This window comes from Pinus tabuliformis, chromosome 2_1 (genome assembly GCF_031772625.1).
Source record: "Pinus tabuliformis cultivar Carrire ecotype Pingquan chromosome 2_1, CPIR1, whole genome shotgun sequence".
Taxonomy (NCBI): Eukaryota; Viridiplantae; Streptophyta; class Pinopsida; order Pinales; family Pinaceae; genus Pinus; species Pinus tabuliformis.
Window position 1 is genome coordinate 195,147,068 of NC_142299.1, and position 144,179 is coordinate 195,291,246.

Sequence of the window (144,179 nt, forward strand, 5' to 3'; positions counted from 1 at the left end):
AACTTCCTTAGGATCTTTAGGCTAATAATCAAAGCCTCAAACTCAGCTTCATTTTTTGAGCAATCAAAAGCAAGTTTGTAAGAACATATCTGCACATTACTCGACACTTTATTTGGAGTAGAAAAAGGACTGTGTACCCAAATTCCAATTCCAGCACCATCATTTCCCACTGCTCCATCGAAATCCATAGTCCACAGGCCATCTTCCTCTTCTTCTAAGTGCTGAAACTCTATTTGCTGTATTTTATTTTTTCTGCTTGCTGTCCATTATCCTTTTCTGATCGCTGAATGGTATTGCCCTGTTCTTGATTTTATTTCTTCAAAACTTCTCTAAAATTCTGTGCTATTTCTGGAATATCATTTGTTGCAAAAAGACTCTAAATATTTATGTACATAATTAATCGTATGATTAATTGGTTTCTCCTTGCTTGTAATCATGTATTTCATTTTTTGCTCCCGATAAAGTTTTCTCATTTGACCAGAGACAAGAATCGTTTGTTGGAAATAATACTGAGAGGGGGGGTGAATCAGTATTATCAAGTTCTTTTTAATAAATCTTCCTTATTTATACTTTGAATTATTCTTGTATGTCAGTACCATAAAACAATGAGCATGAACAAGGAAAACAGATAGTCACACCAAAGAACACCAGATATAAGGTGGAAACCCAATGTAGGTGAAAACCACCTGCTGCAATATGTCTCTATCTTCTTTCAATTAGAAACTCCTTTTACAATGATTTTGTACTCATGCAGTCCTTTACCAGTACGCAGGCTGCAACCTGCAGAGAGCTACAACTCTCTCTCATTTTCCAGTCTCTCCTGGAAGGGAGCTACAACCCCCTACTTCTTTTCTTTCAAGGACCACTTTTCATAAATTTTCAAACTGGATCCAAGAATATCAAATAATCATCAAGTACATGCAAATTACCCAAACTCCAAGAATTACCCAACTTCTCAGAATGCTGTAAACAGAAAGATAGTACCAGAAATATAAACCCAGAATTCTGCAACAATAAATAGAAGATGATCAACAAATGTTTTAGGACAGATACACAATTTTTCTTTATCTGGACTACGTGGCTTCGCACTTCACCTTCTACATCTCTGCGTATCCCCGCAGAGAGCCTTCCACTGCACCGCGTACGCACGCACTGTTTCTTCAATCACACCGTGTACTACTACTGTGGCCACGTACCCTCAGATGCTATCGCGCCGCGTATCTACGCACCTGCGGCTTCTGAAGCGCCGTGTACTTTCACTGTGCCTCCACACCTAAACCTCTATCGCGCTGCGTACCCACGCACTGCACCTTCTTTCTGCTGTGTGTACCCACGCACTGCGCCTTCTTCTGTTGTGCGTACCCACGCACTGCGCCTTCTTTCTGCTGTGTGTACCCACGCACTGCGCCTTCTTCTGTTGTGCGTACCCCCGCACTTGCACCATTAATCACCTGCGAACCTCTGATTAGGGCCGAATTGGCAGTCCACCAGTGTGCCACAGATAGTCAGATGCCCAGATCTGATCATGCACCCGAGATATCACACTTCATAGATTCACTTTCAACTTCTCTTTTATATAGATCAAGCTTTTAAACCGATAACCCAATATTTCAGATCTTAAGATATACAATTTGCAAAGATACATCGGCCAAGTGATCTCCTTCTCTATTTATAGTCAAGCCCTTATCCACACCATGGGACAAAAGCATCAATAACCAATACAAGGGATCCAAAACCGGGGCTAAATTAGATCCTATACCACGGGCCAAAACCATAGAATCAAGAACGGCAGGCTAAATACCACAGGCCAAACATAAGAAACCCCACGTGAGCGCGCTTCTCTGCCTTGAAGTGAGTGAACTGGGGGTCCGCACCTCATGAACGGGTAGCCTGCGGGTATGTACGCACTTTATCTATGATATTCCTGCGGGTCCGCAGCTTTTGTATGGTGTACCTACGTACCTCTTATTTTCCAACATTTTGAGAGCCTGAACAGAGCATTGCCACTTAAGAGAGTTTCCATCAAGTACAACACCTGTAACATAGAGCCATACTAGAATCATAATGCCAACAATCTCCCCCTTTGGACTTGATGGCAACCTCAAGATCTTCAACGTCATTCTCCCCCTTTGACATCAAGGGCAAAGGGTTATGCTCCCCCTGACTATAAACCAGATCTGCAAAGAAGAACCATAATCCACCAAACACCATAAATGACCATGAAAGAGATAGAGACATATTGCAGCAATATTCAGACCAGCATCCATGATCTCCTTCTGTACTTCCTCCATAATGCCAACAATGCATTATATGCTCCCCCTGAACCTCTGCCATTCGATCTTCGACCAATCCGCAACCCAGCACATGTATGCATATACCTTAGATGAGCCTTGCATACAACCAACCATCAGAAGAGATTCAACAACAAGATGATGCATCAACAACCCCCAGCTTTTTCCTGAGGTATTCAAAGGTCTCCCTGGGCAATGGTTTGGTGAGTATATCAGCAACTTGTTCCTTAGAAGGAACATACTCCAACTTGACCTTTTGTTCAAGTACTTGTTCCCGGAGAAAATGATACTTGATCGGTATGTGCTTGGTCTTTGAATGCATGATTGGATTCTTTGAAATGCTAATTGCACTTGTATTATCACATAAGATGGAGATGGGTGGTATACAAGTGATTTGAAAATCCTGCAAGGTCTGCATCATCCAAAGGAGTTGAGTGCAGCAAGATGCAGCAGCAACATATTCCGCTTCAGCTGTAGACAAGGCAATTGAACTTTGTTTCTTGCTGAACCAAGATACTAATCTGGAACCCATAAAGAATGCACCACCACTTGTGCTCTTCCTGTCATCCACGCTTCTGGCCCAATCTGCATCTGTATAAGCATGAAGTGTGAGATCTGTATCTATAGGATACCATAAGCCATAGTTTTGAGTTCCTTGAAGATATTTGAAGATTCTCTTTACTGCCTGAAGATGAGTTTCCTTTGGATTTGCCTGAAATCTTCCAACTATTCCTACTGCATGCATTATGTCTGGTCGGGTACCTGTCAAATAAAGTAGACTTCCAATCATAGATCTGTAGGTTGGTTGATGCATTGCTGCTGATTCATCATTTGCACTGAGGCTACATCCTGGGACCATGGGTGTACATACTGGTTTTGCATCTTCCATGCCATATTTCTTCAAAATCTACTTGAGATACTTGGTTTGAGACAAAAAGATCCCTCCTTTTTGTTGGATTTGCAAACCAAGAAAATATGTCAGTTCTCCCAGCAAGGACATTTCAAATTCTTTCTGCATTACCAAGGAAAATCTTTGACTCATAGCTTCTTCATTGCTGCCAAAGATAATGTCATCTACATGCACAACAAGTATTAGCAATTTGTAGTTTTCAACTTTTATATAAAGATTGCTATCTGCTGATCCTTTTGAAAAACCTTGTTGATGAAGATATTTGTCCAAACGATAGTACCAAGCCCTTGGAGCTTGTTTGAGACCATAGAGAGCCTTTTTCAATCTGCATACAAGATTTGGATCATTTCCAAGAATGAAACCATCTGGCTGCTCAATGTATACTTCTTCTTCCAAGTCTCCATTCAGAAAGGCTGATTTCACGTCCATTTGAAATACTTTGAAGTTTTGAAAGCTTGAGAGAGCAAGGAACATTCGGATGGCCTCAAGTCTTGCAATAGGAGCAAAAGTTTCTTCAAAATCTATTCCTTCTTACTGCGCATACCCTTTACAAACAAGTCTGGCCTTGTTTCTAATTACTTCTCCATTTTCATTCAATTTATTTTTGAAGACCCATTTTGTCCCTATAACATTCTTATCCTTTGGTATAGGAACCAACTCCCAAGTGTTTTTCTTTTCGATTTGCTCAAGTTCTTCATCCATTTCTTTAACCCAACATTCATCTTTGCATGCCTCTTTCACATTTTGTGGTTCAGTGGAAGAGAGTAATGCCAAATAGATTGAAGCTTCTGCAATTGTTCTTCTTGTTTGTACACCTGCTTCTTTCTGCCCCAAAATCTGAGATTTTGGATGATTCTTCTGAACATATCTGGATGGAGTCTTCTCTTCTATCCTTATCTGCTCCTCTGGTTCTTCTTGAGGTTCTTCTTCTTCATCATTCTGTCTTTGAGGGTAGTCTTCATCTTCTTCGATATCTTCATGATTTACTTGCCTAGGAATGTATCCCTTCTCATCAACCACTACATCAATGCTGTCAAAAATTCTTCCAAGTCTTTTATTGTAGCACTTATATGCTTTGCTGTGTGGAGAATAACCAAGAAGAATGCCTTCATCTGCTCTAGGTTCAAGTTTGCCAAGTTGCTCATCAGTATTCTTAATATAGCATTTGCTCCCAAAGATTTTGAAGTGCTTTAATGAAGGAGTCTCACCATACCAGAGCTCATGAGGGGTTTGAGTGCTGTTCACTGAGACATTTGTTTTGTTGAGAATAACAACCGCAGCATATGCAGCTTCACCCCAGAAAGTTGCGGGAGTTCCAGACTCATCAACCATAGCACGAGCCATTTGTTGGACTGTTCTGTTCATTCTTTCCACCACTCCATTTTGCTGAGGAGTTCTAGCTGTAGAGAATTCTCTTCTTATCCCATGTTCTTCACAGAAATCGAAAAATTCATTTGAGGTAAACTCCCCACCTCTGTCGGATCTGAGGCACTTAATTTTGTATCTTGATTCATTTTCAACCAAGGCTTTAAAGGATTTGAATTTTTCGAATGCTTCATCTTTGTGCTTCATAAGTCCTAACCAGAAAAACCTGTAGAAATCGTCAATGAATAATATCAAGTATTCTTCTCCTCGAGGTGTCCTTTTCCTGAATGAACCACATACATCTGTATGTACTAGCTCAAGAGGCATGCTAGCTGATCCTTCCTTCTCTGGAAAGTTAGTTCTGGTTTGCTTTCCAAACTGACATGATTTGCATATGGTGTTGTCTGGAATTTTGATATCTGGAAGACCGCGAACTGCCTGATATTTGCATGTTTTCCTTATTTGTGAAAAGCTTAGATGCCCCAACCTCCGGTGCCATAACCAGTGTTCATCATCCTTGCTTAGATAGCATTGTTGTTGTCCTTCTTCAAATATGTATAGATTATTTGGAGTTATTTCACCTTTGATCATTGTTTTACCTGTATCAAGATCACGAACAAGACATCCATTTGATCTAAATATCACCTCGGTTCCTTGATCACACATCTGGCTGACACTCAGAAGATTATGCTTCAATCCATCAACATACAAAACATTTCCAGCTTTGACCTTTTCTTTTAACTGAGCAGTGCCTTTTCCTTTTATAGCTGCAGGAGTATCATTTCCAAAAGAAACTTTCTTTCCCTTTTCTAAAGAAGAATATGATTCAAGTTTTTCTTTATCACATGTCATATGCTTCGAACATCCACTGTCAATGTACCATAGATTTTCCTGTCCCTCTGCATAAAATGCTATCCCACATCTTTCTGTTTGTGGTTCCTTTATTCTCCATGTTTTGGTGCTTGAGGCTTGTTCCTTTGTCTGCTGAAACCTGCTCCTGCATTCAGAATCTTCATGACCAAAGTTATTGCAAATAGAACATTCAACTTCATTTTAAAGAGCCGAAAAGTTGTTATAGGTCCTTTTTGAAATCCCGGTCATACTTCTTTGTTTTTGAGCTTCTCTAGTCATGATTGTTTTATATGCAACACATTGAGCTGCTTTGTGACCAAAGTTATGGCAAGAGAAGCATTGTCCATTGAAGAAGCTTTTGCGATTATCAAATCTTCCGGCCAAATGATTGTAATTTCTATTGTCATCCATTCTTGAAGCAAATTGAGAGGATTTTACCTGTGGCTGGTTGTAGCTTTTGTTCATCCTTAGGACGGATTGCCCCTGGTTTACCTGATAGTCTTTGTTTGTTCTTGATGTAATTCGTTCCTGCTTTACCTGGTGATCTCCATTGTGCTTTTGCTCATTCCTTCTTGCTGCATCAAGATAACTCTTTGAGGTGGATGCTTGAGAAGTTTCTCCATTATACCCCAGACCTGTCTTGTTTAGTGGAGAACACTGTACATTGATGATCTCATCCAGAGTTTCAGATCCTTTGACAAACTTAAGATTAATAGCCTTTGTTTTCTCAATCTCTTTTCTAAGACCAACAATTTTACCTTCTAGTTTTTCAAGATATTTTTCCTTTTCATCAATTTGAAATTGTAGAGTATCAATGATCATATTCTTTTCTTCTATACATCTCTTGAGTCTAGAAATTTATTCATACAGGCTATCCACATCTATAGCATCCATGTAATCATCATCTTCAAATGCCATTAAAAGTTTATAGTCATTACCTTGTTCATCTTCATCACTATTTGATAGACCATCACTATCTTCATGAGTGTAGTAGCTTTTTTCATTCTGTTTCTTGTTCCATCTAGCAGGTTCCTTTCCTTTGTCAATCTTATCCTTATGAGGACATTTCGCAGCATAATGACCTACTCTTCCACAAGCAAAACATTTAAAAGGTAACTTACCTCTGAACCTTCCAGTACCCCATTGAAGATTTCTGACAAAATTTGATTCTTCTTCTTCTTCTGGCGCGTGACTTGCTTCATAGTAGTCTCCTTTGCCTGAAGCCTTGAAAGCAGCTTCTCTCCTGTCTGATGGACCTCCTTTTCTCATTTCATAAGTAGTTAGAATTCCGTGTAGCTCAGACATAGTAAGAGTTCGTTGATTTTCCTTTTCTTCTATTGCAGACACTTTAGATTCAAACTTGGGGGACAATGATCTTAAAAAATTTTCAACCACAATAGCCTCTTTTATTTCTTCACCCAAGTTTTTCATGCAATTAACAATCTCGTCTACCCGAAGGAAATAATTAGCCACACTTTCATCATTATACATTCTGAGATTCTCATACTGAATCCTGAGGGTTTGAAGTTTAGCACGCTTTACCTGTTCATCTCCTTCGTAGCTCAAGACAATCTTGTCCCATATTTCCTTTGCGGATTTATATTGCATAACCTTCACGAATTCTGTTTGAGATAAGCATCCCAACAGAGTATTGACTGCTTTAGCATTTGTTTCATATTTCTTCTTCTCGGCCGGATCTGTAGGAGTAGCTGAAGGAGAAGTGTAGCCTGTATCTATGATATCCCAAACTTCTGTACCAAGAGATTGAAGATAGGCAGTAACTCTTACCTTCCAATAATTGAAGTTTGTCCCATAAAAAATTGGTGGCCTGATTGATGCTTCCCTCTCGTAGTTTCTCATGATGAATGATCTTCCTTCAAGCGATCAAGCTTCTCTGAAGGACCTGCTCTGATACCAATTGTTGGAAATAATACTGAGAGGGGGGGTGAATCAGTATTATCAAGTTCTTTTTAATAAATCTTCCTTATTTATACTTTGAATTATTCTTGTATGTCAGTACCATAAAACAATGAGCATGAACAAGAAAAGCAGATAGTCACACCAAAGAACACCAGATATAAGGTGGAAACCCAATGTGGGTGAAAACCACCTGCTGCAATATGTCTCTATATTCTTTCAATTAGAAACTCCTTTTACAATGATTTTGTACTGGTGCAGTCCTTTACCAGTACGCAGGCTGCAACCTGCAGAGAGCTACAACTCTCTCTTGTTTTCCAGTCTCTCCTGGAAGGGAGCTACAACCCCCTACTTCTTTTCTTTCAAGGACCACTTTTCATAAATTTTCAAACTAGATCCAAGAATATCAAATAATCATCAAGTACATGCAAATTACCCAAACTCCAAGAATTACCCAACTTCTCAGAATGCTGTAAACAGAAAGATAGTACCAGAAATATAAACCCAAAATTCTGCAGCAATAAATAGAAGATGATCAACAAATGTTTTAGGACAGATACGCAATTTTTCTTTATCTGGACTGCGTGGCTTTGCACTTCACCTTCTGCATCTCTGTGTATCCCCGCAAAGAGCCTTCCACTGCACCGCGTACCCACGCACTATTTCTTCAATCACGCCGCGTACTACTACTGTGGCCATGCACCCTCAGATGCTATCGCGCCGCGTATCTACACACCTGCGGCTTCTGAAGCACCGCGTACTTTCACTGTGCCTCTGCACCTGAACCTTTATCGAACTGTGTACCCACGCACTGCGCCTTCTTTCTGCTGTGCGTACCCACGCACTGCGCCTTCTTCTGCTGTGCGTACCCCCGCACTTGCACCGTTAATCACCTGCGAACCTCTGATTAGGGCCGAATTGGCAGTCCACTAGTGTGCCACAGATAGTCAGATGCCCAGATCTGATCATGCGCCCGAGAGATCACACTTCATAGATTCACTTTCAACTTCTCTTTTATATAGATCAAGCTTTTAAACTGATAACCCAATATTTCAGATCTTAAGATATACAATTTGCAAAGATACATTGGCCAAGTGATCTCCTTCTCTATTTATAGTCAAGCCCTTATCCACACCATGGGACAAAACCATCAATAACCAATACAAGGGATCCAAAACCAGGTCTAAATTAGATCCTATACCACAGGCCAAAACCATAGAATCAAGAACGGCGGGCTAAATACCACGGGCCAAACATAAGAAACCCCACGTGAGCGCGCTTCTCTGCCTTGAAGTGAGTGAACTGGGGGTCCGCACCTCATGAACGGGTAACCTGCGGGTATGTACGCACTTTATCTATGATATTCCTGCGGGTCCGCAGCTTTTGTATGGTGTACCTGCGTACCTCTTATTTTCCAACATTTTGAGAGCCTAAACAGAGCATTGCCACTTAAGAGAGTTGCCATCAAGTACAACACCTGTAACATAGAGCCATACCAGAATCATAATGCCAACATCGTTCATAAGAGAAATCAAGCTGCATAGTTCCTTTAATCTTTGCTCCCCAAGATCTGGAAAGAAGCATTCCAAATCTATGAGGTATATCTGCCACCACCACATCCATCAAAATGTTCTTTGCCGGAATCTGATCCAAACTGACCACCATGTCTTTAATGAGCCCCATACATCTCACCCTGCTGGAATCAAATGAATAAAGATCATGGTATTTCCTGGTAATGTCCAAACCCAACTTTTCCATGATAGCCTTCGGCATAAGATTGTGGGAGGCACCGAAATCAAACATAGCATTATGCAACACAAACTCATGCACTCTCAAACTGATATAAAAGGGAGGCACATCACTGTCTGGAGACTCACCATTCAATGCTGGTCCAAAAATCAGTTCAGGTTGATCATATTCTACACTCACCATATCAGACATTGGATCAAAATTCAAAATTTTGGAAACCTGACCTCTATAACTGTTGTTCCTCATCAGCTTTGTCAAGGGAATGGATACCTTCAATTTATAAATTTCATTTTCTAAACTAAAAGCAGAAGTATTCTCTACCTCTTTGGCTGGAACCTCTTTCTTCTCAGCTTTATCTTTTGATACAAATGGTTGATTAACTCTTTCATTTGCTGATGGAGATTTGCTAGGAGTTGGATCAACAACTTCTTTTCCTTTATTTGGTGCAACAGGTGGCTCATTCTTAGATGTTGGACCTTCCTTTATCTTCTGGATTGGATTGATGGGGACATTTATGTTTCTTAATGAATACTGACGCTGCTGGGTGGACAAGGCATGCATATACCCTCTCTGATACTCATCCGACTCCTCTTCAAGAGCTGTGTCATTTGCCAAGAAAAAATCTGCATCCTGCTGTACAGCTGAACTTTCTGCATACTCATCATCTTCAATGATAAAGGTTGGCAGATCACCAGGAGTTAAAAAGTGGTTTTCTTCCCCTATTACATGGTCTTCATCACTAGATTTGGGACCAACAAAATTCTGTTGAAGAGGTGTGTTTACTTGATGCTGTTGTGATGTCGGTTCTTGTGCTCGCTGCTCATGCTATTTGATCCTGAATTGAGGTTGCTACTGTCCATGGAAATTAGGATTTCATATCTGCGGTTCAGGCTTGTCATGTATTAACCTTTCAATAATCTTTTCTACCTTGCGGAGCACCTGATCTAAGGTAGAAGCTTCTTCCTTTATTGAAACTCTCTTCTCAATTTTCAATCTAGCCCTCTTGTCATTCAAATTTTCCTCAACACTAACGGCGATTTTCTGCATTTCTTCTAAGGTAGCTGGATCTCTTTCTCTTAATTGATAAGCCATGTCTGGATCAAAACCATCTGGGAACTTTAGCAAAGCTGACTTTCTAGTTGGCCTTAAATCATCAGGAATTGCATTATAAACCACATTGAACCTAGTACAATAGTCTTGCACAGACTCACCAACATTCCGCTTGATCTTGGTATATTCAGAAGTGATCTAAAGAGGATCTTTCTTGACTTCCCAGCAATCCAAAAAATGTCTTTGAAGCTCTTCTAATGTGGGAATACTTCTGGCTTTCAAAGCTCTGAACCATTTTCTAACCTCACCTGCAAAAGTCTACACGAATAATCTCATGGTCACGTTTTCTGCATCAATCTCATGAAGCTCAAAGAAATCCGTCATCTTATCCACATGTTGCTGAGCCACGGTACTTTGAGGAGTGCCATCAAAAAAAGGAATTTTACTCTAATATTCTGCGGGCATGTCACCCAAAACTTGAGGCAACGCGAGTGGTGCAAACCCAGCAGCCATTACTCTTGGTGGATTTGCAATCGGCCTTGGAGATGTTGGTGGAGAAGGTGCAGCTGATGTGTGAGGTGAATGAGGAGGTGTATGCAGAGATGAAGCAATTTTGGATGTATAAGGAGTAGATGGAGGTGAATTTACTACAGACTTTTGATCAGCAATAGTAGGCTGCAGGGGAAGGGTGGGAATAAAAGGTGGCTCCGTAGGAACCCTTGAGCTAGATGGAGTTGCGGCAGCTCCAAGAGTTGTAGATGTAACTTCTAGGAAATCAATGATATTTGCAGCCTCAATGTTAGTTTGGAGCTGTCTTAGAATGAAATTTTCAATGGACTTATTAGATTTTTAATTTCTAGAGCAACAAGAAAGTTCGGATTAGGGGTGATAGACTCAAAAGCGTTTTCGGATTTGGTTTTTAACAATGGCAATTCAAACTTTTTATCAAAATCAAGCTCTTCAAGATACTTGAAAATTGTAGGGCAAGAATGGGATTTGAACAAGGGAGTCACAGAGCTCTCTTGACGAACAATTCTTGAAATCAAATTGGGATTTTCGTAATAAGGGGGAGGATTTGGATCTGGATTAGCTATGGTATATCTCTTTGAATCCAGTGTGTTATTTTCAAGAAATCAAAGGAACATAAACAACTTGTTCAGCCTTTCAAGTTCTAAAATTATCATCCAAAAGCTTGGAATTCTCAAATGTACTGGGGCGATTTACAAGTCAAGTGTCATGATTACAAGCTAGACTGGAGATTGACTGAAGCAGCGTTTATCTACTTGCGCTAATGCAAAGAAAAAGTGTTTCGAAGGCTATCTGGCATAACTTCAGGCTCCGTCTGTAGCTTATAAAACCAATGACATCAACAAGCAAACCATTTTCTTCCCTAGTATGGTCGCCACTATGTTAGAGCCTAGATTTGTCTCAGGCTGAAAAGACAAGGTTCTAGGTCCACATCAAACCACTCTCAGCCTCATAGCTAGCCCTACGAGGATAGGAGAGGGCTCTCTCCGGGTCAATCTCGGTAAAAGACAAGCGATAGGGCTCGAGATCACTGAAATAAAAGATAATTTTAGGCTAGGTATGAAGTACAAGGGTTTGGTTTGAGTTTTTTTGGGGGTTTTGTGTTGGAAACAGAGAAAGGAAAATTGGGCTCAAGGATGAGGCACAGTTTCTGTAGATTTCTGATTGGGGCAAGGAAGGAAATCGTTTTGATGCTTTAAAGTGAGTGAATGGATATATCAGACTGGTGAGGAGCTAAGGAGAGAAAGAGAGTCTCAAGAATTCTCCTTAAACAGATGAAAACATGGAAATTTAAACAAATTCAAGGGCAGAGCATAACAGTTAATGGATTCTACCTTAATCACTCATTTGTTCAAATTCAGAAGACGGACAGGAAAATGATACACATAACACTAATGAACTTACAATTTACTTAGAGAGGAACACCATCAAAACATAAAGCCACATGGATCCCAAACAGTGCTGCAAAACCCTGGTCTTTCCTTAGCCAAAAATGCAGAGATAGAATGTACAATGATATGCCAAAGCAATCCCAAGTGTCCACCCCTAAAAATGACTTAGGAATTACATGATATAGACTAGCCCAACCCATTCCCTTGCCTCTAGGGGTCAAGCTCATCATTCTAGGAGTTGTTTCAACCAATTCTAAAAAAAGCACTAAAATCTAGGTAATCAAAACAACTTGCCTCTATAAGGTATGAAACTGATTCATTCATTAAATTTTCACTTTTTAGTGAATGAATCCTCTAGAACAAGTAAATAAGTGCCAAAATTACATCATGTTTACCCAATTACATCAAGATAGATAAAAAATTACATCAGAAAGCAAAACTAGTCAAACTGGCCGAATTTCTGAGCTGGAAGCTGAAAATTTGAGAAAAAATCCTCTACGCGCCGCACCAAAATCTGTATGCGTTGCGCCACTTTGAGGCAGAGTTTGAGGCACATCCCAAAGCCCATATTGAGCCCAAGTGTGCTTTCTAGAAATCCCTTCCTGTCTACTTTCCAACCCAAGAGGAGTTTCTGAATTTGGTGCCCATTTTCCCCTCCAAAACTTCAACCTCCCAAGACTGCTTCCCGTGTGTCAAAATAGGGGCAGTGAGGTCATTTTTTGAGTGTTTTTGACCTCCTATGGACTCAAAACTTGCCAAAAATTCTTGGCCCTACACCAACAGTCATGATGTTTCATGCCAAATCCAAAAATGTAAACATTTTACAGTTTCGAGCTCCCTAGAAAAAGCGCGCGCCAGGTGGCGTGACGCACAGGGAGAAAAACCCTGTTTTTTGTACAAAAATTTGCCAAAATGCCAAAAATGCCCCAAATTTCTTGAAATTTGGGCTGGAGCTTCTCCATTAAGTGTTATTCTAGGCTAAAGAGGCTTTAGCCAATATCTGAAGACGATCAAGCTCCCTTTGCCTCTTTTTCTTCCTTATTGCCTTCTTCAATTTTGCCTTTAAATTCGTGATTCGTGCCTTCCAAACCTTGTTTCGTGCCATGTAGTTGAAAGCCATGTGTCTCAGAAATGCATGATCCTTATTTGCATTGTATAATAGCCTCTCTAAGTGCATGTTAACTCTCTTGAGATTAGACTCCCAATCCTCATTAATCTCTTGCTCCAATGACGTGAGCTCAATTCTTCTCCTTTGTGCAGCCTGGCGATTCTCGCGGATGTTCTGTAGCTCCATGATTGCTTGCTGATCTTCAAGCTATTTGTTCCTCTGCTCCAAATATTTCATGGTCCACTTAGCTCTCTCCAAGTCAAGCGATAAGGCTTGGATCTCTGTTTGCTGCTCCTGGATGATCTCCCTAAGTTTGGCACTTTGTGGGCTCGTATATGTATCATCATCATGAATGAGAATAAATTTGGTCTCTCTTTCCCTGAAGGCTCACCTGAAGGCCCCTCATCTTGCATTGGCCTCCTGCCTTTATCATGTACCTGTGATGCTGATGGAGGAAGCGAGGCCCCTTCCACCCCGGGTGGAGATAACACTAGCTTTGCCGCTGCAAACAAATGTCTGGTACCTCTCTGATATGTGATGAATACCGGCACACTAGCGGTCTCATGGCACTCATACTGATGAGAAGGTCCACCTTCATGTTTAACCACTAATTATCACTGTGAAGCTCTGAAGAAGTCACAAGAGATGAAATCATCCCAAGTGATGCCCTATAATTCAAGCTGATGAACCACCATAACCATAATAAGAGCAAAATGATAGACACTATTAAGTTGTTGCTAAGGGGTTTTATGTTGCACAAGTGTGGTCATCCTCTCTATATTCTGGAAAATGAAATACGGAATGTTCATCATCCGTACCCTAGTGAAATGCATGAGCAACCTGATGTGACAAGCATAGAGACGAGAGAACTGTCCCTCACAGCTGAAATATTTCGTGATCAATTTCATTAGTGGAGCATATTCATCTTTTAGATATCGGAATGGGAACACTCTCTTGAGCTGCCTCAAGAAACCGGTTTTAATGTATGGCTCATAATGCTGCCGGTCAATCTTCCGCTTCTTGTTCCATGGTTCTCCAATGTTCGGTATGCTAGTTGGTAATGAGACAAATTTTGGTGTAAGTGTGAAGGTGACACCGGCTAAGACAGCTTCATCTCCATGTAAGTGCAGCACAAAAAGACGAGCCAACTCATGATGAAATTGAACACTAACCACCTTTTGACAAAACTCAAAGCATGACTGATGTGGAAAACAAAACATGGCAAGAGGGCAGGCCTGCAATTCTTTAAGGGTGATCGGTTCTTCTCTAACATATATGCCACTTTTATGAGGCCTCCAGGGTGCCTGTTCTTCCAAGGGTGAGTCACTTTGGGTTTCCACTTCATAGTCCGATGAGTGCTCGGATGCCATGACTATTGTTTTTCAAACTGCCTTGAAGATGAAAATGTTGGTGTATGAAAACTGTTTAGATTGCTCTTTTAGTAATGTGTGCCAACTCTGCCACCAAAGGGGAAAACCAATGAACAAGGACTATTAGGAAAGGGAGATAATATCAAGGGATTAGGAATTATTGGTAGAGATTTGTTTGGGAATTATGGGAGGGGATTTAGTAATTTAGGTATGGGAATAGGTTTTAGGGTTTTTCACATTTGAAAGTTTTGGGAAAGGGAATTTTAGGATAGGGGTTTAGTAACTTTTGGGGATAGGGAAGAATGATATCTAGGAGAAATGGAATAAGGGAGAAGGGAATGATGGAGAAGTGACCTTGGTAGCAAAACAGTAAAATGTGGAAACCAAAGAAATTTCCTTTGAGGCACATTTGAAGTAGGGTTTGGATTTTTTCTTCAATCATTAACATCCATAAACCATTATCACTCAACACGAAAATGGATGAAACATTGAGATGTCGACCCTACGTGGCGAATCCACGCAAATAAATGGCAATTTGGAGAAATTTGAAACATTTTTGGGATTTCAGGTGTATGTGCCGCGCCACATACCCAACATGCCGCGTCGTCCCAGTGCGCTGCGCCCGTTCAGATTTACACTAGAAATTTTCTCCCAATGCGCCACGCCTCTCCAGTGTGCCGCGCCACCTGCTTTGTGCGCCATGTCGACTAAATTTCCTCTAACTTTCCCCAAATCGCACACCAACTCAACCAATTTTCTTTGAGTGGCTTTCTCCTTGGTCTTGGCATGCAAATAACATTGATCTTCATGAAAATGTCTTTGTAAAGGCATGGATTTAATTTTTGACTCTCCAAGACCCATCTGTATAATGTTTTGGCATTGGCACTTTCTCTATTTTAATAAAACTCTATTTTTGAATTTCCTTTTTATTTTTTGACTAAAACAATGAAATTCTTGGAAAATTTTTGCAGGGATAGCTGACATGGAATTTGGAAAAGGAGACTAGGTTTGTGCCTAGAGATTTCAAAAACTGAAAACTTTTGAAAATTATTACAAAGGACAAAATGTTGACTTTTCTTCAAAACAGGGTTTTGAAGAACAGTCATAATCCATCGATATAATGATGAAATTTGTGAAATAGAAAACATGTGTAGAACCTCCCTCTGGCCTACTGGCATTTGAACACTTTAACAACTCAATTTTTGAAACCCTAGACCTATGATTGACATGACTCATTACCCATTAAAAGATCAAACATTGACTGCAATGGAATTTAATAAACATCGATGAAAAAACCCAAGCCAGTAGGTATAAGACATGAGGGGAATGAATGACAAAGCCCTTCCATCAGATTTATGGCATGCTCTTAGCGGAATGCAAGTGATCGAGCAGGATGGGACACGTAAAAATGAAATGCAAAAAGAGTTTTCATCTCTGACGGTGGACTGACAAGACCGACTCTAACATTGGCTCCAAAGGGGATGGTAGCTCCTTGGAGGTGCCAAGAACGAGAGACCTCTGGGAGAGCTAGACAGTGCCTTCGTCCATTGGGCTATGGAGTCATTATTTCGACAAACAACACAAGACTATAACTCAATTTATGTGACTGAAACTTGACATAGAACGACTTGATTATGTAACTGAAATGACTGAAAAACTGACTCAACAAACTGAACTCAAAACTGAAATCTTTCTTCAGAATTATAGCCTTCACTTCGGGCCCCAGACTGAATAAAAGATCAAAGAACACACTTACAATGAAACTGAAATAAAATGGTATTTACAATGACAATGATAAGAGCAAAAATAACTCAGAAAAGGTACCACTTGAGCAGTCGACCATTGACCGACCCTCTGTGACAATCTTCCCCGTTCATCTCCTTCAGAAGAAAGGCATTCTAACCCCGATATGCTACAATATTAAAAGTACCTTTCCAGAGATTTTCAAACTTACCGTGCTTGCCCTTTTCCTCATTCCTTGCATCCCACTTTAACACCATATCATCCAACTTAAATGTGTCCGCCTTTGCTTTTCTGTCATAAATATTTTTAATTCTCTCCTGCAACTTGAATGTGTTTTGAAAAACATCTTCCCGTATCTGCTACAAGTGTATCATTTGATTTAGTCTTCTCTGCATTGGGTCATCTTCACTACCAGCCTCCTGAACAAGTTTGACTACCAAAGCTGCAAGAGAGGTAGGGAACAGGGTATCAACTCGATAAACTAACTCAAAGGGGGACATACCAATGGATTTCTTCTGATTCACTTGATCTGCCCAAAGTGCATGAACCAACTTCTTATGCCAACTTTTTTTGTTTATTTCCGGCATCTTCTTAATGATATTAACCAAAGATTTGTTGGAAGACTCTGCCAATCCATTGCCTTGTGGATGATAGGCGGTTGAGTGCCCCAAAGTAATGTGATATTTATTACAAAACTCAACCATGCTTTTTGACTTGAAAGCTGCTGCGTTATTAGTGATTAACTTACTCGGGCAGCCAAAACGAGACAAAATATTATTCTCAATGAATGAAATTATTACCACATCCATAGCTTGCCTAGTGGGAATTGCTTCGATCCACTTCGTGAAATAATCTGTCACCGTGAGGATCCATCGATGTTGACCTGAAGAAGCAGGATGAATTTCACCAATGAAATCCAATCCCCACTACTGAAAAGGAGCACTCACCTCAATGGGTTTAAGTGGCAAAGGCTATAATTTCTGCTTTCCTTGAAAAATCTGACAGTTATGACAGCTCTTGACAGTCTTGAACACATCAGCAAACAATGTCGGCCAATAGTATCTGACTCTCAAAATTTTATTTGCCGTTGTTTTCCAAAAACGGTGACCGCCATAATCTCCTTTATGGAAATCCTTTGTGACCTGCTTCACTTCTTCTTCCACTAAACAATTTAACAAAAAACCACCGGGATATTTCCAATAAAGTGCAGAATTCAAAATACAAAACTTAGCAGCCTTTAACTTAAGAGTTCTAGCTTTGTTTCTAGCCATACCAGGTAGTGCAAACAAATTCTGAAGTACATATATGATATCTGAACACCATGGAGAAAGAACAAAGATTTCAGCTACCTGAATGGACGAACTTTCCTCATTCTCATCAGACATAGTAGCAATCAGATTTATGTCTAAGACGTGCAGATTTGATTCAACCATTAATTTTGCCAATCCCTATCCTTTAACAAGCTTCGTGGGCCTTATCTCCACATCATACTCTAGCAAAGCTGCAATCCACTTGCCACATCTTCCTTCAGGATCTGTCTAGACCAAAACATCTTTGACAATAGCGTTCGGAACATAAGCTAAAATATGGGAATGCAAAATATACACGCGGAGATATTTTAGTGCTTTTACAAGTGTTAGAGCTTGCTTCTCAATAATGTTGTATTTCAAAGCAGCATCTCTTATAGGCCGGTTGAAGAAAGCAATGGGTCTTTCATGCTCATCTTTTTTCTGAATTAATACACCTACCATAGTATGCTCTGAAGCAAATGAAAACAATATAAAATCCTGAGTATAATTCGGGCTTATTAGAACCGGGGGTGAAGAAAGAGCCAATTTCACTAAATTGAAAGATTTTACAGCCTCTTCTCTCCATGTCACTTGGCTGCCCTTCTTAAGCATGTTTGTAATCTCCCTTAGATTTTCAGCAAGATTAGAAACAGAGCGACACAGAAAATTCATCTTACCATTAAACGATTGAATCTCCTTCTTATTTCGGGGCAGGTCAATTTGCTGAATCGCTTCCACACGTGCTGGATCAATACGGATGCCATCCTTTGAGATAATGTGCCCATGTAATTTTCCTTCATCCAAAAAAGTGTGCTTGTTGGAAATCCCTACCTATCTACCTTCAAACCCAAGAGGAATTTCTGAATTTGGTGCCCATTTGCCCCTCCAAAACTTCAACCTCCCAAGACTACTTCCTGTGTGTCAAAATAGGGGCAGTGAGGTCATTTTTTGAGTGTTTTTGACCTCCTGTGGACTCAAAACTTGCCCAAACTTCTTGGACATGCACTAGAAGTCATTATTTTTTATGCCAAGTCCATAAATGTAAACTTTTTAAAGTTTGGAGCTCCCTAACAAAAGCGCGTGCCAGGTGGCGCAGCGCACAGGGACAAAAACCCTGTTTTTGGTACCAAAATTTGCCAAAATGGAAAAAATGCCCCAAATTTCTTGAAATTTTGGCTGGAGATTCTTCATTAAGTGTTATGCTAGGCTAAAGAGGCTTTCGCCAATATCTAAAGATGATCAAGCTCCCTTTGCCTCTTTTGCTTCCTTATTGCCTTCTCAATTTTGCCTTTAAATTCCTGATTTGTGCCTTGCAGACCTTGTTTTGTGCCATGTAGTGGAAAGCCATGTGTCTCAGCAATGCATGATCCTTATCGGCCTTGTCCAATAGCCTCTCTAAGTCCATGTTAACTCTCTAGATATTAGACTCCCGATCCTCATTAGTCTCTTGCTCCAATGACGTGAGCTCAATTCTTCTCCTTTGTGCAGCCTAGCGATTCTCATAGATGTTTTGTAGTTCCATGATTGCTTTCTGATCCTCAAGCTGTTTGTTCCTCTGCTCCAAATATTTCATGGTCCACTTAGCTCTCTCCAAGTCAAGGGATAAGGCTTGGACCTCTGTTTGCTGCTCCTAGATGATCTCCCTAAGTTTGGCACTTTGTGGGCCCGTATCTGTATCATCATCATGAATGAGAATGAAGTCGGTCTCTCTTTCACCTGAAGGCCCCTCATCCTACATTGGCCTCTTGCCTTTATCCTGTACCTATGATGCTGATGGAGGAAACGAGGCCCCTTCCACCCTGGGTGGAGATAACACTTGCTTTACGGCTGTAAACAAATGTCTGGTACCTCTCTGATATGTGATGAATACCGGCATAATAGCGGTCTCATGGCGCTCATGCTGATGAGAAGGTCCACCTTCATGTTTAACCTCTGATAATCCCTGTGAAGCTCTGAAGAAGTCACAAGAGATGAAATCATCCCAAGTGCTGCCCTATAATTCAAGCTGATGAACCACCATAATCTTGATAAGAGCAAAATGATAGACACTATTAAGTTGCTGCTAAGGGGTTTTATGTTGCACAAGTGTGGTAATCCTCTCTATATTCCGACAAATGAAATACGGAATGTTCATCATCTGTACCCTGGTGAAATGCATGAGAAACCTGATGTGATAAGCATAGAGACGAGAGAACCATCCCTCACAGCTGAAATATTTCATGATCAATTTCATTAGTGGAGCATATTCATCTTTCAGATATCAGAATGGGAACACTCTCTTGGGCTGCCTCAAAAAACCGGTTTTAATGTATGGCTCATAATGTTGCTGGTAAATCTTCTGCTTCTTGTTCCATGGTTCTCCAATGTTCGGTATGCCGGTTGCTAATGAGACAGATTCTGGTGTAAGTGTGAAGGTGACACCGACTAAGATAGCTTGATCTCCATGTAAGTGCAGCAAAAAAAGATGAGCCAACTCATGATGAAATTGAACACTAGCCACCTTTTGACAAAACTCAAAGCATGATTGATGCTGAAAACAAAACATGGCAAGAGGGCAGGCCTGCAATTTTGTAAGGGTGGTCGGTTCTTCTCTAACATGTCTGCCACTTTTATGAGGCCTCCGGGGTGCTTGTTCTTCCAAGGGTGAGTCACTTTGGGTTTCCACTTCATAGTCCGATGAATGCTCAGATGCCATGACTGTTGTTTTCAAACTGCCTTGAAGATGAAAATGATGGTGTATGAAAACTGTTTGGACTACTCTTTTAGTAATGTGTGCCAACTCTGCCACCAAAGGGGAAAACCAATGAACAAGGACTCTTAGGAAAGGGAGATAATATCAAGGGATTAGGAATTATTGGGAGAGATTTGTTTGGGAATTATGGGAGGGGGTTTAGTAATTTAGATGTGGGAATAGGTTTTATGGTTTTTCACATTTGAAAGTTTTGGGAAAGGGAATTTTAGGATAGGGGTTTAGTAACTTTTGGGGATACGGAAGAATGAAATATAGGAGAAATGGAATAAGGGAGAAGGGAATGATGGAGAAGTGACCTTGGTAGCAAAACAGTAAATTGTGGAAACCACAGAAATTTCCTTTGAGGCACGTTTGAAGTAGGGTTTGGATTTTTGCTTCAATCATTAACATCCATAAACCACCATCACTCAGCACAAAAATGGATGAAACATTGAGATGTCGACCCTACCTGGTGAATCCACGCAAATAAATGGCAATTTGGAGAAGTTTGAAACATTTTTGGGCTTTCAGGTGTATGCGCCACGCTGCATACCCAACGCACCGCGCCGTCCCAGTGTGCCGCACCTGTTCAAATTTACACTAGAAATTTTCTCCCAGTGTACCACGCCACCTGCTCTGTGCACTGCGCCGACCAAATTTCCTCTAACTTTCCCCAAATCGCACACCAACTCAACCAATTTGCTTTGAGTGGCTTTCTCCTTGGTCTTGGCATACAAATAACATTGATCTTCATGAAAATGTATTTATAAAGGCATGGATTTAATTTTTGACTCTCCGAGACCCATCTTTATAATGTTTTTGCATTGGCACTTTTTCTATTTTAATACAACTCTGTTTTTGAATTTCCTTTTGATTTTTTGACTGAAACAATGAAATTCTTGGCAAATTTTTGCAGGGATACCTGACATGGAATTTGACAAAGCAGACAAGGGTTGCGCCTGGAGATTTCAAAAACTGAAAACTTTTGAAAATTATTAGAAAGGACAAAATGTTGACTTTTCCTCAAAATAGAGTTTTGAAGAATAGTCATAATCCATCGATATAATGATGAAATTCGCGAAATAGAAAACATGTGTAGAACCTCCCTCTGACCTGCTGGCATTTTAACACTTTAACAACTCAATTTTTGAAACCCTAGACCTATGATTGACATGACTCGTTGCCCATTAAAAGATCAAACATTGACTATCATGGACTTTAATAAACATCAATGAAAAAGCCTAAGCTAGTAGGTATAAGACATGAGGGTAATGAATGACAAAGCCATTCTGTTAGATTTATGGCATGCTCCTAGCAGAATTCAAGTGATCAAGTAGGATGGGACACCTAAAAATGAAATGCAAAAAAAGTTTTGATCTCCGATGGAGGACTGACAAGACCGACTCTAACAACTTCTATTAGGTTACTTTTATCTGTTGTTGCTACTTTTGATTTTGAGGTAGAACAGAGGGATGTGAAGACAACATTTCTACACAGGGATCTGGAAGAGGAGATCTGCATGAAGCAACCTGTTGGATACCTATAGTAATAGGTTTCATATTTCATGATTGATTATTGAAAATCCAAATAGGCTCTGCTTTGTTAGCACAAAGATCCCATATTTCCAGGTGATCAGAGGTGTGTGAAATTACTTCAGATATTGAGGACCTTATTACATTTTTGTGGATGATTCAACAGTCTAATCTGGATCATGCCATGTTTCAATTTTGAGTTGTAGAATAGAGAAAGAAGTCTGTCCGAACAGCTTAATCTTGGCAGACAAGTAGTTCAGGTAGAGAAACAAAGGTTCCCAAAAGCCTAATCTGGGACCTTGGAAGAGATAAGGGTAGAAGCAGATAGAGTAAAAAAGGAAAAAGCTAAAGAAAAGAAAAGGCAATTGAGGGTTGCAAGTCTAAGTGCCCCTCCAAGAAGAAACTAAAAAATGTTAGGTGAAATAGTTGGGTAGGCAGTTGTGGTTGCAGAAAGGACAGGTTCACCATTACATAGTTGTCAAAGATATTTTGCCAAGGCAATGGACATATCAGCAAAAAAGGTGGTGAATTTCATGGATTCACAGCAGAAAGCATCACTAACTTCACTTTTTCCCCCTTACTCCATCATTAACATCCCCTTTCTCAAAGATTCCCCTCCTTCACTTTACTAACTCCTAATTCTACTATTTAACTCCCTTATTCTACCCCTTGCCCTAATAGTAATAACACTAAGGTGTATAAAGCCCTAAATGTTATATATTCCCTCCCCTAGGCATAATAGCCGAGAAATCTGCAAAGAGGGATCATAGTGGCATCTGGCCACCATGGTGAACCTATCTCTGATACTCTCCCTTTGCTGCAGATCATTTCCCCTCAAAAAATACCTTTGCATGGGTATAAACCCCTCTCTAAACCCCTCTAGCCCACAAACCCTCCGCAAACCTTATAAAAGGCAAAATCCCGCCTTCAGCATGCCCCCAAATGCAAGCGCGGGTGGTCAGAGGTTGAAACATTTGAAAACCTTGTCAAAAAACCCATAAACGTTAAATTTTTCCGCCGCCCTATCCGCCGTGTACCTTACACCTCCGCCAGCCGTCGGATCAAGCCCTCCAGATCCGACGGCCCACCACAATATCGGAACGCCGTCCACATCCGCGCGTTAACTCCCGAGAACATGACGTTGCGCCTCGTCATGCCTCTGCCACGCGTCGCCCGTTAGACCGTCTCGGAGCTCCCTCTGACACCCTGGGCGCCGTACTCTAACCGCCCCGAGAGACCGTGACGGTTAAAGCCTTAACCGTAACCTTCACGGCTTAACCTCCGCCCGTCCGCTATTTGACCGTCCCGCCGCGTCCAGCTCACCGCTGACTGGGCTGCCACCTCACCCCCGTTGACCGGTCGTCTGCTGCCACGTCCTCCCCGATGACGTCTGCTGACGTCACATCACCGTGACCCACCAATGACGTCATGCTGACGTCATCCTATAAAAGCGCCAAATGGGTAAAAATCTCATATTAACCAAATTTCACGCATTTTTTACCATTTCACTGTTATTGTCTGCCGAACTCTCTGTTTAACCGTTTCTGCCCGGATTTCCGCCAACCTATAAATTCAACAAAGGCGACCACTCCAGCAACTGCAGTACACCTTATCACGACTTCTGCACGTCAAGTTACAGGTATTTACCCTACCCTGCCCTCCATTCGACCTGCATTCTGCTCTAAACTGCTCACAGGCATAATAGGACCGTAAAACAGATTTTTTCACCGCTAGAACCGGGTTATACCTCCACCATTGTCTCTGTGAAGTCCAAAAATTCCCTGCAGAGTTGTAACAAACTGCAATTCATCTGAAAACCCCTCGTCCTGCGTTTTCTCGGCTAATGCCCCGCTGAATACCTCTGAATTACTACCAGGAGCTAAATTGGGCACCAAAAGAATCTCTGTAACCAATTACCAGCAGTATTTCAATTTCTAGCTGGTAAATTCCCCTCTGACAGTTCAGAAAATCAAGTTTTTACCACAGAGGGCAATCTGCAGTCTGTCTTTGCCAACTCACTTGTCAAATTGCATTAGTTTATCCCTTCACAAGCTATGGAGACTCCCATTGCTCTCAATATTAAGCCTATCAATGCCCCCCACCAAGAATTAGCATGGAAACCCCTGGGAGACATGGATTACCAGATGTTGGACTGGTTTCCTATGGGAACTAAGTATAATATCCAGATGTTAAATGAACTGAGAGCCCAGCACATGAGTGGAGCAGATATCCTGGGGATCTGGGAATCAAATTTGCCCATATACAACCTTCCCCAAGTCAATCCAATGCCAGAGCTCATCTACAGTTGCCAAGAGTGCTATGACCCCAGCCAAAGGGCAGTCATTAGCCCCACAGGCCTAGTCCTGTTTCAGATCACTCCAGAGAGTATAAATCAGATGCTGCATTTTCATACAGCCAAGAAACTGACCCCTCTTTCCATGCAAGATTTGATAAGGAGAGGAAACAAACTGTCTAATGACCAGATTGTGAAGATTAACCAGCTATTTGTTACCCCTAGCTCTGAAGCAGTCAGAACCCCTCCCATTGGTTACCAATACCTGAATGAGTTGGGCAGGATGATGGTGGACTTGATTGGATATGTCCTGGGATTCAGAGGACTGGAAGATGTAGATGACAGCATATTGGCCATGCTGTCCATATTTGCCCCGGGTAAGCCTCCAGCTATCCACTATGATTATGCAACTTATATAGCTGAGAAGATTCATGACCAGTTCATGAACTTGAAGAGGGAGAGGCTGTTCAGATACACCTCCTACATATATCATCTGTTCTTGTTCAACCAGCCAGCTACCTTCTCTGTCCCTTTGAGGTCACTCAACGCCCAAGGAACCCCAAGATCAGTTGTTTTTTGGACCCCTGTGTTCCATCGTACCTCAGTATCACCTTATACATACTGTGAGTTTATTGATTTATTTGTTCATCCAGCCCTAACAGTGCTGCAAGGTGCCCCTCCTCCTAGACTGACCGATGACATGAAAAGAATTCTTCATTTGAACAAGCTTTACAACATCGACAACTGGTACTTCTACCAGAATCACACAGTCATTAGGGTGTATGGATGTGAATTAAATCCATTTAGGCTGCCAAGGTACGTTCCCATGAGACTGTTTGCCTTAGAATATTTCAGGCAATTTGGGAACTCAGATTACCTACACTTTCAGAGTAAAAACAAGAAATCACAGTTGAAAGTGAGAAATCAGCTAGGTCCTTTCTTATACAACAGAAAGGAGGAAGGCTGGAAAGAGGCAGACAGGATCCTGGAAGGACTCCAGTTGAAAACTAGTTTTGAGTGGATTCCATATGACCCTAACCACTCTATTTCCCTCAGGAGGATCAGGTATAAGTTAGGCAACTATGCTCATGCCAGATTACCTGAAATTGAAAAATATGCAAATGCACCAGATTGGGAAGAGGGCACATTAGTAGAGCAAATGACTAACGAAGAAATACTTGAGCAAGAGGCTAGAAATGTCCAAAAACAAGCTGACTTGGAAACTTGTGGACAGGTGCCTATTTCCTACAGGAGGCAAATTGGGGCAGCCACCACAACACCAGCAACACAACAGCGAACTGCCGAGCAGACAACCCAAGCAGCAAGCAAGGACAAAGGCAAACAGGTGGAACAACCACCTATATTAACAGAAGAACAGGTTGACACCTTGCTACAGCAGCAAGAAGAAATGGAAGAACGGGAGTTGGGGCAGCAACAAGATAAACCACAAACTAGTGGGCAGCAGCCATTACAGCAAAATAAAGAGACAGATTTGCCCGGATCTACAGAACAGCAGCCCCAAACAGAGTTGTCTCCAAGAACAGACATCAATGTGGACAGCTCAGTCCTCCAAACACCTCAGAAGGAGGACTTAACCAGAAAGAGAGAGAGAGAGACTCCCCAGACTTCATCCTTGATCAGAGGAGAGAAGAGACAAAGATTGAATGACTCCCAAGAGGAGGACATAGCAGTAAGGCAGGCCATGGGCATGGGCCCACCCAGTGGAGAACTCTCGGCCAGCTCATCTCAAAGAGGACCAGATATGACAATGGGAGGAGAGGTCAGCTCTTCTGGCCGGCATAGAGAGGGGCACTCAAGTATAAAGCAGCAGTTCATCGAAATCAAGAGAAGGAGTGATCCCATAAAAGTGCAACTCTATGATCACTTGTTAAAACTAGCCCCCAGCAACCAGCAGAGACTAATGTCTGCTTTTGATGTGAGTGAGGGCAAAATGATAATGAGCCATTTTATGCCCACAACTCTACATCCTCAGTCCACCTCAGACTATTTAAGAACCAACATGGAGGTTCTGGCTAAAGATATTCACCCCATGGATAAGATAGAGTTACACAAACAAACGGGTGAAATGGTGTATGCCTCCCTGGCAGATGAGACACTGGAAAATTACAAGTTAAAGAGCAGCCTAGACAATACATCATCCCAGCTAGAATTGGAACGAGCATCCTCACAAGCCAAGGACAACAGGATCAAATCCTTGGAGGAGGTAATCATAGAGATAGGACATGATCCCAAGGATGTCAAAGGCATCCAAGAACTGCTGAAAATAAGGGATGCAGACATGGCAGCCCTAAGAAAGAAAATCAAACTCCCGGCCACCATCCATCCACAAACAGATGAAGTTGCCCAGCAACGGCAAGAAAAAGATACCACAGACCTGCTGGTATCCTTATACAAAGAGCTGGTTAGGACTCAAGACCAGCTAGGACAAACTGAAACTGCAAAGGCAGCACTACAGGAAGCACTGAAGCAAAGAGAAGAGGGCCATCCCTCCCAGCCTCCTCCTGTGATAATAAATCTTGAGGAAGTCCCTCCAAAGACTGCTCCTCCTCCTCAGCAAACAGAAGCTACAGCACCAACTACAGCGCCATCCACAGCAGCAACAACTACAACATCAGAACAGGCTGCTAGTCTAGACATGCAAAAGCTGCAAGCAGAGATCCGAGCTATGGAAGCTCAAATGAAAGAGCTGGATGGGCTCAAACAGAACTTGGCTAATGTTAATGAGAAATTTGATAAAAGCAAACAAAATGAGGCAGCCAAGGAGAGAGAGGTGAAAACCCTTAAGAGAAGGATTGCTGAGCTGGAAAAAGAGCTTGCACTGGAAAGGGTGACAGCTGATATGAAAGCAGTGTTGTGGAGCAACATTGGGAGATCCATTGCCAAACAGTGGCAATACATTGAAACCATGGATGAACAAATGGTGCTCATCACCAAAGCAAACAAGGAAATACAGAGAGCAAGGGCAAGCCTTGGGCACATGCCAGAAGCAGCTACCAGGATGATCAATATCCTGAATTACAAAACTAGCACTCAATTGGCTAGCATGGGAATCAACAACAGGACAGAAACGATTGCCATAGCCAAGAGAGTTGTTACATTGAGAAACTTGATTGGAACCTTGGAAAGAAGGACACAGGACATGCAGACAGAAATTAACAGGTTCCTGGAGAAGTTTGTAACACTGCAGAACAGAGGCCTCCCCAACATTTTGAGCAGCGTGGGAAGACTGCTCACCCTGGACAACTATAACAAGAGAATTGATGCACATGCAGTAGCAGAGATTGCAAAACCTCCCAGCACTTCAAAGGACACAGGGCCAGCCACAGGGCAAATGATGTATGACAGAGTGGAGAACCTGTTTTTTCTCATGAATGAGATAGAGCATCTGTTTGATACACCACCCAATTTCTTCAAGTTCACAGAAGCAGATGAGACTCTAGGGGCAATTTTGGCACATCAACTGCCCACACAGGATGTCTGGAGGCATTTGACCCAGACAATTTTAACGGGACAGAACCAATAGCGCAAAGGGAAAGAAGCAGGTACATACAGTGACAATTTTGGGAATTAATACCCACAGGAAAAGGCAGAGGCTGAGCCAACTCAGCCAGACCAATGACTCACCACCAGCGGCAGTCAAAGATACAGCTGACAGGCCCGAGACACAGTGTACCAGCCTACAGCCGGGTTTTCTATGCATTAACTCCGAATACTCAGACCGACTTAGCTATTCCTACAAAGCTAAAATATCTTCTGACAGAGCATTAAAATGCCTGTACTATGTATTAAATGCTGCATTAAATTCTGCCCATAATATCTTAGATAGTTGGTAAGGAAGTAAATCTGAGATAACAGAGGACTCAGATATTTTGTAAATGACCGCAAGTATATATTCACCCTTCACAGCAGTGAAAGGGGTTGGTTGATGGTTATTATTTTCTTAGAAGAGCTCTGGCTCGTTGTAACATTTTCAGAGAACCAATACAAAGGAAGTATGGAATTTCCAAGGCTCAGTGTTATTTGATGTCTTGTGGTGAAGGATGCATGTTACAGGATTCCATGGGTGTTGCATAAAACTATAAGTATTCTCAAATCTCTTTGTCGTGTCTGTTTTGAGTCTTTTGTTCTCTTTACTGTTCTTATGTTTACACTTGACAGCAAGGTGAAAGGATAGTACCAGGATTTAACCATGTTTACCCTGGACTCAAACTGAGCTATTATAAATGTTTTCCTCTTATACAGTAACAGAATTGTAATTCTTAAATGCTGCAATTCAAGACTGTGTTTTTTATTGTAACAGTCATTCTCTGGGATTCAACTTTGCCCCTAAGACCTCTGTTTTCTCTTCTTTAAGCTATCAGTTGGGAACACATAGATAAATAGTGGAAATTCTTAAATGCTTTCACTATTCGTGCTACCTGTTTCCAGTCTTTTAATCAAAAATCTGTTCTATTAAACTCCCAAATGGCCCTGTAAGTCCCATCTTTCATCTCAAAACTTCAAACACATACAGCTACAGACTCCATTGCCCAATGGTACTCAACTTCTCAGAAAACTACTTCACTAGAACCTAAAAGGAATTTCACCAACCAAACATAAACAAAACACAGTGCATAATAGCTAGCCTAAAACCCTACAACAAACAGTTACAAATCATAAAGAGAGAGCCCTCTCTGATCACTGTTAGGCTAGAAGCAGAGATCCAAAGATTGGTTAGTGGTTACCCCGGCCGTATTCCCTTGGGAGTCATAGGGAACAACCTGGGTGTTAACATAATTGGCGACTCCGCTGGGGAAAAAGACTATTCAATCACTATCTATCTTCCAAAGCTTTCATCAAGCCTGAAGCTAGCCAAGACATCTTAGGACTGTTTCTGTGATACAGGGGCAGTCTTAGGGAAGAGCTAACTAGGGAAACTTATCCTGGCCTTGAAACATATATAGTCATTCCAGAGTTCTTATTTTGCCCTTGTAAATACTAAACTTCTGTATAAAGTTCTGAAAGAACACTTAGAAGCTGGCTCCTAAAAGAAACCCAAGGCATACTAGGGCACATCCTGACCCTGATCAGCCTATCATTGTTAATAATCCAAACATCATCACAAAAAACATAAGGAAACAGCACAAGCAGGAGAGGCCTGCTGATCCAGTCATAAGTTTAGACCAACCTATCCTCATACCAACTCCTTGTAAAGTCCTTTTCCGTTCCACACCTAATTCCCCTAGTTCATCATCAACACCTCAAAGTCCTCCTCTCCCATCTTCACCATCTGCACATACTCACTCAACCAGTTCTCCACTTGTTACCCATCCTATTAACCCCAGTACACCTGTTATCCCAGTTGTCCCATTTGTTCCTATCAACCCTATTAACCCTATAAACATGGCTAACAGATATGCACCATTGCAGATTCCAGCCAATGCGCCAGCCCTACCCCAAGATTATCAAACCAGACTCTCATTTTTTGATTCCCATGGCCCTTTGACAGCCATCCAGCATGCTAAAAAGATGCAAGACCACTTTGAGACCTATGAAATTGATGATGATAGTGTCAGGATGAGAATTTTTGTCCAAAGCCTAACTGGGGATGTCAGAACTTGGTTTAGATCCTTGAATGCAAATTCCATTGCAACCTCTGAAGTTCTATACCAGGAATTTACCAACAGATGGGAGAAAAAGAGAGATCCACACCATATACTCGGGGAATACAACACCATTAGAAGAGGTCCCCAAGAAACGGTGTTGGAATATTGTGCTAGGTTTAACAACATATACAATGCTATTCCCCAGAACTTAAGGCCCCCTCCTGATTTAGCCCTTTATAACTTCCCCGATGGTTTTGACTCTGATATGGCCTATCAGTTGAGAGAAAGAGACCCTCCAACCCTTGCAGAAGCCCAAAGAGTTGCAGTCACTGTAGAGGCCAACCTAATTGCCAAAAGAAACAGGGCAAAGCTGGAAAAGAAGGTTGGTTTCAAAGAAGAGCCCTCGGGCTTCGATCAGAAGTTGGAAGCAATTCTAAACAGCATGAAAAGACTAGGTGAAAGAGTGGAATCAGTAGAAAGAAAGTCATCCTGGGAAGCGCCACAAAACAATACTCCTAGAAACCCAAATTTTAGGAGAACACAAAACCCCAATACAGGAAAAACAGGTGCTGACCAAGATATCAGACCACCTTTTCAAGAAAATTATGCAGAAACTTCCTCAGCTAATCAGCTCAATGAAGATCCTGAGATCAATTTAATAGGGCTGGATGGTAAAAGCCATGTTTTCCTAACACAAGAAGACCATGATGAGGATGAAAACAAAACATTCCAAACACAATCAGGAGAATCCTTTGACTTCAAGCAAGGATATGATACTGCTGTATATGAAGTCCATAAGCAGTACAAACTAAGAAGTAGGACTGTGAATGCAAATCAGCCAGAAAAGGTAAAGGATAAACAACAATCTAAAGAAGACTCAGTCACTGAACCTAATCACAAAACAAACTTGCCTGCAAAGGAAGTAGTGGTTGAGGAGGTCACTGAATTACTGCCTACCTCACAAGAGCCCACAGCAACTTCATCCTCTCACCCAAATCCGAATATCACCCCTCAAGACATGGGCATGAGGGGCAGGTTCCAAAATCAAGATGAAATCCAACCGGAAGAGTCATTGAACAAGGAAAGGACTGCTGTCCGTGACCTTAAAATGCAGGTGGATAAACCCTTTGACTTAGGAGTAGAGATTGGCAAGTTAAAGGTAGCAATTCCCCTCTCAGAGTTAGCAAAGCATGACATATACAAACAACAGATCAAAAAATCCCTTCAGCTCACCAACAACAAAGATGATGTAAATGTGCTAGATGACACTCCAGAATTACTGTTTGGTCCAGAGGTAGATGGAAAAACAGTAGTCACAGGGGTCTTACCTTTTTATGTCAGTTTGCACGTTCATGATAAAATACTGCACAATGCAATGTTTGACTCAGGTGCATCTCACAACCTCATGCCAAAAGCAGTCATGGAAAGATTAAATTTGGATATAACAAGACCATACAAAGACCTGTTTTCTTTTGATTCTAGTCAAGTAAAATGCTTGGGCCTGATTAAGGATTTATGTGTGTCCCTGGTTCAATTTCCCAACAAAACCATTTTAATGGATGTTGTTGTTGCTGATATCCCACCCAAATATGGAATGCTCTTATCAAGATCATGGGGAGCCAAGCTCCAAGGCTCCCTGCAATTAGACATGTCATATGCAACCATCTCTGTCTTTGGACAACCCAAGAGACTTTATAGGGAAACACTCATGAAATACATGGTCAGCAGTGAAGAAAAGCCTCAAAATTTTCCAATATATGCTGTCCATTCAGACGTAGACTCTTACATCCTCTTTAATGACAGCATAGGCCTCTCGGGCAGTCACATTAGCACGGAGACATTTAAACCAGAGCAAAACATCCATCAAACAAATGGCACCTGCCAAAATTTAATCAGCCCAACAATACCCATTCACCCTCCTTCAGTTGTAAAAAATTGTCAAACAAATGATGAAATTATCCTAGGAGACAAATGGAAAAAGAAACCTCAACTCATGCTCACATGGCCATCCCATGAAAAGAGTTTAAGATCCCCTGACCAGCAAGATAGTCTGTGGGTCCTAGAGTTTGATGGCTCAGTTAACAAGTTAGGGGCAGGAGCTGGAGTATGGATACATAACAAAGAAAAGGCCTGTGCACAAGGCAGGGCTTATAGATTGAACTTTAGATGCACTAATAACATGGCAGAATATGAAGCTCTGCTACTAGGTCTCAAGATTGCAAAATCATTACAAGCACATAGCCTCTCAATCATGGGGGACTCTGATCTAGTAATTCAACAAGTAAAAGGGGATTTTGTCACCAATGACAAAAGATTAAGGTCCTATAGGTCTGCTGTAATTGAAATATTAGAAACTTTCTCCGAGTTTGTTATCACAAAGATTCCAAGGGGCCACAATCTCCATGCTCACAGCTTGGCAACATTTGCCAGCACCTTCAAGTTCCCATTACAACCCAACAATTGTTTCACAGCAGAGGTCAAATATAGACCTTCTATCCCAAACAATGTCAAAGAGTGGCAAGTATTTGAGAATGATAGGCAAATAAACAACTTTTTAACCTTGCAACAAGAGTTTACAGGATTAAATATTGATCTTGAGACAGCAAGTCAATCTCAAATTACTGATGGAGCAAGTCAATCACAATTACAGTTTCAACAGTCTGCTCACCCAATGTCACCTAGGACAGCAAAACAACTACTCAGTCCAACCATTTTCAACAAAGAAAACATTCAGCAAATTCACCAAATTGATTGTGAAGAGCTGGGCAGTGCTGAAGATGAAATCATACAACTCAAAGACAATCTTCTTCCAGCAGGCCTTACCCCACTAGAGGATATTTTTGACTCAAATGATGTCTCCAGGAAACCAAAGATGCAGCCATTAGATGCAACAATTGAAGAATGTAACATTGGTACCACTGACAAGCCTAAAATAATAAAGCTATCTGCTGCTTTACCCCCTGACCAAAAACCCAAATATGTTGACCTCTTTAAAGAGTTCCAAGATGTCTTTGCCTGGGGATATGAAGACTTGAAGTCTTATGATACCTCTGTTATACAGCACACCATTCCCCTCAAGCCTAATCAAAAACCATTCAAACAGAAATTGAGAAGAATCAATCCTGTGCTTCTTCCTTCCATTGAAAAGGAATTACAAAAAATGTTCAAAGCGGGGATCATAGCACCAATCAGGTTCTCTGACTGGATTTCAAATTTGGTCCCTACAAGAAAGAAAACTGGTGAGATTAGACTCTGTGTAGACTTAAGGAATTTGAACCTAGTGTCACTCAAAGACAACTATCCCTTACCCAAAATGGACCACATCCTTCAAAGAGTAGTGGGAGCCTCAAGAATATCATTGTTGGATGGCTTCTCAGGTTTCAATCAAATCCTGGTACACCCTGACGATCAAGACAAAACTGCATTTACTACCCCATGGGGTACTTTCAAGTATGTGAAAATGCCCTTTGGATTGAAGAATGCTGGGGCAACATTTCAAAGAGCAATGGACATTGCTTTTGCAAAAGAAATTCATGATTTCCTGGTCATTTACTTAGATGATCTTACACCCTTCTCAAAATCTGACCAAGAACATTTGAAACATTTAAGACAGATTTTCATAACATGCAGAAAATATGGCATTTCCTTAAACCCCAAGAAGTCTTTATTTGGTTTGGAAGAAGGGAAACTTTTAGGACACATCATTTCAAAAGATGGCATAAGAATTGATCCAGATAGGATACAAGCGATCCTACAAATGCCTCACCCTAGGAATGTCAAAGAGTTGCAAGGATTCTTAGGAAAACTCAATTTTTTAAGAAGGTTCATCCCAAATTTAGCAGAATTGATCAGACTGCTAAACAATATGCTAAAGAAAGATTCAAAGGTTAAGTGGACTGTGGAAGCAAAGCAAGCCTTTGAAAGCATAAAACTGGCTTTAACCCAAACCCCGGTATTAACTAATCCTCAGTTTGACAAAGACTTTATTATTTTTTCTTTTGCCTCCCAGCATACTATTGCTGCTGTTTTATTGCAGAAAAATGATCAAGGGAATGAAAAGCCCATTGCCTTCTTCAGCAGAGCTCTTAGAGATGCTCCTTTGAAATACCAAATAATGGAAAAACAAGCCTATGCACTAATCAAAGCTATCAAAGATTTTAGGATCTATATCCTTTACTCTCATGTTGTGGCTTATGTACCAAGTCCTATTGTCAAAGACATTCTCACCCAAGAAAACTTAGAGGGTAGAAGAGGAAAATGGATTGCAAACATACTTGAATTTGACATTGAAATAAAGCCTACAAAGTTAATAAAAGGGCAAGGTTTGGCTAAGTTAATGACAGAATCAAATTTCCAAGCCTTAGATATCAACCAACTGGACAGTGAAACAGAGCTGGCGACTCCAAAGATCAATGTAGCCTTTGAACAATCTCCATGGTACTCTGATATCTGTTATGTGTTACAAAACCTGTGTGCTCCCCCAGGACTGTCCAGAACTAAGTCTAGGTTCCTAAAAATGAAAACATCCAAATTTTGTGTGTTAGATGAGAATCTACTCTGGAAAAACCATGAAGGTATTTTGCTGCACTGTCTTCTTGAGAATGAAACTGATAAAATTATGCAAGAATTCCATGCTGGAGACTGTGGTGGACATTTGTACTGGAAGTCCACTGTGGACAAAATATTAAGGGCCGGTTATTACTGGCCCACCATGTTCTCAGATGTGAAGAAATTCACAACATCATGCCACAAGTGCCAACTGTTTGAAGGCAGAAGACAGTTGCTGCCACTTCCTTTGAGGCCCATTTCAACAGAAAGACCTTTTCAACAATGGGGCTTGGATTTCATTGGAGAGATTCATCCCTCATCTTCAGGACAACACAGATGGATTTTGACTGCAACAGACTACTTCACCAAGTGGATTGAAGCTGCCCCATGCAGACAAGCAAATGACTCAGTGATCATTCAATTCTTAGAGAACAATATACTGGCCAGATTTGGCTGCCCAGACAAGATAATAACAGACAATGCTGCTGCCTTCAGATCCAAGAAAATGGTAAACTTTTGCCATAAATTTCATATCACTTTGGGCCATTCTACAGCTTACTATCCTCAGGGAAATGGTCTTGCTGAATCATCAAACAAAAGCTTGATAAACATCATAAAGAAAGTGCTGGAAGAGAACAAAAAGAACTGGCACAAGAAACTAGTAAATGCTTTATGGGCAGACAGATTAACCACCAAAAGATCAATTGGGACCAGCCCATATGAGTTAGTCTACGGATTAGAGGCCAGATTTCCTTCATCACTAGGGGTGCCAGTTATGAAACTTCTACAAGAAAGTCAAGCAGAGCCAAATGACATGCAAAGAAGGATCAACCAGATAATCTGTTTACAGCAAACCAGAGAACAAGTTTTCAGCAGAGTGCAGATACTACAAGAGAAACTGAAAAAGGCCTTTGACAGAAGAACCAAAGCAGAAGACTTCAATCTAGGAGACAAAGTTCTAAAGTGGGATGCAAGAAGAGAAGACAAAGGGAAACATGGGAAGTTTGATTCTTTATGGAAAGGACCATTTGCTGTCCAAGCAGTGCAAGGTAATAACACTTATTTCCTTAAAAGTTTGACTGTAACTGAACTGGATGAAGGTCCTGTCAATGGCAGGATGCTGAAGCACTATTATGATGGTCCACTATGATAAGGATCCAAAGGTTCATTGTATATATTCAGGCCTATATATGTTTTCTATTTTTAGTTTGTAAGAAGAGGTTTTCCAAGTGCTGCACCTAGCAGCAACAGGCACATAGAACCAGAGGTTCCCATCAAAAAGCACACAATTTTGACAGGTTACATGTATCAGAGCTCAAAGATTAAGATGGACATTCAAGGAACAAGGCAATCTGACCTGCTGTTCTTGGTCTTTCAAAAGAAAAACCATCCCCATGTGGAGCCACTGTTGGATACCTATAGTAATAGGTTTCATATTTCATGATTGATTATTGAAAATCCAAATAGGCTCTGCTTTGTTAGCACAAAGATCCCATATTTCCAGGTGATCAGAGGTGTGTGAAATTACTTCAGATATTGAGGACCTTATTACATTTTTGTGGATGATTCAACAGTCTAATCTGGATCATGCCATGTTTCAATTTTGAGTTGTAGAATAGAGAAAGAAGTCTGTCCGAACAGCTTAATCTTGGCAGACAAGTAGTTCAGGTAGAGAAACAAAGGTTCCCAAAAGCCTAATCTGGGACCTTGGAAGAGATAAGGGTAGAAGCAGATAGAGTAAAAAAGGAAAAAGCCAAAGAAAAGAAAAGGCAATTGAGGGTTGCAAGTCTAAGTGCCCCTCCAAGAAGAAACTAAAAAATGTTAGGTGAAATAGTTGGGTAGGCAGTTGTGGTTGCAGAAAGGACAGGTTCACCATTACATAGTTGTCAAAGATATTTTGCCAAGGCAATGGACATATCAGCAAAAAAGGTGGTGAATTTCATGGATTCACAGCAGAAAGCATCACTAACTTCACTTTTTCCCCCTTACTCCATCATTAACATCCCCTTTCTCAAAGATTCCCCTCCTTCACTTTACTAACTCCTAATTCTACTATTTAACTCCCTTATTCTACCCCTTGCCCTAATAGTAATAACACTAAGGTGTATAAAGCCCTAAATGTTATATATTCCCTCCCCTAGGCATAATAGCCGAGAAATCTGCAAAGAGGGATCATAGTGGCATCTGGCCACCATGGTGAACCTATCTCTGATACTCTCCCTTTGCTGCAGATCATTTCCCCTCAAAAAATACCTTTGCATGGGTATAAACCCCTCTCTAAACCCCTCTAGCCCACAAACCCTCCGCAAACCTTATAAAAGGCAAAATCCCGCCTTCAGCATGCCCCCAAATGCAAGCGCGGGTGGTCAGAGGTTGAAACATTTGAAAACCTTGTCAAAAAACCCATAAACGTTAAATTTTTCCGCCGCCCTATCCGCCGTGTACCTTACACCTCCGCCAGCCGTCGGATCAAGCCCTCCAGATCCGACGGCCCACCACAATATCGGAACGCCGTCCACATCCGCGCGTTAACTCCCGAGAACATGACGTTGCGCCTCGTCATGCCTCTGCCACGCGTCGCCCGTTAGACCGTCTCGGAGCTCCCTCTGACACCCTGGGCGCCGTACTCTAACCGCCCCGAGAGACCGTGACGGTTAAAGCCTTAACCGTAACCTTCACGGCTTAACCTCCGCCCGTCCGCTATTTGACCGTCCCGCCGCGTCCAGCTCACCGCTGACTGGGCTGCCACCTCACCCCCGTTGACCGGTCGTCTGCTGCCACGTCCTCCCCGATGACGTCTGCTGACGTCACATCACCGTGACCCACCAATGACGTCATGCTGACGTCATCCTATAAAAGCGCCAAATGGGTAAAAATCTCATATTAACCAAATTTCACGCATTTTTTACCATTTCACTGTTATTGTCTGCCGAACTCTCTGTTTAACCGTTTCTGCCCGGATTTCCGCCAACCTATAAATTCAACAAAGGCGACCACTCCAGCAACTGCAGTACACCTTATCACGACTTCTGCACGTCAAGTTACAGGTATTTACCCTACCCTGCCCTCCATTCGACCTGCATTCTGCTCTAAACTGCTCACAGGCATAATAGGACCGTAAAACAGATTTTTTCACCGCTAGAACCGGGTTATACCTCCACCATTGTCTCTGTGAAGTCCAAAAATTCCCTGCAGAGTTGTAACAAACTGCAATTCATCTGAAAACCCCTCGTCCTGCGTTTTCTCGGCTAATGCCCCGCTGAATACCTCTGAATTACTACCAGGAGCTAAATTGGGCACCAAAAGAATCTCTGTAACCAATTACCAGCAGTATTTCAATTTCTAGCTGGTAAATTCCCCTCTGACAGTTCAGAAAATCAAGTTTTTACCACAGAGGGCAATCTGCAGTCTGTCTTTGCCAACTCACTTGTCAAATTGCATTAGTTTATCCCTTCACAAGCTATGGAGACTCCCATTGCTCTCAATATTAAGCCTATCAATGCCCCCCACCAAGAATTAGCATGGAAACCCCTGGGAGACATGGATTACCAGATGTTGGACTGGTTTCCTATGGGAACTAAGTATAATATCCAGATGTTAAATGAACTGAGAGCCCAGCACATGAGTGGAGCAGATATCCTGGGGATCTGGGAATCAAATTTGCCCATATACAACCTTCCCCAAGTCAATCCAATGCCAGAGCTCATCTACAGTTGCCAAGAGTGCTATGACCCCAGCCAAAGGGCAGTCATTAGCCCCACAGGCCTAGTCCTGTTTCAGATCACTCCAGAGAGTATAAATCAGATGCTGCATTTTCATACAGCCAAGAAACTGACCCCTCTTTCCATGCAAGATTTGATAAGGAGAGGAAACAAACTGTCTAATGACCAGATTGTGAAGATTAACCAGCTATTTGTTACCCCTAGCTCTGAAGCAGTCAGAACCCCTCCCATTGGTTACCAATACCTGAATGAGTTGGGCAGGATGATGGTGGACTTGATTGGATATGTCCTGGGATTCAGAGGACTGGAAGATGTAGATGACAGCATATTGGCCATGCTGTCCATATTTGCCCCGGGTAAGCCTCCAGCTATCCACTATGATTATGCAACTTATATAGCTGAGAAGATTCATGACCAGTTCATGAACTTGAAGAGGGAGAGGCTGTTCAGATACACCTCCTACATATATCATCTGTTCTTGTTCAACCAGCCAGCTACCTTCTCTGTCCCTTTGAGGTCACTCAACGCCCAAGGAACCCCAAGATCAGTTGTTTTTTGGACCCCTGTGTTCCATCGTACCTCAGTATCACCTTATACATACTGTGAGTTTATTGATTTATTTGTTCATCCAGCCCTAACAGTGCTGCAAGGTGCCCCTCCTCCTAGACTGACCGATGACATGAAAAGAATTCTTCATTTGAACAAGCTTTACAACATCGGCAACTGGTACTTCTACCAGAATCACACAGTCATTAGGGTGTATGGATGTGAATTAAATCCATTTAGGCTGCCAAGGTACGTTCCCATGAGACTGTTTGCCTTAGAATATTTCAGGCAATTTGGGAACTCAGATTACCTACACTTTCAGAGTAAAAACAAGAAATCACAGTTGAAAGTGAGAAATCAGCTAGGTCCTTTCTTATACAACAGAAAGGAGGAAGGCTGGAAAGAGGCAGACAGGATCCTGGAAGGACTCCAGTTGAAAACTAGTTTTGAGTGGATTCCATATGACCCTAACCACTCTATTTCCCTCAGGAGGATCAGGTATAAGTTAGGCAACTATGCTCATGCCAGATTACCTGAAATTGAAAAATATGCAAATGCACCAGATTGGGAAGAGGGCACATTAGTAGAGCAAATGACTAACGAAGAAATACTTGAGCAAGAGGCTAGAAATGTCCAAAAACAAGCTGACTTGGAAACTTATGGACAGGTGCCTATTTCCTACAGGAGGCAAATTGGGGCAGCCACCACAACACCAGCAACACAACAGCGAACTGCCGAGCAGACAACCCAAGCAGCAAGCAAGGACAAAGGCAAACAGGTGGAACAACCACCTATATTAACAGAAGAACAGGTTGACACCTTGCTACAGCAGCAAGAAGAAATGGAAGAACGGGAGTTGGGGCAGCAACAAGATAAACCACAAACTAGTGGGCAGCAGCCATTACAGCAAAATAAAGAGACAGATTTGCCCGGATCTACAGAACAGCAGCCCCAAACAGAGTTGTCTCCAAGAACAGACATCAATGTGGACAGCTCAGTCCTCCAAACACCTCAGAAGGAGGACTTAACCAGAAAGAGAGAGAGAGAGACTCCCCAGACTTCATCCTTGATCAGAGGAGAGAAGAGACAAAGATTGAATGACTCCCAAGAGGAGGACATAGCAGTAAGGCAGGCCATGGGCATGGGCCCACCCAGTGGAGAACTCTCGGCCAGCTCATCTCAAAGAGGACCAGATATGACAATGGGAGGAGAGGTCAGCTCTTCTGGCCGGCATAGAGAGGGGCACTCAAGTATAAAGCAGCAGTTCATCGAAATCAAGAGAAGGAGTGATCCCATAAAAGTGCAACTCTATGATCACTTGTTAAAACTAGCCCCCAGCAACCAGCAGAGACTAATGTCTGCTTTTGATGTGAGTGAGGGCAAAATGATAATGAGCCATTTTATGCCCACAACTCTACATCCTCAGTCCACCTCAGACTATTTAAGAACCAACATGGAGGTTCTGGCTAAAGATATTCACCCCATGGATAAGATAGAGTTACACAAACAAACGGGTGAAATGGTGTATGCCTCCCTGGCAGATGAGACACTGGAAAATTACAAGTTAAAGAGCAGCCTAGACAATACATCATCCCAGCTAGAATTGGAACGAGCATCCTCACAAGCCAAGGACAACAGGATCAAATCCTTGGAGGAGGTAATCATAGAGATAGGACATGATCCCAAGGATGTCAAAGGCATCCAAGAACTGCTGAAAATAAGGGATGCAGACATGGCAGCCCTAAGAAAGAAAATCAAACTCCCGGCCACCATCCATCCACAAACAGATGAAGTTGCCCAGCAACGGCAAGAAAAAGATACCACAGACCTGCTGGTATCCTTATACAAAGAGCTGGTTAGGACTCAAGACCAGCTAGGACAAACTGAAACTGCAAAGGCAGCACTACAGGAAGCACTGAAGCAAAGAGAAGAGGGCCATCCCTCCCAGCCTCCTCCTGTGATAATAAATCTTGAGGAAGTCCCTCCAAAGACTGCTCCTCCTCCTCAGCAAACAGAAGCTACAGCACCAACTACAGCGCCATCCACAGCAGCAACAACTACAACATCATAACAGGCTGCTAGTCTAGACATGCAAAAGCTGCAAGCAGAGATCCGAGCTATGGAAGCTCAAATGAAAGAGCTGGATGGGCTCAAACAGAACTTGGCTAATGTTAATGAGAAATTTGATAAAAGCAAACAAAATGAGGCAGCCAAGGAGAGAGAGGTGAAAACCCTTAAGAGAAGGATTGCTGAGCTGGAAAAAGAGCTTGCACTGGAAAGGGTGACAGCTGATATGAAAGCAGTGTTGTGGAGCAACATTGGGAGATCCATTGCCAAACAGTGGCAATACATTGAAACCATGGATGAACAAATGGTGCTCATCACCAAAGCAAACAAGGAAATACAGAGAGCAAGGGCAAGCCTTGGGCACATGCCAGAAGCAGCTACCAGGATGATCAATATCCTGAATTACAAAACCAGCACTCAATTGGCTAGCATGGGAATCAACAACAGGACAGAAACGATTGCCATAGCCAAGAGAGTTGTTACATTGAGAAACTTGATTGGAACCTTGGAAAGAAGGACACAGGACATGCAGACAGAAATTAACAGGTTCCTGGAGAAGTTTGTAACACTGCAGAACAGAGGCCTCCCCAACATTTTGAGCAGCGTGGGAAGACTGCTCACCCTGGACAACTATAACAAGAGAATTGATGCACATGCAGTAGCAGAGATTGCAAAACCTCCCAGCACTTCAAAGGACACAGGGCCAGCCACAGGGCAAATGATGTATGACAGAGTGGAGAACCTGTTTTTTCTCATGAATGAGATAGAGCATCTGTTTGATACACCACCCAATTTCTTCAAGTTCACAGAAGCAGATGAGACTCTAGGGGCAATTTTGGCACATCAACTGCCCACACAGGATGTCTGGAGGCATTTGACCCAGACAATTTTAACGGGACAGAACCAATAGCGCAAAGGGAAAGAAGCAGGTACATACAGTGACAATTTTGGGAATTAATACCCACAGGAAAAGGCAGAGGCTGAGCCAACTCAGCCAGACCAATGACTCACCACCAGCGGCAGTCAAAGATACAGCTGACAGGCCCGAGACACAGTGTACCAGCCTACAGCCGGGTTTTCTATGCATTAACTCCGAATACTCAGACCGACTTAGCTATTCCTACAAAGCTAAAATATCTTCTGACAGAGCATTAAAATGCGTGTACTATGTATTAAATGCTGCATTAAATTCTGCCCATAATATCTTAGATAGTTGGTAAGGAAGTAAATCTGAGATAACAGAGGACTCAGATATTTTGTAAATGACCGCAAGTATATATTCACCCTTCACAGCAGTGAAAGGGGTTGGTTGATGGTTATTATTTTCTTAGAAGAGCTCTGGCTCGTTGTAACATTTTCAGAGAACCAATACAAAGGAAGTATGGAATTTCCAAGGCTCAGTGTTATTTGATGTCTTGTGGTGAAGGATGCATGTTACAGGATTCCATGGGTGTTGCATAAAACTATAAGTATTCTCAAATCTCTTTGTCGTGTCTGTTTTGAGTCTTTTGTTCTCTTTACTGTTCTTATGTTTACACTTGATAGCAAGGTGAAAGGATAGTACCAGGATTTAACCATGTTTACCCTGGACTCAAACTGAGCTATTATAAATGTTTTCCTCTTATACAGTAACAAAATTGTAATTCTTAAATGCTGCAATTCAAGACTGTGTTTTTTATTGTAACAGTCATTCTCTGGGATTCAACTTTGCCCCTAAGACCTCTGTTTTCTCTTCTTTAAGCTATCAGTTGGGAACACATAGATAAATAGTGGAAATTCTTAAATGCTTTCACTATTCGTGCTACCTGTTTCCAGTCTTTTAATCAAAAATCTGTTCTATTAAACTCCCAAATGGCCCTGTAAGTCCCATCTTTCATCTCAAAACTTCAAACACATACAGCTACAGACTCCATTGCCCAATGGTACTCAACTTCTCAGAAAACTACTTCACTAGAACCTAAAAGGAATTTCACCAACCAAACATAAACAAAACACAGTGCATAATAGCTAGCCTAAAACCCTACAACAAACAGTTACAAATCATAAAGAGAGAGCCCTCTCTGATCACTGTTAGGCTAGAAGCAGAGATCCAAAGATTGGTTAGTGGTTACCCCGGCCGTATTCCCTTGGGAGTCATAGGGAACAACCTGGGTGTTAACACAACCTAAAGGCTTTGCGGTGAAGGGTAATAAAGAACTGGTATGCAAGTTAAATAAGTCTCTGTATGGGTTAAAACAGTCACCAAGGATGTGGTATCAGAAATTTAATACATTTATATAGGGACTTGGCTTCACTTGAAGCAAAGTAGATCACTGTGTGTATTTTAAATTAATTAGTGAATGTGTTATTTATTTGGTCTTGTATGTGGACTATATGTTGTTGGTTGGAAATGACAAAGAAATTATCCAGGATTTGAAGACCCAATTGTCCTCCAAATTTGACATGAAAGATCTTGGTGTTGCAAACTATATTTTGGGCATGGAAATTAAAATAGATCGGGCAAAGAGGAAGCTCTGGTTAAACTAGAGGAAGTATTTTGAGACAATACTGCAGAGGTTTAATATGCAGGATAGTAAACCGGTGAAGGTTCCTATTCCTGTAGGTGTAAAGTTATCTGCTAAACAGTGTCCCAAGACACAAGAAGAGGAAGAGGATATGTCCCGTGTTCCATATGCAAGTGCAGTCAGTAGGCTGATGTATGCAATGGTCTGTACTAGACTAGACATTGCACATGCAATGGGAGTATTGAGCAGGTTTATGTCAAAACTAGGTAAGGATCATTGGACAATAGTGAAGCGGGTTTTCAAGTATTTAAGTGGCACTAGTGATTATGGTTAGCGCTACTAAGGATGTTGGGTCCCTATAATACTAGTGATTACCCCATTACTATTTTAGTTGTATCCCTTATTAATATTGTTGTGCCCCTATTGCCCCTATATTGTTATTACTGTGCCCCATAGAATGCCTCTATTGTTATTTTTGTGGCTTTATATTATTATTCTTAGGTCGGTTGGGTTATATTGTGACTCCTTAGACTCCTATATATAGAAATCAGGTTTTGTCATTTGAATCATCCAAGAATTGCTCATTTATGTAATGTAAAGGAGGTTGCCCCCTCGTACAAGTTTTCTCTACTGAACTAGTCTATAATCAGGTCATCTTGGGAGATTGTGCATAACTCTTCCTTGGAGAATCCAACTTGGATCACACTGGTGGCATTGGAAAGAGGACACAGAGAGCTACTATAGGTCGCAATTTTAGAATTGGATGATCTGAAATTGCAGAGATACATCAGATTCAATATCAAGCTTCTACAAAGTGAGAAAAGGTGCGTAGTTTTTTTTAAATTTTTGCATAAGCTTGGTTTGAAAAATTAGTTTGAATCGGTAATTGATGCCCCGAGGAAAGAAAATGAAAACACCTAGTAAGCAACCTAAAAGCTCTAGCATGACTTATGAAGAAGAGGAAGAAATGTAGCATGATATATCAAAATTATGAGACCAAGTGAAACAAGTGTCACTAGCACAAAAAGCAACAGAATCTAAGATGGATGGTTTAAGGAAAGATGTAGAAGCTAAGATGGATGGTTTAGAGAAAGGTGTAGAAGCTAAGATGGATTGTTTAAAGAAAGGTGTAGAAGCTAAGATGGATGGCATGGAAGCTAAGATGAATGGCATGGATGCTAAAATTGATGGCATGGATGATAAGATGGAAGAATTGAAGATAAATATGAATAAGTTGCTACAAGAAATGGTCACTAATGGTGAAAGGGCAGTAAATAAAACTCATGATGAGAACAAAAGAAATGTTAATCATGATTCCATAGACTCTAATGTTGGATCGAAGACCCACCATATTCCAAAAATCGATATGAGGAAGTTTGATGGCAAGGATCCCGCAACATATATATTACAGATGGAGCAATTTTTCCACCTCAATAATGTGCAAAACACACAAAAGGTACATATTGCAACTTTATATTTGGAACCCAATCAGTTTTTATGGTATCAATGGCTTTGCTCTCATAAAAAAATTATCACTTGGGCAATTTTTACGGAAGATTTGACAGCACATTATGAGGATACAAAAAGCAACACTTTTTTTAGCCAATTGATAAGTCTCAAACAAAAGGGTTCAATAATGGAGCACATTGAGGAGTTCCAAAAATTGAACATAAGGGTAAAAAATATTCTAGAGGAGCATAGGATTGATGTGTTCATAGGAACTTTAAAGGATAATATCCAACATGATGTTCGCCTTTGGGAACCTGATTCATTAGAGAAGGCATTCAGTTTAGCAAGAAAAATGGAAAGAAAAATTATGGCAACCAGGAAGCATACCACTCACTACTATAAAGATGGAAGTGTTGTTGCCCCTAGTCTTCCACAACCTATAAAGTTGCCACCACAACAATTTGAAGAAAAAAGAGCAAAAGGGCTTTGTTACAGTTGTGATAGAAAATACACTAAAGGTCATAAGTGTGCTGAGAAGAAATTATTCTACATATATTGTGAAGAGGAAGAAGAAAAGGAGCAAGAGAGGTCAAAAGAAGAGGATATACTCCAAGAACAAAGCCTAGATAAAGAAGAAATGAATCTGACCATATCTTGTAATGCATTGGTATGAATTACCACTCCTCAAACCATCAAGATAGAAGGACAAATCAAGAAGAAAAAGGTAATAGTGTTGATTGATTCAGGAAGTACCCACAATTTTGTTCATTGTAAGGTAGCAAAAGAATTGAATTGCTTCTTATGTCCAGCACCAGAGTGTCAAGTGATGGTTGCAAATGGAGGAACAATAAATTGCTCTAGAAAGTGCCATAATATCAAGCTATCCATGGGAGAATATATATTGACTAGCCCAAGGCTTTCCATTCCAAGTGGAGGTGTTGATGTTGTACTAGGAGTCCAATGGCCACAATCCTTGGGTACAATAGCTTTTAATTTTCAAGAACTTTTCATGAAATTTTCTGTGGAAGGAAAGGAAGTTGAATTAAGGGGTATTGCGGGGAAACATGGAAAGATAATCAGCTCTAACGGTATGACAAAGCTTCTAAAAAAGGAACAAAGAGGTGTAACTGCACAATTATGTTCGCTAGATGTTTCCACATTGGAATCATCTATTTCTCCAGGTCTCAAAAAAGTCTTGGACAATCATTCCAAGGTATTTGAGACTCCCAAAGGTCTCCCACCTTCGTGATCATGATCATGCTATTCATCTGATTCTAGGAAGTGTTCCTAGAAACATCAGGCCATACATATATCCCTATGCCCAAAAGAGTGAAATTGAACGTATGGTTGCAGAAATGCTAGAGGCTGGTATAATTCAACCGAGTCAAAGTTCTTTCTCTGCTCCAGTAGTATTGGTGCACAAGAAGGATGGATCATGGCACATGTGTCAGGATTATAGGGAGCTCAACAAGCTCACTATTAAAGATAAGTTTCCCATTCCAGTCATTGATGAATTACTAGATGGATTGCATGGATCAATTTACTTCATCAAGTTGTTTCTTCATTCAGGATATCATCAAATCAGAATGAAGACTGAAGACATTCTGAAAACAACATTTAGAACTCATGAGGGTCATTATGAATTTTTGGTCATGCCTTTTGGCCTTACCAATGCACCTTCAACATTTCAAGGTTTGATGAATTCCATTTTCAAACCATTCCTTAGAAAATCTGTGTTAGTATTTTTTCATGATATACTAATCTATAGCAAGTCTTGGAAGGATCATGTTGAACATGTTGATAGGGTACTACAATTATTGGAGGAGAAACAATTATATGCAAAAAGATCCCAATGTTTCTTTGGAGTACAAGAGGTGGAATATCTAGGTCATATTGTATCTCATGAAGGAGTTAAGGTAGACCCTAGCAAAATTAAAGCCATTAAGGAATGGAAAATCCCCACATCCATAAAGCATCTGCGAGGATTTCTCAGGTTGATAGGGTATTATCACAAGTTTGTTAAGAATTATGGGAGAATAGAAGCACCTATAACAACATTATTGAAGAAGGATGCATTTTCATGGACTCCAGAAGCAACAAAGGCCTTCGAGCATCTTAAAGAGGCAATGTGCTAAGCACTGGTCTTAACTACACCAGACTTCACAAAAACCTTTATTGTGGAATGTGATGCTTCAGGAAATGGAATTGGTGTTTTTTTAATGCAAGATAAAAGATACATTGCTTTCGAAAGTCGTCCAATCAAGGGAAAGTTTTTACACAAAGCTATTTATGAGAAGGAAATGTTGGCAATACTCCATGCACTTAAGAAATGGCGACCCTACCTAATGGGAAGACACTTCAAGGTAAAAACGGATCATGATAGCCTTAAATACTTTTTAGAACAAATATTATCCTCTGAAGAGCAACAAAAGTGGGTCATAAAGATGATAGGTTATGACTTTGAGATCATCTACAAAAAAGGGAAGCAAAATGTGGTGGCAGATGCACTCTCAAGAAAGGATGAGGATGTGGAAGCATTGTTGTGCGCCATTTCTATTATCCAACTAGATTGGATAAACAAAGCAAGGGAGGAATGGAAGAACGATGAAGTGTGGGAACTTATTCGAAAGTTACAAGAAGACTCCAGTACGTCTGGTACATTTAGCTGGAAAAATGATTCGTTATGGTACAAAGATCGCCTATACCTCTGTAAGAATTCCCATCTAAAACAAAAGATTCTTATGGAATTGCACACTTCTCCCTTAGGAGGGCACTCAGGATTTTTAAAAACTTACCACAGGGTTAAGAAGGAATTTTTTTGGGAGGGCCTTAAATCAGATATTCAAAAGTTTGTGGTGGAATGTTTGGTTTGCCAACAAAATAAAGTTGAAACAATTAAGACACTGGGTCTATTACAACCTTTATCCATTCCAAGCCAACGTTGGGAGGAGGTTTCAATGGATTTTATCACAGGTTTACCCAAGTGTGAGGGAAAGAGTGTCATCGTGGTGGTAGTTGACAGACTTACCAAGTATGCACACTTTTGTGCATTATCACATCCATTTAAAGCCAGTACAGTTTCTACTACATTTATGGAAACAATTCAAAAGCTACATGGAAACCTAAATATTATTGTAAGTGACAGAGATCCCATTTTCACTGGAAATTTTTGGACAGAATTATTTTCTTGTCTTGGTACTCAGTTAGCTCATAGCTCATCTTATCATCCTCAATTTGATGGGCAAACTGAGACAGTAAAAAAATGTTTGGAAGGATATATTCGTTGCTTTGTATCTAATAAATAGATGCAATGGGTCAAATGGTTCCCTCCGACTGAATGGTGGTATAACACTTCCTTCCATACAGCAACAAAAATGACCCCATTTATGGCACTTTATGGATATCATCCACCATCCATAACATCATATTTAAGAGAAAATTCTAAGGTTCAAGTAGTGGAACGTCACATCGAACATCAACAACATGTCCTCCAACTCTTAAAGGATAACCTTGTGTTGGCACATAATAGAATGAAACAACAGGAAGATCAACATCACAACGAAAGAAGTTTTGATGTAGGTGATTGGGTATTCCTACTGCTACAACCATATAAGCAAATATCCCTCAAGCAAGCTAAGAAGGATAATAAATTATCACCAAAGTATTATGGTCCGTACAAGGTGTTGCAAAAGATTGGTACTATGGCATACAAATTGGAGCTTCCTGCAGCTTCTCGATTACACCCAGTTTTCCATGTTTCATGTTTAAAGAAGGTTATAGGCGACAAGCTCCCAGTTCAAACAATATTTCCAGAACTTGACAAAGAAGGAAAAAACATATTGGAACCAGAAGCAATCACAGAAACAAGAACTCGATAGTTACGAAATCGATCAATTTCGGAGTATCTTATCAAGTGGAAGAACTTATCTGCTGAAGATTCCACATGGGAGGATGAGAATTTTATACAGAAGCATCCAGAACTATTGAAGCGTTGAGGACAACACTTTTTTGAAGGAGAGGGGCATGTTCGGTCCCTATAATACTAGTGATTACCCCATTACTATTGTAGTTGTATCCCTTATTAATATTTTTGTGGCCCTATTGCCCCCATATTGTTATTACTGTGCCCCATAGAATCCCTCTATTGTTATTTGTGTGGCTTTATATTATTATTGTTAGGTCGGCTGGGTTATATTGTGACTCCTTAGACTCCTATATATAGAAAGTAGGTTTTGTCATTTGAATCCTCCAAGAATTGCTCATTTATGTAATGTAAAGGAGGTTGCCCCCTCGAAGAGGCTGAATTCTAAGGCGTGGATCTCTCTTTTCTATCTTTCTATGGGCTGGTTTCATTACAAAGGAAGACTAGGATTGGATAGAGTTTTGGATATTCATGGCTTTGTTGATGCATACTGGGTTGGAGATTTGGATCAGAGAAGACCTACAAGTGGGTATGTGTTTAACCTATTTGGAGGTGCAGTTAGTTGGATGAGTAAGAAACTATCTGTAGTGGCACTATTAACTACAGAGGCAGAATACATGGCAACCACTCATGTAAGCAAGGAAGCAGTTTCGTTGCAGAGATTGTGTTCAAGTATGGGGTTAGTACAAGGAGCTATAAGGATAGACTGTGACAACAAAAATGCAATTTTCTTGGCAAAGAACCCTGCTTATCATTCAAAGACAAAGTAGATTGATTTTCAGTGTCACTTTGTGAGGGATATGATAGAAGACAAAAAGGTGTTGCTGGTAAAGGTGGACACTTTGAATAATATTGTAGATGCATTGACAAAATATATGAGCTCTGAGAAGTTCTCTTGGTGTAGAGAAATAATGGGCATTTCAGGGCTGAAAAAATGACTTAGCTCTCCAGTGGCCCCCTATGGAAACAAAACAACAAGTGGGAGAATGATGGGTTGTGTTATGTTCTTTCCATGACTAACCCACGTAGTGATCCAAGGGATTAGAGGGGGGACGGAGCCCCCGCTTTGTTGCGCAAATTGTGCAACGGGGAGGTCACAGGGTGGGCAACAACCCCCCTTGTCCGAGGGGTTTGAGGGGGGCAGGTAGCCGCCATATACGGGGTTCGAGGCAATGCCCTAGGATTTTTTTTTTGGACCCTATATTAGGTTGGGTGGACCTACCTATGGTTTTCGGTCCATGGTTTTGGACGCGATGGTTTTAGGTCCATGGTATTGGATGCTTCAGCATGTATAAATATGCATTGTAACATTGAAGGGAACATAATGAAAAATCAAGTTGGTAGTCCTAGTTTTGGGATCTAGGGGAAAATCTCTGTGTATATGTGTTTTATGTGTTATGCTCTCGTATTGTTTATTTTCTTTGTTTTGGAATTCGTATGCAGGTAATTTTTGTACGAGGTTAAAACCTACAATTTTCTTGAGACCACCTCACCCAGTTCCAAAATATTTGGGCAATCCAAATCTCAATCGAGAAGAAATACCATCACACCAAGGCTATCCAAGAAATGGAAAGGAAAGGTTTAAACCAATGTAAAACTAGGAAAAACCCATGCAAATGACAAAAAATTAACCAAATAAGAAAATGCATGAATTGTGCATTCACACCTCATCTAAGAAATCACACACAGAACATGTTACTTGCAAAATATTTTGGTTAAAACTACTAATGCATGCTTCTCCTTTCTTTCCTTTTCTTTCCATTTCATGATCTTTTCCTTCCCTTTCTTTCCCTTTTTAGTCCAAGTGCTTGTTCTCTTTCCTTTGTTGCTCCTGATCCAAAGATAGGAAAATGTTGTCAAATTATTCTCATATTGATGTCTCTATTTTCTTCATTTTCCTTCATTTTTCCTCTGATTTCCCTCACATGCATATTTGTGCCTCTTCACGTTCTTTTTCTCTTATTTTCCTTTACTTTCATAAATAAACTCAAAGTATTTCCTCTTTTCCTTTCCCAACCTTTGCTAATTTACTTAGCCATAAATAGACCAAAAGTGATGCCCACTAAAGTGTTTTCCCAACATTCAACTTGGAATACAAGTCTCATGACCTTGGTTTTATTTTTCCTTTATTACCTTTATTACATGAAAATTTAACCCAGGGTTGTTACAAATACTCTCCATAAGGTCCATGATCATGATGATTCCTATAGATTAAAGTTCTTAACATTGACTGGGGAATACATCTGCATATATGTTGGAAGATCAAGACAATAAGAATTTGTTCCAATATTTTCTAATATGGTGAAGGGACCATATTTGATTGGTTTCAACTTGTTTCCTTCTCCTGCCAATCTGGCATTGCTTATGAGAATCGATTTCATGTATCCAACCTGGAACTAGTGATCAACTATGTGTTTGTCATGTCACGCATTATACGACACCTAACTATTCTCCAAACATTCCCGCACGCTTTGATGAATCATTTATATTTGTTGAATTAAATTGCAAGATCTATCTTCAAAACTTCATTCGTTAGGGTTTGAAAATTTATGTGGGGTTGATATTAAATTTGAGATGTCAGAAATTCACTGTAGTAATTTTTGAATGCCAACATTTTGATTCTATACCCAGACCCATTGTCATGACAAAGTTTGAGGAGAAGAAAAAGAGAAATGGGGCAATAAATAGTGCGCGATCAATAGAAATGGCCAACAGTGAAATATTGAAATATTATTGCAAGTGAAACCTAAGAATATGTTCCTAATTAAATTAATTTACTTTCTATGATATAGTATTATATTATTAATGTATTATAATTTAATTTTAATTTTAAAAATGACTACTGTGGAATTTTTGACATCTCAGATTCAACTTCATTCATTTTTATCCTTATCTTTCTCTAAGACCAAATCTAACTGACGTTTTGCTAGGTACCCAAAGAATTTCTCAAATGGTGAACTTTGAGTAGAAGTGTGAAAATTCCTATTGTACAGATATTGAACATAATGTATCTACTCATCCCACGACTTAGGATGCTTGTTGAAATACCCTCAAAGAAAATGAACCATTATTTTGTTCATGTCCTCTATTTGTCCATCATTTTTTTGATGGAATACCATACTCCTCTTTATCCTTGTGTCCATCATCTTCCACAAGCTTTTCCAAAACTCTCCAAGGAATCAAGGGCATCGATCGAAAATAGTGGATGTATATAGTCCAAAATGGACCCATACATGTTGAAAAAAGGTTGAGCAGTTTTCTCAACAATAATCAGCTTCTTACATGGCATCAAGACAGATATCTTATTAAACCTATCCACCACTACATACGAGTAGCCATGACCCTTTTTTGACCAAGGAAACCCCCGTACAAAATCCATCGAGATACTCTCCCAAACATGAGAAGGAACATGGATTGGTGTGTATAACCCCATTTTTTATTAGTGGGATTACAAATAGACCACATCACACATCCTTTTACGTATTTGGTTACAATTTATTTCATCTAAGGCCAGTGATGAAACCTTTGTAAGTGATACATAGATTTTCCTACCCCAAAGTGACTAGACACAAGAGAAGTGTAAGCTTCTCAAATTACATGGACTTTGTCACTTGTAGTAAGACATAAATTTCCAAGGTGGTAGAGTAACTTACATTTCAAATGGTAGTTCTCCAGTTGTGATCCATGGGTTAGCTTCTCATAAATTTCTTCAAAATATTCATTAACAGAATATTATTTAGCATAGCTATCATGAGATAGAAAATCATTCTTTAAAAAAATCGATGTAGAGACAGGACATCTAGAAAGCATATCTGCCACTTTGTTACTTGTACCCTTCTTTTAATCAATCACCAAATCGTATTATTGAAGGAATCCCATCCACCTGAAGTGACAAGGTTTTTGTAACTTCATCTTTGATTGGAGATACTATAAAGGCTATAGATGTTTATGTATGATAGTTTCCTTCCCTATTAGATAATTCTTCAATTTCTTGACTCTTTGAACCAAGGAATATAACTCTTTTTCATACATGGGATAGTTTACAAGAACTTGAGAGAAAGTATCTGAATCGTAACAAACTAGTTTTCGTTGGTACATCAATACTGAACCCATGGCATATCGACTGAAAAATATGTGTCAATCTCGAATGGTTGTTGAAGTTCTGGCAAGTCTAGTAGTGGTGCTGTGTTGATATTTTCCTTCAAGGTGTCTGTTAGCATCATGTTTACACCTTCATGTCAAGTTAGGGATGTCAGTCTATCTTTTCACAAATCACAATCATGAAAAGGGTGTTGTCATATTCATTATAAGGTTGGCCAAACCTAGCGAAATGTGTCATTGAAATAATTTTTCCTAAGCTTATGTTTATGCAAAGTTTCACTTTATGATTTGACCTATAGAAAAAAATCAAGTAGAACTACGAATTTAAAAAAAAAAAAAAAAAAAAAACTTGATTTACGACCCATTAGGTCATGTTTTCTAAGTTTCCATGTGGTGGTTTATAAAATAATTTTTTCCCCCTATGTGATGTGACACTTTCCAACAATTTTGAGCCCATTTGAGCCATTTTAAACCAAACCCTAGTTTAATATGTTTTACCTAAAAACGGGTTTTCCACCAAACCTTGATTTGTTATTTTACACTACAGAAAGAGGGTTAGATGTTTTTCATTCCATGTAAAGTTATTTCTAGGTCAGTGGATGTGTTGCGTATCTTGGAGCTTGGAAAAATGGGTTGGTCTGCCCATGTAATGAGGTTCAAACCTGATGTAATGTGCTTCAAAGTGTACCCTAGTGATGTGCCTCATCATTGGGTAACTATATGGACCTTAATCCACCTCCTAGCTTAGTAAAATCAGCGCTTCTCACAATTTATTACATATTTTTATTATATTTTGTTTAATGAGATGAGTAAAAGTGATATATTATGCCTAGTGGACTAATGTGGATTGATTGCAGCTTTGCGAGAGAAAATCATCGAATTTTGAATAAGAAAGGGCTGAAACTCAAATGAGACAAGAAGGAGAGATTATAGGAGGTAGATCCTCCTCATTTACTCCTCCCTCATTCGAATATTCCTTCATCAATTACACTAGCTCGGAGTAGAAGCAACCAACTGATGGAGACCAAAAGGAAGCCGAGCGAGTGGAAATTAAAGAGTTATTTTATCTTGTGCTTGGGAGCCAAGAATCCCAAGATTTAAGGAAGTCATTGGGGACTTCAGTTGTATAAATAAAGAGGCCTAAAGCCTCATTAGGATTTGAATTTTTGTTGTAAAAACAATAGTCAATTTCGAGTTCAAGACTTGTGGAAGACATTGTTATGTAAATTTCTGTTTTGATAATGAGAATGAGCAATTCCTTGATCCAGCACTGAGTTAACTCAGAGGGCTGAAGCTCTTAGGCTAGGACCCAACACTATTAGTAAAGGATTGTCTACTTATATTTGTATGCTTATATTGAATTCATAGATTAATTGTTGAATTGTCTTTAGAATTATTTCACTGCAAGTAGTGTAGATTTGATTAGTTTTCTTATTAGATTACTTCTATAATACCCCTCCCCTTAATAATAAATAATAAATAATAAAAATAATAAATAATAAATGTTAAATAATAAATAAGATTATAAATATATACAAAAAAGTAATAAAAATAAAAATAGTAATAACCATACTAAAGCTCTAGATAAGAATAAATAAAACAAGGAAACTATCAAAAAGAAGGAAATAAAACAAGAAAAGGAAACTATAAAAAAGAAGGAAATAAAACAAGAAAACTAAAAATCAAACGAAAGTGGCATGTAGACACATGGAGTGTGTGCATGTGGTTTCCCTTTCAATATTGTTCTATTTAATAGATGGGAGGGAGATGAGAGGCATTCCCGCATTCCATCATTCCGAGATTCTATCTTTCATTCTCTTGGGAGAATGGTATTCTAAGACTTAGGAGTCACTGACAGCAGTACGTTGATTGAGGGCTCGGGGGTCGCCAATTGTAGCAAATCATTACACAATTGAGCCTATGGTTGGGTGGAGAGTCATCTCCAAAACCTTGTTGTCATCTGGCAGAGATCGATCACAGATAATATAGGTATGTACTTATTTGTTGATTCTTATTTTAGTTAGGAAATTAATTTTATATTTACTTTGGAGTGTTACATATGGTATCAGAGCAAGGCTCAAACACTTAGGGTCTATGGGCATTTTAATGTAGAGAATTTTGATTAATGAGAAAATATTCTCCAAAAAAAAAATTTATGGAGAAAAATATTATTATCATTTTTTATTATTGTTTACAATAATTATCAATAATATTATTTTATTGAAAAATAAAATCAAAGATTCATCAAAATATTTTAATTGAAAATCTAAATCCAAAGCAGAGCTTAAATCTTAGTTGAATATATACAGCAGTAGGATATATACACAATATATATATATATATATATATATATATATATATGCTCTCACAGAAGCAGGATTTACTTGCAACAACTTTCGAAAGTGGACTGGAAGAACACCAGAAACCCATTTTTGGAGAGGTAAGAGAGAAAAGGAGAATTTATGAAGCTATTAATGGTATTCCATGCCCATTTGGGGTTTCTGTTTTTGTTTCTTTAAAGATTATCTTCGTTCTCTTTTTGGTTTCAGAGGAGATTTAAATGATTAAAAAAATAAAAACAATAATTAAATACCCATTTCTTTTTATTTGTTCAAAAATTAAAATGATGAACCACACTAGTTGGTTCGAAGCGTCGACAAATGACTTTCCATGTGATTTTCGCCGAAATCTTTCTCTAACTTAATATGGATCACAGAAGCCTAAACTCTATTAAATTAAAATGAGTAAATAACCTTATCAGATAGCAGTAGCGATACGGGTTTACCCTGTTTTTACTTCAAATGTGAAATGGGTCACTATATATTTATATTGTTTGCATTGTGCATGGTCTACAAACCCTTCATTTTTAGTGATTTTGCAAGCTTCTTATCTTTTCTTTGCAGGGTTTGACAAATCCACATATGTGCGACTGTTTTTCCTTACTTATCAACCACTGTGGTGAATTTACATAAAGCGTCATTGATATTCATGGATGTACCTTGTAGAGATTTGAAACTCAATTTCTACCAAGTGCCTCCCCGTCATAATTGAGCGAGGTGCCATAACTTTTTTGGCGATCCTTTATGGTCAATTTCACAAATCTGTAGATTTTTACAATTGCTTTACATTATTGTAAAATAAAATTATCAATGTGGAATGAAACTCCACCATAAGGGATAGGGATTTGCCACCATAGAAATATCTCGTCAATGCATCATATATACAACAACCTCAAGCCAAAAAGGATCCACAATGAATGAAACTGATACCACCAGCCATGATAATACCATCATTCAGAGCAAACCTTGAATTTATTGCTCTAGGTTATAGCGGTCCGATTTATTTACTTCCAGCGTACTTCAATAAAATCATTGATCCTTGTGGGTAGTACTTCAGGGTTGCAATTTGTCATTAATAAGAGCACTACTCTTCCATAATATTTCATCGATCTACTTCAATTCACTGCCAATGAAAAATGGAATCTTTTCCTCCAAGCCATACTCTTATTTTATTAATATTTCATCTACCAGGCTAAGTGGGTGCTTTGGTTTCACCTTTTTACTTTTGAATTTCCTCTGATTACATTTTATTTGTTTAATTTTCTTATAAATTTTAATATTTTATTTATAGAAATTGAAGCTTACCACAATTATTTTTTCCCAGCATGATCCAACTTACCATAAATTTAAAATAGCCGAAATTAAATCGTGACGATGATTTAGCCGGCATACCCATTATTAGAATGTGTAACCTGAAAAATAAGGGATGAAAGTCCATTAAGAATCATGCTGGAATTAGTTTTGTGGTTCTGGTACAAATGATATGCATTCTCTGGTTTGCTTTTGTTAATTATATATCAACAACATCATTTGTTCTTTGTTTTAAATATAATATTGAAGTTAAATTTTTTGTATTAAGTATCATAAGTTACAGATATAATAGTTCAAATTTGTTTTTGAAGGTGCTATTATTTTTAAATATCATGAAGTTATAATTTGAATTAAAAATAAATAAAAAAATTAAATCTTACAAAATAATATAATGGTGCAATTGATATGATTAATCTAATCTCTATTTTGTATTATTTGGACTTGTATTTCCTAGCTTATGTGATGATTAAATTTTATGAATGCAAGCTAATATCCAAAATAATATACTTTAGGTTATACTTTCCTCAGAGGATAATTGTAACCAAATTTTATGAGGAGTGAAAATTGTAAACAAGGTGGGGATATTTTTCTCAAACAAATTAGTACTTTGCTATTTTTGGAAGAGAGCAATAAGAGTAGAGGTATTTTTAACAAGTAGTATCATTACAACATTATGTTATGAATTTAATTACAATTCAGTTATTAATGTATGTGAGTTTTATTTTCACATTGGTAACTTTTAGTTGTAGAATGTGGTGTTTGAAGTTGAATTATTAATATTTTTTAAATTAAAGTTTTTTTTTTTGTATACTAGTTGAAATATTAATATATTCTTTTGGATATAAATCATTTTGTCAATTTTATTTTCATAGGAAATGAAAATGAATAGCTTTGAATTTTACTTATTTTAATAATTTGGTTCATTTAAGAAATAAATAAATATTTTGTTACATCAACTTTTCTTAATTGTAAGTGCATGAATTTATTTTCCATTTAAAAATATATGCATGCATGTTATAGAATAGCTAATGCAACCACAAATTTACTCAAGCATGTTTTAATTTGAGGCTTACATTTATTCATATATGAGGCATTGGGTATGAAATTTTTCTTAGGGAGACTATTTGAACAAACCATGATATACTTGACAAAGGGAGCTTTAAACAAACATGGAAGAATTTTGAAACTTGATAGTGGATATTATAACAAAGGTCATTTTCAAGAGCTCTAAAAGGTATGATCACATTGGATTAAGAAATGAATCCATAATTAAAAAAAAATGAACAATTGGATGAAATAAATTATGTGATTAAAGGAATAGTAATAACATTTCCAAGTGTAATTACCAAAGGTGGAAAATAAACCATGATGATTTAAGGTGAGAAATCAAGGCCAATTTGATAATATTTTCATCTTTGAAACTAGTAGACATGAAGCATTAGGAAATTAAGACTATTGGAGAAAATAAAAATATATCATGAAACATCATCAATATGTGAATTCAAGGTGACTCTAATCTTAAGTCATAATTAATAATTATTTGGTTGACCTTGATCTAAGGATGTTAATTCTCAAGAAGAGAAAAAGGTAAAATAATATATTGGTTGACTTGAAGCAAATAATTTCCTTGATCTTTGATTACTCTATATCCTTGATGTTTAGTTTCTACATTTGCTCAGTACTAACTAGCATAAGGAAGTTGTGTTTATATGGATAATTAATGCACTAAATAATGTAAATATTGTGCTATTGCATTTGTTTTATTTCATGATCCACATTATTAACAATAATAAGGAAAACTCATGAGATGTAATTAAAGGTATGAAATAATTGATAAGAAAGAAGTAAGATCGACTTTTATTATGCTCTCTATAATAAGTCATTTTTCATAAATAGCATAGGAAAATATTGAAATTTCCTTAGTAGATTTGTCATTGATGAGTTATGCAATTGGATAAGTATTGAGATGTTTCTCATGTTTCATGATATGATGGTATGAAGATGATCATGCATATGTGGTTCATATTTATATAGTTGTTACAATACTGATGATGTGTCCTTATGATGATTATGATATGCATAACATGGCATAGGAATTATAATACTATAATATGAGGTTTATTGACATGTGGTTCATTTAGTATGTGAAGTCATGATATGTCTTTGATGCAAATATGTTGATATTATAACTTATGATGGTATTTCATGAGGTGAAGCATGTGATAGTCGCGTACAAATTTATGACATGCATAAGCATGCAGTTCGTTATTATTCATAAAGTTGTGATTAACAAGGATGAATGCTATATGATGACATGCAAGATGTGGCATGTGGATTATTTTCTATGATACTATGATGGTATAGCTAATGCATTGGTTGCAAGTTGAGGTGTTATGATTGACAGGACTCCACAAATGGGCCAAGAGGGCCGGTTTATTTGATGATCTCGTGCGAGCCCATATGCATGAGGGAGAATAAGTAATACCATATGGCCTGGGGACAAAACTCAATCAATGCTACATATGCCAGTGGTTCCCTTGTCTTGTGTATAGCTCTTGATGGATAACTCTTGAAGAGCTATGGGACGATCTTGAGGAGGCCTAGTGCTTGATGTTCTAGGCTAAGTGCCTGTTATTAGATTGGGATGCCAAAGTCTGTAAGGGATGTAAAGGACATCGTTGCATGGGGTTGTGCGCCTTAGTAGTTGTGGAGGCAGTGGGCCAGCCTTGCGGGATACCCAGGGTCATTGAGTACCGGACCGGATGCCTGCCTTGGGGCAGATGAGGTCTGAGTCAGGCGCGAGCCTTGGGGCCAGCCTTGGACTAGGATACAGACCGAGTCATGCTTATTCTTGATGCCGAAAGTGGGAAAAAGGATAGAGATTCCTTGAGATTTCCGGGGTGTTGGGGACTTTTGATGCCTGCTGGTTATACTAGTTCAGCAGAGGGTGTTGGCAACATGAAGTAAATTAAATAATAAATAATAAATAATAAATATAATAATATAATAATATAATAATAAATAATAAATAATAAAAATAATAAATAATACAAAGATAATTAATTAAATATATAAATAATAAGTAATAATAAAAAAATCACTTAATAATAATAAAAATAATAAAAATAAAAATAGTAATAACCATACTAAAGCTCTAGATAAGAATAAATAAAACAAGGAAACTATCAAAAAAAAGGAAATAAAACAAGAAAAGGAAACTCTCAAAAAGAAGGAAATAAAACAAGAAAAGGAAACTATCAAAAAGAAGGAAATAAAACAAGAAAACTAAAAATCAAAAGAAAGTGGCATTTAGACACATGGAGTGTGTGCATGTGGTTTCCCTTTCAATATTGTTCTATTTAATAGATGGGAGGGAGATGAGAGGCATTCTTGCATTCCATCATTCCGAGATTCTATCTTTCATTCTCTTGGGAGAATGGTATTCTAGGACCTAGGAGTCACTGGCAGTAGTATGTTGATTGAGGGCTCAGGGGTGGCCAGTTGTAGCAAATCATTGCACAATTGAGCCTATGGTTGGGTGGAGAGTCATCCCCAAAACCTTGTTGTCATCTGGCAGAGATTGATCACAGGTAATATAGGTATGCACTTATTTGTTGATTCGTATTTTAGTTAGGAAATTAATTTTATATTTACCTTGGACTATTACATAAATTTGTTCTTTACTTTAGCAATCAATAGGTGGTTTTGGCCTCACTCCTTCCTTTAGGGATCATGGTTTGCGGAAAGAACTCCTATGCAACCCCAAAGAGGTAGAATTCTAGTTTCTCATGGAATTTAGGGTTTTCTATACTTATGCCAACATTTGATCAGTTTGCAAGAGTAGGATTTAGTTATCATTTCTTCTACCTTCATTCTTACATTATATCTCATCATTGTTCCATCTTAATATTCTACAAAATTCTCCTCATGCATAAAATAGGCAACTAGCTCACGAAATTCTATTTTCCTTAGATAATTGAATTTTTTCTTGTTTACATGATTTTTGGGTAAATGTCAATGTTTGATGCAGTTCATGTGTTTTAGAAGTAGATAGAGATTTAATAGTCAGAAACCTCATTCCAACTTCATCCATCCATTATCATTCTTTTCTTTCACTAAAGCCCTCACCAATTTCATAATTCCACAAGCAAACTTCTCCAAGCTTGTTGAGCAAATCCAACCATCCCTCAACCTTGGTTCTGTGTTTTGAAGTGGTCCTAGGCACTCCCTTGCCTCATTCCATCCACCAACCACCTTCCCTAAGCCTTCCATGACCTTCAACACCCATCCTTTTGCTCTTGGATGTATCCTGTAGAAATATAGGGGATCCCGAAGGTTTTGAGGACATCCTGTAGAACACATTAGGACATCATGTAGGTTTACCTACAGTGGCCTATTTTGAGACCAAATTGAAGAAAAAGCCTCTAGAAAGCTAGAAAATATCCCCTGCTAGTCTCCCCAACCTTCTAGCCATTCACCATCATCTATAAGCCACTTGCCACATCACCAAAAGAGATTAGCTTTCACACTTTGACATAAAAAAAAAGACAAAAAGAAAAACAAAATTATTTTATCCATTTACATGCACAACAGTACGATGTTTGATGCTTTGAATTTGCATGCTTAGGATAGTAGAATTGCATATAGTTAACTTAGCATTCTTTTGAAGCATAGCCTCTTAGCAGTTAGTTAGAAAATGGTGTGTTTTAGCATTTTATTTCAGTTTGTTTCCTTACTGCAGTAGACAAGCTTTCTCTTAGAGTAGATTTTTCTTTCCCTCATTAGTAATCAAGCTTCTTCTGAATCCATAGATGTATGGTTTGAAAAACCTTAGTGGTTTATCTCCAGCTTATCAGTTGCAACAAGAAGACCAATCACATTTACTTATGTATACAATACTTTCACCTCCAATATTGTATGAACCCCGGGTTGATAAAGTAAAGTTGGTAGCCCCAGTAATCGTAGCATTCTTGCTGCAATACTAGTGCTCATCACTTTTTTGTGTTGTTTCTGGGGACGTGTCTGAGTAATATGTGATTACTACTTTCTTTCTTCCATTTCTTGTCTCTGGTATTCTGCTATTAGTTTCATTTATGCAAAAGTAATTTGGTTTGTTTTCTTTTCCATTCAACATTATTTGCTTTCCTGTCCATTCTGCAAGTAATATTTCATTCAGGAAGTTAGTTTTCATTCATTCAGTTAGCTTTCATTCAGTCTGCAATTTCAATTCTGCAATTATTTTCAAAGCTTGAAAAAAAACACAAAACGAAACAAAAAAACTTCTTTCATGCCTCGTAGGAATAGGGATAACTTAGGGAAAATTTTGTCAAATACCGCCACTGGTTCAAACAACTAACCTTCCCTCTTCTTCGGTGGCTATGAATTCAAAGAACCCATTCCAACTGTTGGGTAGAAAATCCCTCACGTAATGGTTTTGGGGCTCAAAGCCCACAATTTTGGGTAAAAGTATGATAAAGGTTCCGTGAAATGCGTGGAGCGTGAATTGTAATGGGTCAAGTCCAAGGGTAGTCTGCCCTAAAATATTATAAGTTAATCTAGAATGTGTCAGCTTTCCCATGGTCTGTGGACCATGGGAATGTATAAATAGAGAAGGCTCTAGGTTTAGAAGGCAGTTTTTCGTAGTAGCTTTGGTGGAGATCTAAAATGTATGGGTTTGTAAAAGAAAGAGTGATCTGAGTCTGTAAGTCCGAGTCATGGGTGGTAGTAGTTTGAGTAGGCTCTACAGTTGTGTGCACAGAGGCCTAGTAGAGTCTGCAGCTGTGTGCACGGACCCCTACAGCTAAGTGCGTAGGGTGGAATTTTATTGTACTGAACAGAAGGTTAATAAAGATAAGTGTTTCTGAATTATTGTGCATCTAATCACAGATCTATATATTTATGCTCATGTTATGGTTTTTATGATTTATCGTTGTGTGCAATGGTTTTAACTGTTGAATGCTTGATTAAAGACATTAAGGGATAGATCAGATCTATAATAACTGTAATAATAATAAGAATTTAAGAAACACATGGTCGTGGATCTTCGCGAAGGCCAGACAGCTGCGCAGAGTAGCACGAGTGTGTAGATCGGTTTGCAACCCCTCCAGACCTCATCGAGACATCCCTAAGGTCCAGAAACCTGGTTCCAACGCCCTCCCATACTACCACGGGTGAGATTTTAGTCCGCACTCCACGGATTGTTGCCGAAAGTGCTGGTAGTGTGGGATTTGTTTGGCTAAAACTCTTCCGAACCTGGGTCAGGGCTCAATAAGCCAACAAATGGTTCCATTTCCAGGACTGGAATATACCTAAGGGATGTCTGATTTCGAAACGTTGGAACCCTATGAAGAAAGAGATTGAAGATTGGTTGGATCAGAAGCTTCACAAGTTTGTGGTGCAGGGAAACAAAACCCCGTAAATATCTAAGAAGGGGTAGTTGGATCGCTATGTATACATGGAAATCCATGAGATCTTCTTCCCGTCCTTCTTGTTAGAACTGTATGAGTGGATCACGAGGCTAGCAGACAACACAGGAAGATGCAAGCTTGATCAGTCGATAGTGTGGACTCTGGAGTTAGTGCACAGGCTATAGGCATCTAAAGATAAGATCGCACGGGCCATAGAACATTGGTGGATTCGATAATAGGAGGGTTTATCATTGAATTCATGATAGACACAACTGTCAACTACAGCGAAGCTGAAAGACATTTTCTCAAAGGATCACAAGGTAAGTACATAAAATCATTGAATACCTGGATTAAAATGTTGTTATGTGAAAAACGGTTGATGCGCATACATTAATGAGCAGAATGACGTGAAGCAAAAGGAGCTTCAAAGGGATCCAAGGGTTAGGAAATAGTCCTTTAATTTCACCACCGTGAGCGAGTGGGGGAGAGCATGCTTGGGTTTCTCTGAGGAGTGCTGTCAGTTTGATCTGGCAGCGCATTCCATAGTTATAATCTCCTCTAACACCACCACTTCCATCCCCTCCTTCACATACAACTTCACCCACTACACCTTCACTAAACTAGTGGTTTAGCATGGTGAGCGCGATGAAGTTGCCTGTATTTAGAGTAGGAAATGAATATCCTGATTAGTTTTGGTTCATAGTAAGAGCAGTATGGGAAGCGCGTGAGGTTACATATGATAAAATTAAAAAGGTCACATTGATAAGTACACTGCAGGATCACGTACTGACTTGGTATATCAAACACTCAAATGATCACCCGGATGTCAAAATAGCAGAAATCCAAAGTGCATTGAATAGAGAGTTAGGTCGACCGAAATCAGAGATGTAGTCAATTATAGGATTCAAGGAGATCGCGATGCTTCCAGGTGAAACCCACTGGGACCTAGATCAAAGGTTGAAAAGTACAATCCGCGAGGATAATATGATGCTGATAGATGCACAGCACCAGAGGACAGCACTGTCGCAACAAAAGCTCTCAACCTAGGTATAGGCATTGGAAATGGCGATGAGGTTGCATGAAACACCGATACAGGATCCAAGGTTAGGAGTCCAATAAGTCCATGCGCAACTACAAAACCTATGCTTAGAGATGCAGAATTTGAAGAAGGATAGGGTGCCCCAGCTAGAGGCGTGTGATAAGTGTGGTGTATAAAATGTAAGGGCCAAGGTCACGATAAGGATCACTATCTTGTATTCGCGAACTATTTCATAGGAGGGGGGCAGATGTTGTTGAGACTAGAGGGGCAGGTAGGTCCGAGTGCATCCACCACTCTCTAGTGCACGATTTGTCAGGTAGGAGGAAAGCACGGAATGGAAAACTATCACCTGTTGTAGAAATATACCCAGACTCCACAGCAACTGTACTATAATTTCTGTAGATCAGTGGGTCATGATGAGCGAACATGTTGAAGCTATGAAATAATTATGGATAGAACCCCAGCCTATCGAATGTAGATGGAAACGTGAGGCCCCGATCCAGCTGCAGCAATAGCGCGGGGTGGCTTCCAAGGGCGAGGTCGAGGTCGCAGGGGAATGGGGCTCGGGAGGGGCTGCGGACAACTAATTTGTTATAATTGCAGAGGCCTTGGGCACTACCCTCATGATTATACCAACCCGACGAGATTATCTTACCCGTACTGTAAACAGTTTGATCATGAAATGATAGATTGTCCAACACTGATCACACAAATGCGCGAAAAAGGGGTGCTGCAGCCCACTCCGATGCAAAACATCCAAATGATGAGGTCCAAACAGCACGAAGACGACCCCAACGTGAACTTGATGCTCAGGAGTGGTGTGACCACGGGGGAAGATAAGGGGAAGAAGCCTGAAGAAGACACCTGGTACATAAGGCTCCTACAAAGGAACATGAATTTGATTTGGACCATGCAAAAGAAACATTTATGGAAGCTAAGAAGAGCTTTGTGGAGGTCTCTACGTTAGGTAGTAGGGATCAACTAGATATGGACCTGGACCCCTCATTGCTAACTACCTTTTTAGATACATGTATTAAACAAGAATTGATCACTAGGTGCACAGGGTCTGGGGAGCTGTGCGTAGTCCGAAAAATGGGGAATCATGCCCTATGCACCAAACAAGAAATATGGTTGATAGCACATATTGGCGAATATGAGATGGATCAAGTAATCTTAGACCTGCGGTCGGATGGAAATGTATTACCAAAGCAGATTTGGGAACGCATGGGTAGGCCTACACTACAGTGGTCTCCCATTCAATTACGGATGGCGAACCAGCAAAAGATCTTGCCCATGGAAGATTAACAAGAGTAACAGTGGATATCGATGGCGCGAGTACACAGACAGATTTCGAGATAATAGAAATTGTGGATAATAGTAAGGCTTACCCCGCATTACTCGGAATAGATGGGGAAAAGGATATGAATGGAGTCATTAATATAAAGAAGCGAAAAATGATTTTTGAGACAAAGTCCCTACGTGTCATCGTTCCATTGGATCCCGCTGAAGGAGAGTGTTACACAGAGGCTGTGCGCAATGATGGAAACAACGTAGAGCTAGATTATATCTACAAAATAACCACGCGGAACCAAGATTGGCTACACCCTACTGTAGATGAAAGGACCCCGTGGAAGCACGGAGAATATTTCCTATCATAGTCTGACGAAGATGATGAGAAATGGCACAATTGGTTGAGGGAAGTGACAATGCTAAATTGTAATATGATGACCAAATCCCTACGTTGTGTAACTGCCCAGGCTCGGGATCTACCAACATATGATGGACTAACAGTGGTGGATGAATTCTTGCACGAGTTTGAGAGTGCAGTACCAGAGAACCAAAGGTTCGATGCATTAAAGTGGGTGTTGCACACGACACCTGCACATTGGTGGGGAACATATGAAGGGAATTTTGAAAGCTGGTATGACTGTAGAAGGATGATGTAGCTAAGATTTGGGAAGCCAAAACTACGAATAACCGAGAAATATGATGGACGTGATGACCTGTGCATGCACCTTGCAAAATGGACTAAAGCCTATGGAGAGGATCCCCAGCCTCAATGGGTACATTTATTTTATCATACCCTGGATGTCATCCCCAGAAACTGGTATATTGAGACAGAGCTACAACATGGTATAGGCGAATGGGATTTCTTGCGCGAGGGATTTTTATTAACGTTCTTATTTGAAGACCAATGGATGGATACCATTGTTAGAAAATTATATATTATAGAGCAATCGAACACATAAAATATTGTAGAAATATAAACACAGAAAACACATAAAACAAGAGAGACAGAGATATACGTGGTTCACCTAGTTTGGGCTACATCCATGGAGAAACAGCCATTCCTTCTTTTATTATATTATCCAACAAACTGAAGAGATACAACCTACAACAGATCCACTATAACACCGTCTTCGCTCTCAATCTCCTCTCTCTTTCTCACTCAGAATACATATCTACATAGACGCGGTACAATTCCCTCATATATAGTGAGGGGTTGCCTTCTAGGGCAAAAAAACCCTAAATTAAACATAACTTCTACCGTCAGATCATCCACCCAATGAATGGCCCAGATTGACTAGAAATTACTAGACCTCTACAAGGCAATTTTACATCTATTTTTGGCTTTGAGGGCATTGCTCTCGAACCCCCGCTGGGGGATCGCTGGCCACCGGACCCCCCAGCTGGGGGGGATTTACCCCTCCGCATGGAGGGGTGTACAGTCTTCCTGGGGTATACATCCAGCTGAAACCTTTGAATACAGAAGATAATCAGGCTCCACACCCAACAACCATTGATGATGCATTGCAATTTGTGAAAGTTTCTATCTTCAAATTACGATAGGAACTAGAAGAAATCGTTCAACTAGAATGGTCACATCAGTTAAGCCATGACCTAGAATATTACAACCTGCAAGTGGAGGATGATGATGATGACCCCTGAAACATTAACATCACGGAAACAGAAGGGAGCCGTGAAGTTCGAGGACCATCGATTGAGGACCCTGGCATCACAACGCCACTAAAAACAAAACAGGTAAACATTGGTACAGATGAGGAGCCAAAGTACGCGACCCTAGGGGACTATTGGGATGATGCCACAGTGGATAAATTTTATATACCACTCCTTTAGAGCCTGTTTTAATCCATACAATCTCTTCTTCAACCTGCACACTAGTTTCTCCTTCCCTTTTACCTCATGTCCTTGTGGCTGCTGCATATATATCTCTTCCTCCAAATCCCCATGGAGGAAGGTTGTCTTTACATCTAACTACTCAAGATGCAAATCTTCAACAGCTACTAGACTTAAAATAGTTCTGATTGAAGTCATTTTAACAACAGGAGAAAATATTTCATCAAAATCAATACCTTTCTTCTATGCAAACCCCTTCACCACAAGTCTATCTTTGTACCTCTGTTTTCCTCCATCTTCTTCCTTCAGCCTATAAACCCATTTATTCTGCAATGTTGTTTTACATACATGCAACCTGACTAGGTCCCAAGTCTGGTTATGTGCTAAGGATTCCATCTCTTCTTTCATGGCTTGCTCCCATTTCTTCCTGGTTTCTACCTGCACTGCTTCTTCATAACATTCTGGTTCACCAAAATTAGTCAACAATACATAATATAATGAAGGAGAGTATCGTTTAGGGGGTCTACTTATCCTGGTAGATCTTCTAACGCCACTTTCAGGTGTTTGAAGTGCTTTTTGCTATTGTTGTTGTTGTTTTGATTGTTGATCATTATGATTTTCAGGCACCATCACTTTTCCTGTGATATCATCAACCACTGTGTATTCTCTGTTTTCTTTTTCTTATTTATTTTCCTACAACTGATTCTTATACAAGACCTTTTCATTAAATATTACATCTTTGCTCCTAATGATTTTGTGATTTTCATAATCATATGAGCGATAACCAAAATCATTAACACCATATCCAATAAAGGTACATTTCTTTGATTTTGCCTCAAGCTTTGTTCTATTTTCTTTGTTAATGTGGAAAAAGCTTCACAACCAAAAGTATTTAAAAATGAGTAGTTTACCTTTTACCTGTCCATGCTTCCTCTGGAATACCACCATCCAAAAAACTTGAAGGCCCTCTGTTTATTAGATAAACAACAGTATCTATAGCATTTTCCCAAAATTGTAAAGGCAATCCTGCATGGAATCTCAGGCACCTTGCACGCTCCATGATTGTCCTGTTCATCCTTTCTGACACACCATTTTCTTGTGGTGTTCCTGGAACTGTCTTCTCTATGTGAATTCCATTCTCTGAATAGTACCTATCAAACTCTTTGCTACAATATTCACCTCCATTATCTGATCTGAGACACTTCAACCTTTTCCCTACCTCATTTTCAACCAAAGCTCTCCATTCCTTAAAAGTATCAAATACATCAGATTTATTTCAAATAAAATAAATCTAAGTTTTTCTATTTGCATCATTAATAAAAGTAACATAATAATGAGAGCCACCAAGAGATGATACTTGAGCAGGTCCCCATACATCTGTATGCACACACTCTAATTTTTCGTTCTTCTTTTCTTTCCCAACTCTAAGGAATTGGACTCTCTTCTGTTTTCCATAAACACAATTCTCACAAAATTTTAAATCAACATGCTTCAAACCTGGCAATAATTTTCTTGAGTGACGAATCTGCATCCCCTTCTCACTCATGTGCCCAAGCCTATGATGCCACAATGTTGCATCTTCTCCTGTAGAGGTTAAAGAACTAAAAGAATTAGAAATACCATTGCATAAATACAATGTACAAACCTTTTCTCCTTTCGCTATTACCAGGGATCCTTTAGTGACCTTTGAGGTTTTATCTGTGAAAGTAGTTACGCAACCTTCACCTCCCAACTACCCTATTTAAATCAGATTTTTCTTCAGATCTAGAACATGCCTTACCTTCTTCAATAGCCATTGATTTCCATTTTTCTGTTTATGAAAACTATACCCATTCCAACGATTTTACAGGGTTTATCATCACCCAATCGAACCTGTCCAAAATCTCCTTGAACATAATCATGAAAATGTTTCTTATCAGTTGTTGCATGGAATGAGGCCCCTGAATCTACCACCCAAGCATCAATAATATTTTCTAATGAAAGAATCAAAGCATCTTGCAACACATCACTTGTTACATTCACTTCATGATTAGTTTCTTGTTGCGCGTCTCCTTCTTTTTCCTTCCGAGACTTGCAGTCTTTCTTCAGGTGTCCTTTCTTCCCGCAAGTCCAACACACTATCCCCAATCTAGACTTGGATCTACCTTTTCTTGACATACTGTGATATCCTGGGCTCTTTCCTCTTTCCATTTTTCTTCCCCTAGTCTCTGCAGTCAAAGCATTACCTGATGTCTCACAGGAGCTTTTCTATCGCATTTCCTCGCTAAGGATTGCACTGACAACATCATCAAACTTTAAAGTACTAGATCCAGAGACAGAGTTACTAATGGCCATAACTAAACCATTTAAAATTTCTGGCAATGAGCACAGAAATAATAGAGCCCTAACTTCATCATCAAAATTTACCCCTAGAGAAATTAACTGACTTGTAACTATATTAAAATCATTTAAATGATCTGCAATAGATCCACCTTCTGACATCTTCATATTAAATAAACGCTTCATAAGAAATACCTTATTTGAGGCCAAGGGATTTTCATATAGTTTGGCCAATGCTGACATTAAACCCTGTGTTATCGTTTCCTTTGAAATATTAAACACTACCGACGCACTAGGCACAGCCGTATTGTTCCAAGTGCCTTTCTGTCCAGAATATCCCATTCTGTGTCTGCCATACTTGTCGACTTCTTTGTCTTTCTGCTCAATGGTAGGTATAGATCTCTCTAATACAGATAATCTTCCATCTGCATCTTCCACAGCTGGTAGTTTTGGCCGTTGAATTTTTCGACCCTAAACCTACCATCTTTCGCCATTGCTCACACTCAAAACAAGAACCCTTCTCTCCTACGAGTTTATTAGCCAAATAGACCTTCAGCTCTGATACTAGTTGTTAGAAAATTATATATTACAGAGCAATGGAACACATAAAATATTGCAGAAATATAAACACCGAAAATGCATAAAACACGAGAGACACAGATATATGTGGTTCACCCAGTTTGGGCCACATCCACAGAGAAACAGCTAGTCCTTGTTTTATTATATTATCCAGCAAACTGAAGAGATACAACCTACAACAGATCCACTGTAACAACCTCTTTGCTCTCAATCTCCTCTCTCTTTCTCACTCAGAATATAGATCTACATAGACGTAGTACAATTCCCTCATATATAGTGAGGGGTTGCCTTCTAGGGAAAAAACCCTAAATTAAACATAACTTCTACTGTCAGATCATCCGCCTAATGAACAACCCAAATTGACTAGAAATTACTAGAATTTTACAAGGCAATTCTACATCTATTTTTGGCTTTGGGGGCACTGCCCCCGGACCCCCCAGCGGGCGAGGATTTACCCCCCCCGCGTGGAGGGGTGTACAATCTTCCTGGGGTATACATCTGGCTGAAACCTTTGAATATAGACAATAATGAGGCTCCACACCCAACAACCGCTGACGATGCGTTGTAGTTTGTGAAAGTCGCTATCTTCAAATTACCATAAGAACTAGAAAAAATCGTTCAACTAGAATGGTCACATTAGTTAAGCCATGCCCTATAATGTTACAACCTGCAAGCAGAGGAGGATGATGATGACCCCTCAAACATTAACATCACGGAAATAGAAGGGAGCTGCGAAGTTCAAGGACCGTCGATTGAGGACCCTGGCATCACAATGCCACTAAAAACGAAACAAGTAAACATTGGTACAGATGAGGAGCCAAAGTACGCAACCCTGGAGGACTATTGGGATGATGCCACAGTGGATAAATTTGTCGAGTTACTATGTGAATATCAAGACTTATTCCTAACCAAACTGACAGAGTTAAAGGGTATTCTCGGTGACCTGGGGATGATGAAGATAACTCTGAAGCCGGACACGAAGCCAATTAAGCAGTGTCCCTATCATTTGAATCCGAAGTATAAGGAAAACGTTCGCAAAGAATTGGACAAGATGCTTGAAGTAGGAATTATTGAACCTGTTGAGGAGTCTAACTGGGTGAGTCCTATGATTGTACAAGAGAAAAAACAGATGGGTGAAATTTGAATCTGCATGGATCTCCGAAAACTGAATGATGCCTGCGTTCATGACCCATTCCCGACCTCGTTTACAGATGAAGTTCTGGAGAATGTTGGTGGAAAGGAAGCGTACTCATTCACGGATGGGTTCTCAGGATATCATCAGATCAAGATCACACTAGAAGATAGGAGCAAGACCACCTTCATGACTGAATGGGGATGTTTTCAGTACACCGTTATGCCCTTTGGGTTGAAGGACACTCTAGCAATATTTTCACACGTAGTAGTGGCTGCGTTCAAATAATTCATTCATAAGTTTTTGGAGGTTTATTTTGATGATTGGACTGTATTTGGGCTAGTCAAGAAACATGTAGCAAGCTTATGGTTGATGCTGGATACGTGTCAATGACACCAGATTGCATTGAATCTTAAGAAGTGTACCTTCCTCATTCCCTTGGGAAATTTTCTCAGCCATGTGGTTTGCAGATAGGGCCTGATGGTGGACCCTACGAAAATTGCTGTCATACTCAAACTGCAAGCATCGCGTAGTGTCAAACAACTTCGTACCACATTGGGACACACTAGGTACTATTGAAAGTTTATTAAGTGCTACGCACAAATCACGGCACCAATGGAACAATTGTTGAAAAATGATGCTACATATTGTTGGAATGATTAATGTAAGAAGAGTCTGGAGATTCTAAAGGAAAAGTTGGTGTCTGCCCCCATTTTGGTTTTCCAAAAATGGGACATTGTATTTCATGTACACGTGGATGCGTCGTGTATCATGCTGGGCACCGTACTCATGCAAGAAGGAGCGGAAGGCATTGATCACCCGATTGCATTGGCAAGTCAACGATTGTCCAAAGCAGAAAATAACTACTCCATTACTGAGCGCGAGGAATTGACGATGGTATATGCGCACTAGAAATACCACCATTATCTACTTGGTGGGCACTTTAAAATGTATACCGATCACATCACGTTGAAATACATGGTGAACAAGCCTATGTTGGGGGGGCACATTTGTAGATGGCTGTTACTATTTCGAGAATATGATTTTGAGGTCATCGTAAAGGCAGGATGCCTAAATGCAAGCCCAGATCACCTGTCTCGAATTGAGAATAGTGAGGAGACAATAAATTTGGAGCAAGGACTACCTAATGCACAACTTTATGCAGTATGCGTCACAGATGGCCACATCGAGGATATAATCCACTTCTTAACCACAGGGACCGCGCCACAGGGTTACTCAATTTAGCAGAAGAAGGAATTGGTAATACGCGTGGCGGATTTTACTGTTATCGCGAGGAAACTCTACAAAATGGGAAATTAAGAAATATTACGAAGATGGGTACCTAAATTTAAACGAGGTTAGATCCTTGCAAAAGGACACGGAGGGGTTGCAGGAGGACATTATGCAGGATTGATGACAACACAGAAGATTCTTCGCACTAGACTATGGTGGCCAACTCTACATCAAGACTCAAAAGTGTACTGTTCGGCCTGTGATGTATGTCAACGGATTGGGAAACCATCACGAAGGGACAAAATGCCACTCAATCCATAGGTGATGCTGCAACCGTTCAAAAAATGGGTAATTGACTTTGTGGGGCCCATCACGCCTCAAGGAAAGACGGTTCTGCACTATATCATCACTACGACAGAATACTTGGCTCGATGGGTGGAAGCACAACCGGTTAAGGACTGCACGGCCGCTACAACTATGAAATTTTTGTTCAAGAATGTGTTGACATGGTTTGGATGCCCGAAAATTCTAATGAGCGACCGTGGAACACACTTCCTAAATGAAACTATCAGTGCACTCACTAAGGAATTCCAGGTATATCATCAACAAAGTATGCCATATCATCCTCACGTGAATGGGACAGTCGAAGCTTTCAACAAGATCTTAGACATTGTGTTGACCAAGATCTATAATGCGTAGTGAAACGATTGGGATTTGCGCATACTTGCTATGCTATGGGCATACCGAACCACTTGCAAGAAATTAATGGGTCAGACACCTTTCTGGTTAGTCTACAGCACAAAAGCTGTCATGCCAATGGAATATGTTGTACCCAGTTTACAAATAGAAGCAATGACAGGCATGGCGGATCATGGAGTATTGGAAGAAAGGCTCGTGTGACTCGAAGAACTAGAGGAGGAATGGTTTCTAGCGGGATTCCATCAGCAGGTACAAAAGCGGCGCGAAAAGGCTTGGCATGATCACCATATCAAGTTGGTCACATTCAAAGAAAATGATTTAGTATTGCTGTATGACAACAAGTTCGAGAAATTCCCTGGAAAACTCTGATGCATTGGTTAGGACCATATGTCATCAAAGAAGTCACAGATGGAGGCGCAGTTGAGCTTAGCAAGCTTAACGGAGAGCCCTTCCCAGGAAGAGTAAATGGCAGTCGCTTGAAGCTCTACATGGGTGTGCCAACTTCCTAACTAACTGACCAAAGTATAGTCTCACTGCTTCGGATAGTTGAAAGAGAGCGCGTGACGATAAAGCAGTTTGTGAGGGAGATGCGCGACAATAACGGTGCGCATAGAATCGGTATGTCACAAGGGTCACAGTTGCATAGAAGGGGTTGTGCTACTACATGGACAAGCAAGGAAGTGACCATTGTCGTCACTGTTCATGACAAGATGTTCAAGTTACGGTGAAGAGGAGCGGGTGGTGGGCAATTAAGATACGAAGTACGAGCCCAATTTGGAACGACCTACGGTCAATCTAGCATTAATGGGCCAGAAAAGGAGGGAATGACTGAATTTGAATTTTCACGGGCCTATAAATCACAATGGGGCACCTACCACACAAATTGTAGTATCTAGAGAATGAAGCTATTGTGCACTCCACTAGATATGGAACTATTGAACCTCGACGGTGGGGGAGTAAGTTGGGTGTTTTCAAAATAGACGCATGACTTTCTAGATAGTGCAATGTCAAAAGCTAGGGGCACCATGCTGAGCTCAATGACGACGGTGGGAGATGTACCGGAAATTCTCAGACAGGTAGCAGGACTAGTTCGGATGCCTCTCCATAAACCATGGTCTGGCAAGTGATCTATGAAAGCTATAGGAAAGACGGTGAATTCTAAGACAAATGACAGAATTCTGCTTAAAAGTTCATCTCTGACGAGCCTTGAAGATTGGGATCTCATTGACAGTAGCATCTTTCTTGCAAAAATGCAACACAAGGTGCAATAGATACTGAGTATACAGGACCAGAAAGTGCAAACTTGTTGTACTTGCACAAAGAGTTTATGGCTCTGGCATCTCAGCTAGAGCTAAAATCCTATGAGGAGCCACTTTGTGCTAGTCGAGCAGAGCAGAATGAGCATCATCAGTTAGGCGAACTAGTAGGGGCAATGGAGTAGGAGCTTGAAGAAGCAGTGCAAGAAGTAAGGATGGAACAACGAGGCACAATATGTCACTCACAGGGACGGTGAATCACGAACCCTTGGCCGTGCATCTTGCCGCACCGACAAGTGACCTGGAATGAGTCACGATGATTGTGTTGGGGGCCTGTTAGGCAATGGATCACCTACGTAATAGTTTTGCGGCTCAAAGCCTGCAATTTTTGGTAAAAGTATGATAAAGGTTCCGCGAAGCACGTGGAGCACGAATTGTAATGGGTCAAGTCCAAGGGTAGTCTACCCTAAAATCTTATAAGTTAATCTAGAATGTGTCGGCTTGCCCATGGTCCATAAACCATGGGAATGTATAAATAGAGTGAGGCCCTAGGTTTAGAAGGTAGTTTTTGGTAGTAGCTTTGGTGGAGATCTAAAGTGTATGGATTTGTAAAAGCAAGAGTGCTTTGAGTCTGTAAGTCCAAGTTGCAGGTGGTAGTAGTTAGAGTAGGCTCTGCAGGTGTGTGCACAGAGGCCTGGTAGAGCCCACAGCTGTGTGCACGGACCCCTGCAGCTGAGTGCATAGGGTGGAATTGGATTGTATGGAACAAAAGGTTAATAAAGATAACTGTTTCTAAATTATTATGCATCTGATCACAGATCTATATATTTATGCTTATGTTATGGTTTTTATGATTTATGGTTGTGCACACTAGTTTTAACTATTGAATGCTTGATTAAAGACATTAAGGGATAGATCAGATCTATAATAACTGCAATAATACTAAGAATCTAAGAAACACCCCATCATGGATCTTCATGAAGGCCAGACAGTTGTGTAGAGTAACGTGAGTGTGTAGATCAGTTTGCGACCCCTTTGTACCTCATCAAGACATCCTAGGGTTTGAAAACCTAGTTCCAACACCCTCCCTTACTACCTTAGGTGGGACTTCAGTCTGTGCTCTATGGATTGTTGCCGAAAGGGTGGTAGTGCAGGATTTGTTTCGCTAAAACTCTTCTAAACCTAGGTCAAGGCCCAATAAGCCAACACCAACTGACCCAATGGATGAAAATAGAATTGACAGAGGCAATAGAGAAAGATTTGAGGTTGCCTTCCCCATCAGGGAAACTAATGGGGATACCAAGATGAATGATATAAGCCCCTATGACCTTCCTAATTTCCATGGCATGACCTTAGAAGATCCAGACACTTTCTTGTTTGAGTTTGTTGTCATATGCAGAACCTATGATTACACAAATGATGAGTAGAAGTTGAAATTATTCCCATCCACTCTCAAGGATGCATCTTTGTGTTTGCTCATGGGTTTACTTGAGGATAGCATCAGAACTTGGGCTAAAATGTAGCAAGCCTTCAATAAAAATTATCGAGACTATTTTAGGTCTAAAGACACTAAAGACGAAATTTTTAGGATGACCTTATGGCATGATGAATCCCTAGAGGATTATGAAGAAAGATTCCAGCTTAGCTACAAAAGGTCTAGGTGCACACTTGACCCTGAGTAACTAAAGCTAGTCCTACTTAGAGTGGTAAGGGAAGATCTTCTGGATACCCTAAACCTATTAGCAGGAGGGGACATCTACCAGCTACCATATGAAGATATGAAGACTTCCTTTAGAAACCATTATAGGGTAGCTAGGAAAAAGGGTAGGGGTAGTCAACCTATGGTCATTCCATCCTCTTCCAATACATCCATCAACGGTAAAATTAGAAACATGTTGAAAGATTTCAAGAGTGAGATCTTGGAAACCCTTGCCCTATAGATGGACACTATGCACAATAAGAGAAAACAGAAGGAAGCATAGAGAGCCATAGCCATTTTCTTCCCTAGATGCACAAGGAGGAATCCTATGAATAAATATCCATTAAACCTTATTGAAGTTTGCTCAGTCTCTGAAGAAAACCACTCCACAGACAAGTGCCCTTCACTACCTATAATAAAACCTATATATCAGCGAGTTGAAGGGGTGATTGAATAACACTGCTACATAGATCATAGGAGACTTCATGGGCCTCGGCCATACCAGCAGGGCATGAAAGGGTCATCTCATGCATATTACAACCCCAACCAGACCACATCCATTCCCTCCTAGGGGCCCATTGCTCATCCTTCTTGGTCTACACCTCCTCGATGGTCCTTTTCACCTTAGTATCATTCCTAGTCGACCAACCAATCATTTCAACCATATGTTCTTCCACAACCTCAGTGGAATGCACCGCCCCAGTGGTGGAGGCCCCCTTACAAAAATGTTCCAGCTTCATTGCCTTCACCACCTAAGCAACCCCATATGCCTTCCCAACCAAATACGAACCCGAACAAGAGACAGGCACAACAAGTATACAATAGAGAGACATCCTATCCTGGTTGTGTTGTGGAGATTCAGGAAATCAACCTGAGATTTGGAGAGTACTCTTGGAAACCCAACCTCTACCTCCACCTAGGAAGAGTGAGGAAGAAAGAGAGGAAAGCATGCCTAAAGTAAATACACCAACCTTTCCTGAGAGATTACCTCAACCAATCGAGCCTACCCCTTTAGAGACTGAGCTTCTGGGAGAATTGAAAAATATATTTTTCAAAATTCCACTTCTCCAAGCTATAAAAGATGTACCTATTTACAACAAGTTGATTAAGGATGAGTGCTTCAAACATCCAAGGAGGTGAAAAAGAGATGCCCCTACCACTAATGTCATTGGAAAGTTGTTAGACTTAATGATCGGGCAGGTAATTTGTCCAAAGTATCTGGACCCTAGAAGCCCTGTAGTAGATGAGCACATCAATTTCGCCATTTTCGCACACAGTTTGATTGATATTAGGGCTACCATTAATGCGATGACCAAGGACACCATGCTCAAGCTCAACCTCCATGGTTCATTGATAAATACAACAACAGTCCTGCAACTTGCAGACTATACGACAGTGACCCCGCAGGGGATTGTGGAGGATGTGATGGTCTCCATTGACTCTTGGGAGTACCCTACAAATTTCGTAGTTCTCTAGCCTAAGGCCAAGCTTATTGGCTACCCTCTCATCCTTGGGAGGCCCTGGTTAGCCATTGTTGATGCCTACATTAGCTACAGGGCTAAAAATATGACTATCAAAAAATGGGCATATGTCCAAGAAGTTGGTGTTGTACCCTCCTACCCAGCCATCTCTAGAACATGAATTACCTTGATGGATGGAGGAGGAGGATGAAGATGAATTTTATTTAACCCAACTCTATACCTTAGAAAGGACAATCAGATGAAGATGGTTTGATTGAACACATACTCCAAAGTCGAACTCCCAGCATATTGTCCTTAGAGGAAGTAGTAAAGGAAACCTAGAACAACCATTAGATTGATCTATGCTTAGCTGATTCAAACCCTACCTGTGTCAAAACCATATAATTCGGCCCTGAGAGAACTTTGAAAATCAACCCATCTCTTTTTCTACACCAAGAAGAAACGTTGTTCAACATGCTAAAGGAACATCTGGATACCTTTGCTTGGAGTTACAAAGAAATGAAGGGAGTACACCCCTCAGTGTGTACTCACCACATTTATATCGAAGAAGGTTTAAATTTTTTTGACAACCCTAAAGGAGAATGAATCCAGCTCTCAAGGATATAGTTAAAGAAGAACTACAAAAGCTGCTAGATGCAGGATTCAGTTTACTTATCTTAGATAGTGAGTGGGTCTCTCTTTTGGTTTTGGCTCCAAAGAGAAATGGGAAGTGGAGGATTTGTGTCGATTACAGAGAGTTAAACAAAGCCACAAAGAAGGACCATTTCCATCTACCTTTCATTGACCAAGTACTAGATAGCCTCGCAGGGAAAAGGTTTTTCTCTTTCCTATATGGGTTCAGCAGGTACGATCAAATCCATATCAGCCTGGAAGACTAGGATAGAACCACCTTCACTTGTCCTTTGGGTAGTTTCACCTATGGGTTCATTTATTTTGGCCTATGAAATGCCCCTACCACTTTCAAGAGAGCAGTCCTAAGTATCACTTATGAGCTAGTCCATGATGCAGTAGAGATTTATATGGACAATTCTGCATGCTATGGGTGTGATTTCCAAGAGGCTCTGTCAAACTTAGGTAAGCTACTGAACAAATCCATTGAAATAAACCTATCAGTTAGTCCTGAAAGATGTGAGTTGATGACTGAAGCGACTGTGCTAGGTCATTCAATATCCCAACAAGGACTAGAGGAGGACCCAAAAAAAATAGCCATCATCCAAAGGGTCCCACCTCCGCAATAGCATAGAGATGTCGGAAGTTTTCTAGGTTTAGTTGGATACTATTGTAGGCTTATAAAAGAATTCACCAAGTTAGCTTCTCCTTTATTTGGGTTTTTGGCCAAAGACTCTAAGTTTGTACAGTCAAAAAGTTGTCAAGCAGCCTTGGACACCCTGAAGGACAAGTTGACCACACCACATATTATCCGAGGCCCAAATTGGGCCCTTCATTTCCATATACATGTTGATGCCTCATGCAAAGCCATAAGAGAAGATCTAGGATAGATAGATGAAAAATTGCCTTATGCCATTTACTTTATCAGTAAGAATCTGTTAAAGGCCGAACTAAACTACACAGTGACCGAAAAGCAGCTCCTGGCTATTGTGCATTCATTGAACGAATTTAGGCATTACATTACAGGTTATCAAACATTTGTACATACTAACCATGCTGAAATTAAATATTTAATGATTAAACCTGATGTGAATGCTCAGATTATTAGATGGTTACTTTGATCGCAGCAGTTTGATCTAACTATCGTTGATAACCCTGGCATGAAAAATATTATAGATTTTTTGTCCAAATTAACTTTTCCTATAGGGGAAGAAGGAATGGTTGATGACCAGTTACCGGATGAACACTTGTTCACCATTTCAGTTCTCTCTCATTGGTTTTCTGACATAGAAAAATATTTGGTGTCCACACAGTTCCCACCGAGTTTTTCCTCCAAAGAGAAAAGCAAGATTGTGAGGAAGAGTGCCCCATTCACTTGGAATGGGGGCAACCTCTTCAAACTAGGCCCGGATCAAATTCTGAGAAGATGTGTCAGGGAGGAGGAAGTCTTTGACATCCTTCTAACCTGTCATGATGGACATTGTGGAGGTCACTTTGTAGCCAAGAGGACAACATTCAAGGTGTTACAAGTTGGTTATTATTGGCCCACTCTTCATCAAGATGTGAGAAGATACACTAGTCAGTGTGATCAGTGCCAAAGGATGGGAAAGCCTACTCCAAGGGATGAAATTCCTCTGCAACCTAAAGTGACTTTCAAGAAATTTGACAAGTGGGGCATGGATTTCATTGGACCTATTAAACCTCCTTCTAAGCAAAATAAGTACATCATTGTGTGCACTAACTATTTCACCAAGTGGGATTAAACCAAGGCAATCAAGGCAGCAAGAGAGGAGAAGGTGGTTGAGTTCTTAAGGGAAAATGTATTTTACAAGTTTGGGTACCCTAGAGAATTGGTCACTGATCAAGGCAATGAGTTTACATCCAACATGAATAAAGACTTGTTAAGACAACACAAGATCAAGAATAAAACCTCCACTCCCTATCACGAACAAGCTAATGGGCAAGTGGAGGTGACCAACAGAGCACTAGAGGCTATAGAAACAACAGAAAATATTGGGCAGACATATTAGTTGAGGCCACCTGGGCCTACAATACCACCTGGAATACCACCACTGGATTCACACCCAATGAGATGGTATTTGGGAAGAAGGACCTGTTGTCCATTGAATTTGAGTACAATATATTGAGGATGGAAACCCAACTAGATCTAGATCTCAATAGTGCACAAAAGGAGAGATTGCTCCAGCTGAATGGGTGGGATGAGTTCAGAATGTAGACCTTCCTACACACAGAGGTGACTCAAATTCAGAGGAAGGTCTAGCATGACAAGGTCAAGCAATTTCAAGAAAGTGATTAGGATTTATTATATGATTCCAGATATCAAGACTTTTAATGAGATTTAAGGACTAGATGGTTAGGGCCTTATGTCATAGAGAAATGTCATGGTAATGGTTCAGTGCAGATTATAACCATAGATGTAGAGGCCATTCCTTTACTTGTTAATGGGCATAGATTGAATGTTTGTAGGAGGCCATTATGAAAGCAATAGTTCATTGATGGTATCAGCAAAACAATGATGGTGGTGGAGCAAGTCTCAGCTCCTACCTCATCAAGGCAATGAGAAAAAAGGAAAAAGGGAAAAAAGACAAAAAGGAAAAAGGACAAAAATAAGGAGACTCGGGTGAAAACCTCCATGATGTACCTGAGTCCCACTGTTGGGTTGAAAACCTCTTGAGGTCGCCCAATGGTGTCAAAACCAAAAAAGATAAATAAAAATATATATGGGTGAAAACCTATCTTAAGGTGCCCAGGGAAATAAAATAGGATGAAAACCTTTTGGAGGCAAACTAGTTGCTTTCAATAAAATAAATAAATAAATAAGAGAAAAGGAAAATTATGAAAGTATTATTTGCAGGTTAGTAGGAGGATGACCAGAGCAACAAAAGAGAATTGAAAGGGACTTATCCATCTCATGTTTTTATTTCTCGATTCATTATCCTTCATCATTCCATTATTCCCTCCATTTTTCCACTCATTTACCTCAGTTTGCAAGGGTTCTTTGTTTTCTACAAGATTCCTTGTAAACCTACAGGATTCCCTAAAATCCTAGAGGATGATCCTATAGGAATTATAGTGGCTTGGGAATCTTAAAGGAAGTAACCCTAGAGTAAGGGGATGACTTTCCCATGTAAAAAAAAAAATTCCTACTTCACCATCTCATCACCATACCTCTCTCCACCTTGATCACCCCTATATTCATAAAAAAGGTCAGTTTCAAAAAACAAAACTCAGTTTTCAAAGAAAAACCATAGAGAAAAGACGATGAAGACACAGAGCAAGGGGAAAACACCTGAGGGATATTTTTCTCATTCACAAATCCCTAGAACCCTTCTCTTCCTAGGCCAATCATCCTCAGGCTCCAACAGTAGATAATGATTAAGAATTTTGAGGGAGAAGTAGCTACATGACATCGTGTAGGAAATCTTGTAGTAGCCTATCCCACAAAACTATAATCACAGGTTGCAGTCAACTTCAAGCATGGAATATCCAGAGGTAGAAGAAGCTCCTTGAGAGCCTAGCAGCAGCATTAAGATCATCATCATCAACACCAAGTACCTGCACATCAAACAAGACCATGAAAGGACAATAAAAAGGGATAAAAGCACATGTAGCCAATACACAACAAAGACTTCATTCTTCAACAAACAACATCAAGGCATCATTACCATAGGTAAGTATCTCACTTCTAGTCTCTCGTTAGCATAATGTGATCAAAAGATGTAAAAGTTGTGAAAGATTTGGTTTATAACTGAAAGGTGTCCAGTTAACTTGGCCACCTTCATTCAGTCAACAAGGAGAATGTAGTTAGTCCTTACACATGTGGCAGCAGTCAAGTCAAGGAAAATAATGATTAGGTCGAAAGTAGTTAAGCTACGAATTCCTGAAGTGGGAGTTGATTACGAGGTGAGGAGAGTGATGATGTGGTAGTGGCACCACTGGTCCAAAAATAGATATTTGTACCTCGGCTGCCAGCACACCACCTCACTCAAATCACCCATATGAGGAAATAAACATTGATCCCCATGCATAGAAGCTTTCACAATCCCGAGGCTCCACACTAGCCAAGTCACTCTCTACCCTCAAGTAGTTTGCAAGAAACACAAATTTCATTTTTTCCTGTGCAGGACCACCTACAGGATCCTACAGGATCTTGCAGGAGATCCTACATGATACAGTATAGCACATACAGGATTGGCAGTGAGCAGTTTTAGAGGGAGAATAACATTTCTTAGCTTCATCAAGCAGTGATAAGGAGGTAGTCTCTACATTTACCCACATTTTGCCAAGTGAAAGGAACATAAAAAATTCTTCTAGTTTGTTGAAAGTAACTACAACATAAGGGAATTTCATACACAATATTTTCATTTAAATTTCCTCATTCATTAAATTTGTTTGAAGACTTATAAAACCCTCCATCCATCAGAGAAAATGACAAGGGGATTTAATAAAAGGGAGCCCATCAACACAGTGAGGACTCATCAGCACCCTCACGTGCTAAAGATATTCACAAGGCACAATTGGATGGGTTTCTTTGAAAAAATGAGGGGATATGATGATGAAGTAGACAGATATTTTTCTCTCTCCCTCACACCATTGACTAGGACCCATGCCATTATTGTGGTGAGAGGCCTCTCCATAGAGCTCACCCTTGAAATCATAGGCATAATTACCACACTTCCCTTAGGAGTGCCTTGGAGAAAGGAGGATAAGGGAAATAGCCAAACTACAAAGAAGAAAATATTTTTAGAAGGAGAGGAGGCCATGGAAGACAAAAATGGACTGAGAAGAGAAATTCTACCCTATCCTTGGAATGAAATTAGATACCACCTTATAAAGTATATCTCATGTGAAGGTAGGTACAGTGTGGTATATGGATACCACTTTAGGCTTCTTCAAGAATTGAGGTTTGGAGAGGACACACCTCCTCAAAACAGACTCAGCATACCCTACTTCCTTCTTCAACCAGTGATAGATATGAGCATGAACGTGTAGGAAGGAAACCATCAACAACTATCCCATCATGGGTTAATTAGACTTATCATAGAAGATTCCCTCCAAAACCTCATAATCCCTATCACATGGGCAACGTTTCGACACATGCAAACAGAGGGAGATATAAAAGCCTTTGAATATGACAAGAGCCCCACTACCAGTGAAAGGGATGAAGAAGAAATAGAGGAGGATGAAGAAGAAACTGAAAAAGAGGAAGAAGAAATATAGATGGATGAAGACGAAATAGATGAGGAAGAAGAGGAAGAAAAAGAGAAGGAAAGTGGTGATGAGATAGAAGAAGAGGCAACTGATGAACAAAGTGAGGAACTAGAGGGAGAAGAAGAGGAGAAAGAAAAGGATGAGAGGGGGAATAGAAAATAGGAGGTAGAAGACCAGGAGGAATCACCCAGAGTATCTCTAGAACCCACTGAGAAAGTGGCAACAACTGCCCTCACTGCCCTTAGTATCCCTATCAAACAAAAAGGGAAAAGACAAAGACAAACTCCATTGTACTTTAGGACAAGAAAAAGTACAAGAATAAGGCAGGGAAAACCTCAAACTACCACCAAGGTTCCTATTTTTATTGAAGACTCACCCAAACAGCATGAGAAGATGGCTCCTCTTATGAAAACTCAAGGAGAAGGATCATCAGCACAAGCCTCCCCGAAGTCTCCTATAAATTACGTTAGAAGGTCTATCACTAGATCTACCTCATCCAAAGGAAAAGGCATCCTATAGGATACACAGAAGGACCTATAAGAGGCAGAGGAAATCCTACAGGAAAGTCTACTAAACCTACAAGAAACATAAAAATTGAATAAAGAAGGGAGTATGCAGCAAGAAACAAAGAAGGATGATCCAGAGATAAGGAAACCTAGTCCTCAACCTAACCTTGACTTATACTACAGGTTTGTTGAAGGGGGTAGGGTAATTCCAAAAAAAATTTCCATCCCATTATTCTTTGAGCTTGAGAAAGAAAGGGAAAGAACACATAGATGGATGCAGATTGCCAAATCCAAAGGGGTGAAGGACATAGGTCACATGGAGGAAAAAGTTAAATAGATGGGTAGAGAACTGAGCAACCTGAGGGACAAAGAAGCAATAATGAAAGCTCAGTTGGAGGCAAAAAATGAATGGTTAAAAGGTCAGCTACAAGAAAGAGAGAATCAATCGGCATCCTTGTTCAGTCTATCCTTAGAGGCAATCCAGTGCAAGATGCGAGTTAATTCCTATGCATTATACCTTAAGGAATAGTGGTTGCAGTTCCAAATCAAGGCTCTAGCATAGAGAGGCATTATGCCATTCTAGGATTATAGACAATTCATTGATCTTCGTGATAAAAGCACATTGGAGGATAGGGCTAAGATGTCTGAGTTCTACCTATATAAATTAGCCTTGATAGATCTGAATTTGTGGGACCCTAATTCAAAACTAGGGGACTTACAATTGATGGCTTTGGCATCATGGATGAACCATGAGGAAGCAAGGGTTGCTGAAATAAAGAAAATAATGGCAAGGTAAGAAATAAAGCCTCTCATGATAAGAGTTGAGCAGTATAATCCAATGGATGTCATCAACACACATAACTTGATTGCAAATCACCCTCAACCTGCACCTAGATACCTTGCTTTCCAAGAGAAATCAATTACACACTTTGAGGATATGTTGAGGCTGTTAGGGGATGACAGCATGCAAGCTTGCCAAAAGAGATGGAATACTTTTCCCTACAGTTTGGAAATCAGAGAGTACCATTCTCCTCAAAGAATAAGAGAAGCACTGAACAGGACACCCATGTACAAGCAATCTCTCCAAAGACTTAAAGTCAATTGGATTGGCTTGAGACTCAGTCCACCACTCCTCTTAGGATCTTAGAAGGAAGGAAGGAAGAGGAAGAATGAAAGAAATGGGAGGAAATAGAAACAAAGGCAGGTTTCTATGCATAGGAAGATGAAACTAGAGCAGAAGCATGGGATTTCTGGGAGGCCACTAGAGCAATGAAATACATGGATATTGATTGAATTGCTTAGAGGATGAGCAAGACTTTTAGTAAGGGGATGATGATGAGCCTCATCATTGGGTAACTATATGGACCTTAATACACCTCCTAGCTTAATCAAATCAACTCTTCTCACAATTTATTACATATTTTGATTATATTTTGTTTAATGAGATGAGTCAAAGTGAAATATTATGCCTAGTGGATGAATGTGCATTGTTTACAGGTTTGTGAGAGAAAATCATGGAATTTTGGCTAATTAAAGGTTGAAACTTGAATGAGAAAAGGAGGAGAGATTCTAGGAGGTATATCCTCCTCATTTACTCCTCCCTCATTCAAATATTTTTGGTTCAATCACACTAGCTCGGAGTACAAGTAGCCAAGTCATGGAGATCAAAAGGCAGTTGAGCAAGTGAGAGTTAAAGAGCTAGTTTATCTCGATTTTTGGAGTCAAGCCTCCCTAAATTTAAGGAAGTCGTTGGGGACTTCAATTGTATAAATAAAAAGACATAGAGCCTCATTAGGATTCAAATTTTTGTTGTAAAAACACTAGTCAATTTCAAGTTCAGAACTTGTGGAAGACATTGTTATGTAATGTTGGCTTGATGGGGCCTGACCCAGGTTCGGAGTTATTTAGCCAAACAAATCCCTACACTACTGGCCCTTTCGGCATCAACCCACAAAGCACTGATTGAAGTCTCACCCAAAGCAGTATGGGGGCATACTGGTGTTCAGTGATAAAAAGGTGTCTTTTAACCCCTATTTATCCTACATTAATTATCAATATAGGCACGATTTTTTATCACAAGAGTGTACTCAGTCTGAAGCAATCACTTGTGCAAGAGTAATGCTTGTAGTATAGTGCTTGCAAAAGTAAATGAATGCTGGAAACAAAATCTAATTGTAATGGCAAGAAACTTAAATGCTCTGTAACTAAATCATTCACTCAAGAAACTACAACAATCATCAGTCAAGGATGCAATAATGATAACTCTTTCCCCTATAAATTGATGTAAATGAAAATCAATCATAGACAAGATCTCCAATCTGAGAACTTAGACAATAGTAGTCAATGTCCATTACAGTTGTAGATATTTCTATCCACACTAAAGCAAATACTGGAAATAACAATTCGATTAGCACAAAAGGAACAACAACTAAATATATTGAAAACGTTGAACAACAAAGCTTAATCTACAGAACTGAATTGACCAACAATCTTAATCAAAATGAAATGAGCAGCAATATTAACTAATAAAGGAACATAAAACCTAATTAAATGTAAACAAATAGTGAATATAGAGTAATTGAATTAGTAATCTTATTCTGGAATAATTGACATTAACCACAGGTATAGAGGAATGGAAATTGCAATTATAATTGAACGACAGTTAAATGAACAACAATTGCAACTGTAAATGATCAGCAATCGCAACTGTAATTGAACAATAATCGCAACTATAAATGAACAACAGAATCTGAATTAGACAGTGCAATATTGTTTTAGAATGAACAACATGACATTTTAAGTTGTGAATAATAATCTTGCTATCCAATTAAAATATCGATATAACAGAGCAATTCAATGAAATGTTTAGAAACTGAAGATTACTGAATAAAGAAAGTAAAGGAAATGCAAAGGAAATCAAACCACACATGACTGTAATTGTAAAATAGTGATACAATAAGCAAGTGGATCCACTAGGGCTGGGCCTTTAGCCACCAGGGAAGCACCGCTGCGTTTACTCTAGGATCAAATAATGGAACAACAACTGAGTTATATATTAATCATAAATTGCAAAGTTACAACTATCGCTCTTCAAAGAGAGTCGATGATCAAAGTTAAGATTACAATAGTAAGTTCTAGAAATTGACAATAATGTTCACCCCCTGGTCTACTAACGTTGTCCCTTTTTATAATGGCCAAGCAGAAGTATCAAGAATACAAATAAGTCTTGAAGCAGCGATCCCTCAGGATCAAAGGATCCTGAGGGGTTTGCTATATATTTGATCTCCAGTTTATTGTTTTGTCTTCTTGAGCTGATGTCGTGTTTTCTCTTCCTTTTCCTGGATCATGAACTCCAATCTTGATCTCCTCATCTACATACGACTTCCTGTCAAAGGGACAGCAGTTGCTTCCGCTTTGTCTTTCCCTCCCAAATAGTGATTTTCTATTTTCTTCACTTTCTGTATAGAAAAAGAGAATAATTATTTCTTTTGTATCAATCAAAAATCTCCTTAATTCTATCATAATTCTTTAACATATTACCATCTTATAATGTAAAGTAGTTATGATTCAAAGGAAAAGATAAAGAAATAAATGGTAAATTCATACCTTTTCCAATGCTCAAAACACCCCCCTTCTTACCCTTTTTCATGCCCTCATGAAAAGATTGTAATTTACATGCAACATAGTTAGGGAATAGGTTAGAGAGGGATTTTCATGAAGTGGTCTAAAACCATGATGTGTAGCTAAAAATTCAAAAATACGCCCTTTGTATCCTTCAGGCAATTCATATAGGGCCTTATACCCTACTGCAGGATACCAGATAATTGGACTCCGAAACCTACAAGCTAGCCAATTCGGGCCTTCTCTCAAGATGAGGTTAGTATAGGTAACCAGGTGACCAATAGCTAACTTAAAATTTTCATAATTGAATGGCTCTCTTTCCTGCACATTACAATTGGAAGTCTTCCATCGAATATTCGCTACTGCTATGTCAAGGTCTTTGATGGATAGGAAGTATTCTACCCCTTGTTGGAAAACTGTTGTGTGAATGGGTCCCAATGTCTGGATCACACCATTCTTTCTCATTAATATTCTATGCTTATCCTCTGAGTCATATATATCTAGGGGTTGGCTACTATTATCTTGGGGACTTCCCAACATTCCCCTACTACTCCTCAATCTAGAGCACTGCCTACGTTTCTGCAGTCTAATTGATGTGTTAGCATTTGTTTTTCGTTTCGGGTCTAGTAAGGCCAATCCCCCATCTATTGAGAATACTAGTTCTTCCAAACTAATCTGTTGTTGAGCGAGACTATAATTGACTATTAGCTAAATTAAGTCATGCTGACTTACTACCGTCTCTGTATGACGAGATTTTATTATGCTCTGTGTAGCATCATGCAATACAAAATTTAAATATGCGGAAAAATTTACTGATCCAGATTCAAACAGGAATGCAAAAAAATACAAAGATAACCATATACATAAATATGCAGCAGAAATAATACTTCATTTCATTGATGGAAAATACTGAAATATGCTTACAACCAGAAATGGAAATAAACCAGCTAGGGAAATGGTAGCTTATCTCTGAGAAGAGATGTGGTGGCTACATGCCTCTGAACTGTCTTACAATGAGGCTCGAAGGCCTATTTATTGTTGAGAAATAATGGAAAACCCTTCACATCGCAAAACCTAACCCTAGAAGACGAAATGCCAAATTGTGGGCCCCATTTGGGTAAATTGGTACATCAATTTCCTGGGGTCATAATTTTTGCATATTATCTCCATTTGACGTGTAGAATAGCTCGTCAGAAAGATCTATCTGAGAACTGTAACTTTGGGAAGGGAAACATTGGTCCATGGACCCATGTTTCCCCCATATTTTAGGACCCGACAAAAACTGCTAAAAATAGTAAACTGTGCTACAATTTAGGAAACTAAAAAAACTGAAAGAGACAGTTGTGGGAGTCCAAATGGGATAGGTGGGTGGCCACCAACATCCACGTGGATCATTCCTCCTCCCTTAGGAAGCAATGGTTCCCATTGCATTGAGTTCCTCCCTGAGTTGAGGAAGCTTCTGCTGACCTGGGTCTCTAGTGAGCTATTCTGCAATCTCTGATGTGTCCAGAAATGGTGGGAAGCATGGTCGACGACAATCCACATAGAGCACTCAGTGCAAGCAAAGGAATGGAGGAATGTTGTGCTTCAAAGAATTGTTTCCCATAGCCTTGATACTAGTGTAAGGACCATGTCAGAGTGGTCTGAGTTTCTGATGGGTTCTGGTAAGGTGTTCTCTTTGCAAATGTAACCAAACTTTGTCACCCACCTGAAACTTGTGTGGTGTCCCTGTGGGTGAGGAGAAGTTGTTCTTGTGTTCTGTCATGACCTTATCCCTTTTCTACTGCTCCTACGTGGAGGAACCCTTTGTGGTGGTCATGGATGTAGCAACGATCTTCCCCTTACTTTGGGAGCGAACTAGACAGAAAACGAATTTCCTAGTCTAGGAGATGAGCTTGTTGCCTTTCTTGGCTGTGACCAAAGAGGTTGTGGTAGGTGTGGCTACCTCCGGTATCCTGTATAATGAATTATCCAAAGAAATAATGATAGTGCGAGGCCTTGACTCATACAAAGCATGTCGCCTCCCCAAGTATGGTTGGCCTAATAGTACATCACAAACATCCAGAGGCGTAACATCACACAATACCTCGTCTGTGAAGGGCTTGATGCTATAGGGAAGGCGGCACTGCTAGCGAACTTTGAGATCTCGTCCTTCATGAAGCCACCTGATACTGTATGGGTATGGGTGTGGTGTAGTCAGCAGACCCAACCACTTAATGACCTCTGCTGAAATAAGGTTCTTTTGGCTGCCACTGTCAACAATGAATTGCAGTGGCAAACCCTTCACCCACATCTATGAGTGGAAAATACATTCCCCCTCCTCTGGATCTTCAGGCTCATTTTCTAGATCTTGGTGGTGGCAACATTGGCGCTGGGATCTGCATCAATGATCTGCTTCCCTTTGCCATTCCCCTTGTGAGGTTCTGGCTCAGGGTCGCAACATGTATATGATTCGGAAGCCTTCAACTCGGCCACCAGCAACTTCTTCGTTCGACACTCACATGTGTTATGAGTGGGACTCTTGTGGAACTCACACCACTTTCTTGTGTCCTTCTTCAACTTCGTGGTGTTGTTCTTTTCTTGTGGCTTTGACGAGTTGTCTTGGGTCACCCCGCCTTGGCTTTGTACTTTGCGCTTTAGATTTGCAGATCCAATGTCTCGCTTCTTCTGTTTGAACTTTTGCTCAATTTTGACAGCGTATCGGTATGTTGTGCCAAACAAGGAGATGTTCAGGAACTCCATCTCTTCCTGGATGTATCTGCGTAGGCAACCATGGTATTTGAGTACTAGATGCAGATCAGAATCTTTCATACCGAACTGTGTGTGAAGGATGTGAAAAATGTTTGTGAACTCAGGCACATCTTGGTCCCGTCCCTGCTGCAGCCTGGTCCATTTGATGTATTTGTCCTCATAGCTTTTGACAGGGTAGTACTACTCCTTGATGGCATCCAAAAACGAATCCCGAGTGGGTGTGGTTGAAAATAGTGAGCCCGTATTTTCATTCTTCTACTCGTAGTAGGTTTCCCACCAATCCTTGGCATGGGGGACTGCTTTGAGAAGAGCGAAAACAATCTTTTCCCAACTTGAAAATTCATGAACAGAAAAATACCCATCTAGTAGATTTAACCATTTATCTACAACATTTGCATCTATTTGACCCTCGAAGATGGGGATTTCAAAATTAACCTGTACCTTAAACAGTTTGGCATTTTTAGAGTAGTTGTTGAAAGCCAATGCGTCACCTCTGGGTAGCCGTTGAAGGATCTGCGCAAAGCTATCCATCATCATGTTCCTTTGCTACTCGAGGGCTTCTTCAAGAAATATTTTGATGGGATCTCCTGCCCCCTTGTCTTTCTTGTCATCTGCCATGGGAGGCCGTCGGGATTTGCGACGCTAGTCTTGCAAAGGTTCGACCAGTTCAAGTCCTAACTCCTTATATCCCAACCTCATTGGGGACATGCAAAGAAAAACAAAGAAAAAGTAGACCGCTCTGATACCACTAATCCAGATTTAAACAAGAATGCAAAAAAATACAGAGATGACCATATACACAAAGATGCAACAGAAATAACACTTCATTCCATTAATGGAAAATACTGAAATATGATTACAACCAAAAATGGAAATAAACCAGCTAGGGCGATGGTAGCTTATCTCTGAGAAGAGATGTGGTGACTACATGCCTCTGAACTGTCTTACAATGAGGCTCGAAGGTCTATTTATTGTTGTGAAATAATGGAAAACAGTTCACATCCCAAAACCTAACCCTAGAAGATGAAACGCCAAATTGTGGGCCCCATTTGGGTAAATTGGTACATCAATTTCCTGGGGTCGTAACATTGGCATACGATCTTCGTTTGACACATACAATAACAAGTTAGAAATATCTATTTGAGAAATATAACTTTGCGAAGGGAAACATTGGTCCATGGACCCATGTTGCCCCCATATTTCAGGACCCGACAAAAACTGCTAAAAATAGTAAACTGTGCTACAATTTAGGAAACTGAAAAAACTGAAAAAGACAATTGTGGGGGTCCAAATGGGATAGGTAGGTGGCCACCAGCATCCACCTAGATCATTCACAACACATTCTTGTTTTAATACATCTAACAATTTGAGATGGCGTGGTCTTACCACATCCTTTCTCCCATCGCATGCGACGTAGCTTTGCACAATTCTGGCTAATTCTGCCCATGGTTCTCCTAGGGTTGCAGGCACGACTCCTTTTCCTTTGACAGTAAGTCTCTATCCTTCATCCTAGAAGATGGTTATGGCGTCTTGAGGTCTCACTTTTTTCTGGGTCCATACTGGTCCAATAGCTGGCAATCCCGATACTTCAACAATTATTGCATCTGTTACTGTTATTTACCTCCCCCTCCCTATGGAACAATCTTCTTGCAAATTTTGTAGAAATTCAATGGCCACCGTTTCATGAGACTATTGTATTCGGTTAAGGTAGGCAATCCATCCTACTCTCACTAAAATTTCACGTACAGCGTCGGAGATTATTAACACCTGCAGTTTGTTGCGTATTGATCTGCCTCCCATTTTGTCCAAGCTTAGCACACTGTTAATTTTTATAGAGAAAAAACACAGAAATGACAATGGAACAACAAGCTAGTCAAGCTTCTCACACTGTTAATTTTTATAGAGCAAAAACACAAAAATGATGCTGGAATAGCAAGCTATGAATATTGGGAAATATCAATACTATTAAATGTGCTATTCCCGAGTTTTGATGGCGTCATAGTACCTCCAAGTAAGGAGTTGACACATATGCCAGTGTATTATGGAGGTCACCCACGCCCCCCTGAAATGTGATAGGTCATCCTTGACTAGCAAATAAAGGAGCAACATGCTAGACTGCAGTCGTATAGTAAAATAAAGGAATGACGTATATATCCATGACATGATTACAAAAAGAAGCGGATTACTGAAATCGAGGCTTATGATGGAAATCATGAATAGATATGGAAATGCTATGAAATGTTGCGAAAAATAGAGGAGAGGACAGCTGATGTAATTAAAAGTGCTTATGCGGTCATTATCCACTTTAACCATTATGATTGATTTATAAACGATTTTTCATGTGTAAGAGGTTCGAAACGGTTATATAACATAATCTCATTTGAAATCAAGATAGAGATATAAGAAAAGGGTTTATAATGACTATTGGTGTATGAAATGTATGACTTCAATACCATCAGCAGAGCTCTGTTGCCCACAGGTGTCCATAACCTTGACAGAGTTGCTTGTTTAACACTTGGAACCATAATCCTTTATGTATACCTAGAAAACTATTGTGTGATGTCAGAATGGATGCCATTGTGTTGGCTTGGTAACCAGATGAATCACAATTCCATTCACCAGGAAGGAGTGAAAGGTAGGCAAGCCGGCTTTTGATGAGACCTCCTGTTCCAAGGACTTTTTTATTTTTCTGATATGCCTCTTGGATCATATCCTTGGTGTGGTGGCCATAGTGGGAATGCCACTTCAATGCTTCCTTATGATCATGGTAGGTTGGCTCTTGATGAGACGCCCTATCCTTCATCTGACAAATCATATTAGTAATTATATAGATATATTTTTCTTTTTATTATTTTCTTTTATATAGCACTTTCCTATTTATATACAGAGGATGGCTCAACACTCCTTAAGAGTAGGGATGGTGGAAGAAGTCTGAACATCTCAAGAGAGGAAAATATGCCCTTATTCTTATTCAATAATAATGATAAAAAAGAATTATGAAGATTGAAAAAGAACCAACATGATAAAAATAATCAATCAAATTGGTTTTAGTGAAAATAAAGACAACAAAGTAATATAAATAGTTGTGTCCTTTCCTCTTTTCTCTTATCGATACAAAGCAATTTCTCTAAAGATAACGATTTTTCTTTGGTTTGTCGATTTTAGTATCCTCTAGTTTTTGTATTCTTGCATAAATGTATACCTGTGCCTTTAAAGGGATCATAAACAATGAACCATCATTCACAAAAATCCTCTAAATGATGTTCTTTAAGAAACACACACACACAAAAAAAAATGCACTCAAAAAGTGTTGTTCCTTAGATGGAACAACTGTTGTTCCTTAAGAGGGACAGCAAAAAGAACATCTGCATGCAAAACTGTGGTTCCTTTAAGAGGAACAGTAAACAAAAGAAAAAAATACACTCGAAATTGTTGTTCCTTAAGAGTAACAACAACTGTTCCTTAAACGGAACAACAATTAAAGCAAGCATGAAATAAAATACTGATCCTTTGGTGGAATAGCCTAAGATCATCTGAAATCACAACTGATGTTCCTTTGGAAAGAACGGGAGAAAGAAAAAAATGTGAAGGAGGGTTGTTCCTTTAAAGGGAAAGACAAAACAATCTAGCGGAAGTGTTGTTCCTTCGAAAATGAATGACAAAGCAATCTGGCGAAAGTGTCGTTGCTTCGGAAAGGAATGACAAAACAATCTGGTGGAAGTGTTGTTCCTTCAGAAAGGAACGGAAAAATGTGAAAGTGTTGTTCCTTTCTGAAGGAACAACAACATCAAAAATTTAGAAATGTTGTTCCTTCATAAAGGAACAACAAAATGGGAAAGTGTTGTTCCTTCGGAAAGAAACAACAAAAATGCAGAAATGATGTTCCTTCGGAAAGGAACAACAAAATGTGAAAGTGTTGTTTCTTCAGAAAGGAACAGCAAAAATGCAAAAGTGTTGTTCCTTTGGAAAGGAACAACAAAATGCAGAAATGATGTTCCTTTGTAAAGGAACAACAAAAATGTGGAAATGTTGTTCCTTTGGAAAGGAACAGCAAAATATGAAAGTGTTGTTCCTTCAAAAAGGAACAACAAAAATGCGGAGTTGTTGTTCCTTCGGAAAGGAACAACAAAATGTGAAAGTGTTTTTCCTTCAAAAAGGAACAACAAAAACGCGGAAATGTTGTTCCTTCGAAAAGGAACAAAAGGAACAACAAAATGTGAAAGTGTTGATCCTTCGGAAAGGAACAACAAAAATACGAAAGTGTTGTTCCTTCGGAAAGGAACAACAAAAATGCAGAAATGTTGTTCCTTTCCGTAGGAAAAGCAAAATGCGAAATTGTTGTTCCTTCGAAAAGGAATGGCAAAAATGTGAAAGTTTCGTTCCTTCAGAAAGGAACAACAAAAATGTAGAAATGTTGTTCCTTTGCAAAGGAACAGGAAAATGCAAAAGTGTTGTTCCTTCAAAAAGGAACAGAAAAAATGTGGAAATGTTGTTCCTTCAGAAAGGAACAACAAAATGCGAAAGTGTTGTTCCTTCGGAAAGGAACAGCAAAAATGTGGAAATAATGTTCCTTTAGAAAGGAATAACAAAATGTGAAAGCATTTTTCCTTTAGAAAGTAACAGCAAAAAAAAAAAAAAATGCAAAAATGCAAAAATCTGTACAGAAAATAGTTTATACAAGCAGAAAAGAAAAATTAATGTATGAAATTTAATAAAAAGGGGACTATTTAATGTGCCAATGGCGAGGAAGGATTATTTTCCTCAGCAAGAATTTTCATATCAGAATCTTCCCAAAGCTGCTGGTAAAAGGATTCCCTGTTATCAGGAAATCTAGTGTCCACTCGGAGCTACTAGTCCCACTGAGACTGGTAGCTATCTTAGAAACAAACAAACTAAAACTACTTTCGTTTTCCTTTATGAGAAGTAGATGAGAGTGGAATGAAGGACACCAACCTCAGTCTTGTGCTTGGTTCCTTGCTCGGTTCCTCTCCCTTCTGACAGATCGTTGCCGCTTCTCCTTCATCTACCTGGCTTCAAAGAGCACCTGTGGAATCAAAGCAGCATAATACGATCGAAGAAAAGAGATCTACAATCATAAAAAATATAGGACCAGATATATATTGACCACACAAATGCATATATCATCAAACATACAAGAATGTGGAGGAAAACATGAATAGCTTTATTAATAATCAAGAATAGCAGAGAGGATTACAACCAATTGTTCTAACCCAGCATCATCCTCCAGCATGAAAGCACATCTTTCACCTCATGAAAAGCTTAGATCACCTAACACTATGATATTCCAACAAGAAATAAACAACACTTCCTTACAAGATACAAAATTCCAGCCTCTGGATCTCTGGGATGAGGGATCCATATATAGATGATTGCAGGGGGTGAGTCAGCTTCTGGGATTCTGACTAGTGTCCTCTCTCTGATAGTTCTTGATTCCACTTAGAGATTGATGATCTATTACTCATCCCTGGGCGAATTCAGAGAGGCAAGTGTCACAGGAGAAGTTTCTGGAAGATTCCATGATCATCCACCTTGCAAACTGTCTCTGCCATTTGTCCACTCTCACCCATCGCACCTCATAGAAGGGATTTTCAGTATGCATCGCACCTCCCGTGTGCATTAGGTGGGATGCATCGCACTTTGACCATGGAGCAGGTGAGATGGTCTACTTTTGACCAGTTCTGAGCAGTTTTTCATGGAGAACTTCTGGGAGATGATGGAATCAGCTGACATTGTTCTTTTAGGGTATGGAACAACACTTTTAGGGACTTAGGAGCCCTTGGTTTATGGACATGTTTGATTGGGGTTGTAGTGCCCAAAAATGTCTATAACAATTTCCCCTTAAAGCATGAGGTCGTTAATCTTTTGATGTCGCGTGAAATGCTTTATCATGAGGATCTGAAGTTTTTTCAAGTTGGAAGGTGACCTGTAATAAGATACAATACAATACATTATCTTCATAATATTTTTCATGATCTAGCTGAGGTGGGCATTCCCAAGCTCAGCTTTATAAATTCATTTCCATGTACATAAGACAGACAACCGTCTGTGCGGGAGACTGATGATTCTAATAGAGTCATCATCCTTTGATCTAGATGATCATTTGTGTAGCAACAATGTACATTTGATGTCTTTATTTTCCTGAATATATCACAGCCCGGATGGATGAAACTAGATCTCGGGTCTTCAAAATCGTTCAATCTTCACTCGGAGTACAAGTTGATCCATGTGAAAGATGTTCTGGAGTCGAACATGGAAAGACATCACCTGATTACCAGCCAATGATGTAAGCTATTAACAGGCATGAGAGGAATCACTGATAATGATGATGACCCTCAAGGTACTATAGTACAATTCACGTGGTGTGAGTAAGGGACTTGGCATCAAACACCACGCAAAATCTTTCGGTCGAAGGCCATTGATGTAAACCTGTCGCCGAAAGTGAGAAACTTGCCATTGAGGCATGCAAGCTTCAAAGTACTGAAAGGGCTGTTCCTAAGTCGACTTCTTGGATAATGAGCTGATGTCAACAAGAAGCGACTCGCCGTAGGAGGGCCTTAATGAATCCCACATCTACGACACGGAATGGAGTAAATGATTTTGGAGGTGAAAACGATCTGATCATACAGGGTTTAGGGTGGCGGTCATGAAAGAATGGAGTGTGAATGTATTGCAGCGGATGAGACAATGGTGAATTCTCTGAGCGACTTCTCTTGAACATACCGGCGACACTGACATGATGGATTGGTAGCATTAACCCCAAATGTGGATGGTGTGATGGACCAATGGTGATATGACCAGTGAATGGAACAACCCAACCCGACTCAGATGCGGAGTGAAAGTGTCATGTTCAAGAGTGACTTGCTACCAATAAAGTTTCTTCAAGTTTTCTTCCCAATTTTTCCCCAGTCATTGCTGACTAGTACCTCTTTATTTTTGTACCTTGCTATATTTTAACGAGCCTAGTGACAGTGAAACTCGTTCTTATCTGTATGGACAAGTTTGTCGCTATTCGGTTTTAACGAGTTTAACGACAAAGATAACTTGGTCCATTTCAATTTTAGAGAGTCTGAAAGGGATGTAAAGGAAACTCCAATAATCATTTTTCATCGTGTAATCCCTCAAGTTTGAAAAAATATAAAATAATACGAAAGGGATGAATTTTCGGTAATTTTAACGAGCTGAACAAGACAAGCGCTCAATCTTTTTGTGTAATAATCCCTTAGGTCCAAAAAGATTAAAATCTAGAGGAGGGATAGCACTTCCGGTCACTTTAACAAGCTAGATAGGCCAATCGCTCGGCAATCTTTTCATGTTTTACGAGTCAGGTGAAAAGAGCTTAAAGGAGACTCATTTTTTGAGGAACGAGTGATAATTTCAGGTAGCAGCTGATTCCAGGTAAGGTTTAGAATTTTCCAGTCACGACAGTGACACAAGGATGGCTAACAGGATCACTCTTCATAGTTGTTCCTCAAAAGGGGTAAACAATCAAATGGAGGTGAATGATCGGCTAAAATAGAGTGGAGGTGATAATGAGAACATGACCATGGCTCAAAAGCTGATGATAATGCATTCACAATGGTTATTTACTGGAAATTGGTTCATTTTTTAATGAGCTTAAACTCTGGGGGAATGTTTGCTCATTGCTTATGTTTAATTTTTAACGAGCTTGAACTCCACATAAAAACTTCTTGTACCAGTCGTATAATAAGGATATCTCATCTAAGATGCCATTTTTTATGGAGCTTGCACCTTACAAAGACTTGCCCCTGATCCTTTCTTTATGCAAGTTAGGAACAACCAATCCTATGAGTTTAAAGGATTTGAGAATCTACAAACTAAGAAAATAAATGGTCGCTCTTCACTTGCATGCAAAAAGGTTTGCATGCCCCCAGGTATAGTGAAAAATTTCCAGGTTACCATATAGAAGTTCCTGCTTTCGCAAGATAATTTCCATCCACACCGTAGATAGAAACACTTCCTGGAAGTGTCCATCTGGACCAGGGTGGTTCTAAATCCCAACCTCCTAACTTTGATGAAGGAATCTTATTCCAGTCTATTCCCATTTTCCTAAATGGACGGGTGTGTCAGACTAGTCATATATCCTCTGCGGAAACTTACCCTATACCCAAGGTTTTCCTACCAAAACAGACCAGGGTGCATGCCCCCTAGGATTCAGTCATGTCCTCCCGAATCACTCACGCTCATCAGGTGGATGGACTGGAGATTGATGAGACATTCCTTGCGTGAAAAGACCATTTAGGTATGATATTTTACTATTAGCTATGTGTGAGCCAGGAAACAACAACTGGTCTATGAGCTTGACCACTCTGCCTTCATGCGGAAAACACATTACTCTAAAGAGTGAGGAGACAATGGCTCCCATGCTATAAATATAGTCACGTCCAAGGAGTATATTATAATATAGAGGTCCTCGAACTACCATTACGTTCATGTAAACGGTTTTCCTTCTCAACGTTATGGGCACATTGGGAAGGATCCCTAACGGTTGACTGGTTCCTTTGTCGAAGCCTATCAGATTTCTCATCTCAGGCAGAAGCGATGGCGAGCCAAGCGCTTCCCAAGAAATTGAGGAAAGGATACTCATAGAAGCCCCTTCATTTATGATGGTACCAACCATGATCATTTTGTAAGCTTGTACAATGATTCTGAATGGTACATTGGCCGGTACCCGGGGTCTGCCTAGTAGATTCCAATTGAAAGAAACGACTAGTTTGCTTGGAGGTGGGACCGAATAGACGACCGGATATGACTCTGACGAACTTCCTTCCTACAGTAAAGGAACGGGTAGACTGCCCCATGTTCATCAAATTCTGTGTTTACGAAAAGAATTTGGATGGTGTCATTCTCATTCTCTTCGGTGATTGTGTCATCTGAAGATGGACCTTCCGAAGACAAGACCAGGTCGACTGCCACCTCAACCTTTTGACTTTTGTCTGGCATGGGTTCAGCAGGTTTATCTTCAATGATAGATGCTTCGACCGAACACAATGGCGTGTCAGTTGGATTTTCAACCAGTGATGGACTTGGCAAGAGTTTCTTATATCCAGGAGGAAGCCGTAACGGTGAAGCTGGACGGTCATCCAAAACTCTTTTAGCTTTGTCCACGAAGGGACAATGGTGGAGGGCATGATTTCCTTCACACAGTCTACAAGGAAATTTACATTTTCCTTTTTGTCCAGGGACTTCATTTTCACTAGTTGATGGTGTGCTCTCAACATGATCGTCAGAGGTCGATGACACCGGATTGTGAAAACGGGGAGACCAGTCCCTTAAGATCCGAGGAATGCAGGGACAATCTCGGTGGTAGTGGTCACCCTTGCAAATGACACATGGCGATTTAGGCCTGGACGATGCAGTGTGTGGATTTTCGCTAGATGATGCATGGTTTCCCCCTTTCGTCTTTGGCTCCTTCTTCTTCTTCTCTTCCTTCTTCTTCTCCTTCTTCTTCTTAGTTACTTGGTTTTTGGTCTCACCGGCTTTATCAAGTGAAGAGGAAGGAGGAGAGGGAGAATCGGATGAAGTAGAAGGTTAGGGGTAACTTTTTTATCATCTATTTGCTGACTTGATTGTTCAGGAATCACGGTGTTCTGAACAACGAAGGTGGAGAAGAGCCATATTGGTAAGCCAATCGTCAATCCTGGAAGTGACAATGTGGCCATATGAGGTGCACCAACATCTCCCCAAGAGGAGAAAGGACTAGGATTTCCTCGAAGGGGAACTCCTTGGTTGGTGGACTCCATTTTTCTCAACCTAAGACCAATGCGGGAATGGTGATATTATTCTGATTAAAATAAATTTTAGATGCTTTGACACAACTTGTTTTTTCAATTTTTAAGAGTCGAGAAAAAATAAAAGATGACTCTAGTCATCTTCGATTTTTAATGAGCTTGAAGTGACAAGTGCTCAAATGGACTTTTCCTTTAAGGAGTCTGAAAAGGAACGAAAGAGACTACTCTGGAAATCTAGACAGAGGGATTACCAAACCAATCGCAAAACTGCAGAATACTTTTTACCGTACGGCAGTCAATCTTCCCGAATGCTGTGTTCAGTGCATTGCGATCGATAGGGCGACAGCCATGGCTTCCTATGGATAAAGGATATAGCCTATTGTGGTCTCCCAATATATACTTGACGGTACGTGGGAGCACAAGTTCGTACTGGCACTTGTCATCTCAAAGAGGAGGAATCACCCAACCAACAGTGAAAGCGACAGTTACCAAGCTTTACGATGCCGGAATACGTCTCTAGCCTAGACTTCTAGATGTTGTGCGTTAGGTTCCAAAGCATTTTTAGGTTCGTTAAATTTATTTTACAGATCTTTCTTAAGAAATTTTCATTTCAGGTTCACCGCGTGATGTAGATGTACAATTCCTAAAATGCAATCTAAGATGATAAACAATCATTTAATCTTCTTTTTGCAATGAAAATCCTAGCTACTAAAGAAAGAGAGACGGTATTCTTTCAACATAGAGCAGAGAGCACACACTAGAAGCACTGTCCTAAATCAAACCAACAAGCAGTCTAAATGAAAATGCACATGCATGTATTTTTTTTCAGCTTTCTTAATGTGTGAATGACGAAGAATGCTAAGTACAAATCTGAATTATCTTTTCAAAGTGACAGTACTAACAGATTTCTCTTCAAAAACGAAAGGAAGATAATAACGAAACTTTACTATTTTGAATTGAAAACTACTTTCGACACTTGAAAAACTACTAATTCAAATCAAATACAAGAGTAACTGTATAATCGACCATCAAGAACAATAGAATTCTTTTCTTTGACTGAAAATGACACTTGCGACACTTTCAAATCAAAAGACGATAGTATGACTATGCTACTACTTTGCAAAAGAGAACTCAAAATGGCGGAAAATACATAAAAACATTCACAGTTCTTTGCACAATGGAGGTAGAATGATGGAAAGGAAGGGGGTTTCCACAATGGTATACTAATCACAGACAGAAAAACTCCATAATAGAGCTGAAAAGTGTGAAGAAAAAACAAGACCTGGAGGCAAAATTAGCCTTTTCTGATCATCCCACCTGTAACACAGGGAAACAGGGATGCATCCCACCTACTGCACATGGGAGGTGCAATGCATACTAGTTTCCTTGAAGAGAGGGTGCGATGGTACCAGGACGAGACTTTACATGGCTCTTAGTCACAGTTTGCAGCTCAGTTCAGGGATTTAGGCCGAGCAAATGATGTATAGTAAATAAAAATCACAGGGGCTGATCTAATGAGGTTACTAGAGCCACCACTAGGGAAATTAGAAATTTTGCAAATCGATTTTTCAGTTTATAAACAAAACTCGGAGATAGACTGAAGCAGCATTGATCTACTTTGCACTTGCATAGAAAATGCAGTTCAAAGGCTAGCTGGCTTGACTTCAGGCTCCGTCTGTAAGTTTATAAAGAAAACAAATATAGACAAACAAACAATCTATTCGCTCCCCAATGGAGTCACCATTTTGTTATCAGGAAATATAGTGTCCACTCGGAGCTGCTAGTCCCACTAAGACTGGTAGCTATCTTAGAAACGAACAAACTAAAACTGCTTTCGTTTTCCTTTATGAGAAGTAGATGAGAGTGGAATGAAGGACACCAACCTTAGTCTTGCGCTTGGTTCCTTACTCGATTCCTCTCCCTTCTAACAGATCCTTGCCGCTTCTCCTTCGTCTACCTGGCTTCAAAGAGCACCTGTGGAATCAAAGCAGCATAATACTATCGAAGAACAGAGATCTACAATCATAAACAATATAGGAGCAGATATATATTGACCACACAAATTCATATATCATCAAACATACAAGAATGTGGAGGAAAACTTGAATAGCTTTATTAATAATCAAGAATAGTAGAGAGGATTACAACCAATTGTTCTAACCCAGCATCATCCTCTAGCATGAAATCCCTTCTTTCACCTCATGAAAAGCTTAGATCACCCAACACTATGATATTCCAACAAGAAACCAATAGCACTTCCTTACAAGATACAAAATTCGAGCCTCTGGATCTCTGGGATGAGGGATCCATATATAGATGATTGCAGGGGGTGAGTCAGCTTCTGGGATTCTGATTAGTTTCCTTTCTCTGATAGTTCTTGATTCCACTTGGAGATTAATGATCTCTTACTCATCCCTAGGCAAATTCAGAGAGGCAAGTGTCACAGGAGAAGTTTCTAGAAGATTCCATGATCATCCACCTCGCAAATTGTCTCTGCCATTTGTCCACTCTCACCCATCGCACCCCATAGAAGGAATTTTTAGTATGCATCACACCTCCCATGTGCATTAGGTGGGATGCATCGCACTTTTACCATGGAGCAGGTGAGATGGTCCAGTTTTGACCAGTTCTGAGCATTTTTTCATGGAGAACTTCTGGGAGATGATGTAATCAGCTACCTTATTCTTTTAGGGTATGGAACAACACTTTTATGGACTTAGGAGCCCTTGGTTTATGGACATGTTTGATTGGGGTTGTAGTGCCCAAAAATGTCTATAACATTCCTAAGTAAGCGGTTTATGGTTCAATGACACTCGATGACGATTTGCTTTAAAGGTATGTCTAGATCCATCAATAGTAGTCAAATTAATGGTGCCATTGTCATGCGCTTTCCGTATTTCATACGGTCCAAGTCGTCGAGTTTGAATTTTTCGCAGAAAATCTTGAAACCTGGAATCATATAGGAGTGCCCAATCTCCTTTGTGGAAGATTTTCTTTTTTATCAGGGCATCGTGCCATTTTTCTCTCAGCTATTGAATTAATGCAGTGTGTTGAAGAGTTGAGAGCCTAATTTCATCTAGCTCATTAATTTGTTGTAATCTATTAGTTTGGGCCTCATTTAAATTCAGACCAATCTCTTGTGTTGTTCTTAATGTTTGTATTTCGAACTATATTGGAAAGATGGGTTCTTTTCCAAATACTAGCTGATATGGTGAATAGTCGGCGGTGTTTCTCCACATTGTTCGATATGCCCACAAGTCCTTCGGCAATCTTGAAGCCCAATCATGCCTGTGTGATGCAACGATTTTTGTCAATATTGCCTCTATCACTTTATTCGTGCTCTCTACTTGGGCATTTGCCTGTGGGTGATACAGAGTGGTAATTTTGTGTTGAATGTCATAATTTTTTAATGTTGCAGTGATTTTATTACCTAAAAACTATGATCCTTCATCCGTGATTATGTCCCTCGAGAGGCCATATCTCACAAATATTTGGAACAGGAAATGAATGACAGAGTCCTCTATAGCTCTTGGAAGTGCCTCTGCTTCAACCCATTTGTTAACATACTTTGTTGCTACTAGAATATATGTTTTCTGATTTGATGATGGGTTGATCGGACTAACAAAATCAAGTGCCCAATACTCAAATGGTTCTATTACTAACTATGGGTTTAAATACATTTTTTCAGACTGTCCAGGGCATCCTGCTCTTTGGCAACTGTCACAGGCTTGCACAAATTTCTAGCATCTTTAAAGATTGTGGGCCAGTAATAACCTGTTTGCAAAACCTTGTGACCAGTCCTGTGATCTGCAAAATGTCTACCACACGATCCGTCATGACAGGCTTTCCGAATGTCAAATATTTTGTCTTCAAGGATGCATCTTCTGATGTGCATATCTACCCCTGTATGAAATAGGTATCCCCCAATCCAAGAAAATCGAGTACTACGTTGCACAATCTATTTTCATTCATTGGGGGCTAGATGCTTTGGTAATTTTCCTACTGCTAAATAATTTGCAACATCAGCATACCAGGGTGTCTTGATAGTGACAACAAACAAATGTTCATCTGGGAATTGATCTTCAACTTCTGTTGCGTCTGCTGGCTTCGGCATTCATTAGAGAAAATCAGCTACAGAATTCTCTTTCCCTAGTTGATATTTTATTATGATGTCAAATTCCTGCAATAAAATCAACCATCTTATTACTCTACCATTTGTGACAGGTTTATTTGCTAAGTATCTTATGGCAAAGTGATCTGTATATAAGACAACGGGATATCTAATGATATAATGCCTAAATTTATTTACAACATGTATTACAGCTAAAAACTCTTTTTTAGTTATAGTATAGTTTAGCTCAATAGGAGACAAATTCTTGCTAATATAATAGATTTCATATGGTTTTTTGTCTTGTTCTTGCCTAAGGACTGCTCCAATAGCTGTGTCTGAAGCATCTGATGAAATTTGAAATGGAAGGTCCTAATTTGGGCCTCCGAGCACTGAGGTTGTTGACATAAGCTTTTTTAGATCCTCAAAAGCACGGTCACATTTATCTGTCCAAATAAAATCAATATTCCCTATCAGTGTGTATAGAGGTGTAGCGATTTGAGAAAAATGTTCTATGAATCTTCTATAATAACCAGAAAATCCTAGAAAACTGCATACCTCTGTCTGTGTGGTAGGAGTAGGTATTAACAAAATTATTTGAATTTTGACTGGATCTACCTGTATTCCGGTTGCTGAGATATAATGACCTAGGATGAGCCCTTCAGTCATCATCATATAGAACTTTTCATGGCTCGAATAGAGCCTGGTGGCAATACATCATTGCAACACCTTTTCCAATGTGTCTAGTGCTGGCTCAAAATCATGTCCACGTGGTGTGAAATCATCCATATATACTTTGAGCCCTTCATTTATTAAATGAAAAGATGTTGAGGATGGCCCTCTGAAATGTGGCAGGGGCATTGCATAGGCCAAAGGGTAGGACTCCATAACAAAATGTTCCCCAAGGACAGGTAAAAGTAGTTTTGTCTTAGTCTTCAGGGGCAATCTGGATTTGATTGTATCCACTGAAGCCATCCAAGAAAGAAAATAATTTCTTTCCTACTAATGTGTCTAATACCTGATCAATGAATGGAAGGGGAAAGTGGTCTTTCTAGGTTGCTCTACTTAATTCTCTGTAATCTCCACAAATCCTCCATTTCCCATTCTTCTTTGGCAACACTACTAGTGGAGAGACCCACTTTCTATCGGAGATTGGATAAATAAAGTTTACATCCAAATTTTTTTGTAATTCAGCTTTCACAATATCTTTTCGGTGAGGGTTGAGTCTTCGTGGGTTGGTGAATGGGTCTAGCATCCTTTTCTCTATAAATGTGTTGCGTACATAGCTGGGGATCAATTCCATTCATGTCTAGATAATCCCATGCAAAAGCTTCCTTATATTTTCTTAGTAGTTGGACTAGCTTTTCTTCTTGTTCAGGAGTCAAGATTTTGTTAATGTTCAAGGTTTTTCCTAGCTCAATCTCTATAGTTTTGCTATTTGAAACAGAGGTAGTGCGTATTGATTGATCATGAGTGTCTTTGAGGGGATCTTCTTCTAGTTCATTGTCAAATGCTGCCTCTATCATGTGACATTGTACATGGGATCTGAATTCGGATTGGTTAATGAAGTTGTTAATAACGTCATTCTCTGTTTGGTCTTTAAAATCGAGGGCCTCTTCTATGGTTAATGGGGACCTAATGTTTTCTATAAGGTATGATATAGGTTGTTTGTTAGTTTTTATTATTGTTAAGCTTGGATGGGCTAGAGGGTATAGAGCTAGATTCTTGATGTTACTCCCTCTAGTTATAGTCGTACTGCCTTGTCGGCAACCAATGTAAGCATCAACAGTCACATGAAAAGGTCTACCTAAGATTAAAGGGTGTCCATCGAGTTGGTTTTTGGGGTTTATTATTAGAAATTCAGTAGGGTATTCCTAGGAATCTATGGATACCATTACATCGTGTAGTGTACCTTCTGGCCTAACTACCGATCAAGCCAGTTCCAATAAGGTGGAGGTTGGTTCCATTGATGCAATGCCAAGTTTTTGACAAGTGGTGGTTGTTAAAATATTAATTGCAACCCCTAGATCAACTAGGGCATTCGAAAAGGTTTGTCCATTGATTTGCACCGTCAGTATAGGATTCCCTGAGTCTTCATATTTGACAGGCACTTCTCTTCCTGATAACAGATTATACAGGGTGCCAACTACTTAGATGGTTGGGTTATTTGTTATTCTCCTCTTTGGCTTTCTTATACATAATTATTTAATGGTTTTTGCATATATCGAGATATCTTGGATAGCTTGGAGGAGTGGGATTTTTATACACAAATTTCTTAGTTCTCCTAGAAGATCAAAGTCAGGACGTTCTATAAGGTGCGGTACGATTAATCATTCTGGGAATGGGGGAGAATACGTTGTTGCTTGGTTGTGAGTTTGTTGTTTGACCACATCATCTTCTTGTAGTGGTTGTTCTACAAGTAACTGATTTTCAAATTGAGCATTTTTATCTCCCTCAGTTTCTATTATGTGCCCAGACCTTAATTGAAGGTCATTGCACTCCCTTACATCGGTTTCTAGTTCTAGTGTTTCGATTATTTGAACATATTGAACCAGTCTATTATTTGGCTTCGGGTTGGGTTGGGCTAGGAGTTGCGGTCTTAAGTTGGACTAGGGATTTTGTTGTATTGTATATGGCACTGGCAGTGTGGTTTGAGGGAAAGGGATGGTTCCATCTGGCTGATTCATCGGTCTTTTCAAGTTTGACTACTAGGCTTCACTCTGCGAAGTGGGAGGGGACCATTGTGTTGGATATGCATTGTTTTGCCAACATGGTGGAGGATAGGGAAAATTTGGCCAATTAGTTTGGCTTGTTTGATTTGGCCATGGTGATGAAGGAAATGGTTGTTGTGACCAGCTTGGAAAGGGAGGCTGATTTCACCACATTGTATTATATTGCTGAGCATGATATTGCAGAGGTTGGAAAGAAGAATATGGATCGAAGGGCATACCTAGTCGTTGTGGCTGCCATTGACGGCGGAGATTGAGTAGGTACATTGGTTCTGATTCTTCTTCTGCTTCTTTGTACACTGCTTTCAAACCCAGGAGTGAGGGGCAGTTCTCTATGGAGTGATCTTTTGTACGAATAGTGTAGACTTGAACTGCATCTAGTGGGAACTCTTTATGGCTGTGTTTCTTTCTACATCTAGGGTAGAATATTGCCAGATTTTGCTCTACTTTTGCTTGTTTCCGTTTAGCTTGCATAATATCGCGTTTTGTTGTCAGAGTCCCCAATATATCAGTTTTGAAATTCTCCAGTAAATTCACGATTTCTCCCCGAGTTACTCCTCCATTGGAGATATTGTTGTCCCTTGTGAGCATGTCACGTTCCGCTAGTTTTATCCTTGTACTGCCCCTCGAACTCCTGATACACAAATCAATAATGTCAACAAAATTTTCTTGATATATTTCACCTTTTCCCATAATATTTAGTGTTTCAACCCATTGTTCCTTCATCCCTTTAATTAATGTCATTTTTAACACATTGTCAGGTAAGGGTAATGATGCATAAAGAGATCTCGGAAGATTATGCTGAAAATATTCAACATACTCTTCTAGTGTCTCATTAGGTCTAGCTACCATCTGAAATATTTCATCCTTTAATTCTTTAGACCTACAATAATCCTGATACTTCTTTAGAAAATCACCTTTCATCTGATCCCAGTCGTTTATAGCACCTCCAACTAACCCCATAAACCATCTTAAAGCTACTCCTTTTAATGTGGAGGAAAATAATTTTAACTTTTGGGGATCAATGGTATAGTCATACCCTCGGCACAATACATCGAATTCAAACAAAAATGTGTCTGGATCTTCCGATATTAGGCCATGGAATGTAGGAATATGTTGGAGAGGAATGGCCTTCATAGGTGCATTAACTATAGTATCTGCAATGGGATATTGCGATGTGGAGGTTTGAGGTGTTTGCTGCTTCTGGGCCATTTGGTCAAATATGTGCCAATATCCTTCTGGGATTTCTAGGGAGGTATTCCTAGGCTGGCTAGAAGGAGCAGGAATGGCCTTAACAACACTTCCTTTGTCTGGGATGATGAGAGTTCCTTGCTGAACTAATATCTGGGGGGATCTTAGCTCTTCAGGTTCTTCAGCTTTGTTCTGGATGATTTTGATAGCACTTCCCTTATCTTGGCTACTTAGTGGCTGAACTATTCCAAGAGGAGATCTTGGTTCTTTGGTTTCCCCTATTTCTCCTCCTCCTTCACAGAGATTACTAAGGTTCCCTTCTTGTAATGATTTTGGGCTAAAATTCTCAATTTCTTGAAAATCTTGCTCCTCTATTTGGCTGTGCACCTTAGCAAAGGCTACAGATGGTGATTTTGTGGCCTGAAGGGAACTAGTAGGTTGTCTAAAAGTAGCTTTTCTAGGGCCCACTAATGGCTGAGATTTTTCTTTTTTAAGGATATCGTTTATAAAGGTCGATCGTCCAAGGGTCACCGATCCCTTAGGTTTATCAGGTTTGGGTAGTGGTTTTGGATTCTTTTCAGACCTTTTCTGCTTAGTCATGCACAAAAATCAAATACTTATTTCTACCCAAAATAATCAACAAATCTATAGGAAATCAAGCGGGGGAGTAGGGCTGTTAGATGCTCCTTATGCAGGTTCTTACCTTCCATTTTTAAAACCCAAGTCTCTCCTAGCAGGCACTTACACTACTCTCTTTTTAAAAGAAACAAATGGGTACACTCTCCCTGGCAACAGTGCCAAAATGTTGAGTGATAAATAGGTGTCTTTTAACCCCTATTTATCCTACATTAATTATCAATCCAGGCACGATATTTTAATATCAAGAGTGTACTCAGTCTGAGGTGGTCACTTGTTCAAGAGTAATGCTTGCAGTATAGTGCTCGCATAAGTAAATGAGTGCTGGAAACAAAATCTAATTGTAATGGCAAGAAACTTAAATGCTCTGTAACTAAATCCTTCACTCAAGAAACTACAACAATAACCAGTCAAAGATGTTGTAATTATAACTCTTTCTGCTGTAAACTGATGTAAATGAAAATCAATCACAGAAAAGATCTCCAATCTGAGAACTTAGACAGTAGTAGTCAATGTTCATTACAGTTGTAGATCTTTCTATCCACACTAAAGCAAATACTGGAAATAACAATTTGATTAGCAGAAAAGGAACATCAACTAATTCTATTGAAAAGGTCGAACAACAAATCTTAATCTACAGAACTGAATTGAGCAATAATCTTAACAAATAAAGGAACAACAAACCTAATTAAGTGTAAACACACAATGAATATAGAGTAATTGAATCATTAATCTTATTCTGGCATAATGGACTTATTCTGGCATAATGGACAAATCTTAATCTTAATCGAAATGAATTGAGCAGTAATCTTAACAAATAAAGGAACAGCAAACCTAATTAAGTGTAAACACACAATGAATATAGAGTAATTAAATCATTAATCTTATTCTGGCATAATGGACATTAACCACAGGTATAGAGGAACAACAATTGCACTTATAATTGAATGGCAGTTAAATGAACAACAATTGCAACTATAAATGATCAGCAATCACAACTGTAATTGAACAGCAATTGCAACTATAAATGAATTGTAGAATCCAAATTAGACAATGCAATATTGTTTCAGAATGAACAACATGACATTTTAAGTTATTAATAATAATATTTCTATCCAATTACAATTTTGATATAACAGAGCAATTCAATGAAATGTTCATAAACTGAAGATTACCAAATAAAGAAAGTAAAGGAAATGCAAAGGAAATCAAACCACACACAACTGTAATTGTAAAATAGTGATACAAGAAGCAAGTGGATCCAGTAGGGACAAGCCCTTAGCCACCAGGGAAGCACCATTGCGTTTACTCCAGAATCAAATAATGGAACATCAACTGAGTTATATATTAATCATATATGGCAGAGTTATAGGTATTGCTCTTCAAAGAGAGTCGATGATCGAACTTAAGATTACAATAGTAAGTTCTACAAATTGATAATAATATTTGCCCCCTGGGCTACCAACGTTGTCCCTTTTTATAATGGCCATGTAGAAGTATCAAGAATATAGATAAGTCCTGAAGCAATGATCCCTCAAGATCAAAGGATCCTGAGGGATTCGCTATGTCTTTGATCTCCAATTTATCGTTTTGTCTTCTTGCGCTGATGCTGCATTTTCTCTTCTTTTCCTGGATCATGCGCTCCAATATTGATCTCCTCATCTGGATACAACTTCTTGTCAAAGGGACAGCAGTTGCTTGTACTTTGCCTTTTCCTCCTGAATAGTGATTTTCTATTTCCTTCACTTTCTGTATAGAAAAAGACAATAATTAGTTATTTTGTATCAATCACAAATCTCCTTAATTCTATCATAATTGTTTAACATATTACCATCTTAGAATGTAAAGGAGTTATGATTCAAAGGAAAAGATAAAGAAGTAAATGGTAAATACATACCTTTTCCAACGCTCAATAGTTGGAACCAAGTTTTCGCACCCTTGAGATGTCTGAGGTGACGATTTAGTCCAATTGTGCCTACCTTCTCATAGGTTACTTCGTGCACTATTCTATCCTTTTATACCTTCGCGATTTGCTAGAATCACCTTTCACGCAGCCCTAAATAGGGGCTGAGATACTTTCACGCTGCTATGGTAGTGATCTGCGCTATTTCCCCAAATTACACCACGTATCTTACTTATCTTCTTATAGATGTTAGTTAACTTCGCGTAAACAAATATTCTCTGTCACCTTATCTTAATAAACACAGTCATATAAATTCACGCATCATATAAACAGTAGAAATGCAATTTATACCCAATACATTCAATGCACAAAATAGGAAAAAGATACATAGAATTGATATAAACTTCTCTTTATTAATGTTTCCAACTGTTAAAGACTCGACTCGCCCTGTGCACTAAGTTGCAGGAGTCCCCACACTCAGCTGCGAACTACTAGGCCTCTGCCCACTCAACTGCAGAGCCTTCTCCTACTCTACGACCCAAAGACTTGAATTTACACTTTTGATCTTCCACTATGCTTCTATTCCATGATCATCAATTGATTACCTTTACAACTTAGAGCCTCGCTCTATTTATACAATCCCACGGTGTGCGGACCATGCGTAGATCTCTATAGTTGACATTACATTACAAAATTAAGGGTGGACAACCCTATGACTCATTTACAAGCTACATGCTCCGCAACCATAAAATGTGGAGCCTTTACATCGAAGTTACAATTTGTGACAAAAAATCTAGGCTTTAAGACCCAAAACTTCCCTTGGGGATCCTACGCCCAACAAGCCCCCAACACAAATATCGTGACTCGCCCTTGAGTCACTTTGTCAGTGCAGAGATCTTTGCGTGAAGGCCTCCAAACTCTACCTGGATTGCTGCAAGATCAGCAACGCATTGAGCAACTCCCTATTGCACTTCCTGGACGCGTTTTTCGGAGACCACTGTAGCTAAACTGCTTGCCTAAACCTGTTCCTGTGTTCCCTACATTTGCACGAGCTTTTATTCAATAGAGGCAGTAATGACATACACCAAATCAATCCATGGTTGTAAACTTCAAAACTGCTTCCTTATGTCGTGCAACATCCACCTGCTCCTTAAGTGCTTTTTCCTGTTGCATCTGTGCGAGCCTCTGTGTAAGGGCCACCATCTGCATGGTCCCTTTTACTTCATCGTATTTCTACTATAGCTTGCGTGCCTCTGTTTTTAGGCATTGTATGTTCAGGTCCTCCTATAGAACGGTTAGAACCTCAATCGACTCCTCGAATAGCTTTGTGCTATCTTTTACTGCATTGTTGACCTCTGTTATTGCTGCTGTAATCATGATGGTGAGTTGTTCCTTCACTTGTTTCAGAGTTGAAGGTTGTGCCTTCAATTGTAGCTCAACTATCTGAAGGTTTAGCTCCAGCTGAACCTTGGCCATCTCTTCCTTCGCCTCGTGCACCCTTGCTACTACTTTTTGGATGTGCGTCTCCGCTGGTTCCTCTACTTGGATGGCCAACTCCAAGACCATCTGGCAGGGTTCCTCAACCACCTGGATAAGCTTTTGTTCTATGCCACTACCTTGTCTCACTACAGGCTCAATTTTTCAATGTTGATGTGCTACTCGCTTAGGAACTAGAGTCCACGACCTTCCCTGGCTCGCAGTTCTCCAGTAACTCCATCCTGCAAAACATAGAGTGCCTCCCAAGGGAGTGTAGCCATATTTATCCCAACTCCCTTCATCCCACTCATCATAGGCTTGCCAACCACATTTTCTGTAGCCAGTGCTCCCTCTGGCAGCACTATAATGTTAGTCACCTGGGTGCGTAGCATTTCCTCGGTCGTGATTGTTCCTAGTGCAATTTTGGTTGACACAATACCTTCCTGTGGAGTGCACACTTGCAACTCTTTTATCTATGCTCGGAGAGCCCCCAACACCATCTGGTGTTCCTCCACGAGCTATTGGAGGGCCTCTGCGGTGACGTCCCTCACTGTCTTCCCACTGTCATGCAGATCCCCCTCAGCAAGGATGCTCAGGTCGAATGAAGCTTTTGAAGCCTTGGACTTCTTCCGCGACCCTACTTGCTCTCTTGGGCACTATCATTTCAACTGTACGGACGCTCCTTGCGGGTTTGCTCCACCTTGCTCTGTATCTATTTCCTGTTCAGGCAAAGGTGATTTTTATCCTCTGTGCTCTTCCTCAGTTTCCTTCTGCTTCTCTTTTGTTGCCTTCACAGCGTCCCATGCCGCATGGGCCTTTGCTATTGCCACTTCATTCTGATGCTTCTCTGCCAACTGCACCATTCACAGTTTTGCCTCATCCTTTTTCCTCTACATGATGGACTTCTCGGTTTCCATTATGGAGCTCACTATAGTGCTCCACTACAATGACCACAACTCAAGGACTGTGAAGATGGCATCATCCGTTGCTAGGTAGGGCATCTCATTCCATGTCTTTGTGAGGTCCTTCCACACCTTGATGTACACGTGATGGAAGTCTGCCTTGAACTCTGCAAAGCTCTACAGACTGTTATAAATTGTGGGTGATAACTACGGCTTGCAATTAATCCCCATTCTGTTGTTCACATCCATGAACACCTAGAATATCTTACTGCCCCCGATTCTCTGTGCATCTCTAGTTGCCAACAACGAAGCATACTTCACTGCCTCCAGAAGATCTTGCATAATCGTTGGGAACTGGCTATCCTCGAGCAATTCCCAAGTCACCAGTACTATGGACAAGTCGAGCCACACATAATGAAAATTCTTCTCCTACTCCTATGCCGCAGTGAAGCTCTCCAGGAACTCTCTGCACAAGTAGTCTACCTAGTTAAATTGGACCCCTTCTGTGCATTGCGTGGCAAGTGCAACCACTAGCTTGGGAACCTCATCTACACGAGACATCCGCCTAACCTTTCTAGCCATTATCTGCGTCAAGACTTTGACCACAGCGTGGTTGATGCTAGAAATCGTGTATCCTCTCTTCTTCTTCTCCATCTTGAACTTTTTCTTTGTGGCCTCTGTAATGGCCAAATCATCACTTTTACCCTCCCAGATGTTCACTGGGTCCTCCACCTTGCAAGGGAGTTGGGTAGTTCTGTGAAGTAGGTGGTCCATGATGGGGATGGGCTCCTCCAGCCACAAACACCCATCATGCACCAAGCAGAGCGGCTGCATGATGACGAAAATAGTTACTGGGGTGCAATGGTAATGCAGCACCCTAAGCAGGTTTAATAGTCCTGCCTTTTCTACACCTCTCAGCCACTGGCATGGCTCTAACTATATAACTTTGGTCGATGTGTTTTTCTTCTGCCGCATTAGCTACGTGGTTGCCAAATGTCGGAAATTCTCATGGTCCGCGAGATCCCAGTCTTCAAATTTTAACACAGGAACTCGCCCCAAGTGCCATCCTTCAAAAATGATGTCATCGCGGAGTAGTGGGGTTTGCAAAGAGATCTTCCTCTCATATAGGTCTTTCAGCACCTTTTCTTTCCCCTTCCATGGAGGAACATATGTGGGCAGCCTAGTCAGAGGGTCTGCACCCTGCGTTTCCACCTCCATCTCTATGTCCTCTACCAAGATTTCTTCGAATTCTTCCTCCTCGTCGGCCTCCAAGTTGATAGCCTTATCCTTTTCTCCCATGGTAAGCCTAGTTCTTAATGGATTCCTGAGGGACACACACACTGGTATGATAGGCTGCTTGTCTTTCTTGGGTCTCGACTTACGTGATGATTTAGGGATGTTTGTGACTATCTCGACACTTTTTGAAGCTTCTCTTACCGTCATGGCCTATGTGGCCTCCTCAGGGGTCATTGCTCCGGTATCCATGGCTTCCTCAAGCGTGACCATAGTTCTATTCCACAATTCTCTCAATGGTTTGGGTAAGTGCTCAAACAACGCCTTTGACTTCAAAAGATCGAACAAGTCCAGGTTCATGAGTGTCAAGGTATGCAACAACTCAATTCTCAAATGGCCAAGTGTTGTTTGCTGGATAGCCCTTTGCAATTTATAGAACCTTTTGAATTTAAATTTGATCATCCCCCCCACATCTTGTCCATTAATGCTCCCATGGTAGTAGATTTTCCCAAATCTAGCCCATAAAGTTTGCCTTAAATGCCTGCCACCAACTCCATTTGGTCTCAAACCAAGCATCACATCATGAATAGTGACTGTAATGATCACTTTCCATCCAACCCGTGCGATAGCACAGCTACCCTCGCGATGTCGCAGACCCTATGATACTTCACTACTACGTACAGTCCTAACATCACGTAGCCCCCTAGCAGAGTAATTTATAATCCCTTGCCTCCTTTTAGCTGCCTAGAGCGCTAAGACTGTGCTTCATTTGGCTAGTCAGATCGCCAGGCCACCTATGTATGGATTCAAATGACTACCATTTACTTTTCCAGGGAAGCGTTGGCCAGTTAATTTCACCAACTGCACCATGCCACCATCTGTGATCTCCTTAATAACATACGGTCCCATCCAATGTATTTTGAGCTTCCCTGGGAATTTATCAAACTTACTATCATATAACAACACCAAATCATTCACCTTAAAGGTGCACAACTTAATATGTTGATCATGCTAGGCCTTTTTGTGCTTCTTTTGTACCTGTTGGTGGAATCTAGCCAAAACCATTCTTCTTCAAGCTCCTCCAACTACGTGAGCCTCTCCTCTAGGGCTCCATAGTTTTTCATACCTATGAGCGCTGCTATGCGCAGACTAGGCATGTTGTATTCCATTGGCATTATGGCTTCAACTCCATAGAAAAGCCTAAATGGTTTTTGTCTCATAAGTTTCTTGCATGTTGTCTTATAAGCCCATGATACTATGCATACGTGCAGGTCCCAATCACTTCGTTGCGCATTTCATACCTTTTTCAGTGCATTACACACCTTGTTGAATGCTTCCACGTGGAGAACCTTTTGTGCGATAGTTCTTCCCTCATAATGTCTCCCCAACATTAAGAGCCATTTGCACATTTGTCCCCCCAGCACATGCTTATTGACCATATAATTCAGCGCGAAGTTCATGTGAATCTGCATAGGTTGTTTTCAATATACCTACACCCACCTGGCTAGATGTGTGCACAGACCATCCCGTCCTTTGTACTTGTCTATCAATCGCACCCAGGCTTACCAAATCGTGTACTCATCATCCTTCTACATCCATGCCAGTCGTCAAAGCTTCCTTTGTGCGTACCCCACCACCTCGCGGGCATAGCATGTAATACCTAGTCCAAACCCTAGAAACATTGCTTTTCTGGCACTTCTATTTCAAATTTATCCAATAAGGTATCTACCTCACTTAAACCATCATAAGTAGGCAGATCTCTTACTTCTGTCAATACACAGCGTAGTGACCTGGTCATCATATTATAGTTCAGCGTGGTTACTTCGTGTAACTCATTCTGCCATCTCTCTATCTCCTAATCAGAATATAAAGTACAGGATCTCTCGCGCTCCAATGAAATTCAGCCATTCACTGTGGGATTTACCCAATATTGCTCTCACGCTATTATCTTGTAGATGCAGACCAAATCATCATCACTTTCATAGTCGCACACCAGCTCTGTATATCGTGATCCTTCAGCAGGGTCCAAGGGTATAACTATGCGTAGTGACTTCTTTTCAAAAATCATCTTGCACTTCTTCAGATTAATCACACCATTCATGTCAGTGGCCCAATCAATTCCTAAGAGCGTGGGGTAAATATTGATGTCATCAACAATCTCTATCACTTCAAAGTCTAATAGTGCACTCGCTCCCTCAATATCCATAGTTATCCCTCACAATCACCCCATGGGTATTATTTTCTATTGGTTCACCATTCACAACTGAATAAGAGAACACTCAAACGTAGGTCTCCCCATTCACTCCCATGTCTATTTCGACAAAACATTCGCATCTGATCCTAAATCTAGAATTACTTGATCCATTTCATATTCTCCAATCTACGTGGTTAGCCTCATTTCTCTTCTCGTCATCATGTTATGCTTTCCAATCTTCAGGACTACACGAGGTTCTCCTGGCACAGTCCCAACACATTTGCTAATGAGTTCTTATAATCCTTTTACAGCCTTACTGTCATGCAGTAACTTAATACATGTTTCCAGGAATGTCGTGAGCATAGATGGGTCCATCTTCGGCTCCGGTATATCTTTGCTTCCTGAAGTGGAGGCATCAACAAAGCTCTTCTTAGCTTCCATGAAGGTTTCCTGAGTGCGCTCCATATCAAACTCCGCTTCTTTCACGGAGCTTTGTGAACCCAAGTACTATCTTCTAGTTATTTACCTTTGCCAACTCCCATCATGATTCCACTTCAGAGCACAATGTTCACATTCAGATCTTCCTCGCGTGGCTCAGACCACATCATCTACAAGTTCTACGTCGGACAAGGTGGTAATGCTCCTTTGTCGCATATCCTAGCTATTAGTGTAGGGCAATCCTTTGTCTCATGATCAAACAAGGTGCAATACAAACATGACGGCCACATCAAATTCATACAATCATGGGCATAATGTCCCCCTCGGCCTCGTCCGCGCCCCTTAAATCTTGTTCGCGCCATTCCTGCATTCTAGTCTAGGGGTTGCATTTCAGCTTGAACTTTGTAGGTGGGAGTTCGATCCATCATCAACTCATAACTTCTACAAGTGTGCTCATTGTGTCTCACTGACCTATAAAAGTTACAGAACAACTGCTGTGAATTTTGTGTATATTTTGGTAACAAGTGGCAGTTGTCTGTGGCACGTTTTCCAGCTATTTGACAAATCATAAACCATAAAGAAGGCGTCCTGCTAGGTCCTACTTCTGCTTCTGGCCTTAACAACATCGATCCTCCTCCCACGAGGTACTTTGTGAACATCAGGCAGTGGTCCTTGTCATGACCTTGACCCTTACATTTTATGCACCACACCTCTTCGCATGCTTCTGATTAAGATATCCTATCCTGTTTTAGACTCTGCATCTCAAGGCATAAATTTTTCAACTATGCGTGGTTCTTCTAGACTCCTAAGTTAGGATCCTACATCGGGGTCTTGTGAAGCCTCATCATGATCTCTAAGGCCTCTTCCTGCATCGTTATCTTCTGTTGTGATAGCAAACTCCTTAAATCTGGTGTTAGCAAAGCTACAAACCATTCACGATGCTGTCCATATGTAAGATTCATATTAGCTTCACAAATCATACATTTCAGCCTCTGATCCAGCTCCCAAGGAGTCTCGCCTAGTAGCATTGTGATCTCCTTGAATCCAATGATCAATTGTGCTTCAAACTTTGGCCTGCTAAATTCCTTATTTAGCACAATTTGGATATCCGTGATTCCTGCATTCGGATTATCATTGGACTGCTTAATATACTAGGACAATGCATGATCCTGCAGGGTGCTAACCAGTGTCATTTTCTTTATATTGTCATTTGTAACTCCTTGTGCTTCTCATACGACTCTTACAACGAACCAAAATTGGTTCGGATCCTCATTTCCCAATCCCTTAAACACAAGCAACTTCACTATGCTTGCCATATTGAATCCTGGTGGTGGCAGAGGTGGTACAGGTGAAGATGGAGGTGATGGTGGTGAAGATGGTGGCGGCATGGGTGGGGGTGGTATTCGCGCAATTCTTTGCCTTATCAAATGGATTGAACTTCACAGAGCGACCTTCATGAGCTCTTCCTCGTCCCCTCGTGGCGGTGAAATTAAGGGGATGTCTTCTAGTCCTTCACTTCCTTCATTCTTGTAAGCTTTTCCACTTTGCGTAGCCCCGAACATCAAGGTAATTGTATAGCCCTGTATTCATACAATAGCATTTTAATCCAAGTATTTAAAGACTTTACGTACTTACCTCGTGGTCCATTGAGAAAGTGTTGCTTTGTCTCTCTATAACTGATTGAGGTGTCGATAGCGAACTCAGTAATGAATTCTCCTATAATTTGATCGAGCCAATGATCAATGACGCATGCAATCTTATCCTCTGACACTTCCATCCTGCGCACCAACTCTGGGTTCCGCACAATAGGACCATCGAGCTTCCACCTTCCTTGGCTATACGCTAGCCTCGTGATCCACTCATACAGCTCAGTAGGGAAGGACGTGAAGAAACTTTCGTGGATTTCTGAGTATAGGTACTAGTCTAACCACTCTTCTTTTAACAGTCGTAGATTCATGTTCTCCTATGCCACAAACTTGAGGATTCTTCTTTCCAACCAACCTTCAATTTCCTTCTTAGTTGGATTCCAATGATATGACATCAGACTTCTCTATGCAGATTCTGGTCCCAGCAACACAACCATGTTGGCTTGATGGGGCTTAAGCTAGGTTCAGAGTTATTTAGCCAAACAAATCCCTACACTACTGGCCCTTTCGACATCAGCCCATAGTGTGTGGACATAAGTCTCACCCGAAGTAGTATGGAGGGATGCTGGAACCAAGTTTCTGCACCTTTGAGATGTCTGAGGTGTCAATTTAGTCCAACTATGCCTACCTTCACGCAAGTTACTCCACCCACTGTTCTATCCTTTTATACCTTCATGATCTATTAGAATCACCTTTCGCGCAACCCTAACCAAGGAATGAGATACTTTCGTGCTACTATGGTAGTGATCTACACTATTCCCCCAAATTACATTGTGTATCTTACTTATCTTTTTATAGATGTTAGTTAACTTCACGTAAACATATATTCTATGTCACCTTCACTTAATCAACATAGTCATATAAATTCGTGCATCATATAAATAGTAGAAATGCAATTAATACCCAATACATTCAATGCACAAAACACGAAAAAGATACATAGAATTGATATAAACTTCTCTTTATAAATGCTTCAAACTGTTACAGACTTGACTCGCTATGCGCACTCAACTACAGGGGTCCACACACTCAGTTGCAGACTACTAGGCTTCTGTGCACTCAACTGCAGAGCCTTCTCCTACTCTACGACCCAAAGAGTTGGCTTTACACTTTTGATCTTCATCTATGTTTCTATTCCACGATCATCAATTGATTAGCTTTACAACTTATAGCCTCACTCTATTTCTACAATCCCATGGTCTGCGGACCAAGGGTAGATCTCTATAGCTGACATTACATTACAAAATTAAGGGTGGACAACCCTATGACGCATTTACAAGCTACGCGCTCCTCACCCACAAAATTCGGAGTCTTTACATCGAAGTTACAATTTGTGACCAAAATTTGGGCTTTAAGACCCAAAACTTCCCTTGGGGGATCTCGCGCCCAACATTTAATTTTCTGTTTTGATAATGAGAATGAGAAATTCCTCAATCCACCATTGAGTTGACTTAGAGGGATAAAGCTCTCGGGTTAGGGCCGAACTAGTGTCCTAAGATTATGTCTTCTGTCATCATCATGTGACACTTAACATTGCTTAAACACAACCTGGCGGTGATGCATCATTCCAAAAGCTTCTCTAATATTTCTAGTGCTTGATCAAAGTCATCCCCATACGGGGTAAATTCATCCATGTAAACTTCAATTCCTTCATTTATCATATCAACAAAAATGGTGAGTACGGCTCTTTGAAATGTAGGTGGGGCATTGCACAAGCCAAATGATAATACTCTGTAAGCGAATGTACCCCACGGGTAGGTAAAGGTCATTTTGTCTTGGTCTTCAGGGGTGATTTGAATCTGATTGTAGCTCCTGAAGCCTTCTAGAAAAGAAAATAATTGTTTCCTTACTTGTTATTGGGAAAAGTGTCTATTCAGAACGACCCTATCCCACTGGGTTGTGACAGAGACCTCAGAAACAGACAGGGAAAACTACTCTTGTATTCTCCTTTATGAACTATAAACGAAGAGGAATAGGATGAACCAACCTGTGTCTTGCGCTAGTCCTTTGATCCAATCTCTCTCTTCTCTTTGACAGCTTCCAGCTACCTGCTCCCTTACTTGCCCAGCGTCACCAAGTTCCTGCAGGATCACAGAAGAAGGAAACTACACAAAGACATGGATTTATGTTCATAAAAATCTTAGGATCAGATTTAAGTTAAACATACAACTATAACACACATCAATGATATACAAGCATGTAGGAGAAACTCAAATAGCTTTATTGATAAAACAAGAAGATCCAGGAGGCGTTACAACCGATGATTCCTGATCCAGCATCAACCTCCCAGCATAGAATCCCCTCTTCTCCTCCAACAAAGCATAAATCACCCAATACTCTGATATCTATCTCAAAACCAACAGCAATTCTTTGCAAAGTACAAAATTCCAGCCTCTGGATCTCTTGGTGAGGGATCCATATATAGATGTATGCAAAGAGGATGAGTCAGCTCATGAATTGATTAGTGGCCTCTCTCTGTCAGTTCTTGCTTCCACTTGGAGACTGAGAGCCTCTTACTCATCACTGGTCGAATTCAGTGAGGCAAGTGTCATTGGAGAAGATTCTGGAAGCTTCCATTGTCTCTCCACGTCGTAAAATGACTCTGCCACTTGTCATTTTCCGCTCAACGCACCCTGGTAGTGCATTCAAGTGCATTGCAACGCACCTAGCCAGTGTATTTGGGTGCTTTGCAACACAGCTAGCTAGTGGAGCAGCTGAAATGATCCTGATTTGACTAGTTCTGAGCAGTTTCTGGTGGAGAACTTCTGGGAGAAGCTGTAATTTGTTGACCTTGCTTCTTTAGGAGCTGGAACAACACTTTTAGGGACTTAGGATCCCTTGGTTTATGGACATTTCATGCTTATAGCTGTAAGGCACAAAAATGTCTATAAAAGTTGCCCCCTAAAGTATGAGGTCGTTTATCGGGTGAAATGCTTTATTAGGAGGATCCGAAGTTCTTCTAATGCTGGGGAGGAGACCTGTAATAAGATACAATACAATACATTATCTTCATACTGTTTTCATGATCTAGCTGAGGCAGGCATTCCCATTCTCAACTTTATAAATTCATTTTCATGTATATAGGATAGACAATCGTCTGATGGTAGACTGATGATTCTGATGAAGTCATCATCCTTTTGGTAGGATGATTATCTGTGCTGCAATGCTGTACATTTCAATGTCTTTATTTTTTTCTGAATATATCTCACAGCCCGGATGGATGAAACTAGATCTGGGGTCTTCAATCTCGTCCAATCTTCACTCGAAGTACAAGTCGATCCATGTGAGAAATGTTTTGAAGTTGAACATCGAAAGACATTGCTTGATTACCAGTCAATGACGTAAAACGTTAACAAGCGCGAGAGGAATCACCGATAATGATAATGACCCTCAAGGTACTGCAGTACAATTCACGTGGTGTGAATAAAGGACTTGGCGTCGAACACCACGCAAAATCTTTCAGTCGAAGGTCATTGATGTATACCTGTCGCCGGAAGTGAGAAACTTGCCATTGAGGCATGCAAGCTTCAAAGTACTGAAGGGGTTGTTCCTAGATCAACTTCTTGGATAATGAGCTGATGTCAACAAGAAGCGATCCATCAAAGGAGGGCCTTAATGAATCCCACATCAATGACATGGAACGGAGCAAATGATTTTGATGGAGGTGAAAACGATCTGGTGATATATGGTTCAAGGTGGCGGTCATGAAAGAATGAAGTATAATGTATGGTAGTGGATGGGACACGGGTGACTTCTCTGGATGACTTCTCTTGAACATGTCGGCGACACTTATGTGATGGACTGGTAGCATTTACCCCAAATGTGGATGGTATGGCATGACCATGGTGATGTGACCGGTGAATGAAACAACCCAACCCGACTCTGACACGGAGTGGAAGTGTCATTTTCAAGAGCGACTTGCTACCAATAAAGTTTCTTTGAGTTTTCTTCCCAATTTTTCCCCAGTCATTGCTGACCAGTACCTCTTAATTTTTGTCAAGCTTGAGCAGGATAACATATGCTTGTTCTATAATTTTCCCTTCGGGCAAACCCATCGCTATGTTTTAATGAGCCTAGCGATAGTGAAACTTGTTCTCGCCTAAAGACAAGTTTGTCGCTATTAATCTTTTAAACGAGTCTAACGACAAAGATAACTCGGTCCTTTTCATTTTTAGAGAGTCTGAAAAGGTACGTAAAGGTAACTCCAAAGTTCCTTTTTCGTCATCTAATCCCTTAAGTCCAAAAAATTATAGAACAATACAGAAGGGATGAGTTTTCGATAGTTTTAACGAGCCGAACAAAACAAGCACTCGATCTTTTTGTGCAATAATCCCTCAGGTCCAAAAATATTAAAATCTAGAGGAGGGATAGCACTTCCAGTCGCTTTAACGAGCTAGAAGGCCAAAACTCGGCAATCTTTTCATATTTTACGAGTAAGATGAAAAGAGCTTAAAGAAGACTCGTCTTTTGAGGAACGAGTGATAAAATGGGTAGCAGCTGATTCCAGGTAAGGTTTGGAATTTTCCAATCACGGCAGTGTCACAAGGATGGCTAGTGAAATCACACTTCGCAGCTCTTCCTCAAAATGGGTAAACAATCAAATGGAGGTGAATGATCGGCCAATGGAAAAGTGGAGGTGACGGTGCAAACACAACCAAGGCTTTAATGGCTGAAAATGCTTCATTCACGGTGGTTATTTACCGGGAGGGGGATAGTTCATTTTTTAACGAGCTTAAACGCGGGTGGAAACATTTGCTCGGTCTTATGTTTATTTTTTAACGAGCTTGAACTATGTGCTAAAACTGCTCGATTAATCCAGTCATATGATAAGAATGTCTCATATAAAAACGGCAACTTTTAGATTTTTGCCCCACATCCTTTCTTTATGCAAGTTTGGTGACGACTAATCCTACGAGTTTAAAGGGTTAGAGGTCCTAAAAATTTAAAAAATAAATAGCCGCCCCTCGCTTGCATGCCAAAAGGTTTGCATGCCCCCAGGTATAAAACAGAGCTTCAAAGTTACCCCTACTTTAGTCCGTCAAAACATTTGTTTTACCGAGAGAGGCCTACCTCTTACAGGTCACCCAAAGATTGTTCTATTCACACAGCAAACAAAACACTTCTTTGGCGATGTCTACCGAGATAAACAAAGGCGAGTGACTTAGCTCTGCCAACTCACATAACTTTGACAAAAGAATCTTATTCTAGAATAACCCCTCTTCCAATCACGGACGGGGTACAGACTAGTCATATTCTCCCGCGGAAACCTACTCTATACCCGAAGTTTTCCTGCCGAAGCAGACCAGGATGCATGCCCCCTGGGTTTCAGTCATATCCCTCCGAATTACTCGCGCTCATCGGGAGGACGGACTGGGGATTGAGACATTTCTTGCGTGAAGAGACCATTCAGGGATGGTATATGACTATTTGCTATGCGTGATCCGGGAAATGAAAGCTGGTCCACGAGCTTGACCACTCTTCCTTCGTGCGGAAAACACATTACTCTAAAGAGTGAGGAGACAATGGCTCCCATGCAATAAATATAGTCTCGTCGAAGGAGTAGGTTATAATCCAAGGGTCCTTAAATGACCATGATGTTCATGTGAACTGTCTTCCCTCTCAATGTTATGGCCACATCTGGAAGGATCCCTAAAGGTCGACTGGTTCCTTTATCAAAGCCTGTCAGATTTCTCATTTCAGGCAACAGCGATGGCGAACCAAGCGCTTTCCAAGCAATAGAGGAAAGGATACTCACAGAAGCCCCCTCATCAATGATGGTACCAGCCATGACCATTCTATATATTTGAACAATAATTCAGAATGGTATGCTTGCTGGAAACCGGGGTCTGCCTAGTTGATTCCAGTCGAAGGATACAACTAGGTTGCTTGGAGGTGGGACCGAGTAGACGACCGGGTATGGCTCTGATGAACTTCCTTCCTGCGGTAAAGGAATGGGTGGATTGCCCCCATGTTCGTCGGAGTCTGTGTTGATGAAGAGAATTTGGACGGTGTCATCCTTATTCTCTTCAGTGACTGTATCATCCGAAGATAAAACCTCTGAAGGCAAGACCGGGTCAACTGCCGCCTCGACCTTTTGACTTTCGTCTAGTATGGATTCAGTTGGTTTATCTTCAATGATAGGTGCTTCAGCCGACCACCTAAGCGGGCCAGCTAGGTTCTCAACTAGTGACAGACTCGGCAAGAGTTTTTTATATCTAGGAGGAAGTCGTAATGGTGAAACCGGACTGTTGGACAGGTAAATCCCCTCTGCGGACAGAGGCGATCCCACTAGCCTAAAACAGAACTAGCCACAATCAAACCACGCTGCTACGCAAGTTCCTAGTTATGCATCAAAGGTGAATCAAGAAGACCAACCTAGAGTCCAACGCTATGATTGAAGCAGAGTTGATATTCCCGCTCCCTCACTCCAGCAGATCATAAACGAACACCTGTACATGCAAAGGGAGAGACAGATACCAACATAAAATCCACCAAGGCACAACTATATTTCAGTCAGAAAGGAAATAAATCACACATCACCATAATAGACAATGAGATTGGAACTATAATAGCAGTCGCTCATTAATTAATAATAAAGAAGGAAAAGTTACAACCAAGGTTCTGACGTTGAACCTCTCCTCCGGCTAGGCGAGGAAACTATATGTGTCTTGCAATGCATCTCCTCTCCAGCAGCATAACCTCTCTAGCTCTCACTAGCATTCCTCCAAGAACTCAAGAACTCAACATCTAGCACTCCATGACTAATGACTCTCCCTCTAGCCTGTCAAATGCATAAGGACAAGCTTATATAGCTGAAGAAGGGAGGAGGATACGACGAACCGGGACACCTATTGTGGATTAACATTATCCCCAAAAGCCATTAAAGATGGAGATAGGATAGAACTCGACAAAAGACTGATTTTTTATCCTCAAAAAGCTCCATGTAATGAAGGAAACAACAGTCGGGCGTGCGTTAAGGCAAAAAGCATGACCAAACTTGGTTGGCGCGACTGTTGCTCTAAGACAGAGCACCAATGGTCGCACCCTCTTTTGAGGATCTCCATGATTAGCGCGGGTAAGATACTGTGGACATGCACCAATGGAAAAAGAGCACTTTTCAGGGATAATCTATAGAAGGTGTCTTCAGGGAACATGAAGTACATACTCAGGGGAACATAATGCAAGTTTTTTTAGACTTTGTCACTTCTTATAACTCCCGGGATGAGTCCTCCAAGGTACGACAAGAGGAGTAACAGGGATGGTGACAAATTACTGTGTAACAGATGCCCCCTAAAGCATGAAGTCCGAGAGGTGGAGAGGGGTGAAATGCTTTACAAGAACACACAAGAACACATAAGAACACATATAGTTACTGCCGCCGAGGATCTGTGTTAAGAGACATGACTGATAGTTCAATTACATGATGTACGTGGTATGGTCGCAGCCATCCATAAGAGAGTACATAAATAATCTAGATCCATAGTATGGACGCAGCCATCTGGTTAGGACCAATGAATTGACTCAGGTATGGTCGCAGCCATCCAGTGAATGAGTCAAGTATCAAGAATCACGCCTGGATTACAACAGACACAATCCGGGGTCTTGCGCTCCATCTCGACCCGAACAAGAGTACAAGTTCAAGCATGTGAATATATGAGCTGAAGTCGAACATGCATGAACATAGTCTGATTACCAGTCAAGAGTGGAAACTGTTAAGAGACGCGAGAGGTACCACCAATAATGACAATGGTCCTCAAGGTACTATAGGTACAATCTACGGTGCGTGAATTAATGATCTGAAGTCGAATGCTCGTAGAATCATTCGATCGGAGGCCGATGATGAAAACCTCACGTCGAACACGAAGAACCTGCCATTGAGGCATGCAGGCTCCAAGGCACCGGAAGGGAGTCTCTAGATCAGCTTCCTGGATAATGAGTTGAAGTCGACAGGAAGTGACCTTGATCGAAGGTGGGCCATAATGTTTCCCACATCATCGACACAAGGCAGAGAGATAATGCTGTGAATCAAGATTGTATGAACTATCAGAGGGAGGTTGTTTCTTTGCAGAGGTCAACTTCTCTTGAACATATCGGCGGCACATTAATGGAATTGGCAGTATTCGACATCAACGTATCAAAGGTCATGATGACAAGGCGATGAGTGGATGAGAGGTCAAATAAGGTACCCAAGTCCATGGAAGCAAGTGAAAGATATGAGATGAGATATCCCCACCCCGGACACAAAAGCAGAAAAGTGCCATGTTCAAGAGCGACATACTGCCGTCACAGTAATAATTATGGTTCAAAAATTTTCTTTTCCCCCCGCCATTTCTGGCGAGTACCCCAGATATTTTTAACAAGCTTGATGGGGATAGCATATGCTTGTGTTGTGACGAAATCCGATGTCATTAAGTTTTAACGAGTCTGACAAAGGAATAACTCGGCGTCTTTTCATGCTTAGAGAGTTTGAAAAGACAGCAGAAAAGGAAACTCCAGGGATGTCCTTTTTCGTAAAGTTGTGTCTCTCGGGCCCGAAAAAGTATAAAATAATACCCGAAGGAACCGCCCGATCATTATGATCGAGGAGTACTTTTCATAATTAGTGATTTCGACCTGAAAAAGTAAAAAAGCGGTCAAAACCACGTCGTTTCGTAACCATTAACGAGTTTGGAATGACAAAAACCCGGTAATCTTTTTATGTTTTAACGGTCGACAAAAAGAACTTAAAACGACCGCCCCTTATTACCATTTAACAAGTCAAGAGGAGCGACTCGGCAATCTTTTCCTCTTTAAATGGTCAGAAAAGAGATGAAAGCGGACCTCCATTTTTATTTTCTTTAACGAGTCAAAAAGGAAAAATACTCGGCAATCTTTTCATATTTTACAAGTCGGAAAAGAGCGTAAAGGCGACTCGTCCTGAAGGAACGAGTGGTATAAAGGGTAGCAACTAGTTCCGGTAATGGTGGAACTTGCTCAAAACATGTAATGGTCAAGAGGCTGGCTAATAAAACCACTCATTGCTGCGGTTCCTCAGGAAAGGATAAACAACCAAGTGAAAGCATATGATCGGCCAAAGAGATGGTGGCGATGGAATGAAACAACCAAGGCTCATCTAGCAGAATTTAGCAGATAAAAGGAAATCACGGGATGCAAATCAGGTATGGGTTCATTTTTACACAAGCTTGAACCATGGAGTTCATTTTTACACAAGCTTGAACCATGGAGAACTTTGCTTGGGTTCGGTTTCATGTTTACACAAGCTTGAAATGAAAAACTATGCTTGCTATAAATTTGCATGCCCCCAGCATGATAATGCAAATCGAGGTACATGCCCCCCAAGCTTCATGGCATTCACGGAGTGGATGGAATGAAGGTTCACTCTCGAGATCTGTGAAAGACTCGACTTGTATTTTACGAGATCTTAATCAAAAGACTCGATTTGGAAAGGAGGAGATGTTTCATTTTTTAATGAGGTTGAGACAGTAAAAGAACTATCCTCATAACCCTTATTTCATTTTTTAATGAGCTTGACACAAGATTAGGAACTATGCTCGGCTAGACCTAGTTTCATTTTTTAAGGAGCTTGACATAGGAAAATGAACTATGCTCCGCCACCTAATTTCATTTTTTAAGGAGCTTGACACAGGAAAACGAACTGTGCTCCACCCGAACTTCATCATAATGAACAGGAAGTCGGGGCTTCCAAGAGTGCCACTCCCGGTGGAAGGACAACATCTCAGAGGTCAAGACCCAATGCCCCCAGGACACTATGCACGATGGTGGCATCGCTGGATATAGGCACGGGATAGGTGGCCACGTAGTTGACCTGCGGTGAGGCAGATGCAAGTGGTGGATGAACACCAGGAGGGGATGACGACTGCGCAGGGGGGACCCGTGGACTAACGAACGATAATTGATCGATAGTCACAATTCGTCCATTGTGTGGAAAGCAAACCACACGGAAAAGTGAAGAAACAAGGGCCCCCATGGCATAAACATAGTCACGACCAAGGAGAAGATTGAAATCTAAAGCACCTTGGGTAACCGATATGTCTATATAGACGGTCTTGCCTCCCAAAGTAATAGGGAACTTTGGAAGGATCCCTAATGGTTGGCTAGTTCCTCCGTCAAAAGCAGTCAGATTCGATGCTACGGGCACAAGCTGTGGGGAACCCAAAGCTTGCCAAGTAGTAGCAGACATAAGACTAACAGATGCACCCTCATCCAAAACAGTGCCAGGTATTGCCTTGTCATAGGCGTGTACCATGACCCAAAAAGGCACATGAGACGGGAGGCGGAAGGTAGTCAAACGTCTCCAGTCGAAGGAAGCGACTGAACTACTTGGTGGGGGAATCGTATGATTGCCCCCCTGCTCGGGGGAGAGCGCAGTAGGACTCTCAGATGTAGGGGTATTTCCAGATGTAGGAGAATCTGCGGAGACGAGAAGAACATGAGTTTGATGCTCTTCCGAAATAGAGTGGTCGGTGGGTGGTGAAATCGAGTCGACGCTCTTTCCGACCAATGGTTGGTCTGGAACAGGCTTGGCAGAGCCAGATTGAGGAAGAGGAGGCTGGACAAGAGAGGAATCTTGGTTGATTTCTTTGTCAGCAGGGGAACGTTCTGCAATTGCAGAAAGATGTTGATAACTAGTAGGAAGTTGGGTTGAGGGAGCTGTAAGACTTTCCAATACAATAGAGGCTCTATCCATGAATGGGCAAAGGTGAAGGGAATGATTGCCTTCACAAAGTTTACAAGGGATTCAAATCTTCTCTTTTCCCTTACTGTTTCCAGGTGATAAGGTAACATCACCATGATCTACCGAGGACGATGCAGGGCGGTCCGGATCATGAGACCATACTTCTAAAACCCTGGGAATGCCAGGACAATCGCGGAGAAGGTAGTCTTCCTTGCACAACTTACAAGGAAATTTGGCCTTCCGCGGAGGAGCATAAGGTGGCTCGACTTGGGTTATACCTTTAACCTCTGGTTTAGGAGTCTTCTTCTTCTTGGTCTTCTTCTTCTTTTTCTTCTTAGCCACCTGGTTACTTGAATCCAGAGTTTCACCAGGCGAAGTAGAATATGAGGACGCAGCAGTAGGCGAAGAAGGGGAAGGGTCCACCTTAGAATCAGCAAGACGTTTTTCGGGTGGAGGAGGTGGTGGTGGACCCGAACTGAACGGAGGAGCACTAGAGGGTATCTCAGGCTCCTGCCTGGTAGATGGCGGGTAATCTTTTGTTCGAGTACTGATATTGATGGGTATCGTTCCAGCCATAAACACTTGAGAACCAAAGGAAGAGGGAGGCTGAGATGGGTTAGCCACCGTTTGAGTTTTTTGAGCTGTGAGGGAGAGGGTTCTTTAAGCACAGTAGGAGTCCCGGGAGTGCCTTTCAACAAACGACTAACTTCGGACCATCTGGGGCAGTCCTTTGTATAGTGATCCTCATCACAGATAAGACAAGGATACTTGGGTTTGCGTTTGGCACCATTCTTGGGCGGAGGGTTAGGGGCTTCTTGCTTGGGTTGATCTGGCTTATACTTCGGTTTCCCTTTCTTCTTTGCTTTCGAGGCTGTGTTTGCCGTGGTGGTTTAGACGGCATTGACCTCGGAAGTAACATTCGAAGTGGGTATTACCTGGGAGGTGGGTTCATTCGGAGCAAAAGTTATCACACTCGAGACCACCAAGTTTGAAAACAACCATACGGGCAAACCGATGGTTAACCCAGGCAAAGACAAAGTTGCGATATACTGAACACCGACATTTCCAACAGCAGGAAATGGACTAGGGTTTCCATTAGGGGGAACACCTTGGCCGGTGGGCTCAGGGAAGGATGCCATTGAACGAGAAATAATCCTACTCAAGCTAACGCAAACAAGATCTAACTGGGTAAATGTTATCCGGGCCAAATAAATTTTAAGACGCACGGACTTAACTTGACCTTTTCATGTTTTAAGAGTCGAGAAAAGGACAAAAAGATGACTCTAGTCTCCTTCGAATGTTTAATGAGCACGAAGTGACAAGACGCTCACTGGCACCTTTTCTTTTAAGGAGTCCGAAAAGGATCAAAAGTGACTACTCTGGAGACTCTAGGAAAAAAGGTTTACCAAACAATCCGTAAAACTGCTTATACACCTTGGCAATCAGATGAAAACCAAGGACTTCCCGTACTGCAGTCAATCTTCCCGAATGCTGTGTTCAGTGCATTACGGCTTGTAAGGCGGCAGACTCGGCTTCCTATGGATAAAGGATGATAGCCTAGTGGGGTCTCCCGTATATACGCGACGGTACGTGGGAGCTCAGTCCGTATTGGCACCTATCGTTTCACCATGGAGGAATCACCCAACCACTCGACAATAAACTACCAGGTTTAAAGACGCCGGAACACGTCTTCTAACCTAGACCTCTAGAGTATTTGCGTTATGTTCCAATGCGTTGTTATGTTCATTGAGTTTATTTTAAAGTTTATCTTCAATTATGTTTTAGTTTTTGGTCCTACCGTATGTGATATCTCAAAAACTTCTTAAATGCAAACTATATGCCAAAATTATATCATTTGATTCGATGAATTCTATCTACAGGAGGGTTGAGATTTTTTCACAAACGAAATGATCACTCAACAAACAACAAAGATCCTAATGCAGCTAATAACAAGAAATGAAATTTTTTCTTTTTCTTTTTAATAGCAACAAATAACAATAAATGCTAACTACTATGATGCAAAAGATTTTTTTTTGTTTTTCTTTCCTTTAAGATGGCATGATGCATATAAACAAATTTTAAGAGATATGCACAATCCAAGTTCAGTCTATGAAATAGAACCAATTCTGAAACACCACAATGAACTATGCAAGCAAGGAAAAACACAAAGACTTTCACTGAACCATGTAATCTACGTTTGAATGAAGTCAAGTGAAATCCAAAGAGGCTAGAAGTGAAGCACTCAGAGTATAGAAGATCAAGCTTTAACAAATCACTGGATAGGTGCAGAACACAACTAACAAGCTGACTGGATAATCAAGAGACCGAAACTTCCCACAGAAGGCTAGACATGCAAAGTCACTAGATGTCCTAGGGCTGAGACGAAAATCAATAGAAATAAGCAAACAGCTGAAGGATAAAGGCTAAAACCAGTCAAGTAAAGGTTCAACACACTTCCAGAGACTGTAAGAGATATCAAAAGAGGCTGAAAGAGCTTTCCACCCACACACAGGAAAAATTTGCAGGGCTGGCGCGACTGTCAGCCTGCAACTTGCGCCACCAAAGGATTGGCGCGAGTTGCTTTTGAGCAACATGCGCCAACTGGCGCGACTGTCAGGGTAATAACCGCGCCAATCAAGCTTGCCGGCTAGAAAAATAAATACCACGACCTCAGGTCGGGTTAACAGTGCTCAGATGGATTAACCAGTAAAGAATAAACTCAGAACTGATCCAGGAAGCTCATTCACTCAAGCAAGCAGAAGAAAATTAACATGCAAGACAAACTCGAAATAGCTTCTCCCCAGTGGAGTCGCCAAATTGTTGGACAGGTAAATCCCCTCTGCGGACAGAGGCGATCCCACTAGCCTAAAACAGAACTAGCCACAATCAAACCACGCTGCTACGCAAGTTCCTAGTTATGCATCAAAGGTGAATCAAGAAGACCAACTTGGAGTCCAACGCTATGATTGAAGCAGAGTTGATATTCCTGCTCCCTCACTCCAGCAGATCATAAACGAACACCTGCACATGCAAAGGGAGAGACAGATACCAACATAAAATCCACCAAGGCACAACTATATTTCAGTCAGAAAGGAAATAAATCACACATCACCATAATAGACAATGAGATTGGAACTATAATAGCAGTCGCTCATTAATTAATAATAAAGAAGGAAAAGTTACAACCAAGGTTCTGACGTTGAACCTCTCCTTCGGCTGGGCGAGCAAACTATATGTGTCTTGCAATGCATCTCCTCTCCGGCAACATAACCTCTCTAGCTCTCACTAGCATTCCTCCAAGAACTCAAGAACTCAACATCTAGCACTCCATGACTAATGACTCTCCCTCTAGCCTGTCAAATGCATAAGGACAAGCTTATATAGATGAAGAAGGGAGGAGGATACGACGAACCGAGACACCTATTGTGGATTAACATTATCCCCAAAAGCCATTAAAGATGGAGATAGGATAGAACTCGACAAAAGACTGATTTTTTATCCTCAAAAAGCTCCATGTAATGAAGGAAACAAGAGTCGGGCGTGCGTTAAGGCAAAAAGCATGACCAAACTTGGTTGGCGCGACTGTTGCTCTAAGACAGAGCGCCAATGGTCGCGCCCTCTTTTGAGGATCTCCATGATTGGCACGGGTAAGATACTGTGGACATGCGCCAATGGAAAAAGAGCACCTTTCAGGGATAATCTGTAGAAGGTGTCTTCAGGGAACATGAAGTACATACTCAGGGGAACATAATGCAAGTGTTTTTAGACTTTGTCACTTCTTATAACTCCCGGGATGAGTCCTCCAAGGTACGACAAGAGGAGTAACATGGATGGTGACAAATTATTGTGTAACACGGACGATCATCCAAAACTCTTTAAGCTTCGTCTAAGAAGGGACAACGGTGGAGGGCATGGTCGCCTTCGCACAGTTTACAAGGAAATCTAGCTTTCCCTTTTTGTCCTGGGGCTTCACTTTCACTAGTTGACGGTGCGCTTTCAACATGATCTCCAGAGGTTGATGACACCAGATTGTGCAAACGAGGAGACCAGTCCCTTAGTATTCGGGGGATGCAAGGACAATCTCTGTGAAAGTGGTCTCCTCTGCAAATGACACATGGCGATTTAGGCCTGGTCGGTGCTGTGTGTGGATTTTCGTTAGACGACACTCGTTTTCCCTTATTTGCCTTTGGCTCCTTCTTCTTTTTCTCTTTCTTCTTCTTTTCCTTCTTCTCCTTAGGAACTTGGCTTTTAGCTTTACCAATCCCGTTAAGCGAAGAGGAAGGAGGAGAGGAAGAATTAGAGGAAGTAGAAGGCTGGTGGGTAACTCTGGACTCGTCTAATTGCTGATTCGATTGTTCAGGAATAGTGGTGTTCTGGATGAAATTGGTTGAGAAGAGCCATACTGGCAAGCCAATTGTCAGTCCTGGAAGCGACAATGTGGCCATATGGGGCGCACCAACATCTCCCCAAGAGGAGAAGGGACTAGGATTTCCACCAAGGGGAATTCCTTGGTTGGTAGGCTCCATTTTCTCAACCTAAAGATCAACGTAGGAAAAGGGTATGAATATTCCGTTTAAAATAAATTTTAACACGCTTTGACACAACTTGTTTTTTCAGTTTTGAAGAGTTGAGAAAAAACAAAAGATGACTCTAGTCTCCTTCATTTTTAATGAGCCTGAAGTGACAAGTGCTTAGATGGACCTTTTCCGTTAAGGAGTCTGAAAAGGAATGAAAGGGACTGCTCTGGAGGTCTAGGTAGAGGGAGTACCAAACCAATCGTAAAACTGCAGAATACTTTTTACGGTACGGCAGTCAATCTTCCCGAATGCTGTGTTCGATGCATTGCGATCAGTAGGGCGGCCGACATGGCTTCCTATGGATAAAGGTTTTATGCCTATAGGGGTCTCCCAATATATACTCGACGGTACGTGGGAGCACAAGTCTGTACTGGCACTTATTGTCTCAAAGTGGAGGAATCACCCAACCATCAGTGAGGACAACAGTTACCAGGCTTTACGATGCCGGAATACGTCTCTAGCCTAGACCTCTAAATGTTGTGCATTAAGTTACAAAGCGTTGTTAAGTTCATTGAATTTATTTTAGGTTGATCTTTCTTATGAAGTTTGCCTTTTGGGTTCACCACGAGATGTAGATGTAATTCCTAAAATGCAATCTAAAGATGATAAGCAAGATTTTATCTCTTTTCAGAAATGAAAATCCTAGCTACAAGGGGAAAAGAAAGACACAATCTTTTCTCAAAGAGCAAAGAGCACACTGTAAATGCACTTTTCCTAAATCGAGCCAAACAGACTGTCAATATGCAAATGCACATGTGCATGTATTTGTTTTTCACTTTCTTAATATTGATGCCTAAAAAGAAAGTTGTTGTACAAATTTGACTTCGCTTTCAAGTGAAAAACACAAACAAGCTTCTTTTCGAAATCAAAAGGTAGAGACGATTACGACACTGTATGATTTTGAAGTAAACACTTGTTTCGACACTAGAAATTCACAAATTCAAGCCAAAGGCAAAAGTAAAAACATAATCGACTGTCAACAACAAATAAACTTTCTCCTAAGATCAAAACCGATACTTACGACAGATCTAAATCCAAGGACGATAGTATGACTAGTCTACTTTTGCAATGGGAAACCGTAAATGACGTAACAAACACACAAAAACAAATAGAGTTTCTTTTATAGAGCTGAGGCAGAATTAAGGCAAAGAAAAGGGGCTTTTAAACAGACACACACACTGATCACATGCTGCAAAAATCAGAGGCAAAACTGGAAAAAGTGAGCAAAGAACCTCAGCTGCACAGGGTTGAGCTGATCAACGCACCTGCTACACAGAGAAACTGGATTGCAACGTAGGTAGCCCTCTCAGGAACTGCGTTGAAATGCAGAGTCTCTTCACAGAGCCTGCGCTGGGGCAGAAACGAGATTTCTGTCCGGGTTCTGGGTCACGGTTTGCAGTTTAATCTATGGTTTTTGGCCGGGTAAAAGCAATCAGTAATGCACAATCAAAGGGTTGATTTTAAAAGAGGTTTAAGAGCTATCACAAAGGGTAATCAGATCATTTGTGAATCAGCTGTTCAGATCATAAACAGATCCAGTGAATGGACTAGAGTAGCAGATGTCTACTTTGCATTTGTAAATGGCAAATGCAGTTCGATTCGCTACTTCTAAGTTTATGAGAGAAACAATCAGAGAAACACAAACAAACTAGCTAGACACGATCCCCAGTGGAGTCCCCATTTTGTTATTGGGAAAAGTGTCTATTCAGAACGACCCTATCCCACTGGGTTGTGACAGAGACCTCAGAAACAAACAGGGAAAACTACTCTTGTATTCTCCTTTATGAACTATAAACGAAGAGGAATAGGATGAACCAACCTGTGTCTTGCGCTAGTCCTTTGATCCAATCTCTCTCTTCTCTTTGATAGCTTCCAGCTACCTACTCCCTTACTTGCCCAGCGTCACCAAGTTCCTGCAAGATCACAGAAGAAGGAAACTACACAAAGACATGGATTTATGTTCATAAAAAGCTTAGGATCAGATTTAAGCTAAACATACAACTATAACACACATCAATGATATACAAGCATGTAGGAGAAACTCAAATAGTTTTATTGATAAAACAAGAAGATCCAGGAGGAGTTACAACCAATGATTCCTGATCCAGCATCAACCTCCCAGCATAGAATCCCCTCTTCACCTCCAACAAAGCATAAATCACCTAATACTCTGATATCTATCTCAAAACCAACAGCAATTCTCTGCAAAGTACAAAATTCCAGCCTCTGGATCTCTTGGTGAGGGATCCATATATAGATGTATGCAAAGAGGATGAGTCAGCTCATGAATTGATTAGTGGCCTCTCTCTGTCATTTCTTGCTTCCACTTGGAGACTGAGAGCCTCTTACTCGTCACTGGTCGAATTCAGTGAGGCAAGTGTCATTGGAGAAGATTCTGGAAGCTTCCATTGTCTCTCCACCTCGTGGAATGACTCTGCCACTTGTCATTTCCCACTCAATGCACCCTGGTAGTGCATTCAAGTGCGTTGCAACGCACCTAGCCAGTGTATTTGGGTGCTTTGCAACGTAGCTAGCTAGTGGAGCAGCTGAAATGATCCTGATTTGACTAGTTCTGAGCAGTTTCTGGTGGAGAACTTTTGGGAGAAGCTGTAATTTGTTGACCTTGTTTCTTTAGGAGCTGGAACAACAATTTTAGGGACTTAGGATCCCTTGGTTTATGGACATTTCATGCTTATAGCTGTAAGACACAAAAATGTCTATAACACTACTAGAGTATCAAGGACTTAATCAATAAATGGAAGAGGGAATTGATCTTTCTATGTCGCCTTGTTCAATTCCTTGTAATCCACATAGATATGCCACTTACCATTTTTCTTGGGAACAACTACTAGTGGAGAGACCCATTTTCTATTCGAAATAACATAAATGAAATTCACATCTTACAACTTCTGTGGCTCTTTTTTTACAATATCTTTGAGGTGTGGATTCAATCTTTGTTGAGGTTGTCGGATAGGAAGAGCATCCTTTTCAGTGTAGATATGATTTGTACATAAATTTGGGTCTATTCCATTCATGTCTATATAGTCCCAGGCAAAAGCCCCTTTATATTTTGGTAGGACCTGAATGACATTTTGCCGTTGGTCACTGTCCGAGTATCATTAATGTTTAAGACCTTGCCTGGTTCAATTTCAATAGGATTGTTGTTATGAACCGCAGTTGTATGGGTATGCTGATCATTAATATATTTCATAGGGTCTTCTGAGGCTTCATTGTCAATAATTTATTTCAACATTTTACATTTGACATTGTTCATATTCGCTGGCTGATTAATAAAGTTATTGATTACACCATCTTCAGTCTAATTCTTGAATTCAAGTGCCTATGCTATTGTAAGCGGTGAACGAATGCTTTCTTCTAGGTATGCAGGTGGTTGTTTATGTATTTTTACAATGGGACGACTTGGTTTGGTAGGAGGATATAAAATAAGATTTTTTGTAGCATCCCTCTTAGCAATGGTCATGCTACCTTCTCGACAACCTATATAAGCATCAATTGTTGCTAGCCAAGGTCAGCCCAAAGTCAAAGGGTGCCAATATAATTGACTCACAAGAAAATCTACTGGATACTCCCATGAATCAATATAAATTGTAATATGCTATAAAGTTCCTTCTGGTCTCACCACCGAACGGTCGACAAGTTCTAGTAGGGTGGTGGTTGGTTCCAAAGCTGTAACACCAAGTGTCTTACAGGTTTCTGCTATTAATATGTTAATGGCTACACCCAAATCAACTAGTGTGTTTGGAAAGGAGCGGCCATATATTTGAACTATGACTATGGGATTCCCAGGATATTCATCCTTTATCAGAGATTCCCCTCCCAAAATAAAATCAGACAAGGTCACTACAACGTGAATGGTGGATGGAACTTTTGCTTTCCTCACAGAATTTTTTGCACATAGCTCTTTAATTGTTGCAACATAAATAGGAATGTCTTGGATGGCCTGGAGGAGAGGAATTTTAATGCAAATATCTTTCAGCTCCCCTACAAGATCAAAGTCTAGATAAAAAACTAGTTTAGGTATTGTTAATCTTTTAGGGCACAGGGGAGAAGTAACTATGAGTTTTTCAGGGTCTTTATGCTGAATTGTATCTTCTCCTTGTTTTATTTCTGTGTTAGTCATAGTCGATGGTGTATGTAAAGGTGGGGTTTTTAACTTAATTGATGGTTGGTCTTTATCTTCCTCAGAAGTGGTAATGCATCTTGATCTTAGTCTGAGTTCGTTGCATTATTTTTATTCAATCTCATAGTCTGAGCTTTCAACAATTTGCAACAACTGAATTGGTCTATTATTGGGATTTGGATTTGGCTGGGATGGAAATTGGGGATGGAGAAGGGGTTGAGGATTTTGGTGTAATGGACATGGGGCTGATAATGTAGGTTGAGGTTGAGTTCCCATCCCCATAGGCGTATGGGTTATCCCTAAAGGTCACAGTGGATTTGGAAACGAGTTCAGATTTTGTGAAGTAGGGATAGGCCACTGGGATGGATATGGATTAACTTTCCGAACAAGAGTCAAAGGAGAATTCGGCTAGCCATTACCCAAAAAGGACTAAGTTGGACAAGGTGTCATAGGAAATGGTTGGGATTGCCAATTCGAGTAAGGTGATTGGCCTTTCCATGCTACCCCGAAATTCTGTCGCTGATTAAATGATGAAGAAGGAAGAACTGGGCTATGTCTTGTGACATACCTGTGGGTTTGGCTTGCCACTATCAACGCTGGTTCATCAAATACATTGGTTCTATATGTTCTTCTGCTTCTTTGAAAACTACTTTAAGGAATAGAAGTGATAGACACTGCTTGGTGGTGTGGTCCTTGGTGTAGATAGCACATGACTGGACCATGTCGAATGGACACTCCCACTGGCTGTGCTTCTTTCGACAGCATGGGCAAAAAATGACCAAGTTCTGTTCTGCTACGGCTTGTTTTTATTTAGACTACAGGATGTCAAACTACATTGTAAGGGTGCCCAGGATGTCTGTCTTGAAGTCTTCTAGGAGGTTACAGATTTCCATTCTTGTTATGCCTCCACTATACAGTTTGCTTCCTCTTGTCGTAGGAGCTCAACTTCCTCACATGGTGAGTTTGCTACCTCGCAAACACCTGATACACAAGAGAATGATTTCATCATAATATTCTTGAGAAATATCTCCTTTCCCCATCAAAATGAGAGTTTCTATCCATTATTAATTAATTCCCCTAATTAAGATGGCTCTCAGGAGTTCTTTAGCTAATGTGGTCTGAGGGGATCTATGCAAATTATAGTGAAACTGTTTGACAAATTCTTCTAGAGTTTCATTATCCTTTTCGTCCATCTTAAAGATTTCATCTTTTAATTCCCTAGTCTTGAAAAAGTCTTGGTACCTTGTGAGGAAATAATTTTTCATGTCATCCCAAGAGTTAATAACACGTCCACCTAAACCCACGAACCACCTCAAAGTTTCTCCTTTTAGAGTAGATGGGAATTGTTTTTATTTTTGAGGGTCGGTGGTATAGTCAAACCCTCTGCAGAGGACATCAAACTCAAATAAGAAGCCATCCGAATCCTCTATGATCATCCCATGAAAATTTGGGATGATTTTCAAGGGAATAGATTTCAATGGGGCATTGGCCACTTGGTCGACTATGGCATATTCCAATGTCGAGGTCTGACCTTGAGGTACATGGTTTTCCATTTGCTCAAAAATGTGCCAATATCCTTCGAGGATTTCAGGCGGTGTTATTCGGGTAAGAGGAGGATTCCCAATCTGAGTTGCTTTTGTAGCACTGCCTAGATCTGGCATCATAGGAGATCCTCATTCAGGCAACTATGGTCCTACCTTAGCAGTTCCACTAGTTTCTCCCTCTCCTTCTCTTAAGTTGCACGATTTTCCCTCTTGTAGAGGATCAAAGTGTAAATTTGTTGTAACCTAAAATCTATGTTTAGATCCTCCAATTTGGCTATGAATCTTAGCGTAAGTTGGAGATGGTGAGCCTGCTGCCTGAGGGATTACAATAGGGACTTTTCCAAAGATAGTTCAGAATCCTTCTGATGCCATGATTTCTTCTATAAAATTTGATCTCCCAAGGTTCACCAATCCCTTGGGTTTTGTTGATCTAGGTAGGGGGTTCTGGTCTTTTTCTATCTTTTTATTCCTCGCCATTCATAAAACAACCTATTCTTATTTAACCTCCATGCAATTTTTGAAAAGCAGGCTGAAGAGAGAGAAATTTACTTGCTGGTTACGCAGGTTCTTACCTCACATTTTTAAAACCCAATTCTTTTACAGAAAAATGAAAAGAAATCACTATGAAACACTCCCTGACAACGATGCCAAAATGTTGGTTCACTAATATGTCTTATTAAAAGAAATATTAATACCTACATTGATCATCAACCCAGGGTAAGTTTGTTTATTTCAAGAGTGTTAGCATTGTATATGCAGTGAGTTCAGAGGTAAATCCATAATGAAATGATTGGAATCATTTCAATCATTAATATCTATTTCTCTAAGTTCAATCCAAATAATTATGAAAGAAACCTTTAGAACATTCTCAAATATACCTAATCTATTCTAAAAGTAACTGAATCAGAATGAAAGTATAAAGAATCACTCTTAGCAACCTAATTGATATTGACAATAATTCATTTGATATGAAGCAAAGCTACAACAATCGAATCAACAAGTAACTAGATAAACATCTCATGGAAATCAATCAACTATAACCTTAAGATATGTGAGAATGAACAACAATAAAAATATTAAATCAACATAATCAATTTGATAAAGATTATCACGCAAACGTAACACACATCTAAATCTAGAGTCTTGTCTGAACAACAACACAAACCAGAATCATCAACCCTCACATCAATCATAATAGTGCTAACTTTACAAAATAATAGTAATGAACAATTATAAAAATAAACGGAAATGATTATAACACAATTGAAGTAGCAAATCTCCTATTGACTAGGCCCAAGTCTCCAGAAGTCCCCGCTGAGAGATATTCAAAATATGATTATGGATGAAACACAATCTTCCTCATTAAAATTAGTAACAGAGTTACAACATCATAGTATGAAAATATCTGTGTTCAAAAAAAATAGTTACAATCTCAAAACTCCTGACTAGTTGTTCAATTCACCTCATGGCTTTATATAACATTTGTAAAATTAAATGGATAGAAGCGAATCCTCAGGATTAGGGGATCCTGAGGATTTCACAACCCTCGATCTGATTTTATCACATAATAGCATTAGTCCTCCTAGTCTTCCACTGTCCCTCCTACTCAAGACGTTGTACTTTTCCTTTCCTGGTTGTTGTTGGTCTATCATTTGAACAACAATCATCCAATCTATGTCCCTACATAAAAAGATAGTGAAAGTTAGTTTTTCTTGCCAAATTTATCCAATTTGTTAATAATCGATTTTACCTAGCTTCTACTATTGTTACTTCTAGATTTATTCCTACAACGAAGATAAACACATGAAGACAAATTCTTAATTAATCTATTACGAGGAGAAAACATACCTTTTCCTTGACCCAACACTCGTTAGATTATACTGTGCATCTTGGAGACCATGATCATTATCAGTGACCATCCTTGTGTCTATTAACAGTCTTCATTATTGACTGGTAATCAAATGATTTCGTACATGTTCAACCTCAACTCTTTTATTCACATGTATCGAAATATGTTGTTAAGATGAAGTTGCGATCAAGACCTTGGGTAGAGGCTTACCTCACTCAACCTTGTTTCCTCTCCCAAGCTACGCATAGTATTTTTTAGAGACAATTCATCATAATGGTCTTATTATGACACAAAATCCACTTTGGGCTTATTGGTGGACACGATCGTCATATCTCTTTATTGAGAAATCACTCAGACGTAGCTACTGAGCGTGGGAATGCCCAAATCAGGACATGATTTTAAATTATATATATATGTGTGTGTGTGTGTGTGTGTGTGTGTTGTATTAGGTTTCTCGTAGTCCTAAAGCTCTGATAATCTCTCTTTTTTCCAAGAACATGCCAATTATAAAGTATTTTGGCCATCATATCTGTGTCCGATCTCACACTTTAGGGGGCATGTGTTACACAATCAAATTACCTCCTCATCATCTCAGAGGAGAAGGGAAAGATGACTGAAATATTGACCAAGTTCACAGACATATTTTCCATGCTAATGCTCTCTAGGAACTAGAAAGGTGCTTTATAAAGCATGCTAGCCATGCATCAGGTGTGTTAGTGCCTATGGTAGCTCTCTATGTTTCCTTAGTGGGTGTATTAGTCAAATTTATTGAGTTTCTAGAGGTCATAGGAGTATGTTGACCGAATAATATCCCTTTATTCACTCATATGTCAGCCCATTAAGTTGGGAAACATCCAGATTCGACCTGTTTAAGGAATTTCTATTCCTAACAGAGTCTACAAATAGGGAAAGAGAGATAAAGCATGGAAATATCTCAATTTTTTCCCAAAATAACTCATGAAATAATTTTCAAGGTTTGTCCTCTCATGCTATATATTTGAGGCTAGGCCCACTATGAAAAAGGTCGAAAGTATTGAAAGGATTTCCTATTGACTGTCGAAGCTTGTATTAGACATTGGATCTTCAAGAGGTTAAGAAGAGAGAGAAAGCAAGAGAGAGAGAGAGAGGAGTTGCAGGAGTAAGGGAAGCTTAATGTAAATGATGGTTGTAATCACTCTTTCCTATCATTAATATAGACCTGCAGTTGTGTTGTCCACTCCATGGTATTGGTATTGTGATTTATTTACATATTTGTGCAACGCTAATGATTATAAGTAGCTTAGATATACCCAGTTAGTTATCCTTATGTATTATTGTCTTGATTGTCAAAGTTATTTGTTTTGATATTATGCCTCCTCTTGTTTATCTGTAGGTATTTATCTAGGAGCTAGCTGAGGGGTCTTCCACTCCGCTTCTTTGCATTATCCAGCAACACCATACCAAGATCTGACATAACAGTCTTCCTTCTTACTTTGGTTATCATTTCACTAATACAGATTTGTGCATGTATCTATGGGCCAGTTGAAGCTAATTTGACTATCTACCAAGGATCCCAGGAATATCCTTGAGGGTATCTCAACCACAATCACCCGTGCATTAATACCTATAGAAAACATGAAATACAAACATCCACATAATAGTCTTACAAGCTTTCGTAGTCCATGTGTGAAGAACATTTTTTCCTTAAATGGCTTATGTTATTAAGAAAAAGTTCCAAGACACATGTTTACATAATACATCACTAGCCCGAGTAGTGGGACACTACAACCCCTCCTTGCTCCTCAAAGAACTAGTTGATCTCTCTAATGCCTTGCGAGAGGAGCCAAGGTGAAAAGTCCTTCACTCATACAATGAGGGGGTATATATAACCAAGGATTCATGCTTCCCCCTTGTGACTCTTTGACTACCCTCATGACTATTCAACTTGCTATGACTTTTCAACTTATATGACTCTTCATATTCATGTGTTTCCTTTGGACTTCCACTTTACAATATATTTGATTACAATATACATGGTCTACACTAGTGATGTCGCATATGAGAAACCATGAAATGACTTCACAAGAAACTACTAACATGGACTTGCTTGATGATGTGGAAATGGTAAGTCACTATTGCTACGGAGTGCTAGATGTGTTCCTGTATATTCTTTCTCTTGTCCTCCACATAGCTTGGTGATGCAGGGTCTTCAATGATCTTCAGTATTGAAAGGTGGTTCAAAACTTGTGTCCCTTTCCTTGGTCTTGATATGTCTACTCATAATTCTAGCTACAAGTGTGTCTTTAGGCATGCTTCCCTCCTTCTCCTTCTTATTTATCATCTAGCCATGATTTGTTAGTGTAGTCGTTCCTGCAATTCACTCATGAAGGGACGACATCAATATGAAAACTCCCTACTCTAAGATGATTCATTATTATTCGTGAACTCAGGTCGGGACAAGTGACAAAATGGGAGAAAGGGCTCAGTTACTACACATTGCGTAGTTCCAAGTGCTAGGGAGAGAGATTAATAATTGAGACTATGCAGAGAGCAGGTCAGGCTTAGATGCAATATTGTTCTTGCATAGTCCTCACTAAGGAGAAAATTTGTGTGGTGCTCACTAAGGGACAAAATGGCACAGTTCAAGCAAGGCGTGGCTGCTATGGGATGAGTCCCTGGGAGGAAAAACTATGCAATTTCAAGAGGCAAGGGGGACTGAGGAACAAAGAGGCCTGAAGGGAAAATCCGCACAGGCTTTGAAGGTAGTGGGCTCCAATTGGGTGGAGGGAACTGGACGAAGCATCTATGCAGTGTTGGAAGCCAATGGAAAATGGGATCTTTGCACATTGGGTAGTTCCAGCTAGTAAGGGAAAATTGTGAGGGTCAAAGGTCTGAAGTGCACAGTTCAAGGCAGACTGAGAGGCACAAATGTGCAATCCTGGAGGTTAAGAGAGGTTGTTAGGCTCTAGAATTGCATGTAACAATAGTCCTAGAGGTTAGTGACTATGCACTGCAGAGTTCGAAGCATCAAGGTCACATCCATGAGGGATGAGACTGCACAGTGCGTAACTCAGTTAGGGCCAGGTGAAGCTAAGTTGTTCAATTGGGAATGTTTCCCGAAAATGGATAAGTGTGGGAAGGGGGATGGACTCATGATGAAGTTGACTTGTGATCACACACTTACCATACTTTGATGACATGAAAACATTGATCATTGGAAAAAAGAAATAAA